This window comes from Argiope bruennichi, chromosome 11, assembly GCF_947563725.1.
Source record: "Argiope bruennichi chromosome 11, qqArgBrue1.1, whole genome shotgun sequence".
Classification (NCBI taxonomy): Eukaryota; Metazoa; Arthropoda; class Arachnida; order Araneae; family Araneidae; genus Argiope; species Argiope bruennichi.
This window is the reverse complement of record NC_079161.1, coordinates 99,204,933-99,344,309: the sequence shown is the minus strand read 5'-3', so window position 1 is coordinate 99,344,309 and position 139,377 is coordinate 99,204,933. Positions and strand designations below refer to the sequence as shown.

Here is a 139,377-nt window from a genome sequence, read left to right as displayed (position 1 = left end):
TAGTATTCTCCAATTCGTTGAGTTTTACTGGTCATGCTTTCCTGTTCGGTTTTGACTTGTTTTTGTATTTCCTGCCTCTCCTCACCGTTAGTGTTTTGAGTTTTGAATCACCCGGTAAAATAGAATCAGAATTCAAGACCACTGTTCCAATGACTGTTAGTATAGATAACTGAAATATGGCATTTTTTTTTTTTTTTTTTTAGTTAATAAGCCTTACTTCTACAAATTGCTGTCATTACGATAGCTTTTAAACATCAACTTAACGAAGCCGGTTTCTTTTCGATTATTTTACAACAATAATTCATATATATATATAAAACGCTAAAGTACGTAGCACAGAAATCACTGTTATTACTTACTACAGAATATCAGCAATGAAATGTAAACATATCGATGTACGAAAGTTTCAGCAGACTGCTTTATTCAGCGTTTTTACAGCTGCTCTTAATTCAACATTTCGTCATTTAAATAAAATTATTATATTATTAATGTTATTAGCCGTGCCAAACACTTCCTTCAGTCAGAAGATACAAAAGAAATTAAGAAATAAGCTTTAATCGGGAAGTTTTATAATCGAGAGTGAAAATAGGCTTAACTATCACTATAGGTATTCTCTATAACTTACCTACTGGAAAATAGATGTCTTCCAAAACTATTAATTTCCCAAAAAGGTTTAAAATATTTTGACGAAGAATCTATTAAAGTTGGAATTGCGTAAAGTATTTAATTATTAAAATTTAAACGAACATTAAGATTGGCGAACCGGCTGGTCGCCAAAGGCGGCTAATATCAAATAAACTGAAATTATAAAAAAAATGAATTTCATATTAATAGTTTAATAATCTAAAAAAAATCAACAATCTTGGTGAACAAGCTGGTCGCCAAAGGCGGCTAGTAATATGAATTCTAAGTCATATGACTATGAATTATTATGTCTGAATGATCCTTCTTCAACAGTCTTTCAGTAGAACTTTTGATAAAGAGAGATGCAGCTATAAAAGCATTTCTTATACATAAGAAAAAATACTGAAACTTTAATTCTGAATGTTTTATCTTTCAGACAGCTAACAGATGATGATTTTACTTATTCTACGGAAAAGGCCTTTCAAGTCATTGAAGAAATATCAAAGGTTAGTCTCATTTTTCATCGATTTACATTAATTTTTAAAATTATATTTGTAGTTATTTGTGATTTTTATATTATAATAAATAAAAGGCGCTTGAAGAAATATATTTATTTAAGAATTTGCATATCTTTTTCATAATAGAATAAAATTTATATCATTTACAAATTTAATTTTTCTTTGTCTACTTGTTCTTGTATCTGAGGCAAAACTTGCTATCAATTTTTTTTTTTACCTTTTTCTTATTTAATTTTAGTATAATAACATATCATATTAAAAGATGCGCATTTCTTAAAAAATTTTATTTTATAGAAAAAAAAACTGGAAAAGGCTTAAAATTTTTTCTATACAATTGATAAATAATAGCACTACTTCGATCCAAAACAAACGAAAAAGAAATTTAACACTATCAAATTACCTCTCTACTATTACCTCTTTACCATTTCGTGCTAATGGCCTATATGTGTGTGCATACGCACATGTGTGTGTATGTTCTTTTGCTTAAAGCATACATGTCGAATTTCAAAGTGGCAAGAAAAAGACGAACTAAGCTTCGAGGCAGACAAAAATAAAATATTTATAAAGGGTTAATCTTGACGGCTAAAACATTAACGCAAGATTTGAATGCACCACCATTCGTGCAGTAAAGTGTTGGCAACCCTATTAAAAAATCATTTGACTGTTGATAGTTTAGAGTTAGTAAAAAGGGAGCGTTGCACGATAAGACAATGTGTTTTCATTGCTATCCATTTCAAAAATAATGCTCTGGCGACCACAGTTTGAAAATCTGAGAATGGACCCCCTAGATTTTACGCCATTGGATTTCTTTTTATGGGGGTTATTTGAAGTCAAAGATCTATGCTAACAAGACTGCAAGCATGCGTGCATTGAAAGAGTAAAATGGAACGCTGAATCAACGAAATTCAGCCACATTTATATGCAAAATTTCGACTAAAGACTGCATTTGGGCCAGCAAAGCCGTGGAGGTAATTTGTCCTATGTGTTATTCCATACATAACCCTATTCTGTGTACTTTACGATTAAAAAATTTTAATATATTCAAATAACAATTTAAAGAAATAAAACTATGTTTTTTATTTAATTAAAATCTTGTGTTAACACGTTGTTCTATCAGGTAACATAATATTCACATGTAAAATATTTCACATGTAGCGTTTTCACTTTATATTGATGGATCAAACTGCGATTTCCTCGCTATATTTCCTCGCACTCCCCAGTGTAACAAGATTATGACTGAAAAACATGAATTGAATGCTATGGGTTCTGTCCGCTGGCGTTACCCTTAATTATCTGTTCAAAAACTTATAAACCAACCCATGTATAAGTAACAAATTACTTGCTGTTATTTTTTTAGCTGCTGAAAGTTTTCACCCGAGCAAAACACGAATTATCCCCTTATCTGCAAACTTTTTAGAAAATCAATCTTAACTTCAGTCTTCTATTATTCGTCTCAGAATCCAGAAAAAGAGTTTACATTCAACCAATTCCAGTCAATCTAACATGAATGCGCATGCGCAAAAACTTAACAGCAGCAAATACTTGTCTCATTGAAACACGTACTTGCTATTGGTTGGTTTTTCAGCACATCGTAACCTGTTGTCTGCGCATGCATGAGTTTACTATAATCTGGAATTGGATGAGTGTAGAGTTTACATTCAGCCAACTACAATCCATCCAGTAAGATCACGCATGCGCAAAAACTGTATAGTAGCAAGCACTTGTCCAGTCGAGACAAGCACTTGCTATTGTACGCTCTTCCATCTGTGCATGCGTGATTTACTGAAATCTTATAACTGGCTGACTGTAAACCCACCTTAAGTCCGCCTCGAGACTAGAACTTTTCGACGATTATAGCTTCGCTAAGGGGTGGTACGCAGAGCGGTTACTAAGCCTTCTAATTCTGCCAATAATTTGAGTTCACCTTATTGGTAATTGTAAACATCTCCTACTTTCATCTTCCCTCTTGCCCATTTTTTGTGACGAAATAAACGCCTTCTGATGCACGCGCGAAACCGCATAAGATTTTCGCATCCGACAATGAACGTTACCTCAGATGTTTCAAGGACGTGTTGATTAGCAGAGTCGATCTTATTCTCCCTTGAGAACAAGTTTTGGTTTTAGGGGCACAATTAGGGCCATAGTGCCCTGGTGGCATGGTCTCGGCTTCGGAACTGGAGGGTTTCAGGTTCGGGACCCGATTCCATCGTGTAAGATGGTCTGGTGCACTTTAAATCTGTCGGGGCCAAATGTCCTTCCAATGGTGTGGAAGTTTGGTTAGACAGGTGCCAACTCGGGTGTTGTCTCGTCATCTGATCACAGTTCAAAAGTACGTGGTCCGTCCCAAAATAGCCCTAGAGTTGCTTGAATAAATGGGACGTTAATATAACTAAACGAAACGGAACTAGGAACCCAACTAGATTGTTAGCTTAAGGGTGTGGTCCGCAACAACTTTCTTTTCAGCCCAGCAAGCGCAATACAGTGTAATAAAAGTTGCATGGACTCATTTTACAATTACTAATTACGCATAGTTATTAATAATAAATTGTAACTATATAGGCCTTGTTCTTTCCCATTCTCCAAATCTTTTTTTTTCTTCAGTTCTCCCCATTGGTATAGAATATATATCCAGATACATGTAAATGGAGATTAAAAATATAGCTCAGATTTGAAGACAAAATTCAGCAAAGTAGGCATGTGCAAATTTTACAAATATTTGCGAGCCAACTGTGAAAACCATGGAAAATTGGCGAATGAAATTGTTTCCATATAGATGAGAGCAAGTTTTTTTGCTCACTTAAAGAAAAAGAAAATTTACGATCAGATCATATATTCAAACATCAAGTACATAGATTACATTATATTGTTACGGAATTTCCGGGTTCGTTTGGATAGTGGGAGTTATATGGTGTGGAGAACGCTCAATCAGCAAGCGGCAGTAGAAAATAAAACAACGACGTTTATTTACACGAAGACACACAGGACAGCACAAATACGACAACTATATACAGCACAGAAGACGATTATCTTCAGCCGAGACGTGCAGCAACAACAGCATACACAGCAGCATATAACAAGTCTCTACTGCAGACAGTAGCGCACAGCTTAGTTCAGCACTAGCTTCACTCCGTCGCTGCTCCGCTTATCTCTGGAAGGCCAGTTTTTTACCGTCGATCCCCACTACTCTTCGACTCCACTGGTCCACGACTACTCTCTCTCTGGAAGACTCGTTCTTCCCCGTCGATCGCGACGACTCTACTCTGTCGCTTCCGACTACTCTACCACTACTGGGTCACGACTACCCTGCAGCTGCAGGCTGCTTCCTTTTATAGGTCTCAGGAGGCGGGGCTAGAAGCCTCTCAACCAATCAGGAACGTTCGAGGCGTATCTCGGTTCCTACTGACCGGATCGGGAAAATTCTCGATGTTTCGGGTATAATCTATTTTGGCGCCAAAGTCGCCAAATTTGTCGCCAAGCTCGGGGACCTCCTATGGAACCAACTATGCTGGGAAGCAGTATCACAGATTCGTAACAATATAGATCTAAACATTCACTTTGGGCAAGTTTTTGAAAGTGATTACTGCGAACAAAATATCCTAAAGGTAAAGGGAAAGGCAATAATAAAGAAGAAATGTTAACTGCCAGGACGGAAACATTAAAGGTATCTTCCCTAATAGCACAAAATGCCTTGCAATATTGTAACGATATTTTCCGGATATTATACGGCATTCAAAATATCAAATAATTTAGAGGATATATATAATTTAGAGGACATATAATAACCTATGCTTAATAAGGTTGGCTCAATATTATATTATGTTTATATAACAATTAGAGTTGTCATTTCTTGATTTTTTTTAGGTAAGTTTACCTAAATTTAAATTGATTTATCTGACCTGTATTATGATTTGATTTTTATAATGTTACGAAATTTCCGGGGTTCGTTTGGATAGTGGGAGTTATATGGTGTGGAGGACACTCAATCAGCAGGCGGCAGTAGAAAATAAAACAACGACGTTTATTTATGCGAAGACACACAGGACAGCACAAAGACGACAACTATATACAGCACAGAAGACGATTATCTTCAGCCGAGACGTGCAGCATACAACAAATCTCTACCGCAGACAGTAGCGCACAGCTTAGTTCAGCACTAGCTTCACTCCGTCGCTGCTCGCTTATCTCTGGAAGGCCAGTTCTTTACCGTCGATCCCGACTACTCTTCGACTCCACTGGTCCACGACTACTCTGGCAACTGCGGCTGCCCCTTTTATAGGTCTCAGGAGGCGGGGCTAGAAGCCTCTCAACCAATCAGGAACGTCCGAGGCGTATCTCCGTTCCTACTGGACGGATCGGGAAAATTCTGGTTTTTTGGGGTATAATCTATTTTGGCGTCAAAGTCGTCAAATGGTCGCCAAGTTTGTCGCCAAGCTCTGGGACCTCCTATGGAACCAACTATGCTGGGAAGCAGTATCACAGATTCGTAACAATAACTTTGTAATAGTCTAAATACGATTAAAGCCTTCTTTATTTCTGCTGGTCTGCGATAGTAAGATAAGAAATTTATTTTATTGGTTCCATTCTATAAAAACTGCTTGCAATTGTGTTCTTAGGACAGGAAAAAAACCCCGAGATTTTTAAAACCAGTGAATTAATAAGTATAATCAATCGTTTTATCAAATATACTACTTAATATCTATCGTAGACTTGATTAATAGATTTGATAAATAGTTTGAAGAAATATAATAATAAATTAAAAATTCTTTTTCAACATTGCCATAGACTTATAAAAAAAGAATAAACTCTATCTTCATTCTTTAACTGTCAATATTGAGAAAAAAAATGGTATTAAGTATTTTTTAAAACAATGAAAACAGTTCATATTTTATTGATAATGAACTGACTTAATGAAACTGCTTAATGAAAAGTATTGTACCACATATTAGACAAAAAAAAAAATAAAAAAGCTTTTTTAAGAAATTTTGAAAAGGTTAGCAAAAAATTGCCTGCAAATTAAATCGATATAAATATAATTAAAAAGTTCAAATTTAAATTTTTAAATGCCATAAAATTCATTTTTGATCGATTACGTTTACATAAGTTATTAATGAAAAACATGAAAAATTAGCTTATCTTAAGTTAATTACTTTGCTGATTAAAATATCAAAAAATAATTCCTATGGGCTCATTCCCACTTTTTGAAATATATTTTTACTGAATTTGGTAGTTTTCGATACAAGGATTTGTTCTGTACAGTGGCAACGAATACACACGGCGCATTCATTCTTAAGCCGGGTTTACACTCGGCCAGTAAGCAGCGCATGCGCAGAAAGGGACTGATTCCTGTTTGTCACAATTAAGGCATTCCATGCTTGGCTATAAATTGTCGTTTTGGCTTCCCTGAATTTTTCTTTTTCACTGCGTATCGTATTAAAATGATGGATATTTATACAAATAAACATGGTAAAATAAAAAAAGTCAGCAAAGCTAAATTTGCAAAACTATAGGGAAAAAATAGCAAAGAAAATGAAAAAAAAAAAAAAAGACCTTGCATTAAAAAGAGCATAAAATGTCGGAATTAATCTATGATAAGTGATCAATTTTTTCACACCAAAAAAAACAAAAAACGCCAATTTCTAACGCCATGCGCAGTAAGAGGGGGGGGGGAATACAATACAGCGGCATGTTGTTATCCCGTCGGAGCATTTGTTTGCATCGACCGAACAGCATTTTCCAAGCTTTCTACGCATGCGCTGCCTCCTTGCCGTTTTATAACTGGCCGAGTGTAAACCCAGCATTAATAAAAGAAAAATTCAAAAAGGTCAATAATTTCAATTGCTCTTTCTTTTTCATGAAGTTCTACATGTGATATCTATTATTAAAATCTCAGGTCACCGTAAACTCGTCTTAGTCTTGGCAAGATTTATCCATAATTGGCTTCACTTGGATAGATGTCATTATTTTTAACTAATACCTTCCCATATAATCATCAAAATAGAAAGTTAATCAAATAATCCCTTTCTTTTATTCTGCGAAGAGAAGATGATAAAATGTTTATTACCATTTTTAATTTAATGAAAAGTTTTCTCCCATGAAACTATGCGAATTTATAAATTCTAACCAGTATTACATTATTCGTATTCTTAAATTTATTAATTTTTTGAGTATACACAATGAACAAAAAGACCAGAAAAATCTTTCTTGTATTTAGAAAAAGAACAGAATTAAGTATACGCCTCCTAAGAGTAATGCCAATTTATTTATTTTTTTCAAAATAGAAAACAAAGGAGAACTGGTATCCTCCTCAAAATAATAATAGAGAGAGCAGAAAAAGATTAAGAGCAGAAAAGAATATTTTAATGTATATTCTGTACTAAATATTGGATTCGAAAAAGTATATTTAATTACATTTGGATCTTTTTTTTTTTTCAGAATAATGATGAGTCCAAAAATCGATCTACTGAGGACAGAGACAATTATGATTCCTCAGTATCGACAAAAGGGGATTGGTATCCGACGTATCACCTGTCTCCGCCCAAAGGCTGGATGAATGACCCTAATGGACTAATAGAATTCAAAGGTTATTATCACGCCTTCTATCAGCACAACCCTTCTGAGCCAGTATGGGGCGACATGCATTGGGGTCACGCCCGAAGCAAGAACCTCATCGAATGGGAACACCTCCCGGTAGCACTGGGGCCATCCATCGATGAAGACAGGGATGGCTGTTTTTCTGGATCAGCCGTGGACGACAGAGGCACTTTGACCTTAATATATACGGGAAACGTTTTCCTGGAAAACGACCAACTTCATCAAGTGACGTGCCTGGCTACCAGTAACGATACCATAAACTTCACAAAACTGGGAAAGGTCATGGATCCGCCGAAAGGTGTACAGCACTTTCGCGATCCAAAGGCTTGGCGGGCTGACAACAGGTGGTATGTAGTGATGGGCACCCGAGATGGTGACCTTGGTGAGGCACATTTATACCAATCTGAAGATCTTCGCCAATGGGAATTCGTGCAAGTTCTCGCTAAGGCAGATATTGGACAAGGGTACATGTGGGAGTGTCCGGACTTCTTTCCAATTGACGACAAATATTTGCTGGTACTTTCACCGCAGGGAATGCCAAAGATAGGCTACAAGAATCGAAATCTTTATCAGAGTGGTTACTTCTTAGGCAAATGGAACTCTGGTGATTATTTTCAGATTGAGCAGAATTTCACTGAGATGGACAACGGACATGATTTTTACGCCCCACAAACATTCTTAACATCTGATGGCAGAAGGATTGTCGTCGGTTGGATGGATATGTGGGAATCCCCCTTTCCAGAGAATGTTTTCGGTTGGTCCGGGATGTTCTCTTTGCCACGCGAACTTACACTGGCTAAGGATGGCACACTTTTGATCGAGCCAGTGAGAGAAATCGAAGACTTTCGAGGAAAGGAGGATCATTTGAACAGAACAGTCCTAAACAAGTCTTTTCTGAAAATACACGATGACGCCACAGCAATGGAAATCGTTATGACCTGGGACGTGAAATCCAGCGATGCGGAGACATATGGCCTCCGTCTTGGCGACGCCAACCTCACAGACGGTGGTCTTTATCTCTATGTTGACACACAAGCACGACGGTTGACTTTGGACAGGCGATATCTTCAGCATTCTTTGAGTGGTTATCGAAGCATTCCCCTCACAGGGATAGACACATTATCTCTGCGGGTCTTTTTGGACCACTCATCGGTGGAAGTTTTCGTAGATGGAGGGAGAAAATGCATGAGTAGTCGCATCTACCCAGAAAAGGACCAAAGAGAGTTGTCGGTATTTGCAAACAATGGTCAAGCTGTTCTTGAAAACTGTTCTTGGTGGCCGATCAAAGTGGACAATATAAACTGAGAAATGGCTCGAACACCCTTATTAGCACAAAATGCCGAATAACATTGTTACAATATCTTTCCGATATTGGCAGGCATTCAGTTCATTGTATAATGTCGTGGGAATATCATACAATATAGCTAATAGAGACAATTCTTGTTTAAAAATGGCAATTGAACCTTCTTAAAACTCTCTTGAGAACTCTTTTTAACCCTGAGCAATCAACAAGAGCCCGGAGAAGATTATTACAATGTGATGTAAGTTCAATTCCGTGTGCAGTCTCAGATTTTCTTCAGACAGTTTAATTTCTTTTAAAATTTCTTATTTTACTTCTAAAATTTCAATTCAAAATAATATTACACTATTTTTTTAAAAAAGAAATCTTTACATTTATTTTGTATTATTAAGAATAAAATGGGTGCATTCGACAAGTGACAAAATTGTAAAATACAATCCGTGTAAAAGTGGGATAATTTTCTTCCCATATCTTGTGGTGGATTGTAGAGAATTTTTGTTAAAGAATCAACGCGAAAAAGGATTTTGAGAAATCTGAAATAACTTTCAGCTTTTTGAATGATTCAATCCGAGATATCGGCAACTTGGTCTTGATCTTATTCTTTTTATCTTATACAATTCCATCTTTCTGAAAGATATAATTGCAGTGGAGATGACCGACTCGTTATGTGTTCAAATGTTTCTTTCCCAAAGTACTGGCAAAAGATGCAATTGCTGTAATTTACTGCTATTGCATTAACTGTAATTATATTGCTGTAATTTATTGCTATTAAATATTATTACTGCTTAAGACTGCAGACTCGTTTCATTGTTTATATGATTTTTTCAGAAGATTCTCAACAATGCTGTTATAATTTATCGTTATACAAAAGTTTTCTTTAGAAAAATAAAATAAAATATTAAGACTTCCCTTATGATTCGAATCGAATTTTTATTAACTTACTTTACCAGAAAAAATCAAGACATGTTTAAGTTTCTAGCGATAATCGAAACGCAATTAAATTAGAGTAGAATTCTACAAGGTGTTTATGAACTTCGTGTACAAAATTAGAGAGGAGGTAGAAATATCAACAGGAAATCTGAAATAAGAGAAAGCAGTGTCTTAAACGAATAGGTGGCGCTGTAAACGAGCTCTCGTGGTCAGCACGAAAGAATAGCAAGCGCGTGAGTGAGGAGGCATTAATCGTTTTACGAATTCGCTTAGACGATATTCGCTTCTTAAAAATATTCGCCAATCTATGCAAGGCGGATGGTCGGAATTTCGAACACCTCCTCTCATGTTTCTGTTGTACTGTTTGTGTATGTATGCGTAATAAAGCGCTTATTGCTTTATGTATTGTGACCTTATTTGTTTTTATGCCTGTTTATCACTCGAGATCGGCATTTGGGTCTCAGCTCTCCTATATGATTCTGCTTCCTGTTGATGTTTTCTTCTATTTCTATTAGGCTGCGCGTGAAGTTCAGAAACACCCTGTATTTATAAATGACTGTTCGCATCTTTTAAGGCGGGTTTATATAAACCAATATAATAAATCAAGTTACGATTATGCATGCGCAGAAATGGGACAAGTATCTGCTTATTCTGCGCATACGTTATCTTGATGGATAATACTGGCTTAATGAAAAGCTCATTCACTCAGCATATTTATCAAGTTTTTAATGAATATCTTTTGATATCATTTATAAGCATATTCATAATAAATGTAAGTAAGAATAGATATCAAAATAAATGTACATAAATGAATGAATCACTTGCTTATTTATCATTCATGAATTTTCACAAACATAATTTCAAATATTTTTTATTTCCTAGTAGTACACATATATTGTAAAATATTTTATGATATAAAGCAATATTCTCAATATTATATAATATACAGTACTATGCAAATTAATTGGGACAAACATATTTTTTAAGAAAATTGTTCCTTTCTCGGGGATTTTCTGCCTTAAACCGGTTTCAACTGCATTTTCTTACAAACACGACTGCCCTTGACTAGTCTAAATTGGTTTGACCACGTAATCATGACATGTCAAAAATTTTCCCCTTTAGTTGCTGTAAGAAGTGGTCGCTTGTGTGAATTGTCTCTTTCTGACATATATTTAAAAAATGGATATCACTCCCAGGAAAAGGACTAGAATTATTACTCTTAGTCAACATACTTCTATGACTGTGAGGGATATTGCTGCAGCAGTTTGAGTTGAAAAATCCAGTGTTTCTTGGATTATCAATCAGCAAAAGAACTTTGGGACAATTTCTACAAAACGAAAGAGTGCATGTGGACGCAAACGCAAGACCACACCTCGAACAGACAAATTTCTCGTATAAAATAGTACAATGCATCCTTATAAAACAAGTAGAAATCTTCAGAGAGAATTATTAGCTACTGGTGTGAGCGTGGATTCATCGACAGTTCGACGAAGGCTTATTGAAGCTGGGAGATTTGCAAGAAAACCAATAGGAAAACAGTTATTAACACCTGCAATGAAGAAAAAACGTTTGGATTGGGCCAGGAAATATCAATCCTGGAATGCACAAGATTGGAAGAAGGCTGTATTCAGTGACGAAAAGCATTTTCTTGTGCAAGGGTTTCGACCAAGATTTGTCAGGCGAAGTGGTGGAGAACCCATCAGGGAACAACATCTTATTCAAACAGTTAAGCACCCTCAGAAACAGACGTTTTGGGGATATTTTACTTCTGGAGGACCTGGAAGCTTAGTACCAGTTGAAGAGATGGTGAACTCTAAACAATACATTTCTATAACATAAAGTAAAATTGTGCTTATGATGCAAACGTTCGCTGGTGGTGTTGGTATTTTTCAACAAGATCTTGCTCCATGCCATACGTCTAAGCTGACAACGGATTTTTTTGAAGAACAGAAAATAACGGTTTTGGATTGGCCTGGTAATTCTCCTAATGTAAATCCCGTCGAAAATTTGTGGAGTACTGCAAAGAGATATGTGAGTAAAATGGACTGCTCAACAAAGAAATCAATGATTGAGAATGCTATAAAAGTTTGGTTTCGTGATGACGAGATCAAACATTTATGTTCTAATTTAGTGGAATCCATGCCAAACCGTGTACAGGATCTCATTCAAGCTAGAGGAGGACACATTTTGTATTAGATTGCTATACCGTGCGTGTAAGTTAACCTATACTAATTAAACAACATTTGTGAAAATTTTTGTGTTTGTCCCAATTAATTTGCACAGTACTGTAGTTTAACGTTGAATAATATCATATAATGTCGTACAATATTGTGCTACAGGCTGTGTTACCTGAGTTATTATCGGTAAAAAACTTGCTAAAAATAAGAATTTCATGTTTGCATTATGTAAAACAGCTCTTTCTTCATTTAAATTAAGAAATGCAATATATAACAAGACTCATTTTTAAGATTTTAAGAAAATTGTATTTCTTTTAGTCCCATTATTGCCATGGTCAACATTCCGCCAATTGCTTCCAGCGCCAGACTGCTTTAGTTCAGTTCACTGGAATAACTAAGGTGCAGCAAGCAGGGTTTTTTTGTGTTTATTTGTTTTGTTATTTTAACGTCCTGCTTGGAAATAGCACTAGAACTAGGCAAGAAACGCATTCTACTTGTCTGGAAAACCAAATTAAAGAAATCGATTTTTTTCTTACTTTATCGATTACAAAGAGAAAGTATTACAATCATGAGACAATTCACCCCTGATATTTTAATGAATATCCACATTTCAAACACCAAATTCGAAGAAAAAAAAATGAGGATAGGGGTAAGTAAGATTTGGTTTCTGATTATAGCACCAAAAAAAGCCTCCAATCCAATTTTGGGGAAAATCTATCCATGGGAGCTTGCCTGTCTATCGATGTACGTAAGAACAAAATAACTGAAAAATTTAATCAACTAAGAAATGAAATTCGTCATATGATTTTATCATCAGCAGAATAGATCTGTATCCTATTTTGAATCATCGCTACCCAAAGGTGAAACGTCCGTCAGTCTCTTTATTCACGGATAGATGGGAACTGAAAATATAACTTAGTTAAATTTAATATGCAGTCTTGTTATTCAAATGACGGATATGTCAAATTTTAGTTTTAATCACGAGAAATGACTGACAAGCTGCGTATTTGATTGTCTTCAATATGCGACGAAAAATGAGTCGCGTCAGTATGCGAGACATTTTTAGGGGTGCTCTTCTCCCCCTCTACCTTAAATGTTTGATTCTTAAAGACAGCAAAAGTAGTATTTTAATCATCTCCTCTTAAATCTGCCAGTTATACACAGTCCTATCAATTTTAAAATGTCTTCCTATTCAGTTCAGAATAATGTTAATAATGCCAATTGAATTCAGTTCCGAAAATTTTCAGAACAATGTTTTGTTGAAAACACCATAAACCTAGAAAAGGGTGAGTGCTGAGAAATAGATGCAGGAATGAAGTTCTTTTTAAGCATCTTAACTATTAAGCACCTTATTACATTCATGTATACGTAAACCTGTGTATTTTTCTAAGCATGGGATGTCTCCAGTTTTATATTAAAATGCATTGTTTTTATCGGTAAAATGTTTAAATGTAAAGGTTTATTTTTTTAATTTTAATATTTATTTCTGGAATATTGCAGAAAAACAATGGTATCTGTCGTAAAACAAAGTTCGGTTTCGACAAAAACATAAAAATGAAGAGAAAAGAAAAATCGTACCAAAAAAATTCAATCCACTTTTATAGTATTGACACATTACGTACGGTGCTCTAAGCGCTCCCAGGGCCCACACATTTATGAAAGCTCTAGAAGCATGCTTGGCAAGCAATAGGATACATACGTGCACATCTTTAATTTGCATTTAGTATTATATTTACATAAAGTATTCTTAAATATTACTATATATCTTATACATGTATTTATTATATAAATTTTTTTACATTTTAGTTACTATTTATTTCACAGACTTGAATAATGCTTTAGAATGGGATATTTGATAAAGCATATTCCCTTGTACAATATTGTTCGGCACAATTTGAAGCAGTATCTTGTTTTAAGATATTAAAGACCATTTACGAGTTTTCCTGTATTTCGCATCTCATCTGTTACGTACCTCTCACGAGTTCTCTCGTGTTGCGTGTCCTGTCTGTTCTTGCTTCATAAATAATAAAATTGTGATGATTTTAGAGAATACAAGTTTGCTCAAAAACGTGCTGTCCCAGACGTATGTCTTACAGATTTCTTTGCGGTCCTTAATGTGTTAAATATTTACCTCTGGTAGGTTATGCAACGGTTTAGCCGAAAAAACGTAAAAACGAGATATCTCGTGACCAGGCCACAACGTCCTGCCTGCTCAAAACGAGAAATCTCGTGACCAGTACGCAATTGTTAACAATAAAAATCTGGGATTTTTTTTCAACATTTTTTAAAATTAACAAATTACTTGTTAATTTGAATAGATGCATCATTTCTGAAAATGTCGACACTGGTGTAGAAGCATATGATGACCAAAAATTTTGTACTTGATTTTTATATATGCAGTAACAAAAAAAAAAAAAAAGACATATCTGGGATGGAAAGGATAAATTTCCTCTTTTGATAACTCACAATATTTAGCAATTTAGAACATTTTATTTGCAGTGTCATAAAGCTAATAGCTAAAACATTTCCGAGTGGCTACCATCGTAAAATTGGCAAATCGCCAAAACTTACCGCAGAACAATGCCATGTTCTAACTGAGTATTTTAGATAATTTTTTACCAGAAAAGAATAACTTAGTTTAGAATTTCTCAGAATATAAAAATACATCTTATCGCTTTTGAAGTTTGTGAAAAGGCTTTTGTGAATATTTTACATTTTGAAAATTTAATAAAAACCTGCTTCTTAGCATATGCGAAAATAAATATGATTTTCTTTATTTTAACTTTTAAAAAATTACAGAAAAAGCAATTATATATTTTACGAAGAAATAAAAATGATTTCACAATTCCTAGTTTTCATAAGTAACGGAAACAAATTCACAAAGTTAAAATTACGCCAGCTCTGTAATTACAAGTAAAATGAAAATAAAAAATGACAGTTAATTTATTTTTTGAAGTTAGGGATGAATAATATATCCATTCTTTTAACATTCAACAAGTGAAGAATCTTATTCAGGGAACTGTTTTAAAGTTTTGAATTTTAAATTAAAGCAAAAGGGGAAAAAAGCCTCTTCTTTTATCACAACGCTAACGTAACTCAAAGAGCTGATGAAGCGATGGCATTGATTTAAATTTCATTACAATAAAAATCATTGTTACAGAATGTCTCCAAAAATTACTAAAATTAAAAAAAAAATGCATTCATTCAAATAAAATCGGTATGATTGAAAAGTTACATTTTTAAACTTTTCAAACTGTGCAAGAATAGTTCTCGTGCAATAATATTTGATTTTAATGCAGAAACACGTTAAAATTGTTTTTATTTTTTAATTAAAAGTGTGAAAAATCCGTTCTTAGTATATCCAAGAAGCAAATCTCTTTCAAATTTCATGTTCATAGTGTGAATGGTTTAAGCCACGTTTTGTTCTGTCAATCAGGACAAACCTCTATCCTATAGAGATATTTCAATGGGAAATGGGGATAGAGAAAGAAATCTAAGATTTACAAAAGGAGTAGAAGCAGAAATCGTTTTAATAAAATGATAGAATCTGCACCTAAAGAATAAAAGTGTTTAAAATCCTTTTTTTTTTTAAATTCTATAAAAATTTCATGCAACAGATTTGTCAAGAATATGTTGTTAATTTGTTAGTATATATATATATATATATATATATATATATATATATATATATATATATATATATATATATATATATATATATATACTAAAATTTGTCGAGATTCGTGCAATAAGTAAATATTTTCAAATGGATAAGAACATTTAAAGGGGGGGGGGGAGAAGCGTAAAAGAGTTTAGTTACATTAGCTTCCCGTTTTAAAGCAACACTAGGGATACTTTGGGACAGACCTCGTCATTTTGAACCACGATCAGATGACGAGTACGACGCCTGGGCTGGTATGCGCCATCTCCAAACTTCCACACCACACCAGCGGGAGGACGTTTCGCCCCGACGGATTTGGCTTGCACCAGGCCCGCTTACATGATGGTATTTCGGTAGAATCGGGTCTCGAATCTGAAGTCTCGGGTTCCGAAGCCGAAACCATACCAGCAGGCCACCGCGGCTCCAAAACGTTAAAGAAATTACGATAATTGAAAATCCTTCGCTTCAATTTAAAATTTCACCATACTAGATTTTACGAAATCGACTAAAGTAACTACACGCAATTCAATATAGCACAGTAAAATCCCTTTAATACGTTGCTCAAAAAATAGATTTAAATAAATATATTAACGAGAACGACGGTCGAATGTGTAATGGATGATAGAGGCCTCACTGTAAGTGTTTTTAGAGCAGCTTCTCACATGTTCGACATATCTCTTTAGCGCACCAAATTCATCTTGCTGTATTCGTATTTTCTGTTTCTCGGACCAAATGCGTACTTTCCTTTAACACATAAAAAGGTTAAACGTATAATTTATTAGGTACTGGCAGGTACCCGGCGCGTTGCTGCCGCAGAAAAATAATTTTGGAAATATCGTTTGAAATAGCTATCTTATTTAATTAGGAATGATAGAAAAATATTTATTTTCTTATCGACAATAAATGCATTCATTGAAATTTTAAAATATATAAAGAAAAAATATAAATAATATTAATTCTATTTTTTTTTTTTTTTTTTTACTTTATTATTTAAGTTGTTTAGGGGAGACATTATCTTTTGTTTTTCCGTCTTCAGCAAAAACAAATACGTTTTGGCTGTCCGAATCGTCAGCATGCTACATATAACTGGACATATGACAAACATGACCAATAACAGCAATTCTGTTTTGTATGTGTGAGACAAACTCTGAATATGTGTGGTTCGCCGCAGCCAAAATATTGTGCATGCTGAATGACTGTACCTTGTGTAGATGACTATTCATTAACGAGAAGAAAAAATTTGCGCTTGCACTAAATGGTATTTCCGATTTTATTTCACACAAATTGATTGGCAACGATGATAAAAATTTTATTTTGTTTGATATATGTGCGATTGACTCCAAATGACATGTGCCGTTTCTCTTTCGTCAATTTCAAAATAACGTTGAATCATAGAAAAGAATGAAACGATTTGTTTGTAAATTTTATCGTGTTCAATATAGAAGAAGAATTATAAGAATAGCTAAGAACTGTGCTATGCCTATAACTTTCGCGCAAGTTTTGTCGCAATCGGATGAACGGTAAGGCAGCGCATAAGATACAATAAATAAATAAAATAAAATAAATAAATAATCGAAATCTGCTATCGCAAATTTCAAGTTATCATGTGAGAACATTTTTTTTTCGATGAATTGCTTAGAGCTAGAAAGCGATATATGAAACTCGGAATCGAAACGGAGACGTTTTGAGTTGAACGTTGACGGTTGTGATTCAGAATCCAAATGGACACGTTCTGTGTTTGAAGTTGAGTGTTGCGACTGAGATTCTGCAACGCACTGCATACGTTTACGCCTTCTTCGTTCCCGTTGCAAAGCTATTTTACGGTCATGTTTAATTCGATCAGCTTCTAATTTTAAATTTTCATCATTTGTTTTTGTTGATTGAAGGTTTTGCCTTTGAAGGTTTGATTGAAGGTTGTTCCGGCCTCTATTAGCTCTTCCGTTCTTTTTCTCTTTTTTCTTTGCAAAGCTTCATCGGTAGAAAGCTTAGGATGTCCCATTTATGATTGATTCATTGCCTACGCGATTTCGAGCTTCAACCCTCCCCCCCAAATCAAAACAACATCATGTTTTTTTCCATTCTAGTTTCCATTTCTCGGCTGCTGATAACGTAAGCGACGTAAATGTGGTATCGTTCGATAGAGGACATCAAGAGAGTGTATTGATGCCAGTGGTAAAGAAAGCTTTTGCAAAAACAAAACCTCGTTCAAAAATTCAAATTTTGACAACTTTGAGAGCCCGTAACTCGTGAATCACTCGGAGTAGCAACGTGAAACTCATATAGTTACGTGAATTTCGGTGAGTACTATCCAACGATATGAGGAAATGCAATGTAACTCGAATTTGTAAATTTCGAGACCCAATCTCGAACCCTATCGAGACCAGAAATTCGGTAAAAATGTCAATCAACTCTATTAATCGAAAAAAATGTTTAGACGGGTCGCACCGGTCTCTATGTTGCATAGAAACCGAGATACAACAACTGTCGGTCTGACCAGAAGATGACGTCATCGACATCTCGAGCCCCATAGGAACTCTATTGTATCGATCCGACGATTTGACCAATACTAAGCAAAATCCATACTGCGCATGCGCAATGGATCCAAAATTTTGGGGGCTTAGAGGACCCCCGGGGGTACTTGTAAGTGAAAACTCCATCTCTAAGATATGTAGTTTACGAGATATAACGAAAACCGTATGCGCATGCACAGTAGAGGACACCATCGGAATCTTCTATAGCCCCGTAGGATTACTATGGTGAAAACCCATTGTCTCTAACATATATAGTTTACGAGATATAACGAAAACCATCTGCGCATGCGTAGTAGATGACTCCATGGGGGGTCTTCTATAACCCGTAGGATTACTATGGTGAAAACCCCATGTCTCTAACAGCACATCAACCTTTTAAAAACGCATCTGCTTTCAAAGAAGCATACATAATAATAATGCAATACTGGTAAAAGCAGGTGAAGCAGATGAAGATGACTATTGCCATTTATGCTTTATTCATTGCCTACGCGATTTCGAGCTTCAATTATTCGTTGCCTTCAATTATTCAAAACCCCGCAACAAAAACAACATCATGTTCACACATGATAAAAAAAATCATTTTTATACATTAGATAATAACTAAAACAAATTCTTCATCGTTTTCGAATTCCACTAAAGTTCGAAGTTCTTCGAGTCGCATGCAGTGTGATATAGTACTACCGAATTTGCACTGCCCCTTTTTCCTCAATATTTCAATAAACAGCAATGCATATGGTTGAAGAAGTGGGGGGAAAGTCATTCAGAGCTATCTTAATATGTGCCGCACCCCTCAAAAGGTTTTCTTTGCACTTCTAGAGAAAATTAAGCCCTTTTAAGGTTCTTAAAAATGGTTTTCAAATGTATGCACTTTTCATGACGGTGAAATAAATAAAGATAAAAAGTTCTTAAGACCATTCTTTTATGAGCATATAAAAATAAGATAAAATATTTTTAATCAAAATTATGGGTGGCAAAACTGTAAACGTAAGAAATTTTTAGAAATATTTTAAGGAAACCGGAATTTTAATCACGTGTGCACTATTTCTGCCTTTGCACTTTTAAAATTCTATTTCAACTTCCATATTTTTAACGATAAAATATTTTGTACAATAACAAAAATGTGTTTTAAGAAAGCTTTTTATTCTTTAGTATATTTTATTATTACAAACTAGGGGAGTTCGCCCCCTGCTCGCCAACCACGACGTTGCTCGATACCGTATGCGATGTTCAACAGTTCCAGTTAGCAAGTTCTGGCCATTAGCTCAATGGTAGAAGCTAAATCTTTCCATGATGAGAACATTGGATTTGGATTTTATTGGCACAAGAGCCATGGTATTGACTAAGCTGCGCCAAACTGTATTTATTTTAAGATTAAAAACATAATTTCAGCTTTAAGAAAACAAAGTAAAAAATATGAAAAAGATGAATATTACTTAAATATGGAGATAAAAACCTACTGATCTCAAAAAAGCAAAAAGATTAGCATGTGGTATTCTATCAAGCAAATGTGAAAGAGTGGAGTTGTTAAAATAATATAAACGTTGAGTACTAAAATTTGGACATTCACTGAGAATATGGTAAAAAGACATGGTGCAATTGCATTGAGAGCACATTGGTGCCGCTTCTCCAAAAAGTAGATGGCGATGGGTGAATCTGGTATGACCTATCCGCAAACGGGTTAAGATAGTGTCTGCTTTTCTATTTGGAAGACATGGCCAATGGTCAAACACGAGGTTTAACACTATGAAGTTTGTTTTCTGTTAACAGATCCCATTGAGTCTGCCATTTTGAGAGGTAGTGCAAAGTTATATGGTTTTTTTTTTTTTTTTTAAATCACTCACAGGGAAACTAATATTTGCTGTAGAAGTAGCCGATTTGGCGGCACTGTCCGCCTTCTCGTTGCCCCCAATACCTACATGAGAAGGCACCCAACATAATAAAATAGTAAATCCACGAGAGGAAAGTCTATTAAATAGGTTTAAAATCTTTAAGACCAAAGGTTGATTTTTAGAATGAAGATGGGATGCTTTTAGAGACTGTAAAACACTTAAGGAATCGGTGTAAATTATATATTTCTCTTGTAGACTGTCGGATATTTTTTCTAGGGCCAATAGAACAGCAGTTATCTCCGCTGTGAAAACTGAACATGAAGAATTGATTTTAAACGAAAAGACTGCGTTTTGGAAAACCACAGCAAATCAGACATTTTCGATCCATCTGTGTCTATTGCAATATAATCATATAGTGATGCCTATGTTCATAAAAAAATTGTCTATAAATAGAATCTGAAGTGTCATGTTTGGTAAACCCTTCAAATGGATTTAAGTATTGTATATTGGGAATTGTTCATGGTGGAAAAATATTGTCCAGTTGGGGTGTTGCATGCAGGTGAAGTAGATTTAGGTTCTTGAGAATATTATGAATTCTAGTAAAATATACAGGTATAAAAAATTTCCGTGCTTCTTGTATTCGAGTTAAGAATGGCCGGAGTTTAAAATTATGAAAAGGATGTTGTGCATTTGATTTAGTTCTAAAATAATAGTGCAGAGATAGCATTTCTCGCCTAAATTCAAGAGAAGTCTCAAAGCAATCAACATATAAGCTCTGAACTAAAGAGGTTCTAAAGGCTCCTGAAAACAGTCTGAGAGCATTATGGTGAACAGGGTCTAATTTCTGTAAAACTGTTTTTCTGGATGACTCGTAAATAACACACTTGTCCGGATAAAGTAAAATGCGCTTCATCAGTCCACAATTTCTTTCGAATCCACAATTCGTCTTCCTCAATTTCGACAAGAATGAAGCTAGCAAAATGAATTCTTTGTTGTGAATCGCTTGGATGCAAGTGCTGCAAATTTTTAATTTGATACCGAATAGCGTCTTAAAATGTAGAGCAAGACTTTGCGTACTGTCGCCCATGGTTTGATAAAGTCTTTGCTACACTTCTAGCGCTTACAGGTCGCTGATCCACTAACCCTGAATCAATTACTTCCCTAATTTCTTCCACACCATCCTGATTCACAAATCTTCTTGCTCTAGTTCCAGGGAGCACTCCAAGTTCTCCTGTAGCATCAAATTTATTAATCATTTTCTTTAAGCCATTCACAGACATCGGTAATTTTCTCAAATTTTTAAGGCGGCGATATTCTTTTAAAACAGCACTATAATTGCTATTCTTTAGGTAATAACATTTTAATAACAGAGCACGTTCTACCTTTGTCAAAATCATGGCTATAGCTTAAAGATATGACTTTTATCATAATAATGATTTTAAAATTGAAGTGGTATTCATTTTGACATAGTACAGAGCAAAAACAACGTTTTAATAATCTACAATGCCATCTATTGCAAAAAAATGAACTAAAATTTTTTATTGCGAAATTCATTTGCTCATGTTGTAAGTATAACATATACCAAATTTCTTCACCATATTACAAGAAGTTTTTCTTTTACAGTCCTGCAAACACTTACACTTTACTTATAACCACCCTGTATATTGCTTAAGTATTCAGAGATTTACTAGCCAAGAGACTAAAGATTTCCATTACTCGAAAAAAGAAACAAATCGGAAAGTTATTCATTAATGCTATCACAAACGATGTGCCTAAAAATAGAATTAACTAATATTGTTTTTAGTTAAATCTATACTTTTCCATTTTTTCACCATCGAGTGTGATATAAACAGATATTATGACGTAATGATAATTTTCAATAAATATTTCAAATACTGGTAAAACAAACTGTTATCGTCGATTAAAAATGGATGTATTAGAAGAAAATACGGATGACGTTATGTAGTTATTCAGGCTTTATTTTGTGCAACCGCTTTCAACGGGTTACAGCATTCGAATGTACAAGATCACATTTGTTGTAGGTGGCGCTCTTGCATGCCATGACGTAACATTCCGCCCGGCGTTGAAATATGCAAGATTTCAAAACACTTTTAATTATACAATTAGCTTACATTTTCTAAAACCAAATAAATAAACTATTCAGATGAAATATTTACAAGTGAACAACAAAATTGCAAAATATATATTAAATTTATATTAATTAATTTATATATATTAAATTTATATATTAAACATGATATAAATACAATTATTATGTACATACAATATATACAACTATCTTAACTATTTTAATTTTCAAAGTTATCCCTTATTGGTAAGAAACAAATTTTTGAAATAGGGCGTGTAAAAATACCTGTGTTAGTTTTTAATTTAACAACTCTTACTCTGCCTTCATTTCCATAAATTATCTCTAAAATTCTAGCCATTGCCCATTTGCAAGGAGGCAAATCATTTTCCTTTAACAATACTAAACATCCGACCTTAACATAATTTTTTTTTTTTTTTTTTTTTTGAATTGCCACTTATTTCTTTGCTGTAAGTGGTTCAAATAGTCAATTTTCCAGCGTTTCCAAATTGTTTGAACACATTTGGTAGTATATTGCCAGCGCGACAACCTATTGTCAGAAATGTCTACAATTTCCGGTTCAGGTATTGAAGTTATTGGGCGTCCAATGATAAAGTGTCCAGGAGTTAAAACTTCATATTCATTAATATTATCTGATAATGGAATTAAGGGACGTGAGTTAAGTATACCTTCAATCTGAATTACTATTGTTTCAAATTCTTCAATAGTTGTTTTACTGTTAGCTAAAGTTCTATAAAGATGGTGTTTAAATGATTTTACTCCTGCTTCCCATAAGCCTCCGAAATTGGGAGAAGAAGGGGGAATAAATTTCCATTGGATTGATTCTGCGGATAGGTAATTGGCTAAAGTCTCATTAGTCTGACAAACAATTTTTTTTTAAGCGATTTAATTCTGAAGCTGCACCCTTGAAATTAGATGCATTATCCGACATCAATGTTGCAATGCGGCCTCTACGGGCGCAGAGTCTCTTTAAAGATGCAATGAAAGCTTCAGTAGTCAAATCTGTTACCGTTTCTAGGTGAATAGCTTTAGTTGACAAACATACAAAAATCGCTACATAAACCTTTGAATATATTCCCTTTCTTTGGTTTTTAAACTTTATTTGAAAAGGACCACAAAAATCTACATCAGAATTTAAAAATGGAGAACTAGGAGTTACTCTTTCTGAAGGTAAATTTCCCATTAACTGGTCTAACACCCTAGGCCTTTGCCTAAAACATCTAATACAATCATGGACAATTTTTCTTGCAATACCTTTACCATTTAAGGGCCAGTATTGTAGTCTAATTTGATGTAACAAACCTTGTGCACCAATATGTAGACATTTTTTATGTACATGCTCAAAAAGTAACTTAGTGAATGTATGTTTACTGGGTAAAATTATTTGATGTTTAGATTCAAATGGCAAGTCAGAATTTTTAAGTCTACCGCCAACTCTAAGTAATCCCTTTTCATCTAGGAATGGATCTAAAGATCTTAACTTACTTGTTTTAGAAATATTTTTACCTTTATTTAGTGCATCTATTTCTGATTTAAATTCACTCAACTGAGCTACACTAGCTAAATATTCAGTACTTTTTTGCAGCTCCTCAGTAGTTAAATATTTACTTATCTTATTACGAGACTCCTTAGCTTTAGTGTTGTTAATAAACCTGAAAATAAAGCTAACTATTCTAATTAGTTTTATGAAATTATTTGTATGATTAAAGAGTTCATCATAAAAATTTGAATTAGAGTCATTAATGTTTAGAGTCACAACACATTTTAGTTCATCAGCAAAGGCAAAATCCTGCATGGATTGATTGTCTACTGGTTCATCAGTAAGTTCATCTGGACCAGCAAACCACATTTTATTTCTTATGAGTTCATCTGCACTGCATCCTTTAGAAATAATGTCAGCAGGATTGTTTTTGCTACTTACATGCTTCCAATGACAATCTGATGTGAGGGTTTGGATCTCCGCAACCCTATTGCTGACGAATGTTTTTAGCTTATAGGGCGCAGTCTCGATCCACGCCAAAACAATAGTAGAGTCTGTCCACAATGAGATAACATCAATGGGCAATTGCAGAATTGGAACTATCTTTTTCACTAATCTAGATAACAGCAACGCAGCACACAGTTCAAGTCGGGGAATGGTAAGTGACTTTAATGGAGCCACTCTGGATTTGCTGCATACTAGACTAGTTTTAAACTGTCCAGATTGGGTGAAGCACTTTAAATAGACAACAGCAGCATAGGCACGTTCTGATGCATCAGAAAATCCATGAATCTCAATGCGAACTGCATCAGGAAGTAGAATAAACCTTTGAATTCTGAAGTTGTTTACTTCCGAGAGTTTTATGTAGAACCTTTTCCATTCTGTCATTGCATCAGATGGTAATTTTTCATTCCAGTCCAATTTTATCTTCCAAAGTCCTTGGATAAATATTTTTGCCTTTGTAATGAGAGGGCCTAAAAGTCCAAGTGGATCATAAAGACTCGCTATTTCTGACAGCACTTCCCTTTTTGAAAAAGAGTCCTTAGGCTTGATCTTTACCTTATATGTAAAGCAATCTTCTTTTGGATCCCAAAACATACCTAATGTTTTTACAGAACTAACACCTTGTTCTTTCGAAAATGAATAGGATGTGGTAGACAGGTTTTGTAGTAAATTAGAGTTATTAGCGACCCATTTGTGAAGCTCAAATCCAGCTCTTCCGAGGAGTTCAGAAATCTGGGTTTGAAGATTTTTAGTATCTTCTAGCGTTGCATCACCTGACAGAATGTCATCCATGTAGAAATCAGAACAAATCACATCTGCAGCCTTAGGAAAGTCCTTTTTTTCCTCATCTGCTAAAGCTCTTAAAGTCCTGGTAGCCAAAAATGGCGCAGAAACTGTTCCATAGGTTACTGTAGACAGTTTGTAAATCTTCACTGGACCATCAGCACTTGATTTCCAGACAATACGCTGTAAGTCTCTTTGAGTGGGATCGATCAGTATTTGTTTGTACATTTTTTTAATATCTGCACTAAATGCATATCTGTGCTTTCTGAATCTACTTACTATGGAAAAAAGATCTTGCTGAATAATACCTCCATTTAGTAAAATGGAATTCAGAGAATATCCACTTGTTGTTTTTGCACTTGCATCAAAAACCACTCTTAAGGGACTTGACGTTTTCTCAGGTTTATATATCGCATGGTGGGGAATGTAATAGTTCACATTGCTATCAGCTTCAATTTTAATCTCCTCCATGTGTTCTAAACTCTCATATTCTCGCATAAATTCCTTATATAAGATTTCCATAGTATTATTTTTGTTTAATTTATTCCAGATACCATTTAGGCGCTTGATTGCATTTTCTTTGGAATTTCCTAGTAATGATTCGGCATTTTCCTTTATGGGTAACTGAACTATAAATCTTCCCGTTTTATCTCTTTTATAGGTTTTAACAAAATGCTCCTCACAATAAATTTCTTCTTCACTCTTTGTTATTTCTTTAACATTATCCGGCAATGATTCCAATTCAAGAAATTGTTTAACTGCTGCGTCTAAATTTGGTTCACTTACGAGATAACAATTGGCTTTTTGAGGTAACTGGGGAAGAATGCCTGTAACTAAATAACCAAACTTAGTATTTTGTAATATTACATCTCCATTTTGCAGACGAAGTTGCTCAGGTTTTAAAATCTCAAAAAATAGCTCACTTCCTAATAGTATATCAATTTGACCTGGTGTGTGGAAATTGAAATCAGCTAGTTCAATTGAACAGGGAATATTTAATGCAGATATATTTAATTTCGATACAGGAATCTCATCGGTTATTTTAGGAAGAATAGAACATTTCACCATGTGTGAAAATGAATAATCTCGATTTGATACTTCAATGTTAGCAGCGTGTTTAATAAACTGCGTAATTCCATTTATACCAGTTACACCTTGTTTTATTGATTTTAGTTTGATTCCCAATTTTCTAGCTACATCTTCTCGAAGAATACATAAAGTCGAAGCATTGTCTAAGAGCCCTCTTAATTGAACTCTCCGACCATCTGCAGTTTTCACATAAATAAGAAGAGTGTTTAATATAACTGATTTATTCCCTTCTATCGCCTGTTTAGTCTCTCTCGGATTCAACGTCAAAGCAGATACTTCGGTTAGTACGTTTAGTTTCGGTTTCGTTTCTGCATCTGTTTGGCTTTCGCTCGCCCGTGCCCTTGAATCTGAAGTGGTAGCGCGATTTTCAGCTGACTCATCATGTATGAGCGAGTTATGCCTTTTACCGCAACTTGGAATGTTGCAAGAATATTTTGATTTGCAGATCCCCGGGTGAGGTTTAAGACAGTTAATGCATAATTTGTTATTCCTAACAAAGTTCTTTCTGTCATCGATAGACATATTTTGAAAAGTAACGCATCTAAATAGTGCGTGATAGTTTTTGCATAAAATACAAGCTTTAGCATTGGAATTTTTATTATTAACTATAAGTGTTTTCGCTCTTTTAAATATGCTCGTATTTTGTGGACGTTCGTATTTACTAGGAATACGGTTAATACTTTCTAACAAAGAACTTCGCTTTTCTAGAAATTTCATCAAATTTTCAAATGTAGGAATTTCTGCCGTATTTAGAGAAAGCTCGAATTGCTTCCTTGTCTCTTTATCTACTTTCTGTAGAATGTTGTTTACAAGCATTAAATCAGATAGCTTATTTTGTTCGAATGTAAGAACCTTTAACGCTCTGATGTTTTTATTAACGCAGTCTATTAAGGCACACAGTTCTTTAGCAGATTCGCTACGAATTTTCTCAAAATTTATTATTTCTAATACATGAGATTCTATCAATTGACGTTGATTTTCATAACGATCTGATAATGCTTTAAAGAGTGATTGAAAGTTATCACTAGAAGATTCTAATAATTTAGCTTCTCCTCTTAAGCATGCACGGAGATAATACAGCTTTTGAGAATCATTTAATTGCTCATTGTTGCTAATTAAATTAACAAATAAATTTTTAAAATTTGCAAAATCAGCTATTTTTCCAGAAAATTCTGGTAATGGAATTTCCGGTAGTCGGATTTTAGTTACTGCATTATCCTTTGAAACAGGGTTAATTTTAAATTCATCTTTAATTGAATTTAATAGCAATTTCAGACCTACCTCTGTTTCTTCAATCCTTATATTTATTTGATCAATATCTTCTAGGATGGTTTCTATATCTTCCGACGTTTCAATACCGCAATATTGTTCGGATATCTTGTCCAACTGTGCTTGCAATTGTCCAAGTTTCCTTAATTTCACTTCTAATTCCATTGCGTTAATGTCCTTGGAAGCTGACTTTTCGGCATTAAAACTTTCGATTCTTTTCAAAGTAGTTTTTATCGAGCCTTTCAGTTTATTTAGTTTCTTTTCTGAAACCGCTTCTCGGTCATCGCTTTTTTCAACTTTTTTATCCATGGTATTTGCTCCGGCTCGCTTTTGACCAATGTTATCGTCGATTAAAAATGGATGTATTAGAAGAAAATACGGATGACGTTATGTAGTTATTCAGGCTTTATTTTGTGCAACCGCTTTCAACGGGTTACAGCATTCGAATGTACAAGATCACATTTGTTGTAGGTGGCGCTCTTGCATGCCATGACGTAACACAAACCTTAAATGTCATGGATCGGCTGACTAGCTATCTACACACACAAAGCAAATAAAATGCACTGTTTACATAATTTTGTTTATATAATATATATAAATATTTTTTTGAAATCCATTGCAAAAGTGTGCCATACAATTAAAGTTAATTTATTAACTAATAATTAATTTCAAGAAATGTGTATTGTAATTAGAAGCATAAACTGTACATTTCTAAACTCTAGAAATAAAGTTGGTAATGAGGAATTGATTCCATCATTATGAAAATGTGATTAGTCTGGCATTAAAAAAAGAAAAGCCAAATACTGGAACTTTATTTTGGGTTTTTATACCCATTTAATTCAAAATATACAATCATAGCAAATACCAACAATATGAAATGTTCATGCACTATACACTCAAAATTCTTCACTAACTTAAAACACTGAATCAAAAAAGAAAGATAAAATTCATCAGTATACAAAATTTACATAAATTAATACATATTGAATCTATATAGCTCATTAAGATCTCGCACATAAAAAAAGATTTAAAATCTTTTGATACTTTTTTCCCTCTTTATTCAAGACAACTGAAATTCAAAACTTTTTATTACCCCTGTACAGTATATTTGCTTAATCCGCATGTTTAAAGTCGCATTATATCTATTAATAATGCAAAATAAATTAGGGAAAGTTGTTCATTGTAGCATTAGACAAACGTTTGAAACAGTTGTCATGATTTCATTATCAATGAAATGACTGGAAGAATATGCGGTAAAATGTGCAGATGTAGATAAATAACAGCAAAATATAAACAGTTTCCATTTAGTTGTATGCACACTTCTTGGGCATATTCCATGTTATTCAAAGGGGGAAATAAAAAAAGATAACAGATGAAAAAAAGCAATGTAATATAAATATTAAGTTTAAATTAAACTTTCAACAAAGTCTTTAGAATTTGATTGTAAAAGAAACCATATAACTGACATGCTTTTCAAAAATAAACTATTGTAAATGAAACATGTTACATCAAATTTTTTTAATTGATTATCATTATTAAAAAGAATATATTTTTTAAAATTTCATTTATTATTATGATTTTTATAAAATTAAATTTTTAGTTTATTCTATTAAATTAATAATTTTCCTTTTCAATTTATTACAAAATTCAGAATATAATTTAAGAGCAGAAATTTCTCTGCCTGTATAAACAAGAATTAATTAAAAAAAAAATATGGAAATCATACTACCAATTCAATTTAATAAAATGTTTATCAGTATTTTTCCTAATGTTCTTAGTGAATTAGTAAAAGAGCATATATGAGAAATATGAACTTGAAGTAATTCAAGTGAAACGCCTTAAACATTTCAAAAGTAAAAATAATTCTTCAGAAAAATAAAAAATATCTTTGATTTATTGCTCAAGAAGCTCTCATTTAAAATATTTCTAATAAATGATACATTTTTGGTTTTATTACTAGAATAGCATCATTTACAATCTCACGTTATATAATTTCATTGATAATCATGAATGCAATCAATGAAAATTGTACATTCTTCTTTGAATATCTATTTAAAAAACTGATGCTTTCATCAGAATACTCCAAATAATTAAGAGATACAAAAATAGGTTACATTATACTCTGTAACATTTTAAATATGTAATTATATTTCTATTTAAAAAATAAATGAAGTGTTATAGTACAATTATTCAAGAAACCAATCACGTTGTTGCACAAAACCAAGTACACTACAAAATTCATAATACTCTAAATTTGAGAAAGCATTAACATAGGTTATAACTCATAATGCGTTACAAAATTATTTACATCTCCTTGAAATTAATAAAATCTTTAGCACAAGAAAGGATTATGTAACTTAAGTTATATTCTACAGAAAGCACTGTTAAGTGAAAGTTTATATTTAATTGAGACAATGATTAAATTTTATTAGGGTTAAAAAAATAAAGGAAATAAATTATATTTTTTTTGTATTAATATATTTTAAGCTATGTATAACAATTTTAACAAGAGTTAATGTTACTGATGTTCCTCGCTATATTACAAAGTAGATTTTATTTATTTTTTAAATTTTATTTCCTGGTAGCTGCACTCAACATTTAAGCTGGAAGCTTCAAAATCAAAAAGGCAGTATTGAAAAACACAGCAAAAGGATTTCAGCTTTTCAATTTCAAAATAAGCTCCCAGAAAACAAAACTATTTACATACAAAGAACACATCCAAGTGGAAAAGCATCAAACTTTTAAACACAACAGTTAAAAGCTTCGTTTGATGACTACAAAAATGAATTACAGTCAGTGGATATGTTAAAACATTATCACTTTTAATTTCATAATAAAAACAAAAATAAATAAAAAAAAAACCATGTACAATTCAATATATCAATAAATAACAAAACATGAAAATATGCACTTAAAATAAAAATTTAGAGATTTGAACAGCATTTCCAAAAAAAGTTATTTATGAAGCTAAGTATGTGATGATTGGATTTATAGCTATAAATAAACCTGATGCAAACAAACCACATATTTAAAAAATTCATCTGTGACTTTTATGAAATATGGCTCATTTTTAATGCAAATGTTGGTTCACTCCTTGAAAGATAATATTGAATATTCCAATCAAATTTCAAAATATATACAGACAGAAGTTACTATATTAACAATTATATTTTTATAATTACGGGACAGTGATATTAATGAAAATATTTCAATATTCAAATTATGTACAAATTCAGTATTGCATGATTCTACAGAATTCAAGAAAGCCCCCCCCCCCTTTTTTAATAACAGCATTTATACAATTTATGATTTTTGTTTTGTTTTTTCATAGTGTTACATGAAATTTAGTTGAAATAGAAGACTGTGATAAAATATTTCATAAAGAAACTATTTTGATTCATTGCATATTGTTCAAAAATGAAATATTGGCCTCCATACACTAGTTGAAACATATGTTATAAAACACTTCATTGAAAATAAGGGTATTTCATTAAATTTTTTCATGAAAATCACACCATTGGAATTTGCAGAGTGAGCAAAATTATATGTACAATGAACAATCATACATCATACCAGGAAAATTCCATATATATTTGAGGAATATTTTTTCTGTACATATTCATGTATATAAACAATCATAACTAAATATAGTTTCATTTTCACATTTATTATATCAAACGTAATACATTGTCATATATTTCAGTCCATTCACAATGCAAAGAGGATTAGAATGAAGTACTTCTATCAATGGATGCTATATTCAGCTATAATAGTTTAAATTCAATTAAACATTGCGGGTATAAGATTTATCTGATCTTTACTTGATCAATGACCTTCACTTGATTTGTTACATATGCAACATATGTTTAAATAACACATAATTTCTAAATTTATATTCATTTTCCAAAAGCAATACATATGAAAAGTTGTACACATGGCCTTTATTTAAATTTCTTTCCTACATTTAATGGAATGCTAATCCTAAAGGGAACAATACCATATTAGTTGTACAAATGAAAGGAAATGAAACAATTCTGAATCCTTGCTTTTTCACAAAATTATCCCAAGAATTTCATTATTTGCTTACAAATATCTCTACAAAAATCATTTTCAGATATCTAACTGAAATATTATAGACATATTGAACAGTTTTAGAAAGTTTATAACTGATATTAATTTCATTTTTCAGGAATCTTTTTGTTTTCTATCAAGGATTCATAATCAACAAAACAATATTCACATTTAATCTTTGGGAAAGAGACATTAAGTAGTTAGATCTTTATTAGACTAGAATTGCAGAAATTCCTTTTAATTGCTCCAGTTTTGGAGAAGTTTGTGAGCAACATAAAATATTTATGGCATTTTAAAGACCCTGCAAAGTAATTAAAAAATAATCTTCAAAAGGTTTGAAAAATAAGTGAAAACTTTCCAAGTGCACATCTTACCCTGTCAACAAAACTTAGCCTATACAATACAGAAATGCTTTCAATAAGTTCATACAATTTAAGGCACAAAAACTATTTACAACAAATAAAATTGTCCTTTCAATAATCATCCATTAGCTTTATTCATCTTGTAAGTTTCAACCCATTCACAGATCTGTTCAATATTGGACTGCATGTCATCGGGAGTGTTACTATTCAGCTTGTGAACAATATGCTCGTCATAAGAGCTTTTAGCTTCATCCAGCAGAGTTTGAAATATCTCACACTGAATGTTGTTTTCAAGTTTCTTACCACTGTAACCTCTGAAAAATTAAAAACATGCAATTAATCTTTATTAAGACAATGTACTAAGAAGAAAACAATAAAAGACTTTATTCAAGCACTAATACATAAAATCTTTTTTTCTTTTTTACAAGAATACAGACGCCATAATGTGCGCGCGCACACACACAAGGAGCAAAGTACTGACTTTTCAGCAAAACTAGAATTAAAACTGTATGCAAAATATAATTTTACTGAAAGAACATTTTTTGATATCTATGGTGGTTTTTAAAACTTCATTTTTTTAAATATATATTTTTGATTAAAAAAAAATATTTCTACATTTTAATAAACTAATAAAAGAATATTTATAAAAAATATTTTCTACACTTTATACTTTAATACATATTTTCTTTTTTCCCCTTCAATTCCACCATCAGATGAAATCATTTACATTGAGTCAAAAATAAATTTAAATTAATTATTTGATAATTTTGAAATTATCAAGGTATTGTGCACAAAATCTCAGAATTTTAGTATGATATCACAGATTACAAATTCCTATGCTTACAAAGATGGAAGCGAGCAAGTTTAAAAAAAAGCATGCACAAATGAGAACTTAAAACCTGTTACCTAAATCAAGAATCACTATGGAAGAAAAGCAAAATTAATTTTTAAGAAATAACAAAGAGTCCTTTTTTATAAAAATCCAAAAAAAAATGCTCAACTGAGAAACCCATTTATATAAAACAACCAGCCTTTTTTTTATAGAAGCCAATTTTGTTAAGATGAAAATTAAATTAGTTTACTTAAAAAATAAATAAATACATCCCTTTGTTACTGAAATGTTAAAATATGATTCTTTCTTTCAAAATTAACACATTTAACTAAAATGTGATGTTAATATTTTATATAAATCTAAAATATAACAATTTCTTTAGTATATCCTTTTTATACAGGCAGTGACTGGATACAAGGAATCCTCTCAATTAAATATTTAATTATTATTTTCTTACGTAATAAAGGTTTTAGTGAAATAATATTTTTTATCACAAATAATTTTTTCAAAAGCAGAAATGCATTCTTCTGTTTTCTTATTTAATTTGAATAGAACAGCCAACAAGAAAATCTTTTAAATTTTAATGTTACATTTTTTCTAATTCATATTTTATAATTACACTTTTAGTTGTTCGATTAAATCCTCAATTTTTAAAACTATTTGATTTGATTGTGTATTAAAATTTCTATTCTTCTGTGCCTTATTAACTAGTTTGTTCACAAATATCTGTAAAATAAGTAAATTAATAAAATAAATTTTAAAAAAACCTTGAAAATTGAAGAGGTGGTTACCTTCAATTTTCAAGGTTTTTTTTTTTTTTTTAACCTATTATGTATTCTTAGATTATTGGTAAAGCATCTCCTTTCTTTATTATTTTCCTCATTTTGAGGATTGCTTTTATCAATATAATTGTCAATTGGTTAATTTTTGCTTGTCCATGTTTCTAATACATTTAGAATTTTTTTACATACAACCTAAACTTTTTCAGAGATACAGAAATTTTTTATCCATCACATTTTTATAATTAATCTAAAATTAAATATTTCACAACATGCACTTTTTTTTATAAAATTTTGTAGCTCAATATTTTTTATCTGAAGAAACTATTTTTACAACAATAGCATGACAATAAGAGATTATTACCATAATCTTAATTACATTCTATAAATTCCAATAAGACTTTCAATATTATAACTATTTTGATAAAAAAGTTACTAGTTTCATTCTTGCATATTTTAAACTACTTGAAATCAACTGTATTGAAAATCACATTAAAAATAAATAAATAACTAAAAATAAATGCATCCCTGCTCAAAATAAATCTAATACTAATTTCTTTCATATCAGCATATGAATCTTAGTCTGATAAATCAAATTCAAAAATTTAATTTTTTTCATGACACTGAAAGTCTTCAAGCAACCAGTGAAAGCAATCCAATAACAATTTTTCTTGTATCATGGGTCAAAAATAGAAAAAGTGGATAGTATCACCAGTAGGATATTAAAACTTTGAATAAATAATACACAATAAATAAAAAAAAAAGTTTCAATATCTTATGTAGATATTATCTTGTCAAGTGTGAATGAATTATTCATGACATACAACTACCTAAGTTTATTAATAAATTTGAAAATTCTCTTTTGTGTTTCAACATTTAACAATTCAAGAAATTTCCAGTTTCCTGATGGCCACCATTGAGATTGATATAAATCCTTTGTAAGCCAATTTTTTTCTATAGAATTTTTGAAATTCTCATAAATTATACACTGCTGTAGAAAAGGATCATGAAAACTAACTCCATTTAGCTTCCCTTGGTTTAATTTCTTTATCATTTTTCTTTCTAAAATTTAATATGTATTCATTGCAATTCTAAATATAATGTATAATTATTTCATTTGCAAATAATGGCTGAATGTTTTCTCAAACATTAGATATCACACATTCAAATAAACAAGATACTAAATACTAAACATACCGACATTTCCCCGATACATTGGAAAATGGCCACTTGACTATTTATGGTATGTTTAGTGTTAAATACAACACTCTTTAATGTATTAATGAAAGCTGATTGAAGTTAAGAACTGTCTGGCTAGCTTTATCATCCGAGAACATGTTTGAAATCTCCTTACAAATTACAGAAATAAACTCTCCACACATTTCAAAGCCAATTTGAGTTTTACATCTGAACACTGTGATAAATGTGTCACAGTGTGACTGTGATAATATGTCCAGCAGCTAATTTTGTTGTAGATTCCTACGTAATTAGGGGGATAAACCTCTTTTATTGCCCCCTCCCTATTCTTCCAACTATACTAAGTGAAAAGATTGGTGATTTAAAACTTAGTTTAGTTTGGTGATCTTTTTACTTCCTCATATAACAGGTATATTAAGAGTACTGAACACTGTAATTATCAAAAAATTCAACCTTGAGATTTTGAAGAACCACCATGTTTCAGACCTTCCTATGATCAAAAACACTATTTTTGTAACTGTACCATTATCTGTAAACACACCTGTGATTCCTAAATTGGGAAGGGTCGGGGGGATCTTTTCGGAATTATGTCGGTCTGTAAAAATGAAAATTCAAAAATGCTTTAAGCTTAATTGAAGAAATTTGATGGCGTCTTAACACCAAATTTGTAGATTTTTTAAATCTAATTTGAGAGAAAGTGAAATACAAAGCATAAGGAGGAGTTAGAAAGATAAATTTTGGCACACAAGATTTTTTTAACTGCAGATTCATATTATACGTTAAATCAAATCCATTGATGGGCTTAAAATTTGTAAATCTGTACAGTATCTTAAGTATGAAAATGCAATACACAAAAACAATTTAGATAAATGAAACTTGGTATGCGGGCTTATAACTAAGCTTGTATTTCCACATCAAATTTTGATTTCAACGGTCAATACAAGGGCATCCAAAATACATGCTTGGTTTTCTTTGCTGTGCTATGAAGCTGAAAGCATGCATGTGTGGGATTCTGAAGAGAAAAATGTGAGCAATCATGACATTTGCAGCCCTACTCAAGATCCAAAATTTTTACATGGAGGAAGAAAGAACAACTTCTTTATTAAGGGATACACGAAAAAGTGTCAAGGAGACCATTTGTGCTGGTGAAATTCTCAAAGCAAAATACATTTTTTTTTTTTTTCATTTTCAAAAATAATGAAAGTACAATTAGACAATTTTTTAATGATCAACAAAAATATTAAGTACTTTTTCAGGGCCTTGAGTACAACAAAATAAAATTTAAGGAGTTCTCTTGGTCCTAAATATACTATGATTTATTTAATTGCAATTCTGAAGAACAAACAACTAATTTTTTAAAAAAATCCAAGAAAAACATTTTATAACTTAACAAGGGGAGGGGGTGACTGCAGATTTCAGTTCGTTAACAGTTACATTTAAAAAAAAAGGTTAATGTGTGAGCAACTTTAGATAGTGAATGCTCAATTAACCCTTTTAGGAAGGGAGACCTATATCCTAGATGCACACATGGGACGGAACATATGTTAAAGGAGTTATCCACAGGACGGGGGTTTTGTATCACCGAGCCTAACTTCGAAAAAAATAAATAAATAATAAAGTCCTAACATCATCATTTCTGCTATTTTTTAGATTATTAGTTTATTCATAATATGAGCACATTCTTCATCTGATTGATAGCATTTTCTTGTTATAATAAACCGAAACCAAGGCTTTCCATAATAAAAAGAGAAGTACACAAAATGTATCCTAAAGCTATGAAAAATATAACAAAACTGACAGTAAAACCCAAAAAGACTATATTTACACAGCAATAACGAAAAAAAAAGAATTCTGATAGAGGACAGAAAAATCGAATGATTCAAGTGGAAAGTTACGCACCCCAGCTTTGTTTATTGACATTACTACCCTTCTCCACTGCAACAGCTGATGAGTAAAGTACCTCAGTCAAGTTGAATATGAGCTAATTGAAGGTCGGGATACTAAAACTATATTTCAAAAGTAATGGAAATAGGGATGCACGGGTAGTATGTACACCCGACTGTGAGAGACATATGTAGGTGATGCAAATATGAAATGCCCATTGTGAAAGGGCTAATGTCAAAGGCTGGTACGTAAAACTCAAGATATTATCAAGGTTTTATTATAAATTTATGAACATGATCATGCATTTGCATTTAAAATAAGAAAATATAAGGAGCAAGGCATGTTAAATATAAGTAATTTGTAGCAAAACGCATTATATGAATAATTAACTTATAAAGATGCAATCTAATTCATATCAAATTATAAATTAATAAAAGAATTTAATAACATCTTACCTTTTGACGAGACGGTCATAAAGAATAGTATTATCAGTTGTCAAAACAAACACAATGTCAAACCAGTTTTCAGGGAAGAAATCACAACCATGGTAATCCACAATTTTGCCTCCTTCTTGCATTTTTTCTTCTAACTCTTCGATTATCTATAAAAATAAAAAGAAGTATTTAAATTCAGTAAGGATCTATACAATATGCTTATTCTGCAGCCACTGATATGAATGCCCACCTCAAATCTTAACTTCTCTGTTTGCCCTTTGGGGGTATGGAGAGATCTCTGTGTCTGAAGCTGGATATACAGATTAATAAGAGTCATATGAGCGAACAGGTTCGTCCATTGCTCTATCTACCATTGAAAACAAACATCCTAGAAACACATGGATTTATGTCTACACAGATGGATCAATGTTTAAGGATGAAGACGGAATAGAAGCCAGTGTGTGTTGTGATCTTTTTTCATGCTACGCACCAATAGGTGCTCATTCCACCAATTACAATGTTGAAATCAAAGCTTTATATCGAATTAAAGGAACTGGCTATCTGCACCTCGCCATTCTGCAAGCAGTTATTTTGTCAGATTCCAAGTCTGCTCTTCAATCAATTGCTTACAGACAATACCCATATACTTAAGTGCAAACAGCTCTCAAAGCGAATTGTTTCTTTCCAGTAGATCTCAGTTCGCTGTGGGCGCAGATTTTCCCAGAAGTGCAGCTGTGGCACTTTTCTGCCTTACTGCAGGCCATGACTGTTTGCCTACATACTTGTATTGAATTAGGCTTTATGATCAAATTATTAATGCTATTCATCTTGACTTGTGCTCTGCACTTGTGTTTTTAAATTGTAAGGTTCAAAAATATTGGAAGGCTAGAGATCTAATGATATCATAGCTAATCTTCTGGGCATTTGGGTAATAAACTCAGTAAGACTTTTAATTCTATCATTTGCAAAAATATGATTATCATTTTATTAAGCAACAAAAGAAATATGCCATTAATAATAGAGGAAGTAATACAAGATAGATAAGATATAAAAAAATAACCATATCAGTAAAAGGACATCCCTGATTATGCTTTAAGCAAGACTGTAAGGATATCCAAAAGCCACCAATATTTAAAAAATGATTTGTATTTTCATAAAGATGAAAATCCATAATTTCAGATTCATTATTTGCTGGTTTGAGCAAAATATGAAAAGGCAAAAACCGGGACACATTTTGTAAGAAATTGTAATAAATATTCAGAAAGCACAAGGATGAACAACTCTCCATCCTTTCTTTTCCAAAATTTCCACATCAATTACTTTTTTGTTATCCATTGTTGTGTTCTATTACAGAAAATGAAAATTCTAATAACAACCAGAAAATTTAGAGTTACTGCACTGTAAACAGTTTTTACAGTAAAATATAAAAAACAAAATTCAGAACCATCTAACAATTGACAGTAGCTTGTCTCAAATTTAGTTAATGTAAAAAGACCATGAGGGGGGGGGGCACAGAAACATCAATTATATTCTACTTCTGAATTGTATGTAAACTATTTCCATCTATAACACTGCATATACAACTTCATTCATAAAAATCTGAGGCAAAACAATAGCATTTACTCTTCAGCTGCCAACATTAGAATTTAAAAAGCAATGATAAAATTTCTGCATACATGGTACCCAAATAAATAAACTGGCAATAACAAAATACCAACTGTTCTTGAAAGTATGAAATTAAATCCAGAACGTAGGTTTATGAAATATAAAAAATATAAAGTGGCTTGAAGAGAAAATACAGACAGGAGTGGATATAAACCATTCTGAGCAACGTTCATTAATGTCTGCATATGACGTTATGAAGCTTCATTAAATACAAGGTGAATTTTTAAAACTCAGGGTACCACTTAGTAAGCTGAAAGAATATAAAACCATCTCACTAAGAAATAATTTGTATATGAATGGAATGGAAAATTTAAAATGCATTTGTTTTCTTAAAAAATATAATTATAAGTATACATACAATGGTAGATGTTATTAATTTAATGGTGATTGATTGATCAATTATTTGAAATAATATAAACAAACTTGGCAAGTTTCAATTTTTGCAGATGGCATCACAAAACATGGCAATTATCTGAAAAAGTATCTTTACTACAGTCAGTGAGATTCTACTATTAACAGTTAAAACAAGTTCAACAAAACTTTCACGAAACAAAGGTGAGATATAAAATTGAGATATGTCAACAATTATTTATAGCATCAAACAGATTTTAATTTTAATGATTACAGATAATTTTATTTCATTAGTCTATTTACCCTGTCTTCATCTAGTACATGACAAGTTAAACTTTCATCATAGTCTTCGAAATAATTATTAGCTTTGGCAAGTTCACTGATATTGATCCATTCCATATTGCAAACTTCACTAATCTCGGAAGAAAGAGTAGATTTACCAGTACCAGGAGTACCTAGAGTAAATATACAAAAATTACAAACATTTAATATAAAAGCAACAGAGCCTCCAGCAAAAAGCAACAGAATTATAAATTGGAAATTTTAAAATTTAAATAACTGAAAGTTAATTTAAATCATATTTCCTATTCCTCCATTAATGGAAGTTTAACATTTAAAATAATGAATATCATATAAAGCATAAAACTAATTTACACTTTTCAAACAAAAATTTTGAACATAACATGCCATTCAAAACACTTTGGTTAGTAAACATTCAAATCCTCATCTCTTATTTTTTGAAAGAAATGCTACATCATTCTAATGAGTTATTTGATATCAAATATCTTAGAATATAATTTATTGTAAAATTTAACCACTTGGCTGCTTACAAAAAATATTACTTTTTCTAAGAGACCAAGATTTTACATTCTTATTTAGCTAAAATATATAAATCTTACTTAAGAACAATTTGTTAAATACTTTTATAGAATTTAATAGCATCATATTTCAAGTTTCCATTCCTTCTTTCAAACTGATACAGGATGACTATAGAAAAAATAATCACAGTATTTGTACACCATACATTATTAAAACTTTTACAAACTTTTTAACATGAAAAAATATTTGTATGAAAGGTAATTTTTTAAGAAATAAAATGACTATTCTAAAACATGATTAAATTCTCCTAATAAAAAGGATAATGGAAATTTTAACGAAATACTTTGTTTTTAAAACTTCTTAAGAATTCTAGGAAACATTAAAACTGCTCTTTGTAATGCAAGTTATATTATGTTAACAGTAAAGGTTACAATTATTGCTCAAAATTTTAAAACAATAACTAATTAGAGCTGCTCTTCGTACAGTGCATGCATAACATGTTGCAGAAAAAACATAAAAATAATAGCTATAATTATACATATTTAATAATATATAGTTCAGCAAAGATTTAAACAAGAAAAAATGCGAAAATATTACTTCAAATCTTTTTCTTTAACAAATCATAAATTAATTGTTCTATTTAAAAACGTATGCTTTTAAAAATGAACATAAAAGCACTTATATTCACTTATTATTACAAATAATGATCGTGATAAAACTAATTTACAGATAATAACATCAGAAACAAATAACAATTGCTTATCTTTTACACTTTAAATACCAAAAATTACATACAAAATTACGTTTAAAATGAATTAAAAAATTTTTAAAAGCTTCTTTTCAAAATTTTGAAGTTTATAATATCTTCTTTCTCAACTCTATTTAATCTACCCCATATTTTTTTTGTTGTTTTCAATTATTTAAACTGATACTTTGCTTCCCTTTTTTTTTTTTTTTTTGCAAATAATTCCTTTCTTTCCTTTAATTTCTTCTCGGTAGTTTTCATATTTGGTTCATGAATTCCTTGCCCTTGAAATCATGTGTTTTGCAGCTTATTAGTCTAATGACTATAATGAAGTTCCAAAAAATCACCATGCCCTTGAAAGGAAACTGTGCCCGATATATGTTGTTACAATTGCTTAGTGACATTCGACTTTGGACGCATAGAAATTATTGTGCATGCTCGGCATTCCTTGATAACCCTGTTCTGTTGTCATGCTGATATAATTTGAGAATACATTATATATATTAAAGCATAAATGCAAAAATATATAATAAAAAAAGCATGGAGGAATAATTAATTAATTTTTACATAATTGTCTTCGAAACATTTTTAAAATTCTAACAAAATCACAAGTTTATAATTATTACTCCTTGCACATTATGTGAAAAAATATATAATCATTGTATAGTTAAAAATTGAATTCGGCAGTAAAAATGCAAATATTTTTTTCAGTTTTAATGCCTCAGCCTAATATCATCCACATAAAAAAGCTACATATTTTTCATGAATGCGAAACATTTATGAAATTTTTCCCTCGGATTAGTTTAATAAATTGCACAGTATTGTTCCACTAATTAAGCAATTATAAGCAAAATCTAATAATAACCAAATCAATTTTGCTTTAGGACAGAATATTAGAGAATTATAGAGCCTTTCTATGACTGTAAAAAGGCACCAAATTTATTCTCTTTACCACTTAGTCCATTTTTATTTTTTTCTGGCTTATTAATCATTCTCCAAATTCTTAAAAAACCACCTCTGATGGTTTTTTTTTTTTTTTTTTTAACGTTTCAGATCAATGCAAAGTAAAACCCAGCATTGCATTTTTTTGAGAAAAATGTTTCAATTTAAAGATATGTCTGGAATTTGCTACAATAGCTTTTATCATGAAAGGCTTTATTAACAAAGAATAAACAAGTCCTAAACACAGATAGAAAATGATTTGGTTGAAAGGGATCATTTCTAATGCTTTCATAGTTTGGAGATAAAATGTTAAAGAGGGGGACATTGAGGATATCAATGCATACATTTGTTTATACAATCTTTTCTCGCTACTTTAATAACATAAACGTGCATATATCTCAAAATTTAAATATATGCACTATAATTCACTACAATTTTCTGAATATTTCATAAATCTTATTAACACTACAAAATGTATACGGAACAAACATATGGAAAGAAAAAACAATCAATATAATCTTATTTTTCAGTGAATGAAAAAAAAAAAGTAGGAAAGAAATAATTATCTTCATTTAATCAACTATTTACACCAGGTTTCTCACAGTCAAGGATTATTCATTTTACAAAATATAAATTATTCTGTACACCACGTGGCTGAATACTCATAACAAAAAATTCACAAAATATGCAAATCAAACAAAATTATGGCAAAAAAAAAGACAAAAAAAACCTAAAAACCTTACCAGTAATTAATATATTCGGCATTAGTCTATTCATTTAGAACTTATTTTCCAGTGCTTATGGCAAAAATTTGTTCAACATACAATCTCTGATTTGAAACACACACACGCTAATTCCACACTATATTGCCATACTACGATGTCGTAAAAACTACAGTTTGTTGCATCAGCTTCAAATCATGTGATAATGAATATTGATGTTGTAAAAAAAAAAAAAAAAGGCTGGAGAATTTTGATAGAGTATCAAAAAGTTTTAAGTTTGTAATGAAATTCGTAAATTGTTGCTGATCGTTTGTTTTTGAAGTATACGCTGGTTTTCTAATAAAAATGTTCAATCTCCCCCCAGAAATGCAATTTTTATTAAAAATTAGGTTTTCGTAGAAATTGGTGTAATTTGTTTTATTATTATTTAAATAATCATTGCGTTTTTTCTTCAAGTGTAGTGTATTGTTTCTATAGATCAGAAAAATATTTATTAATGATGATGATGATGATGTTTAAAGCGAAACTATCAAGGCAATGTACTTGTTTGCGTAGGACTAGCATTATTTGTTTACAAGCAGCAAGATAAAAATGACTGTTATTGGTGGAATTTTATTAAATAAACAAATTGTTCCTTTGAGTTATTGTTCAGCGAAAAATTTTTAAGATATCAAAAGCGATAGCCAGCCAAAATTCTCCTCCGAAAAAAATGTATTAGGCTACGGAACTGAGCCTGTTATATTGATTTTTGCCCTCCATTTCCGAAGCTAATTAGTTTTCAGCTAACTATGATGAACCGTAATGATCTTAATTTTACGAAAGCCGTTTCGAAAAAAAAGTTTGAAGATATCGAGGAACTTTTTCCTCTTGCTTCCACAGGTGTAAAGCGTCACTATATAACTAGGGATGTATTTCATCCATTGCATTATGCCTCAAGTCCAGAAATAGTCAGGTGTTTCATTTCATCGGGAGTTGATGTCAATATCAAAAACTTCGAAACGGACGAAACTCCACTCTTGACTGTAATTAAACTCAATGAATCACCAGATGTGGTGAAAGAACTTATAAAGTGTGGAGCTTCCATTGAAGCAAGGAATAAACATACTTTGAATACTCCACTTAATCAGGCCATGTTGGTTCCTGAATGCTCTCTGAGAACTATTCAAGTTCTTTTAGAATGTGGTGCAGCTGTGCATACAGCTAATAAACACTGTGATACACCTCTTCATAATGCTTGTCGGAGGTTCCAAGGTGATTTAAAAATCATAGAACTGTTATTACAATCTGGTTCCCCTGTTAATTTCAGAAATTTGCGTGGAGATACTCCTCTAAATCTATCCTTGCAAAATCCTCTTTGTACTGTAGAATTGGTGAGAAAATTATTGCAGTTTAATGCAAAGGTTACTTTAAAAACTTTTCAACATGCTGTGCAAATGCAGCATGATGACTACCTGAATATCATATCAGAACTTATACAGAGTACTTGCATTACAAATGAGGAATATTGGACAAATATTTTAGAGCATATTTTAAAGTGGGTGAGAAATGATCAAAATCTGATAGAATGTGGAAGATTATTAATTAAATACTCATTCCTACAATGTGATATTCCTCATGCATCATTTGTCCATATTATTGAAAGACTTAAAAGTAATTCAGTTTACAATTATCCAATTATACGAAGTATTCGTGCAACTGGTTTTGTTCCAAGACATATACGTGAGCTAGGGTCTTCTTTAGCTTCTGCATTTGACAATTTGAAATCCTTCTGTGATGATTGTTTTGCAGAAATTGAACGCATGAAAACAGATATGTTCGAGAATAATGTTTCTGTATTTGAATTTATTAGATCAAAAACTAGTAAATTTCCTCTGGATAGTAAAATACTCAAACTATTAAAAGAAAACATTTATCCAATTTATGCTGATACTATTTTAAATAAAATTAAAAGAGCTGCTATTCTAAATAAACTGATTGCGCAGCAAGTTTATACCATTGTTCAACAAGGTGATGTTACTCGGAGAATTACACTAGATGTATTTTCTGTGTGCAATATAGCAAAGTATTTGAATGTATATGAAATACAGAAATTTGCAGATGCATTTTGTAATCCCTTAGAACATGAAACTTATTTTTGGGACACTCTTGTGGAAATAGAGAATAGTTTTGCCAAAAAACATAGGAAACGCCGTTCAGTAATCAAGAAAAAAATATCGCCCATTATTGCTCATTCATCATCAAAGGTTCAGAAAAAGACTTCCCCTCGAATCTAATTTTTTTTTTCTTTTTCAGATTTATTTATTCTCAGATTAATGAATAATTAATTGTTCTTAAAGTTACAAGATTAATGTTTAATGTATTAACTCCAAAGTTACTCAGTAAAATCCAATTGGTGTTCTTGTTTTACTCTAAGACAAATGTGTTTTCAAGACTCTTAACTAGAGAAAAGATGAAATGAGAGGCAATACATTTTTTTTTTAGTTCATCCATTTATATTGAAATCTCACCTATTTAAATCCTTAAAAAATATTGCTATTTATGTAGTTATCATTGTAATGCGATATACTTCCTTACTTCATTCGTATTTTTCTTATTTAATTGATTGTGCTGAGTTTTATTTGATCTGTTAACCGTGAAAAGATATTTGTTAGTTATGAGAATGGTATTTTGTCTTTGTAGAAATTGCAATGTTAATTTTATATAAGCTTTTGCAATGTTTTAAAAATGTATGTATTGCTCATCTACATTTCGTAATGAATTAGAATTAAAATGTAATTAATTAATTTATCATAGATCTATATTTGGTACAGTACATTTCTGAAAATTTTCAAGTAAATAAAATGTTTAATATTCAATAAAGGAACCAAGAAGCAACTGCCAATTTTATAAACATTTACTTTGTTATATCCAATCATGTGCTTATTTTAATTAAGAATATATTAACGTCACTATTTAAAGCGATGCTTTTTTTTAAACACTCATATTTATAAAAAGACTGGTTAAATATATATACATGAAATCTTCACTAGGTAAAGTTATAAACAAATTCAGACAAAAGTTTTTGTATAAAAATTTTTTCATATATGCTAATGCTGTTATAATGCATGGCTTCAGTTCAATATTGTAATTTCTTTGAATATTATTGATATCCATTATATATGATTTTGTAGTATCAATTTAAAAAAACCAAATATTATGATTGGTGCAGTTTGCACACAATTTTATTTAAATTAACACATTTTGTACTTATAAAAATGAAATTTGTATTTGATTTTCACTCACTTTTATATGTGCTAGTTTTGTCAATATATGTTTTCTTAACAATATGCAATTTTAATGTGTTTAAAAGATAATTAATAGTTTAACAATTTATTTGAAATGAATAGTCCTACCTGTTAGTGTATTCAAGAGTTGATTTCAAAATATAATACTCAGGTATGTATTATATTATTTATATGTAATACAATATAGGTCAAAAGAGAGAATAATATTCTAAATATTTTGTATGTAAATAAATTTGTTAAATGATATTCACTGATTAAAGTATTCTCAACAAAAAAAAATGTATCTTTCACTATAATCAGGTTAGGTGCATATCAATGAATAATGCAAATAAGAATATTGAGTAATAATGCAGCATGAATTCCGCATAACCAACTGCTGGATGGTACATTGGAAAGATGATAAAGTATGATATACTTGCTTCTTTTAAGTATTAGCAATTATTATAAAAATTCCCATCTAGAATCAGCTGAAAAGATTACGTGGAAACACAAATCCTTTCAATGATATTCTTTTCCTCAATCATCACATAATGAGAGGTTCGCAGGTAATGACAAAGAAAATAAAACTATGTTTATATGAAAACCTTTTAGATAAAAAAACTGAATAACTTAAATTGCTGCATCTGAGAAAACAAACTCCTTTCTGAAGCACTGCTTCATTTAAATGCCTGTTATGTTCAAATTTATTTTAGAAATTTTTTGGCTATATTTAAAGAGTAGCTTATTGTTAAAAAAGAAAAAAAAAAATTCTAAAAGTGTATAGATTGTGGACATTTTGGAAATGAATGCATCAGCAGAATTTTAAAAGAATTAAAAAGAAGATGATGGAGAAGTAAAAAATGTCAACATATGCTCAAAGATATTTTAAATGACAAATTAATTTCAACTTAAAAAAAAAAAAAACCATAATTTATTAGACAACTGATAAAACAGATGTCAATAGCTTGGAACTTTCTAGAAAGTCAGAAAGTTTTGTGTTAAAATTATGTGGATAGTAAATAATATCAATATAATTAATGGTGCAATATCTGTTATTTTGTCTTAATAGAATGGTATATAATGTCAATATAATTATTAATATATCGTAGAACTAAAAGTAGTATATCTAGTAAGTATAGAAGGCAAAATGCAAGGAAATTTCCTAGCTAATGACCTTCTTACACATTCTTTTCAATTATTTAAAATACTACTAGGTACTTTTCACCCATATCACATTATAAAGCATTACTCATTTGATGCTTTGTCTTAGAAAAATTGTTAATGAATTTCTTTTGGCACTAATATCATTCACCCTTTTAGGCTTCACTGTTAAACTGTTGGTTCATTGTGCATATAGGAAGTTCTGCAAATAGCTTCAAATTATTTACAGATTCTAAGTTAGAGGAAAACAATTAGAGATACTTTTAAAAAGGCTTTCTGTGAGAAAAGTGCATCTACTCCAATAACTGATTTTTGTTTTGATTTCTTCAAGAAATTCAGTTCAAACTATCATTGATCACCCTTTTAAACTAATTTCATCCATAGAAAGTTCTGTAATTGTGGTTATGAAGGGAAAACATTGTGCTGCATTTAATGATATATATATATATATATTCCCATGTATTATCATCTCATCTTCTGTACATAATATCTCATTTTTTAATATACATTTTTGTCTTTATATAAGTATGCATTTATATGTCTTTGTATTATATTTAAGTTATTTACTTTTTAAATATAAATGCATTGATAAATACTTAGTTAATGAATATTGATAAAAATAATTTATATGTATACACAAATAAGATTAATATATTAGCATTATAATGCATGAATATCATTTCATACAAATAATTTGCTTTGGATAGTTTGAAGTTTGCTGTTTTGAGAGTTATATAAATAAATCAATGTGTAACAAAGTTTCAGCATTTGTTTTGAATGTAACAAAGCTAAACCTTCATCACTAAATACCCCAAGATACTTTCCAAACAACAGTTTTGGATTATAATAAAATTATTTCATTTAGATTTATGGACAGTTTGCAGCAAACCTTCCTCTTATTCAGGAATTCTGAAATGGATGTCAGTTGAGAAAAAGGACTAAATATTTTAAGTTAGTACCAATGTGTATTAGCTGTTATTAAATGGTTGATATTTCAGGGGTGTTTGTGCTTCGGGGAAACCCCGGAATTCCGGGGATTTTGAACTTCGATCCCCGGAATTTCCGGGGATCGTCGTTCAAAAGGAAGTAGGAATAATAATGAATTATTTATTTTGATCTGGGTAATTTTGCTTGCTTTTAAAGCAGAAAACGCAAGTTCAGTGTGTGTGGTGAAAACTTTTGCTTTCTTTCTCCAAAGGCAGTGATAATGCGTGAAAAGGGGGAAAAAACTTCTTTTTTGTTCTTTCCTTATTGCGAGTTATGACTCATTCCCCCGGTTCTCGGACATTCTCTTCTGGATTCTTTTCGGCAAGTAGGCGTGGCAGAAAAAAAAGGGGGAGACTTCGTTCGACCAGATGTGCGATAACGTGACTCTGGGTTCAAAGGTCTTATCTCTCCTGGCGTGGCGCCAATAAGTAGAGAAGGGGGATTTTTCGCCGTATTAGCTATTTGTCATTGATCGCTTCGCAACTTTTTTTTCTTCGCTGTGTAAAATTTTCGTTTCATTTATTGATGCACGTGTAAATTTTTCGTTTCGCTTATTGAAATATTTTTTTATTTATGTACGCAAGAGAATTTCATTTAGAAATTTCAGCATATGAAACAGAAATTACCCCTTAAAAATTCATATCTAATTAGTTTTACAGCATTAGATCCAGAGCTAAGAGGTAAAACCAGTACAATATTAGCTTTTGAAAAATTATCATCTTTTATGTCCCATATTTTTAGTGATAATGAAAAGTCAAAAGTAGAAGCTGAAATAAGGTTATACCAGAGTGATATTGATATCACCAAAGAAATGCTCTACACATCTGATGAAAGTGGAAATCAAGTCAAGTGTACAATTGATAAATATTGGTCTAAAGTTTTTAATTTAAAAGATGATTTCACAAATGATTATAAGTATCCTACATTGGCTAAATTGGTCAAAGCCTGCCTTAGCTGCTTCCATGGCCCATTAGTGGAAAGTGCATTCAACTTAATGGATACACTTGTCACTGACTATAGAACCTCTCTTAAGATTGATTCCCTAGATGCAGTGCAGACTATTAAATATGATTTAATGGCTTCTAAAGAAACCTCATGTGAAAAATATGGCTCAAAAAATCCAATGACTGATCCAATTCACAAAGATCTCTTACTGAATATGAACAGAAGTTGGAAAACATATCAAGAGGACTTAAAAACATGTATTTCAGATGAGTCACCTATAAAAGTCTCTGAAAAACCTTCTACATTAGCAGAAAAGCAAACTGCTTCTACCTCTGCATGTGCAGTTCTCGAGGAAATTTCTTCAACTGTAAATGAGGAAAATAAAAGTCAACCTTCCTGCAATTATGAAGTTCACCACAAAAGAAAGACAAGCCCACAAACATCAGAAAATAAAAAAAAAGCAGCAGAAATTAGATAATTTTTTTTAAAAGAATTAATTCAGGTAATTTAAAAGATTTGCATAAAATGTAGTAGTTTATATGTTTGAAAATTTATGGTTATTAATTTTGCAAAAAAAGTAATTCATTGAACTTTTATAATTAGGTCATTCAATACTTCATAATTGTAATTTTTCATTTCCCCCCCCCCTTCTCGAAACTCCAAAATGCCGGTAGTAAGTCCGTAAAAGTTTCAGGGGATTTTTTGGGGTCCCACAAACACCCCTGTATATAAAACTTTTCATAGCATAATATAATATAAAAATATTTTTTCCCACATATCAAATAACTGAAAAAAATTATCTAATCTTTCCTGAATAAATAGTAGTTCGATATTTTAGTTTCTGGAAGGATAATATAATATTTAAAGTCAAAATCATTAAAAAAAAATGTTCTGATTCTCTATTATAATCATTATATCATTGGCCACAAGTAACTATAGTATCAATCTCATATATATATATATATATATATATATATATATAAACCAATTAAAGTAAGAAAAAGTTTGAAAAGGAAACAAAACAGTTTCGAAATCGCAACTAAAATTTATAACCTATTTAAACTAAAACCAAAAAAGAACTTCATAGTATTTAGAGAGCGCAATTGCAGCTACTTCTAAAACACAGATGAATTGATACAAAAGTATTAGAATCAAGTTAATAGGAAAAACAAAAAATCAAATAAAAATTAAACCAAAAAAATTATAAAAAATATAAAAAAGGAATCCGGCCTGAAGACTTTTTCAAGGGTCACCCTCAGGCAGGGATTCAAAGAAATGGATTTTTTCTGTGAGGATATACAGACATTGTCTAATAATGATTCCTCGTGACCCGAAAATCCCCTGAAATTATGCTCAAGAGATTTACCATTTTAACAGAAAGGAAATATAAAACAACAAATTAGAAGAAATTAACCACAACAAAGTAAAAATACAATAACAAAAATAACAATAAAAACAAAAAATAGCACTAAAATTAAAAACGAAAAGGCCAGTACATACCATCAACAGTTAAGGAAACTTTAAACTATCGGTTGTGATTCCCTGTTTTTAAAAAACTAACGGTAAATTATGAATTTATGAATTCTTTTTTTATAATTTTTTTGGTTTAATTTTTATTTGATTTTTTGTTTTTCCTATTAACTTGATTCTAATACTTTTGTATATATATATATACATCATATGAAATTTGTTAATAAATAAAAACAATGAATTAAAATAAAAATTATGCAAATATAATTTGTTATATCAAATTAGCTTAGAGTTGATTATTGAAGGGGAAAATATTATTTTGTTTATTGTTTGAACTTTTTAAATTGAGGTAAATTAAATTTGGTGCATTAAATTCAAATATGAAAATTTCCTCTATCAGCTCTAATTTTTGAGATTTGCTGTAGCTAAATTATAAAATTTTAAAGAACAAATTATTCTCAAATAGAAGAATCATATGCAAAAGAAAAATATTACTATTTGTTCTGGCACAAAGAATTCAGTATGAATTTAAAAATATATATCTACCGAAAAAAATATTGCACATTAATCTCTTAAATAACGAGATAGAATCAACATGTCTCAGCTGCAAACAATGTGTTCATAAATGAATATCCCAACTTCGTAGAGTTATAAAAAGGAACCAAAACTTTGTTGTTCATCGAAAATAAAAAATAGTTGAAAGCTTAAATTCAACAAAATTATAAGTATGAGCCCTTCCAAAAAGATGAATGATACCAAAGCAACATTATAATTTCATTCATTACATACTTTTCTCTGTATATCCGATGTGAAGTTTTGAAAGGCTGTTGATAGCATATATAAATTGATATGTTTCTTTTAGGCTATATCAAACAGCAGGTGTTAGTTTCATCATTATCAACAAATTTAAGACACGCATATCTGCCACTTCTCGAAGTGTCATACAAGGGAAGCTGAAAAAGGCTGTTGTTGTCTAATCGTATCTCATCAATATTGTTTCTATTTCTGGAGGGCTCACATTAAACACTTATAAATATATTAAATTTAAACTTTCAACTGACAAGCCTTTTTTTTTCAGTGAACGATGTTGCACTTTGTTTTCTTTTAATAGCCTTGCAAAATTTGGATATTCATTTGAACACACTATATAATGGCTGGAATTAATAAAGCAGCTACACGAAACAGCCTTTGATTTGCATCAGTGTGCATAGTGCGAAACTTGCAAAAATTAAGTACCTTAGTCAAAAAAAACTTTTTTAACATCATCTATACATAGTATAAAATGAAGTCTCCTGAAAGCGTCTATATGTTGAAACTCTAAACACTCGAGAAATACTTAAGTAATTTTGGAGATATTTGTACTATTTTGTAGGGCATTTATTGGGAAAGGTTTTAGTATATTGAAGTCATATCAAAATAAAAAAAAAGAGTTTTATAATTGCTATTTTAATTATTTTCCTACTACGATTCGTGCATGCGTAAAGCAACAGTATCTGTGCTTTGCACTTATCCCCGCGTGAGCGGAAATCTCAAACTTCGCATGTGCAAATAGCAAGAGCTGTGGTATTCATATGCGATACATTTCTTTGTTTACGTCTGATCTTAAACAGCGATTGAAATCTCATTATCCCCAAAAGAAGGAAATTCAACCTTGGCCGGAGCATATTAAGTGCCAAAAAGGTTCGTTTGTCGCGTGATGAAAATGTAGAGGAAAGAAACGTTAGGTTAGCGAATATCGGAGAAAGAATGTTCACACTTTCTTCAAAGGAGAGTCTTTTGCTGAGCGAAGTGTCCGTTTTTCTTTAAATCGCACTGCAATTGAATTACAGAGACAGAATGACCTACACGCGTGAAATTTCTAGAAATTTTTTCTTAAAATAAATAAGAAAATTGGCAAATCAGTTCCAATAGTTTGTAATGCACCTGCAACGAAATGACATTAAAATTCTCTATATTTACCCCCATAAATAATCTAAATATTATTTTTAATTAATTAATTATATCATAAATAATAATAATTAAATACCAAATCTCATGACGTTAGAGCTTTGTTGCGCTCGTCCAAACTAGTTTCAATTAATTTTAACTTTTCGCTAAACTAACAATTTAAAGTTCCAAATTATGATGTGGAGGTGCTCGTGACCACTTTGTCACATCGCAGAACTCCGAAACATCACGACGTTGACTTTGCCTTACAAAGACAGAATGAATCTCCCCTGTCTGCTGATAGTGAAAGATATTTGAAATTGAGACACAGGAGAAGTGAAAGAACACACATTCCTGATATTTGGCCCGAAAAGGTGTACTCTGCTCTGAATTTCGATACATGTGTGGATTACAGAAATGATGCATCGGTTTCAATAGGAACAATGTCTGCCCATATTGTTCAGCTTTAGGAACAGCTTTGATATACAGTCATTTTCGCCAAAAAATAATTTATCGCCAAATTTTAGCGGAATGTGGCGAGAACGTCAGCAATAGGGTAACGGTAGCAAAAGTTAAGTTAGCAAACGGTAGAACCGAAAAATTGTTCACCTCGCAAGATGCAAAATGACTGTATATCAAAGACTGTATATCAAGCCCAGCTTTAAAATGGAAAGATGAATCAAAAGGCATATATTGTTTACAAGGGAAAATTGAAACCATTTTAAGTCTAAATATGGAACAGCAGTGACATACAGTCATTTTCACCCAAAAAGTTTATCGCCAAATTTTAGTGAAATGGCTGAATGTGGCCCGAACGGCAGCAATATACCGTTTCCAATATAAAGGTTCTGAGGAACGCAGCAACAAATGAACAGAAATATAGAAAAAAGAAAAAAAAAGTCAATAAGTGCAGTAAAATGAAATGCATGAAAAAAATTTAATCGGAAATAATGAAAGTAAGTAGAAGAAATATGTGCAGCAGGAAAAAATCAAGGGAAATGAACAGGAAAGATCGATCAAAGCTTAGCCCTAAATATTTCTTAATATGTGCTATAAAAAATTGTTTTATAGTTATTTTTGATGATTTCTAAATATCTTTTTGATCCTGCATGACATTCCCATGTCATATCGGGTGGAGGCTACACTTAAGTCTAAAGCTAATTTTTCCTCTTAGATATTATGCCACGGGCAACGCTGTGCGGGTATTGCTAGTGCATACATAAACCTGCGTATTTTCGAAGCATAACATCTTTTCTGTTTTATAACAATACATTGTTTTTATTGAAAAATGATTAAATTTAAATGTGCATTTTTAAAATTTTAATATTTATTTCAGCAACACTACAGAAGCACGTTTCTGTTGTAAAACAAATTTTTCGTTGTGATAAAAACATTTAAAAAAATTATAATTACCAAAAAAAAATTAGATCAACTTTTAAGATTAACAATAAAGATCTCAGATCCTTTTCAGCATTTCTTAAAATTAACAAATAACTAACTAATTTAGATGGATATATCATTTTTGAAAATGTCGACATCGATGTAGGAGCATATGATTAATTAAAAATCTGATCAAAAAGCATATGATCACAAATTTTGCATTTGATTTTTACATATGCAGCAACAAATAAAATCCGACATGCCTGGGATGGAAAGATAAATTTCCTCTTAGACTAATTCACAATATTTAGCAATTTAGAATATTTTATTTGCAGCTTTATAAAGCTAAAGCATTCCAGGATGGCACAGTACCAAAATTTAACGATAGAACACCGTCACTTCTAATTAAGTTTTTAAATCAAATTTTTTGAACTGAAAAGAATAATAGCTTTTAGAATTGTTCAGACTACAAAAAAAAGTAGTTTAATAGGCTTTTTTTTGGGAATGTTTTACATTTCGAAAATTTAATAAAACCTTGCCTTTTAATCTATATACAAAAATAAATAAAAACTTCTTACTTTAGCTTTTAAAAAATTACAGAAGAGTGTGATTGCATATTTTATGAAGAAATGAAAATGATTTCACAATATAAAATCACGTTACTTATGAAAATGTTTTCATAAGTAACGTGATTCATAAGTTGTAAAAATAAAATTAAAAAATGACAGTTAATGCATTTTTTAAAAAGTATTTTTAAAGTTAGGACGGGTAAGTAAAAGTCAGAACGAGAAAATGTATTCCATTGTCTTAAAATGTATTAACAAGGAGAGTATCTTATTCAGAAAACTGCTTTAAAATTTTGAATTTGAAATTAAAGCATTTTTTTTTATCACTACGTTAACATGTTTAACGTGACTTAATGATTCGCTGAAACAATGACATTGATTTAAATTTCATTGCAATAAAAATCATTGTTATAAATTATGTCCAAAGCTAATTTTTCAAACATTGCTAAAAATTTTTTTTTAAAAAAGCTTTATTTAAACAAAATTGGTGTTATTGAAAAGTCACCTTTTCAGACTTTTAAAACGATGTAGAAATAACTTTCGCGCGATCAGAGGCTTTGATGTTATGGCAGAAACACGTTAAAATACTGTTTTTTTAAATTAAACTTTTAATTATAATTTTGAAAAATCCGTTCTTAGTACGCCTCAAATATACAAGCAGTAACTTTCTGCCAAATTTCAATGTTCGTAACTTCAATGGTTTACGTTGCTCTGTGAACCAGGAACAAAAATATTTCAATTTGGAAAAAAGAAAAAAACTTTATAAAAATAATTATAAAAAGAGAAAAAGCAAACATCGTTATAAAAAATGAGTCTGAAGCATAAAAAATAAAAGTTGTAATCCCCCCCTTTTTTTTAATTTTTAAATACCAGATATAGTAGGTTATATATATAAACTAAAATTTATCGAGATTGGTCAAAAGATAAAAAATTTCAAATGGATGGAGACATTAAAAAAAAACATGAAAGTAATCATGAAGATTGAAAGCCTATGATTTCAAGTTTACGTAATCGTCTAATGTAATCACACGCAGCAATGAATTAAATTCAGTATAGTACAGTAAAATCCCTTTAAAGAGATTGTTTTCATGAAACTGACATATTCATGTATGTGTAACAATGATTGAATGTTTAATGGACTAAAGAGGTTTCACGGGGTTTTAGAGCAGCTTCTCCCAAGTTCGATATATCTCTTTGGTGCACCAAATCCATCCTACTGTATTCTTATTTTCTGATGATCGGAGCTAATTGCATATTTTTCTTTAACATATAGAACTAAGTATGAGTATAAACTGCGTATAAACACATAACTAAGACAAGTTCTTCGCCATCTTTGAATTCCTCTGAAGTTCGAACGTTTTTCGAATTGTAAGAAATATGACGTAGTACGCATTTTGTATTGTTCCTTCGAGATACACTTTCCAATATCATAATAAACAACAATGCACATAGTGGATAAGGGAGTGGAGAAAAATCATTAAGTGTTGTCTTAATACATGTGGACAACCCCTCAAAACGTTTTCTTTATATTTCTTCTGAAAGTTCAGTATTTTTTAAGGACCTCTTACTGAAATTAAGCACATTTAAGGTGCTTAAAAATGATTTTCAAATTTAAGTACTTTTTATGATGCTATGCACATATTTAAGACAAGAAAGAAAACCCATGAATAAATTAAAAAAAAATAAAAATTAAAATTAAATTTTTTTTAAGGTTACTAGACAATTTCCATTACATGAATAAAACAAGAGCAAATGGCATGAACTTTGAAAAGAAGCCTAACAGTTAAAGACTATTTATTTTATTAACAGCTTCAAATTCCTTGGTTTTAATATCAGCAGACTGGTTACTCTTACGGCCATTCACAATTTTCTTCAAAATTTTGGTAGCACTAGAGAATGATTATGAACAGACAAAGGTAAAATGCTTCATTTGGGCAAATAGGTAATGCGGGACTAAATCCAAGATATAAATGATAATTAATGGCAAATTTTTGTTGGAATCTGCTAAAAGATTATTTGAAGAAAATTAATTCAAGAATGTCAAACAAAAGAAGCTTGTAGAGTGGAACAAAACAAAATTTTCTTGCATTTTTATTTGGTTCTTCCTATTTTTTTTATTATTATTAAGTTGGTATAAATTTGCAGGAATTTATAATTTTTTCAACTGGTTCAATTGTTTCACACAATGTATTAAGGAAGACTATTTTTAATTTAATGCCTACCCCTAAGCTTAATATAATGTGAACTTAAATAACATTAAATTTATGCGTTACAAACAAGAGCTGATGGACAAAAATTGAAGTCATATTTGTTTATAATACAAAAAAATGTATAATTAAAAGCTTCAATTTTCCTAAAATCAGTTTAAAAAAATATATCCAGGGACAAAATGCATATTGACCTGTATTAAATCATTAAAAGAACTGTAAAAATATAGTTCATTTTAATAAAATTTTCTTCACATAAAATTACATCACATTGCAATAAAGAAAATTGCATGAGTTTTTATCACACTAAAAATTAATAAAAAACAATCTTTTTCAAAAGTCAATTAAAAATTGAAACAAATTTATTACAACAATAACTATACATTCAGCTTATATAATCACTTTTTTGCAGAAAAAGCAATTAAAATTTTGTGTTATCCTCTCTTAGGATTATGTCAAATCTCCACAAATTTAGTAAAGTTCAGAAATAACATAGACTCGGAACAAAGAAGGAGAAAAAGCTGAACTTCATAAATGAAGAATAATAAAACACCAAGAAGTAAAATACGTTTGGTTAACTGAATAATAAAATAATTTTATACAAAAAGTGCTTGAGATTAAAGAAATATTGTAGAGTTATTATTTAAAAGGAAATTAATGGATGAAAAATCATTCATAAAAATTGATTAACTTACTTAAAATTTTTTTGTTAAAATAAAAATTATAGTAAGTCATTATAGTAAGAACGACATAAAAATCTAAACGAAAGACACATCTCACTAAAATATGGTAAGGTAAAAATTTCATTTATTTATATATTATTTTTTTTATGAGCCAAGAGTTAAAGAATCTGTTAGATGTAACATGATTAGCACAGCACCATGACATGCTAGCCAATGATATGTTTTGATATCCTATACTAGCTTTGCATGATTGAAACTGCAAATCCTTTTATACAATAATGAAGTCATCACAAAGAACATGCAACACTTTTTGATTAATATTAACCTTTTTTTTTCTTTAAATATATCAGTTTTCTCCCCCCTCCAAGTTTCAAATCTTTTTTCCCTTTAATCAGCCACTCTGGATTCCCCCCGCCACACATTTTTATCAATTTCAAATTATTTAAAATGATAGTTAACATCTTAATGCAAGACAGCAAAAGCTATATAAAAGTGGAAACAAAACAAAAAATATTTTTTTAAGGATTATGAAAATAAAACTGCTATCTTCATGAAGAACAAATAATCCTCTTTCTTTTACACTCAAGATTGTGTGCAGTTGATTCCCTTCGTTGCTGACATTCCTCGACTGAATGAAACAAAAAGCAAAAAAAAAAAAAAAAAAAAAAAACCAACCATCAGGCATTCCTCCTAATGCTGAAATTTCATTGTGTTGTGTTTTATGGCACAAAAGCCATTTTTGGCCATAGTGTATCTTTTGAGTCTAAAACACGACCAAACAATCATTTTTTTTTCTCTTGTGCATCTTTCGAACTCTGATTGACTTTCAGCAGAGATGCACAATATCCTATGAATTTGAAACTTTCAGCCTAGAGACATACGTCAAATCTGCATATGGTTTTTATTTGCATGCTATGTGTACTTTTTGAGTATGTTATGTGCACCCTCCCTTAATACATTAACAAAATTTTAATGCATATTTCTACTGCTCCCAAGAGTGATGAAATTCAATATCAAAAATACTGAAATCCACAATTCTGCAGTAAAGTGTCACTTCTGAGAGTTATTTTACTCACAAAAAGCAAGAATTAGAAAATTTGCTTCAATAAAATAGTTAAATTGATTCTTATTCCAAAACTATTATTAATATTTGTTGAGGTTAAAAGATGCCATACACACATAATGTGTAAGAGCTTATATACTTTTGCTTTTATTAAGTCATTATATATGTGGTAATACTATGCCATATTAACCCACTTGCATAGTTAGGTTAAATTCATTTTTATGTTTTGTGCTTGATGCCTATAAATCAGCTGAAATTATATTTGATTGATGCCTATTAATGAATTGAAATTATAACCTCTTCAGTCCTGATTTTTTAAAAACTTATTTAAAAATTTGATTTCAAGATCTTTTACCTTTGTTACATCTCAATAGTTTGCGGAAAAAAATATTTGCTGATCAAACAATTTAAAGTCCCATAATTTTAAGGTACACATGTGTTACCTCAAGTCTTAAGCAAGTCAAAGCATCCTCGACAAAAAAAATATTTAATTTTCCTGGTTACTTAATAGCTATACTTTTCTTATTCTAAGGTCTTATAAATGAAAAAAAAATTATTATATTAATAATCCATTAAACCTTATTTTGAGCACTTGACTCTTCTCCTAGAGTTACATCCTCGATACCTGCATTTTGATACATACTTATCGTCCATGTAATGTTGTAGATGGCTTGACATATCTAGTCTTATTTCTTTTTAATTGGGAAGGGATAATTTTTCTTGCTCTTTTAGAGGTATTTTCACCAGATGGTGGTAATGAAATCTCCAATGGTCTTGTAGTTTCATTTCCATCATTTGATGACCCTTCTTCTATTAATTTGTTTTCATTGAAAGATGATTTTTTTACTTGTTCTTGGTTTCCTTTCTTGCTGATGCTGAGAATTCCCTCATATTTCAACAGGGACCGAATTATATGCATTTCAAATTGAAATAAGGTCATAACATTTTCGGCTTCATTCCTGATAGCTCAGTTTGTCGCTTTGACAGCATTTTTATAAAGTATCAAGCAATTGCCAACTACTAAATCTACAAAATGCATGAATGCTCCCGTCGGTCATTTTTTGTAATTACTGCATACCGATAATATGCAAAATAATAGTCGATGCCTCACATACTATACGTTTTTGCAAAAGCAGATTATTTTATATCAGCTTTTTGTTTCAATTATCTTGTCTACCTTCTGCCTATTCCAAATGACGCATTACCTATACATGTGGATAATAGTCACGGATTTATTATCTTTCTACTTGACAAGGCACATTTGACTATCATCTGTGACACATTCATCCTATTTGCCAGGTTTCATTATTTTTGATACTTGAGAAATTCTATTGCTTCCCCTAAAATCACTTTTTCCTAAAAGTTCACTAACCTCCTGTTGACTTAAAGCCACTTGACGTGAAAAAAATATTATTAGCTTATAAAATTCTGCATATTCTATACATGATGTCGGTTTGAAATATCAATTACTGACTACAAGACAGCTATAAAATTAAATTTCTTACTAAAGTTAAAAAATAAATATTTTTAAATTTATAATTTATTACATTACAGAAAATAAGAATTATTTATTATAAAAAGATATACAATATATTCAAGGACAAGAAATGACAATTTGAAAACAAGCGCTCAACAGATAAGCAGCGCAATGGATTGCAAGCAGTCAGAAAACGGGCGTGAAAACGCCCGAGGAACACATATGTGAACCTTAGTTAAATTTGTATTTTCACCAATTCTATTATAGATAACAAGATATAATTTGGTAATGACTTTAACCAGACACTTAGTATTTTATTAAAAAATAAACAAGCGTATATTTTAATTATAAATATTAAAAAATTTACTTGTATTTGCTGTGTTTTCTGTTCAACGCCATTTCCGTTATGTCTCTAATTAACAGCAATGGATATGAAAAAAACATCAAACTGTAATGCTATTTATTGATGCAAAATGGATGCCACATTCATAAACGTTGAAAAGCCTGCAACGTCGTCAAAATTTAACTTTACCGGATAAGAAAAATGAAAAAAAATTGCAGGTACACATATGTGTACCTTGGGACTGAAGAGGATCATGAGTTGTTATATTTTTCTATTGGAAAATATATTGTTTATTAATTTATTTTACATTATATTTTGCTTTATATTATAACAACATGCCATTTAATTAATTTTCCTATTATTTTCTTCACAGTCATTGTTGCAAAAATGGAATATACATTTTAACCCTCACATACTCACACTTCATAATTTCAACACTCATTCTCAACTGATTTTCAATATATAATTATAATTAGCAGCAACTGCAAATGGTAGTACATTGAAAGCTACTTCGAATGAATAGCATGATACATATCTCTTCACGTTTTGAGGCTCTAGAAAACGTTCTATAAAATTAAAAACCTTTGATTAAGAGATAGTTTCATGATGCAGAGTATTTACTTTTAATGCTTTAAAACACTGCATTAGTTGGTATTCAGTGTTAATATATAGATTTATATATTGCTGAGTTTCAAAATGAGGAGAAAAAGAGAAGGAGATTTATTTAAAAGAAAAAAATAACATATACTATCTATTAGAATGGTCTTTCTTTGTGGGAAGACCATTACTATTTCTTCCTGTGAAAGATAGATGAATCTTATTTCTCCACATATGTATAAAGGACTATATAATGGCACATTGCATTTCTCTATATAGTCAATTTTAATTACCACCGATTATAATAAATTAGAGCATTTGGTTACAGATAAAAACAATTCTAACAAGTTACAGAATATTTCACATATTCTCCTTGTGAATAATAACAAAACATATCAATCTATACAAATGATAGAATGAAAGCAGTTTCAAAGCAAATTCAAAATCTGCGTCCCATAATAAGCAAAAGTGGGAGAGAATACTTAAGAAAAATTATCAAATAATTTGGAAGAATAGATATTTAAAAATTTTTTTGATGGCTATATATTAAAACTTCTAAAATATATACATAAAAAAGAATTATGCATAAAAAAAGGAAGGGGCATATTCATATTGTCTACACTTAAGACTTCAAAATCTAGCTAATAATTGATTACTAGTTTAGGAGTTTGGTAATAAATATTGAGTTGTTAGAAAAGCAAAAATGATACAAAGACATGAAATTGGTTGAATCACAGAAATGAAAAACTTAACTGTTCTCAAATGAGGACACTGGGCTTTAATGCATTAAGAATTAAATTATTTATGAAAGATGTATTTTAGTAGTCTACAAAATAGAAAATTACTTTAAAATAATCCACCTTCATTTAAAAGCAGTAACAGTATTCAAGTAATGTTTCCAATCAATTTTTACAAAAGGTGACAATAGTATAATTATTTCAAAGTTAAACATTTGAACATAGGAATTATTATGTTCTTATATATGTAAAGAAATTTAAAGTGGCTTAAAGGTGATATAATAAAGATAATTATTTTCAAAAATTCCTACTCAGTCATATAAATAAAGAAAATCTCAATTATAAGCCTTTTTTTAACTATTTGCATTACATATAAAAGTCCTTCTTAAATACAGCACTATATTATACAAAATAATTCTTATTTGTAATACATGCATAAATACAATCAACTATGTTTGAAGCAGATGAATAATATGAAATTTTACACATTATGATGCTAGATAATATCTTATTGCATTGCTGAATTTTATTTACATATGTACAATTTAAAAGTGCAAATTCATGTTATTCACTAATATATCCAGTATCATATAAAGTTTCTGAATGAGCATCATGTTGCTTAGCAATATGTTTTGCGAATTCAACTTGTTTCTGTACCACACACAGCTGCTCTTCCTGCTTTGCTATTTGCTAAAATATAATAAAATTAAAAGTTTAGAGACACACACATTTTAATATTACTATCAGATAATCTTTATAAATAAAAACAAAAAGAAATTCATAAATAATTTTTAGCTACCTATTAATGAATAGGTTTAACTTGAAATTCCACTCACAAATGATATAAAACATAAGGTGCTGGTGAAGGTTGAAAAAAAAATCAATTTATTTAATAATTATTTCGTATCAATTTCAGTTCAAAAATTTCTCAAAATCAACAATTATTATTTCTAGTCCTAATAGTATAGAAGAAAGGAATTAATGCAGCATATATATATAAATATATAAAGTAAACAGAGAAAGGGAGACCATATTTATTCTATGAATGCACAAACCATTCTGATTTATTTTATGTTATAGCCATGACAAGATATAATGTAAGTAACAGTTTTGAAGACACTTTTACAAGTGCTCTTGAGAATAATAAAAATATCAATAATTAGGATTAGCAATACAAGATTTGTATCAAAATGCGACTTATTTAAAAGACAAAAATATTCATATATTAAGGCCAATTTTCTCCATTTAGAAGAGCCAATAAAATAAGAACTAAATCTCAGAATTTCAAGTTAAAATGATCTAGAAAAAAGAACAATATTTTCTAAATAATGAAGTGTCCCAGAATGTTAATTAGAAAATATTTTCTAGTGTCTGGTGGAATTTAGTAATACAACACGTTTCTGTGCCCCTTTCATTTCATTTAGATTAACATTCCAGTCTGCAGATATTTGATTACTATTTTAAGGCAATTTTGTTGATACAATTAGGTCAGCATCTGAGCTGGGATCCCTCTTAAGAAATTTTTCAGCATTTTATTTACAGATATTAATAAGAAAATTAAGGGCAAAAAACTTTACAATTTGGGAAAACAGAATATTTCTAATTTGTTTCTGCAAGCTGAGGAAGAAATTAATGGCTTCCCTGCACAGTTAGTAATGTACTGGCCATGTAGAACTCTACATAGAATAAGTGGTTAGGTAAAATATAAAGCAATTATTTTTCCATTTTGTCTTTTTACCAATTCTTGTGTTAAAATTTGTTTATCCTGAAATGTAAAATATGAAGTATCTGTTTGTGTATAACAATTTACTTCATATTTGTAAAGATAAAATTTTGTGTAATTGCATATTTCAGAAGACAATACAGAATTTTAAAAACCTAATTCCTAATTAATCAATTAGATTAAATTTTCATTCATGGGATGTTATCTAGTAGTGTATCTAGGAATAGACGATTTTAAAAAGAAGAATAAACCCTTATGAGATAGCTTAGTACATAGTTTAGATTTTGATTTGTGACTATAATGTACATTAAATATTTGGAAGAATCCTCAGTCATCAATATATTGATTAATGACATAATTAAAGGTTGTTTTTAAATTTCTGTATTTATTTATCTTCATACACATTGGAAATATTATTAATTTCACAGTTGAGTTTGCTTTCATTACATATATATACAAATTTGACACTCGTTTGGAACAAAAAGAACTTTATAAATCTGAAATATGCCAAACTTAAATGCTGAGAAGTAAATTAAGTTTGACTAACTGAACAGTCAAATAATTACAAAAAGTACTTAGGTTATTAAAGATATTGTAGTTATTACTTAAAAGAAAATTAATAAATGTAAAATGAATTACTTAAAAACACTCGGAACAGCTTTTGGAAAGATGACATAATATTCTACTAATTAAAAACTATTTTATACTGGGGGTCCTGAAACAAATAGAACCCTAATTCTATTTGTTTTATGACTCCCAGACTAGCATTTTCAAACAATTTTACAAAAAAAATTATATACAATAAAATGCGTGCATTTCCGAAATTCTTTCTTAAAACTCTAATTTTGACTTCTTTCCTGTATTTCCTTTTATCTTGCACATATTCTGAAGAAATAAACATCTTTTGTGCATGGACAAAAGTGTGGAGGCTTTACATATCTAAAACAGTATAATCTTTCCCCCACACTTCTGAACATACTAACAAAATTTTTAGATTAAACATACTAACAAAATTTGCATTGATTGTAAAAAATGATATATTTCAAATCCAAAAAAGGGGCCGGGGGGAATCCATGTTTTCGCAGAAAAATGTCATGTCCTTTTCAAGACCAACAAACTACATTCCATACAAATGAGGGTGAAAATCACAAATAGAAAGCAATTTAGGATTTTCATTAATCTATAAAATTGTCTTTTCTTAATGAAAATTGAACTATGGTATCATACACCTCAAATTTTTTTATCAATAAATCTAAATAATTTGTTTTTAGGATCTTCTTCATATATCTAGAAATTCTTATTAATTTTTTTTTTTTTTACTTTCACATTTTTCTTTGTAAACTTCATTTGATTGTTGATTTGTCTTCTAAGCAAACGGTAAAAAGAATAACACATTTAATTCAATGCCGATTTAATGCTTTGCACTCTAGAACTTTTCTTACTTGTTTTGCCACAACAAAGCAAATGGTGGCTGAGAGCCAACTATCAAGTGCAAAGAGTTCATTAACAAAAATAATAATTCTTTACACTAGAATGATAGTGACTTCGCTATAATGAATAAAGTGAGCAGGAATTGTCAAGAAAATTGGGAGAATTGCTAAGCAATGCTCCTGAGACCTGGTGAGTATCAGTGAGCAAGGGACAGATTTCCCTAGTTTATAAATGATGAAAGACTGTTTTATACCATTTTTTTCCCCATTATTATTTTTTTCCATACACTATTAATTTGGATTCACTACAATATTGAAGAAAAAAGTAATTTTACTCACCTGCTGTGCCAATTCAATATTTTTATATACTGCTAACAATTCTTTAGAATGGTCCTGGATAGAAGATTTGGATGATGATGATACAGAAGGCAATGTTATAGAAGGTTCTATTCTGGCTCTTTTCTGAGATTAATAAAACATATTAGAACTATATTAAACAAATAGTGCACTTCAAGAAATTAAAATTAAAGGAATTTTGAACCTCTTGTCCAAAATAGTGTAGTACAACTGTATATATATATATTATATATATATAAAAGTAATAAAATCAAATTAATAGGAAAATCAAATTAAACCAAATAACTCTAAAATTTTCAAAAATCTAATTTTCTCACAATTTAACGGAATCACTCTAAAATTTTCAAAAATCTAATTTTTTCACAATTTAACACGATCAAAAGGGTTTATAATAATAAAAATTCCTATATTGAAGCATCAAATAACCTCATTAAAAATTTAATTAATAATGAATTTCCCAGAAACTACTGTAATATCAACTTTTTGATTAAACAAAGTATGATTTGGGATTAATCCTTCACCTAAAATAAAAATAGAACTTTCCTTGCATATTAGATCACTCAATAGATGGCGCTGGGACCCTACAATTGTTTTTTACTTTAAATGCATTAGCTTGAAGTTGTTAAAAAGCGGGAATCACAATCGATAGCTTAAAATTTCTTTGCCTGCTGCTGGTATGTACTTTCCTTTTTGTTTCATTACTGGTTTGAGTGTTATTATATGACATTTTTGTTATTGTATTTTTGCTTATTAGTGGATGTATCCTTCTAATTTATTGTTTTGTATTCTCCTTTCTGTTGAAATAGTATATCTCTTGGGCCTAATTTCAGGGGATTTTCGGGTCATGAAGAATCATTATTAGACTGTCCAGTCTGCATTCCTTCACAGAAAAGAAACTCCTTTTTTGTATCTCTGCCTGAGGGTGACCCTTGAAAAAGTCTACAGGCCAGATTCTTTTTATTTGGTTTAATTTGATTTTCCTATTAACTTGATTTTATTACTTTTGTCCCAATTCATCTGTGTTTTAGAAGTAGCTGCATTTGCGCTCTCTAAATACTATGATGTTTTTCTGTTCCTTTTTTGGTTTTAGTTTGAATAAGAAATAATTTTAGTTGCAATACCGAAACTATTTCGCTTTGTTTTCAAAATATTTCTTACTTTAGATTGGTTACTTATATATATATATATATATATATATATATATATATATATATATATATATATATATATATATATATATATATATATATATATATATATATATATATATATATATTGCACAGAGGTAAAATTTTATTACTAAGTAAATATTTTCAATTTTCAATAACTCCTCGTAGAGAGCATCTACTATTCAAAATGTAAACATCATAATAAACTTCAAAATTGAACTTTCTGCTGAATTTTGAAAAATGTTTGCATCATGTATGTCACAGTTTACAGATAGAATTACACCTATAAACATTATTAAAATGATTCTCAAACACTCACTGATTATCAAACTGGTGTCTGTTAGTTATTTAAAAAATTAAATTACATAAATATTCAATAACTCATTAAAATTAGTAATGTACACTCATGAATAAAAAAAATCATAAAATCTTGATAAGGAATCTTATTTTTAAAAACTCTTGAGTTTCATTATGATTGGTTTTTACATACAAATATAGTACTCATATATACATAAGTATTTTCAAAAACTTTTGTTAATAAGACTTTAAAAATAATCCTTTTGGTAAGCTGGAAGATAAAGGTACATTTCCTTTTCATCTATTTTACTATTTTCAAATTCTTTTCAATCCTTAGACAAAAAACAATGGGAATGGTCAATCTGAAACATTCTCACATTATCATCAATTAATACCTCCCCCTCTCCCAACATAAAATTATGGACATTGAATAATTTACATGTCATTCACCAACACTATGCAACGTAGTTACAAATTACATATCTGATATAATTACAATATACAGATCTTTGGCATGAAACTAGCATTTTTACTCAATCTTCTTTGAGGATACTTGTTTTGGACATCTTTTTGCAGACTGATTCATACCAAAATTTGATACGAAACTACAATTGTAGTCATAAGACAACATGATGAACTTCAATGATTTAAATCATTGTGTTTATGAATTACTTTGTTTACATGCATGAGAATGTACAAGATAACACTAATGGATTTGATTTAAGTCTCTCTATTTTACATGCAATCCTGTGTACAAAATTTTATTTACATATTGCTAATTTCGAAAAAGAATCCTATTTATTTATTTTTTCATCTTAATTCTTTGAATTTTGAAATTTTTATCATGATCATCAATACTTTTGCATACTCTACACTGGTCAATTAGGTACCCATCACGCATACCATAGTTTTGCCAACTTTGACAAATACAACTTTCAATCACACCAACATGTATTAGATTGGAATTTAAAATGTTCACATTAACTGGTGTAGTAGATAAGAAGATAATAGTAGGAGAAAAATGGTTCATGGAATGTAAAAACACATGGGCATTTATTCAACTATTGAATAAAAAATCCAATGAGGCTTTGGAAAAGATTTGCAATAATTTTCTTCAGTATGAAGTAATGATAATAATCAATTGTTCTTCAATGTGAAGTAATAATAATAATAATTAAATGTTGCTCAATGCGAAGTAATGATAATAATCTACACAGGACTGAAACTATCAATAGTCAAATGTTTTCTAGAATTTTTTCATAAATCAAAAAATGGTATAGAAGATTTGGCAATAATTTCATACCATGTCTATGTGAGCCATATAACAGAAAGAAAGAGCACTAAATGACTGTGATGCTTGTATATTCAAAACTTGAAAGAGTCACCTCTGAAACCTACCTCTCTACCTTTCAAAGAAAAAATCTGTTTCCTTTAACCCTTTTGAGATAGGAATGTACACGAAAAGAATGATCCCATAGGACAGGAGTTTTGTGTCGCTAAGCTTTGAAAGAAAATCACAAAAAATAAAGGTAATAGTTTTTGCTACTTTTTAGATTATTAATAATATAAGAGCATTCTTCCTCTGCTAAATTGCATTTTGTTGCCATATTAAACTGCAACCAAGGTTTTCAATAATAGAAATAGAAATGCACGAAATGTATCCTAAAGCTATGCAAAATACAACAGAACTGATGATAAAATCAGAAAAGACTATAGTTACACAGTAATAACAAATAAAGAAGAAAAGAATTTGGAGAAAGGCCAGAAATGCAAATGATTCTATCGAGAGGAAAGTTACACAACACAACTCTATTTATGTACATTACTCTTGCCTCCCTCCCCTGCAACAGCTGATGAGTGAAATACCAAAGTCTGGTTAAATATAAGCAAACTGAAAATAGGGATACTAAAACTATATTTTTTTCAAATGTAATGGACGCAGGGAGCCATCTAGTGGTGTATAAAAATTGTTCCAGTTTAGAATGCATGGGTGGTACGCCCAGCTGTGGGAGACATTCATAGGTGATGCATATATGACATGCCCGTCACAAAAGGGTTAAATAGTAAAACTTTCAAATCAATGAATTCATTTTGTCTCATCTGGTAAAATGAGTTTTACTTTATGCATATATCATAATTAAAAATTTGCTGTAATTTATGTTATCTCTCTAATGCAAATTCCCCTTCAGTTATGTAAAAAAAAAAAAAGTTTTTCTGGAAATCTCTGAGGAAGCTAACTTAATGGGCATAATGAATCATATTCAACATATCCATTCATTCAGAAATAATTTTTATATTAGATGAACAACTGAAAAATGCATATTTAATCTGTCATCTTGCTAAATTATATCGCAAAGAGCACTACTAGGAAGAAACTTTCTTTACTAAGCCAATACTTCAGTTTATTAGAACTGGTTTCAGATAGCTGACAAATTTAAAATGTTACTTCCATGAGAGGAATACATATTATATGCAAACAATTTTTCTTTAAATAGAAAAGAAAAAGAAAGAGGTACAAAGAAGGGAACTGAAATTTTTAAAAAACTAATAAAAATTCTAAAAATTTTCTACTGCATATTTTTTATTTTACCATATTTGAAAATTATATAAACAAATTTTTTTTTGTTACCAAAAATTGAAACTGAAATCTATATCTATTTATGTATTAATAAATTCCATTCAACTCATCCATATATTAAAATATAAATCTATATTAATAATTAAGCAGAATTTTATTTCCCCCCCCCCCAAAAAAAAACAATAAAATGATTCAAACAAATGAATAACGATGCAATTTTATAATTCTTAACATCAATCGAGGCAAAAAGGCTATTTACAATATATCAGACATGATACAGTGTTGAAACAAACAAACAAAAAAAGAATTGCATCAAATAATGAATTGTACCAAATATAAACAACAATAAAAAAATAAATTTATACAAAAAGTGCTTGAGACATAGGGAAAAAAAAAAAAATGCTTAAAAATATTGCAGAATTATTACAAAAAAATAATGCATCTAAAGAATATAAAGTTCGATACTGAAAAATGTTAAACCCATATTTCTATAAAAGTGCATCATGTTTGAATATATGCATTAATTCAAACTCCCCCTGCACTTTTAAAGAAATGCATTCATTATCTATTCAAAATGTTTCATTTAGTTTAGAAAGATGTGTTTCATTTTTAAGATGCAAAAGTGCTATTTTAAAATGTGGCTTTTCATTTAGATGCACTGTGAAATGACAAGAGTAAGACCAAATGCAATGGCTGCTAATCAAACTTTTACAATATACCAACAGTAGATTATTTGATAGAATTAATTATATGCCAAGCTTACACAGATGATGTAATTTCAGTGAAAATATGTTTTAAATTTATGATCCTCGAATCTCAAAGCTGTGATACTATCAATCTTTTGAAAAATCCAATTCCTTTGAAAGATCCCTGTTTTGATTAATGCTCTGGTAATATTTTACAGTGGAACTGTTCAAATAAAAGCAATTTAGGAGGCAAGAATTTATTGGATAAAATTTTAAGATGATGACAATATTGGAAAGCAGCCATGAAGTCATTATCATAAAATTAGCACATTTCATATTAATATCAAATTAAAAAGGATGATCTGCTAAAATTGCAATCTTCATATCATATGTTAATGCAAGCAACCCTGGTATCAAATATCTATCTCTATCAATTTAACATGTCATCTCTAAATTAAAAAACATATATTTATTTAATAAATATATTTATTAAATATATATATTTACTAAATAAAAAACAAAATTTTAACAAAACACTAAAAGAAAATTCTATTAAAATTAGGATTTTTTTTTTTATAATTTCAAAGCAATCTTGAGAATCAAGATTAATTTTTTAAATAATTTTTAATTACAAATGAGGTAGTATCCAAGTGAATAAAGTCTTATTGAGAAATTTCCTGATCCAACAATATTTTAAGGTATCATTTTTTTTTTCTATAAGACACCTATAAACATAAATGGAACAGTGATTCCAGCAACATTATTTTACATTATAAAACTTTGAAATTTTGTGATTAATGGATGAGTGTGTCAGGAGAAATATGTTATAATGTGGTCAGTAGTTATTATTATGGGAAGAGAGAGAGAGAGAGAGAGGGGGGAAAAAAACTATAACAATTTTTTAAAAAAATTATATCATGTCATATAATCTTCTTCTTCAATCAGGTGCAGAACAAAACAATCCAATTCTAAATTAAAATTTTCAGATGGTGGAATGATTTTTACAATTGTTGATGGGCATATCATCTTTGCTCCATGATTAAACTCTCAAAAATATTTTTTAAAAAATGTATTAAATTGCAAAAAATCACTCTCTTACATTTTCAACCTCAAATATTGATTCCAAAAAAAAGGGAATTACTTGTGTGTTAAACCTTTTCGGAAAAAATACATGGCATGACATTACTCTTTCTGTTTCACTCAGTGACACAACCATTAATGTGCTAGAGCATTAATCCCATTGGTGTCACTTATACACTGTCAAATAGGTACTGCACTCCTCAATTTATGAACCCATTATAACCAAAACAATCATACAGTGTCATTGAAGACTGGGAATATTGAATTGAAATAATTTTTTCAAACTTCATATTCAAATATAAAGATAAATATATTACCAAATTTTGTCGCTCATATTTCGATTGCAAGCCATAAATACGACAACAATTCTGTGGAGTAGCTTTTCTCTTTTCAGCAGTTTTTTCCAGTGTCTTGCTCAACCTTGAGAGAAGTGCATCTGTTGTTTCTTGTTTCTGCTCTTGCTTTTCATCAGTAGTCAACTTTTCTTTATTGAGAATCCATGGTAAACCCTTCACTGTCACATTTTCTTCAATAACATTCTTGAAAATCTAAACAAGGAAAATTGAGTGTGAAAATTAGCTTTTTCAAGTTTATCATTAAGAATTTAAAATATGGCTTCTTTTCATCTTAATCTTGCATTCAAACAAAAATGCATGCTGCATTGAGAGAATATTATAGCAATGCATCTAATAATTTCCTCACACTTTTAAAATATAAGAGTGGGCAGCATTTCTGCTGTTTGAATTTCCCTGACATTTCCAGGTTTTTTTTAAAAAAGTTTCCTTTGCATTTTTGGGATATTTCTAGTAGCTTCAGAATTTATTATCTTTAATCATTGCACAATATATTCTTAACTTTATTTGAAATATTATTTTACCCCTTTAAATGAAATCAATATAAAATAAAATTTAAATCTCAGAATTTTTAAATTTTTTTTTCTTATTAAATTTTAGATGAGTTTCAATTATGTAAAACCCTCCCCTTTTTTCTGCAAATATATTAACCAGCACTAGAAGATACATGTCCAACTAGAGCGAATTTTAGTCAACCAGTCATACCTCAGAACTGTTTGTCAAATGTACTCGCAAAAAATGCAGTACAAAATTATATGCACATTCGTGAAGTGCTTAAAAATGAAATGACTTGTTTCCTTCCAGTGGGGTCTCCTTTATTCATACTGTTTGATAACATGCCGATCAGAACTGAACAATAATTTTACTAACAGAAAAAATAATCCTTTACAAATACAAAGTGAAATTTCTACAACAAAATAAGAAAAAAGATTCCATAATATCAACATTGGAAAAAAAAAAATAGAAAATTGGTCCTTATCAATTTTTTTTATTGCATAAAAAGAAAAATATTTTACAAGGTAAAAATTTTAGAAACACATAATAGGAATGAATTTTGTAAAATTTTGTGGCAAACAGTTTCATGTCCATCAAACTGTATAAGAAAAATGCTACCCTTCTCTTTTTGAAAAAATTACAATTACATGTGTACTTATAATGTATCAAACAAATTAATTTTTTTGTATTTATTACTATTTTAAAATCATAGGTCATTTTGTTGAATGTATCGAGAATTTTAAATGAACATAAAATATAAAAATGTCAAAAGAAAAATATTAACAATAAGGACCATTTTATGTTATCCATTCATATGAAGAATTTAGTAATCCGTGTTCATAATATTTAAAAATAAACAACAAAAATAACAGCTATAGCATCCAATACAAAATTCAACAAAAAGATTCCGAGAAGAAGGGAAAAATAACTACTGTTAAATATTTAATTAAAATAAATTGTTTTTAAATAAATTGTATGGACAACAATCAAATTTTTATAACATCTCACATACAAAGAAAGTACCTCTATTTAGGTGCATGAATTTTGGATTTTATAATGTCCTCCAAACATCATTATATCAATTCAACCAACTCTTTGGTGGTATCAAAAGATATTTTATCCAACTCTTCCTACAACACTTGTTTCTAATTTTGTGTTTTTGGTCCACAGTTTCAAACGGGGCCCACATATTTTCTATTCTACATATATTGTATCAGAGGAATGTGGTAGTGTGTAAAATTGCTGTTTATAATGAAAATGAAAGACACCAGCTTTCTGAAATTATATGCCTTGTGTTTGGGGTCATTGTTCTGATGGAATACATAATTTCTATCCAAATCCAAATTTTTAGCACTTTTTTTTAGATTGTTGCAAAGTACATCCAACTAAACCATATGGTTCATATGTCATTTATAAAAATTAACAATATAACCCCAAACCATGATTTTATTTGCAATTTATTTTGAATAATGAATATCTTATAAATGCTCACAAAGTTAAAAATAAGACTTATGCAAATAAAATTTATTATGCTGTCTAAAGTTAATGCATCAAAAGCAAATTATTCAAGGTCAAACATAACTCCCCTCCCCACTATTTCAAAACTATTCTAGAGATTGAGAACTCTTAGCGAGCTGAGAGTAGAGCCCATTACATCTTTTGAATTGCATACACAAAATTATAATTTTAAATTAAAGAATTTAATTCAAGATACTTATAATAATTGAAATTCATAAATCAAAATACGGTTTTCAATAACATGTCTTACATATATAAATGAGTGTGACAAAACATTTTCAATATTCATTTATCAGCTGATTGCATAAATATTTCATTTGTAAAAATCAGATCTAAATAAAATTTGCGTCATTTCATAATCGTACCTCTGAAAATCGGGCAATGAAATGTGGTTTATCTTCTTTTAAATGAGATTCCGCCAACTCTGTAACATGACGCACAGCAACTTCGTAAATTTTGTCCAAGTAATGACTGTTGGAGCAGTCTATTCTATCATCATCAACTGATTTTTCTTTATTATTAAGCACATCGTTTATATTACTTATCGTATCAGTAGAGCTGCTGCAACGATCACCAGTTTCCGAATCTCCCATTCTAAAAAAAATTATGAATGACAAACAGATTCTTTTAAGTAATTGCTACATTTCAAAAGTCAAAACTCAAAATTCGTTTTAAATAAAAAACAATCTCTCCCGCCGTCATGCTGTTGCCAAACATATTAAAAATGGAGGAGAGAAAAGAATTGCAGTCGCTCTAGCACAGTGACTAAAGGGAAAATATATTAATTACGCTTTTTTACAGATATTAATCATACATATTCTATGATTTGTTAAATAATAATTTTTGATATTGTTATTTGTAAACGCCTGTCCCAAATTACTCTTATTTTAAACATTTACAATAATCTGTAATGTCTAATTATTTATTTAATTTTTTTTAGTTTCATCTATTACCAAGATTGTGTGAGCAATGTTATATTTAATTATCATTTAACAGAATTATTTAAAAATTATTGCATTCTATTCATATTTTATGCAAATTTTTTTAATCTATTGGAATTCTTTTTTTATAAATGAATCCGAACTGATCAAATAAATGTTTCTTTATTTGGTTTGGCAACTCTACACATTTGTGCGCAATTTCTGAATTGAGCAAAATTTGACAATTCTTTTTGAGGTGACCCGCTGTCTAGGCTTTCAAAGTGAGCAAGCTAATTCTCTTTGAAAGAACAATGAGGATGCAGATTTTCTTTACAAGTAGGTTTTGTTTGTCCTTGTTTCGTAAACATTTCTTATTACAAAAATGCTTTAAGCATCTCAAAATTGATAGTGATTTAAATTATAAAGTATCCCAGCATAAATAACGTAACGTTTAAGTCCTTGCTTTTTTTTTTTTTTTTTTTTTTTTTTTTTTGCGCTGTCATTTTATGTTTATTTTTTTATTAATGGATGCTTGTTTTTTCTGCTTTAGACTTTCATATGAAGGTTGTTTTTTCTTTATAAGGTATATTTTCTGAATAAACGTTTAATGAAAAGCGCTTTAATCATTTATGTAATACTAACTTAATCGCGTTTTATACGACGATGCACTTGGGTTTAAAATATAAAGGCCGTACAATCATTATTATCCAAATTAAAATCAAATAGTGCTTAAATCAATTTTGGAACATTATTCTGGAAAGATTCATAATTGATTACCTATTACAAGTTTTATGAAATATTTCACAATTTTAAAATCTTATTATTATTTAGGTTGAGTTTTTTTCCTTGTTAAAATTATTCTTAAATTTAAGTTGTACTTTTATTTTACATTATACACTGAAGCCAACTGTTTAGAAAGTAGTTGCAACAACGATTCTAGCAATTAACAAATGTTTCTGTAATATGTCGTTGAATCAATGAATTGCATATGATGGATTGATTAGCTTTGTTTTCTTGAGATTAAGCAGTGTCCAAATACCTGCTCTGTTTACTTTACCAAACTGCTGCAAGTGTTTTTAAATAATTGATTATCTGACATGGATTTGTTTCATTTTTAACAGATTATTGTCTGAAGTTGAAAAAGATCGAAATTACTGAATCTGAATTTAAGAAACCACCTTTCACATTTATAAATGTCTAATGCACTAGGATAAATATCATGCAAGTTTTTTGTACTATACAACAGCTACTGCAACATTTTCTTTGTGAAACTCAAAAGGCATACAGTGCTACACACATACTTCTGAAATTCAGCTGGCCATTTTACTTTAAAGTGACTTGTTTACATGCAATTTTATTTTAAAGTGTTTTTAGCATAATAAAGTAGTGCTAAGTTGTAAATAAATTCTGACATGCAAAGAAAATAAGCATTTAATTTGGTAGGACAGAAATGATTACTTCTTAAAAATTATATTGTAAAATTTTTTTTGGAACAGTAATAGAAGTAACTTTTTTTGGTATTAAATAACTTCAGAAAAATGTCAAATTCTAACTTAATTTTATTAAAATTTTAAAAAGGAAATCTCTACCTTATGGTGCACACTTGCATTCTTTATATGTGACCTAATTTAGTAGCTCTAGATCTAATGGTATGTCCTGTAAAGTAGTAACAAGCATAAACATTCTGTCTTTTTAATACAGGTAATAAAAGTTGCATCTCATTTACAAATATTTAAATTGTTTTTTGATTAAATGTTAAAGTGTAAGCTCTATATTATCTTTTATAAAGGTTTCTGTCTTATCTATAAATAGTATAGTCTATTAAAATTATATATTTGCTATATGGTATTCTTTTAAGTAGCGCATATTTTTAAATTGTGCTTAAATCATACATATATTTTATTTTTACGGGAAACAAACTGAACAACATGTGGCCAAATTTTATAGTCTCTATCCAAATAAATAATCCTACAGTAAGAAAAAAATGTTTTATTCTTTATGTCATTTTGTTTAAAAATCTAGATTATATTACATTAATTAAATCTAAAGTTTATGATATTTCGTTTCATTCTATTGAAATTTACATTTCTTTCTCCGTGAATTTTATACCATAACTTTTTCCCTTCCTGTTAGTACACTGATAATCTTTTAACCATAATTTCTAAGCAAATAATTTATACACTTGTGCTTGATACAGTAATGTTCCTTATTTTTTTTATATAAATTCTGCCTTTCCTTTTCTTAAAGTATATCTTAGTTTTTTGGGAACAGAAGATTTATATTACTTTTTGCAGTTATACTTTTCTATACGGAAATAAAGCAAAAAATATTTTTTATATAGAATATTTATACCCTCATCCTTATCATTTTGATGAAGAAATGATTTTACTTTTTAAGAACCACTTTATTATTAAGAAACAAATATATTACTAGTTCTAGAGAATAGGTTAAATATATAATAAAACTAACTTATATAAAATTTTATTAGATAATTAAATACTAGTTATCTAACTGCTATTAGACTTGTATCTGTGCAAGAATTTTATTCTTCAGTAAAACCATATTCAATGAATACTTGTTCTTTATCTTCTGCAATTCAATTTTTTATTTGATCTAGAACATTTTTAAATAGACTATAGATCATACTTTTATATAGTGTTCATAAATCTAATATATTCTGTATTTTGTATAGAAACGTAAAAGGACGCATTTCTGTATATATACGTTTCTTTTGATTTTACAAAAATAAATAAAATACCAATAATATATCTAGATATTATAGAAACTGCTTTTTATACAAATCTTTATCTGATCTATAAGATTTTTTGATTATCAAGAGCAATCGATATTTATTGATAATCAAAAGATCAGTCAATTGTCAGTTCACATTTTAGCATATTTTTAATTTAATATGTTAATTATTTTTTAAATATTTTTCTATTTTTTAATAATTTAATGATTTTATTTATTACTACTCGTCTAAAGCGACCAGCTGCTTTACTCGGGATATTTGCTATACTCAATTTTAATTTCATCCCGTATCTGTTTAGATATAAATTTATGTCTATAATTCTTCAAATTATCTAATATTAAAGCCGTGTTTTAATTGCACATTCTCTGCAAAATTTTGCATACAAGTCTTTCTTGTGGTTCATATCAAAAAAATGTCCAATTACATCGTAATGTAAATGTATGAATTATAATAAATAACGATTTTCTCAATTTCATGTTATTATAATTTCATTATTTTATTTATCTTATAAACCACAGATATGATACAGGATCCCTCTTAAAATCCTATATAACAATGTCTCTCTATACGTGTTTAATATCGATGGAATTTGTCAATTACTCAAATTTCAATTAGAATTTTGGTATTTCTCTATTTTTTTCTCACTCGGTTGTCTGAGATATCTTGCATTGTATCTAAAATTAGTGAGGAAAAATAGATACTTTGAATTTCCAGGTGTATTTAATTTCAGCATCCTGAAAAATGTTTCAATTTTTAAAGGTTCTTCGTTTTGAAAACAGATCCTTAGAAGTTATTTAATTCTTTCGAGAAATGCCAAGGATACATTCTTTCCGTTTTTCAAGACGGTGAATATGAAATCAAAAGTATGGTCGTAACCAGAGAAGAATACAAGAGAATAAGGGGAGAATTCTAGGAAGGAATTCAGCACGAGATCCAGAGATGGCAAGAGGTCATTAAGATAATGCTTAATGACTTTTTTCACATTCCCTTTTTTTCTTCTTTTCCAACAATTGATTCTGCAATATATTGATAAATTGGTAATGTTATCCAAAAATGCATTATGAAAAATGAACTGTGAAAAAACTTGTAATTGAAAAAATTTAGTCCTTTATTTTTTTTTTTTTTTTAGTGTTTTAGATGGAGAAATTTATTTTACTTATTAAATATGCATTTGACTCTTTATGGATTTTTTAAAGCAGAATATGCAGATTGGTTCCGATTGATGGAACAGAAGATAAAATTGAAATGTATTTGGTATGGAAAAGATATAGGTATATTGGAGAAGCTACTTTACAAAAATACATGACATTTAACTGTTCTTATTACCGCAAAGTCTCTTTGCTATATTACAACTTGATCATGTTATGCTTCTCTGCTGGTGTCAACATCTTCAGAAAAGTTGCATTCATTGAAATCAAATGGTAATTTATGAAATTTAAGTAAGACTTTTATAATTAATTTTACAAAAATTTATGTAATTTGTTGGTAATGAGAATTTACATTGTCCTTTTTATTTTTTATCAAACCTGAAAGGTATTCTTCCTCTTACATTAGCAGATGTTATGTAAATACAGAAATATTAAAATTTATAAATGCATATTTAAAATTTAATTTTAAATTTGTCCATAAAAATTGTATATTATAATAAAGTAAAAGAGATAGTATGCTTCGAAAATGTTTTTTGCACTTTTGTGATGCATGCATGTGAAATGTACCACTTTTGTGATGCACGCATGTACAAAAGTGCTTAATATTAAATGCATAAAAGTATTTAAAGTGCTTATAATTAAAATGCATAAAAGTATTTAATTTTTGAAGCAATTTCTCATTATGTGGATATTGAAATATTTCATGCATTAACTGAACTATACTTAGTCAAAGTTCAGGGACTGTTAAGAAATTCTTTTTGTTATAGTTGGGGCCAACGTGGCCCGGTGATAAGGTCTCGGGTTTGAAACCGGAGGGTTTCAGACTCAGGACCAGATTCCACCAAAGAACCGTCATCTAAATCTATCTGGTGCACTTTAAATCTGTCTAGAACTGCTGCTAAATCTATTTTATGATAATTTAATAAAAGTGCTATCTGTGCTTAATGTCAGTAATAAAAAAAATAAAGAAAAAATGACCTTTGGCAGCATGCTTCTTGTACTGCAAATGTATATACTGTCGAGTATATAAAATAAAACTTCTTTAATTAGAATGTCATTGCTAATTTCTAGTTTAAATTAAGTGTTAATCGTAAAACTAAAACAAGTTGAGATAACTTTGGCAATATTGCTTATCAGTCCTCAAAAAGGATAATCAAATTTATTAGGACATGCCATTATAATTCCACATGTCATCTAAGGGTCTTCAGTAATATTATGAAAGATATAATACTGTCTAATTTCTTTCTTGCATTCTGTGTTTTTATAAGGGGATTTAAGTAATTACTATTAAAAAATTTTAATTTCTTAATGAGATTTTGCAGTATTAAAGGCATTTTTACCATCTCTGATAAAAAGAACAGGTTGGTTGTAGTTATAGCCCTGCTAATTTCCCTACCTTACATTGTATATCTCTTATGTGAAAACAAGTCTTATAAACAAAACTTATAAATTAAAAGAATGCTTTTCAAAAACAATTAAGACTCTAATAACTAAAAACATGGTGCTTTAAAAAAATAAAAGGTTCAAGATGGTACAGTGTGAATATCTTAATCACACTATATGATTTTGAAAATTGCCATGGTTTTAACTGAAATAAATATGAGGAAACATTCCCATTTTTAATGCATTCAATTAAATATCTCTGAATATGACTGTATTGTATTCATATATAAATGCCTCATTTTAAACGGTAATAATTTCTATACTGTGCAGCAAAACTCTATATTTTGAGCAAATAACTTTTTATATAATGTCAACTTAAATTGTTCCTAACAGTAATATCAAGTTGATCCTTATGCATTCAATATATGAAAGCTGATTGGTCTCATTCTTTTATGCACATGGAAATTCAGAATGTGAGGTGCTGCCTGTGATTTTGTTCTGACTGGAATATGTATGTTGTTAATGATTTCTAGCTTTAAACCATTTGTGTAAAATTTTGCAATATTTCCTATCAGAATTATGACAAAATATTGCTTAAAATATTATACTGTGGCAGATTGGAATGCATGAGGATAGAACCTTATGGTTCACAGTCCAGTAACATGACCATGATACTAAAGCAATTGCTCAGGTAGCGTAGTTGTTAACTGGTTTATAAGCTTTCACCACAGACTCTCCCTCCAGTGAGTCGGAGGTGAGACGAACGATATGACTGAGTGGTGATGTATTTTAGCTGTTGTCTAATAGGCCTGTACCCAGTTGATTAGCGCCAAGCGTTATGGTGAGTAAGTAGTTGCTGCATCAAGTGAGTCTGACTTTGGTTGTGTGTAGATGGCGCCACAACAGCTGTACGAATGTTGAAGTTCATCTTCCGAGGTCATCGATTTGGTGGATTGGAATGCATGAGGATAGAACCTGGGACTTTATGGTTCGCAGTCCAGTATCCACTGAAAGGAGACCCTAATACCGAAGCAATTGCTCGAATAGCGTAGTTGTTAACTGGCTTATAAGCTTTCACCACAATACTATTGTAATTTCACAATATATCAACATGAGTTACGTAACTGAACTGGCGAAAGGCAAAGCAAATCGCACACAGATGCTAGGCGCAAGGCCACCAAACATAACAACAATTGGCAAGATATCACTAAAATTCAATAATATGCTTATAAAATACCTATGTAGTACGAAGGAACTTATGCAAATTAATTAGCTTTCTACACTTTTTTATATACTTAATTAAAAATTGTTATTAAATTTATATTTGTTATTAAATTACTATATTTGTTATTAAATGAACTTGTTGAATTCATAATCCTTTCAAAAATTTAGAGGATTTTTTATATCAGTCTTGTAGGAAAAACAATTTATTTTTCTTTAAGAGAACAATGTTAAATGGTACATAAGTTCATAGGAAACAATTTTTATTAATGATTAAAAAAAACAACAACTTTCTTTTTATTAATAATAAAAATACCTCAGGCTCAGAAAAAATGCTACAATGAAAGATATTTCAAAGGAAACTGCATCCACTGAAAGGAGAATCGAGTGTCTTTTGTTAATTTCATTGTAAAGTTGTTTATTTTCCACAATGTTTTAGCCTTTACGTGTAATGTTATGAAATAATATAAATATTTGTTTATTTTTTGCATTAGTTTTTGTTAATTTTATATCAATTTCTTTTAAAAGGTCCTGCGAAAGATAAAAAGAATTCAAAAGGATATTTGTAAGCGAAATCCTCACTTAAAATCCTTTATGAAATCAGTGGATTTGCTGCACATCACTCTGCTGAGTGTAGTCATAAATGATGCTCAAACATACAAAAGGTAGCATAAAATTTAGTATATTATATCAGTATGCATATTTTATTTATTGTTAATTGTTGAATTTAAATGTATCTTTTCTTTCAGAGCACGAACTGCACTCCAGAATGTCTATAACGAGATATCAGACATGATGTGCAAGGAGCCTCTGCAGCTCGAAATTACTGGGCTGGATAGTTTTTATAATAGAGTAAGTTTAAAAATCAACCCATATTCTGTTACTTCTTATTTAATACTTTTATTTCTAAACTGCAATCTTTTTTCCAAATTTTCATGGAAAGCATAGTTATATCGAATTAAAATAATGAATATAATAGAAGAAAAAATTTTTGAAGTAGGCACTAACATTAATGCTCTCTAAAGGGTAGAATTTTATCACATGCTATAAATGATTTATGCAATCTTGATATCCTTGTTTGTATTTCTATTTCAATTTTCGGGCAGTAATAATTATAATTTCATTTACGTGCTGTAAAAGGGCAATGAAATATTTAATTATTCTAATTTCTAATGGCACATGTTAGATAATTTTATAATTAACACAATATTGTTCATTAATGTTTTGAATAATGTTATGAAATAAGTATGTATACAAATAATGGTTTCAATTCAAGTTCTTTTTATGTAAAAATCTTTTGTATAATTAAATAAAAGATTGTTACATTTTTAATGATACAATTATAAGATATATTTATGATAAGATATCATAAATTTATCTTATCATACATATATCTTATCTTATCTCATCTCGTATTTTCTCGTCTATATCTTCAAATAAACTTATTATTATATATTTTCTGCAGGATTCTATCTTCATTGCCTACAAATTCAAAAGTGCTGGTGACAACAGCACTCTTGAATTGGTATATGATGTGTTGGATGCTCTCTCCAGACGATGCCTAAGCAGAATGTCGCAGAAATTTTTGCAGTCTTCGGTTTGTCTTGAAAATTTGCAAAACATGGTAATTTGAATGACTTAATTTAAGGAGTTGGCAATCTGAAATGGACCTCTTAAGTTTGCATTTAAATAATGAGGTGATGAATTTAGAAGCTACTAAATACATATTTAACACCTAATAATATATTAATTGAAGCAAAATTCTTTGAATATCATTTAGATTTGAGTCGTGAAGAGAATGCCTCATAAAATTTTCAGATCGTGTGTGTGTGTAATATACTTCAAATTGTGATTGTGTGGTAATCAATATTATATTATTTAAAACTTTAAAATAGACTTAAATTACAAAGAGAAATAGATATACAACAAAAATAAAATACATATAGATGCAAAAAAAAAATCGGTTCACGATTTCTGACTGATAGCTGAAAAATGCACATAAGTATTTTTCTATTCTTTTTCAATAAACATCATATTTCTTTAATACAGTTATTGATCTGAAAATTTTACCAGGTATACTTTTCTTTAGAACATGTAAGGGAAATTCTAAAAATTTCATTTAAAATAATTTACTTCTGATTTAATTAAATTATTATTCTTTAGATCATTTTATAGGAACTTTTAATACCGAGATCTTTTAATCTAAGCTTTCTTTCCAGTTAATAGACTCTTATTCGAATGTAAAAAAACCAGTACTAGAACTTCTACTCTTTTATATAGGTGTGAACTTAAAGATTTGTTTTGTATAGCCAGCTCAATAAATTAAGTAGGGAATCCATGAAAAGGTACAATTCAACTCGATTAATAATGAGAATTATTAATAGAGTTGAATTCTAATTACAGAAACTGATTCAATTTTGGAATTCTTCATCCATGCTGGGATGGGACTGGCAATTCTAGAAATAGAAGAAACCAATCCTGGTTCCTTCTACTTCACAAGTGTAAGAACTTGGTATGATTCATGATTTGCAACAGGATGTTCTATTAGATTTTGAACATCTGTATTCCTTTTGAATTGTTAAATTGGAGCTCGTCCATCCTTAAATTGAAATTCTTAATCTTTTTTATTTAATTCTGCATGAACTCTAAAAAGGCGTAACTCTGCACTTTCACATGCTCCGAGCAAAGGGATAAAAATCTGTCAGCTTAAACAAATTCTTTTATATCTAAATGAACACATGTAAAGAAATCCCTATCAGAATTCTCATAGCATAAAAATGGCTAAGAAAAATATTTGTCTGTCTTTTACACTGTTCTGCTCTTGTATCGCTTGGAAACGGACTTGTCTTGCTTTTTGTACATAAGTAATGCCTCCCGGGACGGAATAAAGAAGTTTAAAATTCAAAGTGTATTCTCTCTTCGACCACAAAACTGCTTGAAGAATTATGTGTTTACGTTATATATATTATGAGTTCATTTTATTGATCAAACTGGTCATAATAATTATGCTACATAGTGTATTTAAAAATCAGATTTAATCCTCACTATTATCAATAAATCAATTTTTACTATATAAAATCTTAATTAGACCAATACTTACCTATGGCTCAGTCCTGGACCCAATCAAAGCTGAAGAAAACAAAATAGTCATTTTTGAAAAAATTCTGCTAGCCATTCTTGGTGGGATAGATATCAACAATGTTTATAGAAGATATATCTTTGAGCTATATAAAATCTATAATCAGATATTATAAAGTTCATAAAAATAAATCAGATGAACTAGGTGGCTCATATTTAGAATGGATGATTCCATATTTAAAAAAAAAAAATCTTTTACATAAACCTTTAACAAGTTGGAAAAGGAATAGACCCAAAATGAGTGGAGACAGACTTCCTGGATATCTAGGAAAGAAACTGGCACACAAGTGTCAAAAATAGAATGCGGTAGAACAGAATTCAGAGGAAGGCACTGGCCTAACCTACGTTGTCTAATCAAATATGATGTATAAAAAAGAAAACCAAGTGTGGATTTTTGCTGTTCGTTAAAAACAAAATTTGACCCAAAGTATAATTTTAGTTACGGGACTGCATACCAAAATTTATTTACATAAGAACTTGTGTTTTTGAATTGCTACATTTGCAACAGGTAATCAGTTCTTTCACAGGTTTAGTTCAAAATTTGATACAGATCAATATTTAAAACAGTGTACAAAAGTCTTCTGTTTAAATATTTGTTTTGTAGTTATTTTGTTCGCCTATATTCGGGTGGCCAAGCATATTTCCTGTAAATGGATTTTATTCAAAGCTTGATAGAAATTTACAATTTTAGTTTAAGACCTCGTACCAAATTTCATCCGTATGGCTCAAAACATTTGTTTCCACTCGTGTAATTCCAGAAATTTATTTTTCCGAATCGAGAGGTCTAAAATGAGGACATCTTTTTTTACATTACAATACTTCCTTTTTAAATATTATGTATGTGAGAAAGTGAAAATATTTAGGAAACTAATATTCTGCATTGTGTAAAAGTCTTGCACCAAATGCAACTTAATTGAATTTATGACATTCATTATGTTCAATTAAAGTATATATTATACTTTTAAAAACTAAATTATGGAGAACATTAATTTTTGCTATGGGAAAAATTTAAAAATTAAATAACTGATATTATTTAAAGCGTTAAAATTCAAATAAGAATAAAACCTTTATTATAACATATTATGTATAAGAATATTCTTATATTTAAAATATTAGGCATCATTCTAAGCAATACGGATCGAATTAGTTAGTAAAATGTTATGCATCATGAATTGAATATGTATATAACTGCACAATATTTTTGTTTTAAAACTCCTTCAGATGATTAATGTTTTCATATATTTTTTCAGGTGCTATATGCATGCATCAAAGAAGATGCAAGTTATCACAGATTGTGTCAGATAGCACATTCTGTGAGAAAACATTTTTCTTCATTGAATGTGACGTTTGTAGATAGCAGACCTCTTGTTCCCCACCTAACTATTGGGAAAATAAGTATCCCTTCAGGAGAACTACGGGTAAGTTATTAAAATGATATTTTTATTGTTTGCATAGTGACCTGGTAAGGTATAACTGTCGTAATAACCATAATATAAACGAGCTATGTGCAAGTGTAATCCATCAGGGCCAAATGTCCGCCCACTGGCGTGGTATGGAGGTTTGGAGGTGGGGTGCTAGCTCAGGTGTCACCCTTGTCAACTGACTGCAGTTCAAAATAATGAGGTCCGTTCCCAAATAGCGCTAGTGTTGGTTTAAAATAGGACGTTAATATAGCAAAACTAGATATTATCTCCAAATGATTTTTTTCAAAATGCAGTTTAAATTCTTTATAGGGTAGACCACTGGATTTATAGCAATCAAATTGGCATGTTGTAATATTATAATCATTAGGAAAGAATGTTTTTCAAATTTTAATTATTTATATTTTCAATTAAAATATTTTTTCCCTAAGTAACTTTGGATCATCCTTGCGCCATGTAAAATATAAAAATAATTTTTCATTATGTTAAGTATAAATTACGTGGATAATATTGATTGTTTTAATTACTGCATTTATAAACATAAATGTTTTGATAATGTTACATACATTTTATGTATAATTTAGAAGTTATAATTGTTGCTGATTATTGAAAGAGAGATTATTTAAACTTAAAAACATAATGCTGCAATGTTTTGCACAAGAAGTTAGAATATTCCTTTTAAAAGAAAAAATGTTCAATAAAATTTCTGATGAAGTTTTCATCGGGGGGTTTTCATATTTATCTAATTGCTTCAAGATATAATTTCTAGATCATGTGCATGCCAATACTGCTCTAAATTATTTAAAAATGTTTATTGAAAACATTTGAGAATCTTAATATTTTTAGATTACTTCTCAAGTTACATTAGATAGTATATTATAAATAGTCAGTATGCAAGTTATTAATTTAGCAAATATTTTAATTTTTGAATTTAAGAAAAAGGAAATATATACACATTCTCAATTTGGTTTTTATATGAAGATATCTGCCAGTTTATTTAAAGATCATTTATGAATTACTGAATTCTTACACCCTTCATTGATAAACAAATAGTAAATAGTTCCAAACAAATAGTAAAACCATAGAAAACACATGTTAAAATGTAAAATAAAAAGGTATTAACATTGAAATACAGAAAATAAGATGTACAATGTTAATAAATTTGAGTAAAATACTGCAGTGTAAAAAACAAAATAATGAATCCATGTAAAAAAAATCAAAAGTTTAAAAGTATTAGATACAAGCGTAAAAGCTAATGGTTTTTAAAACATAAAAATGTTTGGATGGTATTTCTCGCCCACCAGGTCTTGTAAAGTTAATGATTTTAAAAAGTGTAAACGAGAGGAATTAAAAGATTGGACATTCAATTAAAATGTGATGTATAGTAAAATCCCAATGACATGAAGGGTACTTTGGTACTGCCTTGTTAAAAATGAGATGTTTATGCCTGTAGTGAGTTAGCCCTATACTGAGGCAAGTTGATTCGTACCTCTTTCATAGAGTGATTAGGCCAGAATTTACAAGTTGGTTTGACTGAATATTGCTTATTTTGAATCTGCAGATCCCATTCTAGTTGCTAATTAGATAACGTGTATTTCACTACAGACTTTTCAACATTGCAGTAAGGAAACCCCTCAGACAAAGAAGCTGGTTGCTGATTTTATCACTGAATCTGCCAGTCTGTTTTCAGAAATGCTGACATGATTGGACTCTCAACAAAAAAATTATGTTAAAACTACTATTTTAAAGTAAATACAAAATGAACAAAATTCTAATCGCAGTGAGATGCACTTCATTATATTGGTGAGAAAGCACCTCCAATGTATTCATGCTATTGGTATTAAAAAGGAATTTATGCTGAGTGGAATACGAAAAAAATTTCATCTACTAATTCAACAGTAAATACGGAGCAACAATTGTGTAGACAGTGACTCGGGGCATTAGATGGAAGTACGATTTCACAACCAACAAGCCCATCTAATTTCAAGCCGTTCATTAAAAAGGGTGTCAAATTAGGGTACCAATAGTCTTTCGTTGTTTTTCAAAAAGTTGACGTTCATTATTTTTGGGCATAAATAAGAAAAACCAAGTTAGGAGTTTGGTTTTACATTGAGAATTCCACCAATGGAAAGTAGCAGGTTAAGTTTCAATGGTTTTTTGTTCTCAAATAAAGACATTACTTCTCCCCACTCTACATTACGATTGTGAATATCGCAATACATGAGATGTTTATTTTCAGGGTTCTATGCATGGGTGCTGCGAACTTCATAATTCGATAAAGAAAACCAAATATGTATTTTGAATGAACTTTTATTAACCATTTGAAAACAAAATTTGAAGCCCAATTATAATTTTAATAATAAGCTCACTTACCAAATCTTATTTATCAAAGTTGTTGCAAAATATTTTGAAGTAATTTGAAAATAACTGAATTACATTTTTTTTTTTTTCTTTGCTAAATGAAATTGCCCTAAAATATGAATATCACAATTAAACTTGCTCATTAATGAAAAAGTTATTAGTTTTTCATAATTTTTTTCAAAATTGTTCTTTTTGGCATACTAATGAAATTCTTTTAAAATGTGCATGTATGTACATCAAATTAGCATTTTGAATTATTTAAATTTATATAGGATTTTTACTTCCTGCTTCCAGATTTTTGATATGGAATCGATCACTCCTGTAACTTATCAAAATTGGGCTATTCTTAATATTTCTATCTTTCAAATAAATGCAAAAAACATTCCTTTCTAAGTGAAGCTTCGAATCCAGGATATAAATTTAACACATCGTGCATTTTGTACATAAACGAAATTTATTAATCTTTATTACTATTACTGTTATTCATTCTATTGGAATTAAATTGTTAAATATATATTACTCTTCATTCAGCAGTTGTAACACAATGCATATTGCTTGAGTTACTTATTTCAAGTATCAAAATCGATACATTTAGCTCATCATTCCGACCCAAAACATTAAGAAATTGGCCTAATTTTTTATAGATTTTTTCATTGAATAATATTTGTTATTGTTAATACAATTCACTTTTCTATCTGATTATAATACTCTATTGAATATTCTCTATAAAGATGAAATTTTATTTGTTGTGAATGTTTCAAATGAAAATATATATTTTCTTGTATAGGTATCAGTTTATTTAAATACAAATTATTTGTTTTTATTTAGGATGGAAGATCATTTCATCCTGTTTCATATGAAGCCTTTAAAAACCAATATATTGGCTTTCATACGATCTCTGGTATACAATTGGTTAGTTCCAGTATTCCCAGAGATCAAACAGGCTACTATGGTGGAGAAACTCTGATCTTCAGTAAGTTTTTATTTAATGCACTTTTTTCCTCCAGTGATATGCTAGAAGTAAAATATTTTGTTAGTAAATAGACAAATCATGTTTACTTTGTCTAATTAATGTTGTAAAAATGAATAAAATTACATTAAATGAAGAAATAAAAATTCATTTAGCAGTTTCTTACAAATATTGGAGAATGGCAGACAAATATTTGATGCACTAGTTTTACAGTTTTAAATTTTTGAAGACGATACATGAAATTAAATGTCCGAAAATAAGCAGATTTCGTACTTTCAATTGAAGAACAATCATTTAATACTGAACTTTTCTGGGCATTAAAACTCGTTGGATTGCATTTGTCCTTTAATGTATTCACTGATGTAGTAGAAATATTTTCACATATATCACTGGCAGTGAAAAGCCAAAAAATATACTTTAGTTTGTACAAAAAGGTTGTATATTATCTTTATAGTTTAGCTTCAATTTTTTAAGAAATCTTTAAACGATTTTAAAAAAACTATAATATGCTTTGACAAAGAAGCTTTTACAAAATAACGTATATTTCACCAACTTCCCAAATAGATCTTAATGCATGATATTGCAGTGAATCAACCAATAGGGCTTCTCAAGAAGTTAGTATGGATGGATGGATGGATCAAATGTAAATTCAAAATTTTTAATGTCAACTTGTTATATGTAATGTCGAAGAAGTTAATATCAATACGTTATGTTAATATAACATTAATATGTAATGTCAAAGAACTTCTGTGCAAAAAAGAATCTAGATCTATGATTCTTGTGGGCTATACATAATCCATTGAGTGCTTGAGTATGAAAACAAATCTATTGAATGGAAAGTAGATGTTATTCTGAAAGCAATACAAAGAATAGTTAAAGATAGTCCAACTAGGCATGCCGGTTTCCTGGAAGTTTTTGGTTCTTAATTCAATTACTATGATTAGTTCACACTCTCCCTATATATATTTATATATCTTATTCAGCATTTCAATCGTTAATAAAATACTTTTTATTCATCCACTCAAGTTCAAATGCATATTTTAAAACTTGTAGTGGATGACACTTGATGTTAATACAGTTGTTTCAAATATTAATTCATTAATTAAATTTAATTTTACTTTTATATGGGAGAAAAAAAATAAAACAATAGATTGCGGTACAATGTTGTCATATTGACTAATAAATCATTTTTGTTGTTAACACTATTTTAAAACTAATAATAATAATTAAAAAAAAACTTGCATCAATGAAGGACATATCAGTAGATATGACCTTTTAATGGACTTCTGATGTAGCTTATTCAGTTCAAAAAATTTCTCTTGTATAAAATATTTAGCAGAATATAAATTTAGGAATAAATACAGTCAGTGGCAAAGCACGTAGATCGTTAGAAAAATTCTATAAAATATTAAAAGGGTTATTATTTAATAAAAAGTAACTAAAATTTTTCTTGGTTGACATAAGTGGGAATCGACTTAATTTTTTTATATATATATTACTTGTTTTCAGTGAAGTTTTCTTTCCATTGTTTAGAAAATATTAGTGTTTCTGAAAACACTCAGTTTTTGACAACATAGAGAAATACAGTTTAAAAGAGAACCTTTTTTCAATCTGCAAGTAATATCATAAATGCTTGTCATGTTAAATCAATTCTAACTAAAATGAGCTTGTATTGCTAATATTCTTTGGCCGTTTCCTTAAAAAAATTCAGATATCAGCCATTGGTGCGTTTCTTATATGAAAATCTTTTTAATTTTTGTTAAACAATTGATGAAAAACATTGTCAAAAGAAGCATAATTGATAAAGCACAAACATTCCATATTTAATAGATTTTGATGTTCCTAAAAATCTAAGCCTGAGAAAAGGTACCAATATTGGAATAGTGACAAGCTACTTAATTACTAATGGAGCTATTGAAACTGCAAAAAGAGGCATTTTAAAAGTGTTTTATATCTGTGAAGAATAGTATAAAAATATTTGAATGCATGCATAAAAATTTTGCCTCAAATATATTTTGACACTAGTACGAGAACAAGAGTTATCTTCAAGAAAATCATGTGAAATTCGGGGCCAGTGTTCTTGAATGAAGACGTTAAAATGCCAATTAACAATAATGAGTTTAAAAGACCACACGTAGAATAATAGGTATGTGAAATTCTACTCAAGAATTAGTGTTTTGTGTTTGTCTTTATGAAAAGAGTGAGAAAAATGATTTATTCTTTATGACTAGGATGCTTTACCCCCTGTTTGCTTTCGCTCGCCAACCCCAATTTTGTCCGATACGATTGTTTGAGATGTTCGTCTGTTGCATTTGGCAAGTTTTTAAGCTTCACTGGCCATTTGCTCAGTGCTTGAACAAATCTTTAATCTTTTTATGATGAGAACATGCATTTTTCAATAGGCCTATTTCCGATTCAAAACTAAACGCCTCGCAATTAAAACATTATTTGCTTATATCTCCAATATCTAAATATAAAATTTTTTTACGTTTTTCCGCCAACTTAGCAGCTTCACTATCAGCTTTTTTCAAATTGCTAGATTCTCCTGTCTCTTTTTTCACCTCTTTTCTTCATTTGAAACGTCCCATTACTGTTTTTAAAAACAATGCAGCTATTGCTCACTTAGATGCTTCAGTTCCTTATCTCACACAAAATGCCGTGTTTTAGTTTGTTAATTATTAATTAGCCAAATTAATTAAGCAAATTAAATTTATCTAAGTTAAATGAATTATTTTTCATAAGCCAATCTCATTTCTAAAAATATTTTAATATATCACAATTAGAAAAAAATGGCCTTTTAAAGGGTTAATAAATGTCAAAAAATTTCAAGTGTTGAATAGGGATGACGAATATTTTACGAGTGGTTATTACGTAACCAGTATCATAAAGTCACAAATACCAGTGATCAATACTTTTCAAAGAGGGCAGTGATTCAAATCTTTGATACGATCTTACTGATTATATTTCGATTACAGGTTTTGGATCACGATAGGAAGTAACAATCGATGCGATCTGTTCAATGGCAGCTCTCGAACCAAACAGAAAAGGAGAAATCTGTGAATGGCTTGGAGATTCTCTATTTGGTTTCCAAATGGAGAACACGTGTGAGGATGGAACTCCGTCTTTGACGGGCAGGAGCTGCTTTTGCGGGTGATTTCACCGAAGAAGCCAATGAAATCCAGAGAACAGACCCCCCGGACTGGTCCTTTTCAGGACCATTGCGGAAAGGGGGATCAAGGCTCTTCATCTGAAGAGGAACTAATGGATGCCCAACCGTTCCAAGCCACCAACAGTAAAGTTAAAGACCAAAGATCCAACGAAACCATGAAAGAACAGAGGCCGACATCTCCATCGATTCAAGTTACGGACGAATTTATTGCGGAGCATAGCCTGGTAGTGACCCAGGCAATATCACTGAAAGAAAACTTGGGGAACTGGGCACAAGCCCTAGCATCAGCAAAGTCCGAGAAAACGGCATACCCAAGTAAAGGAGATTGTTCAAACAGCCGCTTTCCTGTGCAATCTCTTGATTAAGTTAGGATCCCCCTTCTCAAATTACCAGAAAATGTGAGGAAATTAAATTTAATCTGTGAAAGGGTTATGATTAAAATCACCCCTAGCGCAACCTCAAATGTAGTTAAAAATAATGAAAAATCTAATGTAAAAACCTCTTCTAAAAGGAAAATTGATCTTGGTGGCAATGCAATTAACAAAAATTTAACTACGCCGAAAGGCAGTCCTGTGAAAGAAAAAAAAGAGTAGCTGATGAGGATGGCTTCATAGCTCCGACTGAGCACCTCATCAGAAAAGTAAAAAATTTAAAAATAAATGATGAAAAAGTTAAGGTGGAAATCAAAATTAAAAAAACTTACCGAAGGAATAGAAGAGGTTGTGCTAAACAGCGAGGTCGATGCCGATCTTCCTGCACAACCAAAACGAAGAGTGCCGCCCTTCTTTGTAACCCCCCAGAGCAGACTTTAGTTATGCTCAATATTTTAAAACTTGTGGCTCCTTCCCTACGCTCAGTAATGAGCAACAAATTCTTAAAATTAACTGTTGAAACCGAGGAAGAGCACCGGAGCCTTTCCCATCTCCTCGAAGCTCAGGGTGCTGAGTTTGAAACCTTTATGTTAAAAACAGATAGGCCCATAAAGATCGTACTTAGAGGACTTTTTTCCTGCACTCCAGTTGAGAAAATTAAAGAGGAATTAAAAAAAGGAAGGGTTTGCAGTTGTTAATTTAACTCGACTGTCTAAATTTCAGACCAAGTCACCAATGCCGTTATTTTAGGCAAAGATTGCAAACGACCGTCTGTCACAAACGGTCTATACTCTCACTGAAATATTTGGCACGAAAATTTCAGTGGAGCGTTACAGAGGATTCTCAATGATGTCCGGGCTTCTTCCACTGCTCTTAACCATGTAAACTACCAATAAAATGCGTAAAATGTGCAGGGCCTCACAGGGCTAAGGATTTGCACGCTAGCCTATGAGGATAAGCTTACATGTGCTAATTGTGCAGGTGATCACGCGGCGAACTGGCGCCAATGCCCCCAATTTCCCTAAACTAAGTGGTCGAAACAACACCACTAGTAATTACCTGAAAAACCACCCCTCTAATAAATCCATATGGGACCCAGGACGCATCGACCTCCAAAAAATTTCAGAAAAGTGGAAGAAAACGTATCGTTTTCAAAAAATTCTGACAAATTCAGAGTCAGAATTTCCTTTATTAGAGACCCCAGTGGGGAGCGAAACAATCTCGCCACCTGCTAAAACTCCTATTCCAAATCAGTCGGTCCCAGTGGATGCGATTAATACCAAAATTTTTACCGACATCTTTTCAGGTCTAGCTATGCTCGTGAGAGAAGATTGGTGCGAAGCGCCTCCTCTACTCCAAGCTTATAAAAAAGCTTTACCAGCAATTCGTGATGCATCCCACGTTGCTCTGATATGGCGTATTTTCTTTTCAACGAATACGTCAGTCTTACTTACGGTCCCCAACATTAACGTTCAATCGTAACAACTCAATTAACTTGCATAATCTCCAAGTTTGCACCTGGAAAGCAAATAGTTTGCGTCCCAGGATCGCCGAGGTAAGGCTTTATTTTAGATTTACATTAGATTAGATATTTCGATTGTTTTTAATTACATAAAAAAATATAATTTTATTAGTAAGCTTTAAAATATTAACTTACCTAAGAGTAATTATTCTTAAAAAGAACTAACGGGGGGGGGGAACTATAGTCATAAAATTCAGCATTCAATACTATTTAAATAATATGCAATTTTTCAAAAACACTGCCATAGTCACTTGTCAAAATGTATCCTTCGGATAAAAAAAGGGGGGGATATGGAAAAGGAAAGAATAAAGCGGCACCAAACGAATTAAAAAGTGATGTTAATTATGCAAATACAATAATTCCATTGAAAATACCAATTAAAATTTTAATATAAGAAATAACATTATATAACTAAGAAGATTTGGAGAAAATAATTCAAAATAATATCTTTAAAAAAAATCAGAAGTTTTTAATAATTGATCGGCTAGCTTAATATTTACTAAACAGTGTCAACGTTATCGGCAGACATCACGAAATGCGCAGAACGGTTTGTTTGGTACCTGACGCGTGACCGTGAATTGACCCCATTACCGGATTTATAAAAATGATAGATCCGGCGATAGGAATAATTTTCAGTGCATTTACGGAGGTACTTGTATTTATGTGAAATCAATAATTGATCATCACGTCATCCCCACTTCCGTTTTAGAAAGGATGGACGCGACAATTATTGAGGTTAGATTAGGAAATTCCCCCCCCCCATCAAAAATGTGTCGGCATATGTTCGATCTGGGAGTTCGTACATGTTCAATCTGGAGGATTTGGGAAAACTTTTAAATTTAGGCCCAAGCGTCATCATTGCGGGCGATATGAACGCAGGTCATGTCGCTTGGAACAACTACAAAACGAGGTATGGAATCCAATTATTTAATTTTCTTACAACGCAGGGCGGAATCAATGTTTTGGCGCCCCACTCCCCAACCCACATTAATCAAGTTAGCTCTAATGATTCCGTCATAGATTTCGCAATATTAAAGCGAATTCCTTTCCACTCTCAAATTAGAGTGCTAAATTGTTTAGATTCTGATCATCTTCCAGTAGTTTTGACTTTTAATACTGGAACCTTTTCTCTAAATTCACCAGCACAATTCTCCACCAACTGGGAGAACTTTCGGCATACCTTAAATTCAACGCCCCCCCCCCTTCAAAATTAATAGCAATGATGACGCAGAATTTGCAGTTGGTAGTCTAGGAAAAATTCTAACAGAGGCACTCGCAGAAGTCTCAAAACCAAAATTTAATAAACCTCCAGAGAAGCTTAGGAATCCAAAACAACATTAAACTGCGAAACTACCTGCGAAGAGTTGGCAACGTCCTGGCGACCCCAAAGTGGGAACGGAACTTCGCAGAACCCAGGATGCGATAAAAGGGTTAAAACTAGGTCACTTTGAGCAACGGCGAGTTGAACAGCTAGAAAACCTAGACACACAGGGCCTCTGGCGCCGCTCTTTTTTCCGAAAACCATTCTCCCCGATTCCCCCCCCAAGAGGGGGAACTCGCCCTTGCTCCTATTGAAAAGGCGGAAGTTTTTCGCACCCCACGCGGACGCGTGGCTATTGACCCCCCCCCCCCCCCCCCCGACGAAATACGTCACAGATCAGCTGGAGAGCTTTTTGACACTTGAATATGTAAACAATCTCGAACCCGTTCGGCCAACGTAGATCATAGAATTTATGAAAAACGTCAAGCCGAATAAATCGCCAGGATTGGATTTAATTACAAATCGCATGATTAACAACCTCCCTAGATTTATTTTATATTTAACTTTTTTAATACACAAACTAATGGAACTGTGTTATTTCCCCGATTGCTGGAAAACGGCTGTTGTTGTCCCTATTCCAAAACCAAACCGATTTGACTTTGCCTCAAAATTTCCGTCCCATCTCGCTACTTAGTAGCTTGAGCAAAGTGTACGAATCTGTGCTTCTCAAATGCCTGAATCAATTTTTCAGCGAAGAAAATATTTTTGAACAATTTGGATTTAGGAAAAATCTGTCGACGAATCACCAGCTAACCCGTGTTACAGAATTGATTCACAGTGGCTTTGTGAAGTCCCAAACCACAGGTGCACATTTTCTGAACGTAGCCAAGGCTTTTGATAAAATTTGGCACGAAGGGCTTTTATTCAAGTGCCTGCGACTTGGATTTTCGGCGCAATTTGTCAATTTTACGCTCGTACCTACATTCTCGTAATCTTCGGGTGCGAGTAAACGATGCAATTTCATCCCCCATACCAATCCTGAGCGGTTGTGCGCAAGGTAGTTCACTCTTTCCATCTCTTTAACATTTATGTTAACGATCTACGTAGAGCTAGTAATTGTCACTTAGCAATTTTTGCAGACGATACCGTCATTCTCACACAGCATAGGGATCCAAACATAGTCATAGCAAACATACAACAGTACATGACCGTTTTACAGTGCTAGCTCATCGGCTGGAAAATAAGTCAACCCAAGTGAACGCGTGCCTCCTATTTACTAAAAAACTGGTAATGCCCGACTCAGCCCCTATCCAAATTTTCGGCCAACCCGTCCCCTTCGTAAATGAATATAAATACCTAGGGTTAGTTTTAGACTCTAAATTAAGCTTTAATAATCATATTAAAGCAGTCCTTTGCAAAGCTACTAGAATGAGTGTTAAACTCAACAGCTTAATTTCTCCTAGGAGCAAGCTATCGATTATGCTCAAGCTTCTGCTCTACAAATCTATTTTAAGACCAATTTTAATGCACGGCTCCCAAATTTGGGGGGTGACTTCCGCCACTAACATTAACTCCTTAACCGCTGGTGTTGCATTGACGCAACGGTCAATATAAATAAATATAATGAAATAGCAATTAAACAAATTTGTGAATAAATTACAGTTTTATGTTAAAGAATAGCACTACGAACAAATCAGTGAAAAAATTGACTTAAATAAATTATTTTACACCTAATAATCGATGTTTTACTTTAAACATTTTTTTTGTTTAAATTTCCAAACTCATTTTTTCTTAGAAAAAATAAAAATTAAAAACAAATTGGGGATTGGTTGTGAAATACATTAGCCAAGGTCACTCTTTGTCAGTACATTCCACAAAGCAGGTGTTTCTGCGGGGGTGGAGGGGAAAGTAAAAACATGTGTTGCGTTCGCGCAACGTCAGCGGATAGGGGGTAGACTGTTATCCTTCTTGAAAGATTTCATGTAGAAACTTTTTTTATCCTCTGTGGTTTAAAATGCGTAGAACAAGATATCTTATGTTAGAAGAAGCTTTGGAAAAAATTTTCGAACAAAATTCCGATGACGAAGATGCAGATGAGACTCATATTGTTGTCGTACCTCCAAAAACAGCAGATGCTAGTGATGAAGAAGGTAATGGAAAATATTTTAAATAACGATAATGAAGTTTTACCTAGAGATACTGCAGGGGAAGTTGAAGTTCATGTAAAGAAGTTAGATCCTTTCAAAGGTTTTGCTTTAAAAAAAATGGAAAAAGGAAGAATTACGATGGACAAAAAAGGAACCACTTGCTAGGCCTCAACCAAAAAAATAAAGAAAAGGTTTCGAATGATCGTTTCATCGTTGAGTTCGAAGTATTTTTAAAATAAAACTTGAATCCGTTAACCAATCGACAAAATTATTGCTGAGTCTCGAAGAAGTGGTTGAGCCCCAAAAAGGGTGATGTAAATTAAAGTCACCAAAGAAGAACGTTGGTTGAGAAAGTGTGTTAAAAAATTTCCACGTCAAAACCTGTAGGAGCGTAAATGCTAACTATACAAAAGTTTAGAGAATCTGTAATGATTTTAACGGTGAGGATTTTCACGTCCGAATTTTGTGGTACATCGGAAGGGATTGTTTATGCCGACAAATGTTCGGGGATTCTAATTAAAAGGCCCCATCCCAGTCTGTCTTCCCTGTGAGATCTAAACTTTTTTTTATAGAAACGAAGATCTTCTTCAGCATAAAGTTTCTTTAAAAAAATCCAGAAATCTGAAATTGAGAGGGGAGGGGGGTGAATGCCAACTCAGATTTTTTAATTCGTAATACTACGGCAATTCCACTGAACAAAACGCATCCTAATAGATTTAACCAACAGAAAATAAAAAACAATCTCAAACTGCAAGAGGTCAACCAAACACCGGGGGGACACACACAAAAATCGCAAGCATTTGGGAAAGATAAAACTGAAGCAGCGCTTTGCAAAGGAGAGAAACAAATGACAAGCAGTAAAGCGAAAAAGGAACAGAAAACAGCAAAAAGGAAACAGCGCAAAAAAAAAAAAAAAAAAAAAAATTAATTATCAGAAGTCCCGGCAGGGCTACCAGCATCCCATTACATGGGTTGACTAGTAGAACTAGCGAAATTCTTCGAAACATTAAGTAAAACTTTTTTCTTCCTGGTTAGAGATTTAATTTTTTCACCTTTGTCGATCACATGAATTAACTGTTGCACCGTAGACTCGATCGTCTTTTGAAATACTTCCAATAGCGCATTCAAATGTTGTTCCATCTCTTTATTGATGTTTTGGATGATGGATTCCATTTTGTCGTTTAAAGATTTTTCAAAGTCTATGGGTTCCGTGTTCGATCTAATAAGTCGCATAAGTTGTATTTCATGATGCATTACATATGCGTTCGTGCTTCCCCCGTAGTGATGTGGTTACGACATTTTAGATGCAAAATTTGTTACTCTTTAGCATACAAGGGACATGCTTTAGATGTTGCTGCATGCGAACCTTGACAATTAATGCATTTAACTGGGTTTTGACAATTCCCGATGTGTTCTGTTCCACATAATTGGCGAACTTGGTCTTTCGAACCTATCCTAGATGGGCGTAGGAAACTAACATTTTGAACACTGTCTAGGCCGATCGATAAAAGGTCGAATTTTCTGGATTGTAAGCCAGAGTTTAACTGAAACTGGAAGGGAAGTACCCAGAATTGTTACGAGAATTGGGGAAATTTGCTGCGTCGAATTTTATTTGACAAAACGTCTCATCTCTCGGATTTCAATATCATTAAATTTTCGCACTTCGTCTGCAACTTCTTTGAGTGGAACACATGTGGGCATATCAATAAGCAGAAATCTAGTAGCAACTCCCTCCGAAATAACGTTTGAAGTAACCTTAGTATCGTTAATCTGTTCTAAGCTAAGAAGTTGTTTTGCGCATCCCGTATCCTTTGTAATAAAAATTGGTTTCCCTTGTCGGGTAAATTTCATGTTCGTGATATTTGAGTGCCTGTCGATATTTTACTTTATGAAAGTTTGCATCACAATCGGCTTTGTGCGCGGTATTTGAGAAGGAGCATTCGCATTAGAAAAAATAACGTTAATTTCCTCGTAATGTTTCTGACCTAAATTGAGCACAATGTCCTTGGCAGGTTTTTCATTCAAAAAATAAGTATCAATAATTTGAGGTTTCGTGTTGATGGGGAAAGGTTCAGAATTCAGTTGAAAGGACTCATCACTAAAGTCTTGCCCTGACACAAATGTGTGACTCAGCTTGCTATAAAAAAATCCACAAAATATAAAGGAACAATCTTACCTCGGACAACTTGATTTAAGCAGAGTAGAAATACGAGGAAAACCAAACTGTCCCTAAACTTGAGGATAAGATAATAATAATAAAACCACCGTAAAGTAATCTTAAATGCAACTTCGCTTTCTAAAACGTTTTCCAGCCATGAGATGAAAAGGGTAAACAAACTAGAAAGTTATTCATTAGTGTTGCCACAACAATGCGTTTAAAAGTAGAATGAACAAATAAGTGTTTTAATTTCATTTGCCGTTAATTAAAGCTGTACTTTTTCTGTCGCCATATCATTGTCAAATACAATATAATTGCTTACTACAATGTTATAATAGTTTTCATTAAATATTTCAAACAATACTGCCAAAACAAACCTCAAATGTCTTGAACCAGGTAACTCTATCTACCAATCACAAAGTGAATAAAATGCAATATTTGCATAAATTTTTTATGTAATATATATTGTGTAGCCTTGATAATTGTTCTAGTGATTTATTTTAAGTGGCTAATCAATAAATTTTGCTTTATGTAATTACTAGTTGCCTTTGACGACCAAGCGGGAATATTGGTTTTATTTAATTTCTATTAAATCCTTTAGATAGAGTGATGTAAAGTTTATGTAATTTCTTTCATATAGAAGACAGAATAAAGATGGGAGTAGCAAGATCATGTTTTGAAGACAAGCAGATTGAGGATATTGGGACTCTGGTGGCGCTTCAGACGACTTGTGGTTCAAGATGGCTGTCAAATTCGTCAGCATGCAGTGCATACCGTGCAGCGCTTCCTTCCATTAATAGATGAAGACACGAGATATTGTGATGAATAAAATAAATGTAGCACTGAGGACACTTCCTTGCAGATCTCCCTCAGCTTGGTTGAAAAAATCGGAATAAAAAGTGGCACGAATACGAAAGATTCGATTCAATAAAATGTTTTGTAAAAAAATATTGTCAAGTTTCCTTTAAGCCCAAAAATAAAAACGTAGAAAGTATGCCATAGCGCTATGCATGGTCATATGCTTTTTTTATGTCAAAGAAAATGGAGACAAAATAGTTCCACTTAACAAATGCGTAGCGTATCTGAGCTTCCAGTAGAACAAGGTTGTCAAAATTATAGCGACCTCTACGGAAACCATTCTGCAACGGGAGATGCATCCTAGTATTGGGACTTTTCCGTTCAGGACACTTCCGCAAGGGTCATAAACATCTAATAAATCATTCGTAGCTCATTGGATAAAAGAGCTAGTCTAGGTTTGTAAAATCATATTGGCTGTTGGCAAGAACTTAACATAAACCTACTTCTGGCATTTCAAGATTATTTCTTTTGCAACGATTCCCTTCTTACAGATCATTCCAATATCACTAACCCATTTAATTGTAATATGGGGTTACATTTAAATTTATGGAAATTAATTAATTTTAAATAAGTTAAGATTAAGGAACAACTTTCTTTAAAAATGCTCATATTTAAGTATTATTTTTCAGTGTTTTGAACTTATTGACTTAAACAAGCGAATCAAGAAGAAATAAGGCAAAAACTGATGAAGCAAAACCCTTTCGATTAATGAAAATCGTTATATTCATGTAAAGTTTACTATCCGAAAGATAGAAGAAATTATTATAAGTTTTTTGGCATATTCTTTGAATAAAGCATTCACTTTCCATTATTCAACGGGTCGGGTTTCTTTCACCATTGTGGTGAAAAGCTTACAAGCCAGATAACAGCTACGAAATATGGGTAATTGCTTTTGTCTGGTGGTCTTGTTATTCGGCTGCGAACCACAAGGTCCCAGGTTCTATCTTCGACCCTTCCCAATCCGCTATATTGGTGACCTCGGACGATGAACTTTCAACCTTCGTACAGCTGTTATGGCGCCATCTACCCACAGCAAACCAAAGTCGTCAGACTCACTTGGCGCAATAGCATCAGCAACCACTCACCCACACACGCTCGCCATAACGCTTGGCGCTGTTCAAATGGGTACAGGCACATTAGACTCAACAGCTAATACATCACCACTCAACATCCATATCGTTCGTCTCGCCTCCGATTCGCTGGAGGGAGAGTACTGGGGTGAAAAGCTTACAAGCCAGATAACAGCTACGAAACGCGGGCAATTGCTTTTTCTGGTGGTCTTGTTACTCGGCTGCAAACCACAAGATCCTAGGTTCTATTCTAGCTCATACCAATCCACTACACCATATGCTCACAGGTTGAGTGTCATAGTAATATTCATAATGAATAGAAAATATTAAAAACTATTGCAATAACGTTGCTTAAAATTCTATCTCCATTTTAGTTTAAAATACTTTATTGAGGAGGATATTAATATCGGGTTATACTTAAAAATAAACGAGACCAATGGAAAAGAGAAAGCATTTTGAAATTTAAGATCACGTACCATCGATCATTCATCCAAGTTTTTCATTTTTTTGCCATCTCGTTCATATACATGGGAATGTACAAATGAGCAGATGTTAGCTCTTTGAAAGATTTGGTCTAAAATCTCATGAACACGGTTTATGATGATAAAACCATAGTATAAATTTTATTTATCTAGCTGTTCGCGTTTTTACTTTCTCTTATACAAAGTATGGAGATAGTATTGTAATCGTCAATTCGAACTCGAAAATTTCGGAACTCGGGATTTAGCCAGAACTGAAGAAGATGCAGTATCTGTCTCTCTTTTTTTTTTTTTTTTTTTGCTTCCAAGAGAAAGGTATAATGGCAAAGAATGCAACATGCGGTCAGAATTATGAAATGAAACTGTCTTTTTGTGATAGAGTACGTTGGCGGTGCAATCTTTCAATAAGCCGCCCGAAGAAGAACATTCGCAATGATACATGGTTTGAATCGTGCAGATTGAGTTTTCTAACATCTCTGAGATTTAATTACGGCTGGAGCGAAGAGATGACATCAGTCAAATAGTGTGAAAAACAACTGGATATGAATCATAATACAGTTGTAGATTGGAATAACTACTTAAGAGAAGTTAGTGTAAAAGTATTAACGAAACGTGAGCAAAAAAAAAAAAAAAAATCTGTGGTCCTGAAAAAATAGTTGAGATAGACGAGAGCTTATTTACAAAACGACAGAAGAATGCCGGTAGAATTCTTCCATAACAGCGGATATTTAGTGGAGTTAGCCGCGAAACGAACAAATGCTTTATAGTTAAAGTTCCAAACCGTTCTTTACCAGTACTGTTAAACGCGATAACTAATCACATCGAAGAAGGGTCAATCGTCTATTCCGATTCCTGGAAGGGTTACTGCATAACTAAAATGGAAGAAGCTGGTCTACAGCATTTCAAAGTCAATCACAGGTCCGGACACTGGTGTAAACATTCAGAAAATCGAAAGACTTTGGGGCAGTGCCAAATGGAGAAATAAAAAACATTGGGGAACTTCTCGCCATCATTTGGAGTCGTACCTTGCTGAATTTCGCTTGGCGACTTGGTTCACGATTGGCGACATTTGCGCTCGGCTAACAAAAAAGTACCCAATTTTTTTAAATATATTATGTCATAGATTCCTTCAATCAAGTACAAGACAAAATAATCCAATTCCAAATTAAAATTTTCAGATGGTGGAATGATTTTTACAATTGTTGGACATATCAGCTTTGCTTCTATGTCTAAGATTAAACTGTCAATAATATTTTTTAAAAAGGCATTAAATGGCAAGTTTTCACTCCCTTACACTTTCAACCTAAAATGCTGATTCCACCAAAAAAAGGAAATTACTCGTGTGTTAAGCCTTTTCGGAAAAAATACATGGCATGACATTACTCTTTCTGTTTCACTCAATGACACAACCATTAATATGCTAGAGCATTAATCCCATTGGTATCACTTATACATTGTCAAATAGGTACTGCACCCCTCAGTTTATGAACTCATTATAACCAAAACAATCATACAGTGTCATTGAAGACTGGAAATATTGAATTAAAATAATTTTTTCAAACTTCATATTCAAATATAAAGATAAATATATTACCAAATTTTGTCTCTCATATTTCGATTGCAAGCCATAAATACGACAACAGTTCTGTGGAATAGCTTTTCTCTTTTCAGCAGTTTTTTCAGTGTCTTGCTCAACCTTGAGAGAAGTGCATCCGTTGTTTCTAGGGATGACGAATATTTTCAGAGCGGTTATTACGTAACCAATATCAAAAAGTCACAAATACAAGTGATCAATACTTTTCAAAGAGGGGTGTGATTCAAATCCTTTATACGATCTTACTGATGATATTTCGATTACAAGTTTTGGATCACGATAGAAACTAACAATCGATACGATATCACTGAAATTTGCCGGAGCGGTGACGATACGATCTGTCCAATGGAAGCTCTCGAAAGAAATCTGTGATTGGATTGAAAAGTGAACGGACCGGTTATTGGAATTATCGTATCGTGTCATTGAATTGCATATCACTGAAATTTATAGGAGCGGTGATTCACCGGAAAGGGCGAGGCTTCACTGGAAAGTGCGAAGTCACCACTCCACTTTACGGGAGTGACCGATATTCGTATTTCATGATGCGCTATTCCATACGGATCATTTTTAATTGCTCGTGACATGATTGACTTTGATTACATGTACTCTGTTTACTGCTGGCGCCATCTATTGGTAGGATATAGGACTAAAGTAGACATTTTAAAGAAATGACATATATTTTTAACTCATCTTTTCCAGAAAATGGTTCACTCTAATAAATAAATTAAATAAATAGTTTTGAGAAAAAAAATTTAAGAAGTAAGCTGAAACAGATAAATTAATTCAATCACACGTTAATTAAATTAGTAAATTAAGTATTAATTACAATTAATAAATTTTATATTTAATATTAAGTAATAATTTTTAATTAATAATATGATTAAAATAACAGATATTTGGAACGCATATTTAAAAATAACAATAGCAATATTATTTGTTATTCAAAAAATCGTGGATTATGCATCTCTAGTTGTTTCTTGCTTTCCATCAGTAGTCAATCCGTGATAAACCATTCACTGTCATATTTTCTTCAATAACATTTTCAGAATGCGTCGAGTCTGAAAAGTGCTTAAATTTGAAAATCATTTTTAAGCACCATAAAAGTGTTGAAGTTTGGAAAAAAGGTCCTTAAAAGTGCTTCACTTTCTCGAGAAGTGCAAAGAAGATATTCCTTTTTGTTTCCGTAGACGATGAATGTGATAAATCGAAAATAGTCGAAAGAGAAGCATACGGTGAAGGGATAAAGGAGTTTCAACCTATGTTAAGAAAATGCTTAATGAACATTTTTTCAACAATGGGCACTGCCGTATATTGAAATATTGGAATGGTCATTCTGAAAGAGCGAAATACACCGAACTGGTTGCAACTCGAATAACGTTTGAACTTATTTTACATTTAGTGTTCTAAATCGCGAATTTATTTTAATTATGCCTGGTAACTTTATATTCAACTCTTTATGTACTCTTAAAGACTACGCATATTAACTCTGATCGACGAAAAATAAGAATACAGTATGGTGTTTAAAAAAAAATCGATACATCAGAGATGGGTGAAGTTATTCTAAAAGCGTACATGAAAGATATTTATGATATTTAATTGCTTTTTTTCTGATTACCATGAAGTCAATCAATCATCATTCTCGTTAATATGTTATCTTGAGCGATCTTTTGAACAACTACGAAAGGGATTTTACTGTGTGATTATTTATTACGATAGTAATTACTTTAGTCGACTGCGTAAAATCCAGTGAGATGAAATTTTAATTTGAAAACGTAAGTTTTCAATAATTTCTTTTGCGGTGTGCTTTTTATATGTTCCCATTCTATTGAAAATTATCATTTATTGTACCAATTTTTCAAATGTTAATTTTTATTTTTTAAAAATTCTGCGAAGTCTGATATTTAAAATTTAAAAGGGATAAAAAAAAGTTTTAAGGAACCTTTATGATTCAGATTATTGGTAAAAAAAAAAGTTTAAAAGGTTTTTTTTTTCTTCTTTTCTTTTGTAACTTTTACACGATGTTTTCGGTTTCCCAGCGAAATTTTTCTTTCTCTGTATATGAAGATTTTCCTGACTAATACAGAGCATCACTGAAATTAGGAACATGAAATTTAGTGAGCAATTACTTTTTGGATGTTAGAGGCTCACTAAGGATGGATTTTTCAAAATTCTAATTAGATAATCAATTTAAAAATTAAAATTCTAACGTATTTCCCATATAACATAAGGAATATTATGACACAAAATTTATTTTTACATCTTCTTAAAGGTGTGTATGCAATATTTTCCGACTTTCTTCTGTGAATTTGGTTGTCGCTTGTTACTTCTGATTTACTTTGATGGTCTTGAAAGGCTTGCATTAACTGTGATAGCAATAGAAGAATTTTTCCATTAACAGCTTTCAAATCTGACCTTCTCCTATAGTATTTTGATGGGTTTCGTCCTCTTTTAAAGCTTCAGAAAAATACTAGCCACTCGCATTCCATCAATAAATTTTTACCCCTCTCCTTTGTAAACCCATATTTTAGAACGAAAGAATCAAATTCATAGTTAGTACATATGTTTGGAATTCAGTTCCGATAAATAAACATGATGCAAAAATCCCTTAGTGAACACAAAGCGGAAAGTATCGCGTACAGCAGTTGTAAGTTATACTCCACAGAAAATGAATGCTACCGACTTTCCTTTGAATATATTCAGCAATCCATAATCCTACAGTAATAATACTATACACTGTAGAAGTTAAAAAACTGTCACGAAAAGCTAATGAAATAAAGGATTTTTCACTCGTAGCGAAATGCAATAACATTCAAAAAAAAGGGGGGGGGGACTTTTATAAGATGCAGAATCTGAAATTGTCAATAAGAATTTTTGTCAATGAGAATTTTTTTTTTAAAATTGTAAAAATAGCCGTAATAATGTTTCTCTATTTACCTACCTAATTAACTGTAATAATAGTGTTCTTGTTTCTATGCTTATTATTTCTATGCATATAAATATTTATATGAATAGAAAATGTCTTATATAATCAATTTTTTTAAATAAAAATAACGTTCAAATAAAAGCTGTATATAATAGTTAATTTATCAATCCTAAATAATACTGTCAGATTTTTGTCATTTTAATGCTAAAATGTGAGTTGAGTATTTTAAAAATTAGATTAGGGATACTTTCTATGTGTAAACTTTTTAAAATTACACACATAAAAAATGAAAATTATTAAGACGTAGAAGTTATGTAATTATATTTTTTCTGATTTTTTTAAAAACATTTTGACAAGCAAAAAAATTTGTTAGCAATCTCTAGTATTAATAAATTAATTTTCCTGAACTAATACATAATTAATTAGTTTTTTTTTGTATAATTAGCATAATTTTTTTTTCCCGATGTCTTGTGAAAATAATTTTGTAAGCCCCTTTTTATCGAATTTACCATTTATTTGAATCTTCAATATTTAATATGTACTGATTCTATTGAATTTGCTTTTAATTCAATTTTTCAAAGTTTCTTTGTATTAATTATTGCTAAAGATAATGTTGCCAATTTAAATAAGAGATATGGCTGGATTCGACATCAAAATTTGAAAAGTTGTTTTTTAATCAAAGATTAGAATTTTTAAAAAAAGTTGAAAATAGATATTACAAAGAAATTCTATGAGTAGAAAATTCTTGAGTTTATGTATTCATGCATGTATGAAAGTGCTTAATTTTTTTCACTAAGGTGCTTAATTTTTGCATCCATTTCACATACACACCCTGACTTTTGAAAATCTAAACAAGGAAAACTGAGTGTTAGTCTTTTCATGTTTCCATGATTAAGAATTTAAAATATAGTTTCTTTTCATCTTAATATTGAATTCAAACAAAAATGCATGCTGCATTGAGAGAATATTATAGCAATGTAATGATGCATTTAATAACATCCTCTCACTTTATAATAGCAGGGTGGGCAGCAATTCTACTGTTTGAATTTTCCTGATATTTTTGGGATATTTCTAATATCTACAGAACAATATAGCTTTATTTTATTATTTTTAAGTATTGCACAATATTTTAACTTTATTTGAAAAATTGCTCTACTCTTTTAAATAAAATCAATGTAAATTAAAATTTAAATCTCAAAAAAAAGAAGGTTTTTTAAAATTAAATTTTAGATAAGCTTCAATTATGTAAAACTTTCCCCTTTTTTTCAGCTAATATATTGTTGCGGAATTTCCGGGGTTCGTTTGGATAGTGGAAGTTATGTGGTGTGGAGAACGCTCAATCACCAGGCGGCAGTAGAAAATAAAACAACGACGTTTATTTACACGAAGACAGCACAAAGACGACAACTATCTACAGCACAGAAGACGATTATCTTCAGCCGAGACGTGCAGCATACAACAGACTCTACTGCAGACAGTAGAACACAGCTTAGCTCAGCACTAGCTTCACTCTTTCGCTACTCCGCTTATCTCTGGAAGGCCAGTTCTTTACTGTCGTTTCCGACTCCACTGGCTCGCGACTCAATTCACCACTCGACTCACCACTGCCCGGCAGCTGCGAGTGCTTCCTTTTATAGGTTTCAGGAGGCGGGGCTAGAAGCCTCTCAGCCAATCAGGAACGTTCGAGGCGTATCTCCGTTCCTACTGGACGGATCGGGAAAATTCTCGATGTTTCGGGTATAATCTATTTTGGCGCCAAATTCGTCGCCAAATGGTCACCAAGCTCTGGGATCTCCTATGGAACCCACTATGTTGGGAAGCCGCATCAAGGATTCTTAACAATATTAACCAACAAGAGAAGATACATGTTACTTTTAGCCAACCAATCATATCTCGGAACTATTTGTGAAATTTAGTCATGAAAAATGCAGTACAAAAATATATGCACATTGGTGGAGTGCTTAAAAATGAAACTAATTATTTTCCTTCTAATGAGGTCTCCTTTATTCATACTATTTGCCAACCAGAGCTGAACAATAGTTTTACCAACAGAAAAAATATTCATTTACAAAAATAAAATGAAATCTCTGCAACAAAAATAAGAAAAAATCTTCCATAACATAAACATTGAAAAAAAAAAATAGAAAATTGGTCCTCTTCAATTTTTTTTTATTGCATAAAAAGAAAAATGTTTTAGGGGTATAAATTTCAAAAAAGTTAATAGGAAAGAATTTTGTAAATTTTTGTGGCAAACAGTTTCATATACATCAAACTGTATAAGAAAAATGCTACTACCCTTTCCTTTTTGAAAAAATTACAATTATATGTGTACTTATAATGTATCAAACAAATTAATTTTTTGTGTTTAATATTATTTTTAAATTATAGATAATTTTGTTGAATGTATGGGGAATTTTATATAAACATAAAATTTAAGAAAATGTCAAAATAAAATATTAACAATAAGGTCCATTTTATGTCATCCATAGAATCCATTCCTATGAAGAATTTAGTAATCCGTGTTCATAAAATTTAAAATTAAACAAAAAAAATGTTTTGCGGAAATAATAGTTCCACATTATATACAAAATTCAACAATAAGATCTCCAAGAAGAGGGAGAAAATAATTACCGTTAAATACATATTTAATTAAAATAAATTATTTTGAAATAAATTCTTTGGACACTAATGAAACAACTTACACTTACACTTTTCACTTACAAAGAAAGTACTTATATTTAATTGCATGAATTTTGGCTTTTATAATGTCCTCCAAACATCATGGTATCAATTCAACCAACTTTTTGATAGTATCAGAAGATATTTTATCCAACACTTCTTATAATACTTGCTTCTAATTTTGTGTTTTTTGGACCAATGTTTCAAATGGGGCCCACATATTTTCTATCCTACATATATTGTGTCACAGGAATATGGTGGTAGGGTGTGTAATTGCTATTTACAATGAATAAGACACCACATATTGATGTTACATGCAGTGTGCCATCCTGATGGAATAAGAAATTTCTATCCAAACTCAAATGTTTAACATTTTTTTTTTTTTAGTTTGTTGCGAAGTCATATATGGTTCACCGTGTCTTTCATAAAATTAATCATACAACCCCAAACCATGATTTCATTTGCAATTTCTTTTGAATGCCGAATGTATATTATAAATATTCACAAAGTAAAGAATAAGACCCATGCAAATAAAACTTATTATGCTGACTAAAGTTATTGCATCGGAAGCAAATTATTCAAGTTCAAACATAACTCTCCCCCTTTTCATAGCTATTCTAAGACAAACAGGGAAATGAATGAAGGGCGTAGAATATGCATAAAAATTCTTCTAGAGATTGAGAACTGTTAGCGAGCTGGGAAGAGAGCCCATTAAACTTCTTTGGATTGCATACACAAAATTAAAATTTTAGAATTAAAAAATTTAATTCAAGATACATAAAAAAGAAATCCATAAAATTTAAATCAAAATATGGCTTCCAATAACATGTCTTACATATATAAATGAGTATAGCAAAATATATTCAATATTCATTTATCAGCTGATTGCATAGATATTTCATTTGTAATAATCAGATCTAACTGACATTTGCTTCATTTCATAACCGTGCCTCTGAAAATCGAGCGATGAAATGTGGTTTATCTTCATTTAAATGCGATTTCGCCAACTCTGTAACATGACGAAAGGCAATTTCGTAAATTTTGTACAAGTAATGACTGTTGGAGCAGTGTATTCTATCATCATCAACTGATTTTTCTTTACTATTAAGCACATCGTTTATATTATTTATTGTATCAGTAGAAGTATAAATAGTATAGTAGAAGTATACTTATTTGGAAACTGGTGCAACGATCACCAGTTTTCGAATCGCCCATGATAAAAAAAAATTACGTATGACAAATGGATTTTTTTAAGTAATTACTACATTTCAAAAGACAAAAGGAAGGAAGGAATGGAGATTTGTTTTCCGGCGTATGCTCCTGAACGAGTTCTTAGCTTCTGCCGGGTTAATAAAATAAAAACATGAATATCACAAATAAAAGACAAAAACTCAAAATTCGATTTAAAAAAAACAAAAAAACAATCAGACTTGTTAACCGGAGGACGCTTGAACCCCCACTAGAAGTTCAAAAAGGGGGGAAGAATTAGAAGTGATGGAGGAGGAAGTAGCACTGGAGGACGGGTTTCATTCCGGTAGTGATGGAAATAAGGGAAGACGCAATGTATGGTTGCTTGCGGAAAAGCTTTTTTGCGCCAAAGGTGAAAATTTATTTACACGCCAAGAATGAAACGCAATTTTGAAATGCTGTGGTTATTTTGAGGAGTAATATAGTAGAGATAATTACCAAAATGGATGTGGTGTGAGGAGTAAACACGATTCTTTATTAATCTAAAAAAAACTAACTTCCCCATCTCGTAATCATCACAAGTCGGCAACTGCATCCGAAAAACAGTTGATCAGAATGTGATCATCCGTTGTCGGATGATCAAAAAATGGGACAAAATTGGGGGAAATCGACGACCGGATTGGTCTGGATAATACCGATTTGACCGCTGAGCAGTGTTTAATCATCAGCTGATGTTTAACTATGGTTGGTGAATACGGCCATTAGTGTGAAGTGTGGACGACTGTCTGTTGGATTTATGAAGAAGGCAGACCTTATTTATGCACGATCTTTCTTAATAAAAGGATAATACCATGTTATAATTTATTTATTTTTGCTCATAATTGCGTTTTATGAATGTAATTTTTGTATAGAAATGAATGTTGACTGTAGCTGAGAACAGTGAGAGCTTGGGAAAACTGAATTTTGATGGTTGGGTTAACGAGGCGCCTAGCCCCGGCAGGGGCTTATCCCCGGTTCGGAGAGACTTCACAGAACTTTGTTGTCAATACTTAAGGGAAAACTGAATTTTCCACAGGCGAATTCTATTTATAACTTGCCGCCGTTGGCGACCAGCCGGTTCGCCAATCTCAATGCTCGTTAAAATTTTAATAATTAAATATTTTATGTAACTCCTATTTTAATAGCTTCTTCATCAAAATATTTTAAAGCTTCAAATTTTGATAGTCATATAATTCATTCATATTATAAAGGCCTTCAACCATAACATAATATGCATCTCTCTAATTTTCTGTTAGCTCCCTTAGAATTTATGTTTTAAATTAAATTGGAAAAATGATTAATCTGCAATTAATATAAGAACATTTTTTACTGAGACGAAGCATTTTTTTAAAAATATGAATGCTGAAAACAGAGTCGCTGAGTATACAAACCTGATGGACACTAAAGTATATCTTTCTTAATTTATGTAATATCTCAAGAAGTTTTCTACAAAATTTTCTCAGATTCATCATGAACAGATCAATTAATTAACAATGTTTAGTTTTAAATGCATCAAACTCTAAGAAAATAAACAAAGTTGTTTGAAATAATCAGCCGAAAATATATTAAACCTATCCTTGTTGGCGTGGAAAAAAAAAAAAAAAAACTGAAACCTTACCCATTTGGTGGTGGGGAAATTAAAAAAAAATTTTGGCGGGAAAGCTAGTTTTTAATGAATAATTAAAATTCTAATTCAAAAAAAGGGACGCCTGGTGCACATTCTCGACCTCCAAGGTATGCATGTGCCAAATTTGATATCTGTAGGTCGAACGGTCTGCCCTGTAGAGTGCCAACACACACACACATAGAGCTTTATATAAGTATAGATAGATAGATTAACCCTGCGTTCCCCACTAATATATATTGTGTTGTTTCACATTGAAAACTCATTTACATTATAAGGATTATTATCGGTAGACATATACTTTGGAAATAATTAGGGACGTACCAGCTGCTTTCGGTGACCAGCTGGTCTATCCATCATGCATTTAGTATTATTTTAATTATGTTAAATTAATTATAAAATATTAGCAATAAATTTAATTTTTGTTAAATTGATGCATGAATTGTAAGAAAAGAACAAGTTACATATAGTTGTAAATTATTATGAGAAATACTGTTTTTTAGCAGTCGGCGACTAGCGGCTAAATCACAACACGCTGTGTATGAGACGGACGAGTCCATTGAAAGACGAATTTTTTCGTAGGGACGAGGAAGAGACTAGTTTTTGTTTACAAAACTGCAGGAATTCGCAAATTGTGCTCTAATTGGTAGATTTCTTTCTCACAGAATTTTCTATGCTGTATTTGCTGCAACCAATACGTGTTGTTTAGTTTGGTTTATGCGTACTTTTTCGTCTGCTCTTTTTCAAAATGGAGAAAATAAATCTTCCAGAGAAATATAAGTATAAAGTAATTGAGATTAATGAAAATTTGGCTGTTTTCCGTATTTCCGATATTATAAATAACGAATTAGCGTGAAGAATTATTAAAATAAGACTTGAAAATCAAGCTTTTATAAGCTACCATAAAATATCTATATGCAGATATACTATATTTATTAAGATATTTCGATGACATTAAACGGTATAGAAATCATTATAATTCTTATTGAATATGCATGTGCAAGAAGATATTTATTTTTTAATTTTATATTAAAATTATTACCATTAGATGTCTATCTGCAAATGCATTGTATTTATTAAGATATTTTGGATGAAATTAGATGGTATAGAAATCATTTCAATTCACACTTAATATGCATATAAAATATCACAAGAGGAGACATATTGAATCAAGAGAGATTCAAAATAAATGAATTAAAAATCAAACTATTTCTTTTGCTGATTTTTTTTAATTTAAATATAAAATTCTTACTTTTGGCAATAAAAATTACTTCATTTATAAATTCATATTCTAAAATATGAAACGTTGATGGTATGTATCAAGAAGCAGAGAGCAGATAAATGTTGTAAAGTGGTGAGCACCAGCTGCTCCTTGAATATTTCCAACTCTGGTATGGATAAAAATCGTAATATTTCTGACTTATCTTGCAATGAAGAAATAACATTCCCAATGGTTTCATTTTTTAAGCATTGCCCAGAGATTGCTGACTTTTCTTTGAGCTTTAAACTTTTAGGAAGTTCTTTTTCAGCAAACTGGAATTTTCAGAAAACAGAGAATTGAATTCTGTTTAGTTATTAACTCAATATCAAGATTTATAAATATATAACTAGTTTATATATCTCTTTTGAATACTTATTGCTTGCATTTTTGTAACACATATTTTAGGAATAGAATTAAAGAATATGAACAAAAATCAGAAAAAGTTAGGCGTGTTCAGAAAACACACAAATCAACTGGGCGCCTTAATGTTTATAAATGTGGCTTAATATGCCAGCACAATGTGCGACAAGTAATAACTAATATTTCATATTTTATTGCTTCAAATGCATTACATGTGTGATTTTAGACACTTTTTATTTTATTATTTAGATAATAACAAGGTTAGATTTAAAGTTTATTTGCATGTGACAAGAGACAAATTTGTATCTGTCTAGCTACAGATATATTTAATTGCAGCAAATTTCATTATAATAAGTATTTGTATTATTCATGTTTTTTAAATTGTTTTAGTGTTACAAATCCTTAAAAGTTTTAGAGCTTCCATACTCTGTACTATATATTGACATATATTTTTAACCAAAGTCTGATCTAAAGTTCATTTTGCTTGATATTTGGTGCCTCCCTTGTTACACAGCACCTAGCAAATGGTGCATAATTTATATGTATTTTCCTCGTAAGGAAATATTTTTTCTTTTTATTCTATTTTCAATCTTCTGATCAGTTTGATGAACAAAAGAAAATCCAGTGATTTTTTGTGTGTGTGTGCTGTTATTTGTTATCTTCACAATGCACATTTCATTAATAAGAGCACATTTTATGTTAAGAAAACATTTTAAAAATTTCATATCTGGACCTGAATTGAATTTAAAAGCTGTACCTGATAGGCCATTTGCAGCCAATGAAGGGTTAAGAATTGAAATAAAGTATTGATTTATTTATAATTTTAATAAATTTATGATCTTTAAACACATTTGAAATAGTGTTAAAATTTTTAAAAAATAAAGACTTTAGATTGGTTTATTATTAGTTGAAATTTTTAAAACACTACTTCATACTTTATAAATAATATTTATTTTCTTCTACTGAAATTCATCTACACTTAATGTTCTCATTATTAATAATTATATGAAAACTATTTTTACAGTTACTAAAATGTAAGAAAGAAAATAAAAATACTTAATGCTTTGCAGTTCTTAAAATTACTATTCAAAGGTAACTTTTAATTATTTAAATTTGATTTATAATAATAACAAATAATATATATAATAATGTATATATAATAATATATAATCAAATATATGAAACATTGATGGTATTTATTGAGAAACAGATTGCAGATACTTGATGTACAGTGGTAAGCACTGGCTTTTGAACTTTGTTATATATATATATATATATATATATATATATATATATATATATATATATATATATATATATATATAAATCATATTTCTGCTGTATCTTACAATGCAGGAACAACATTTCCATAGTTTTGCTTTTTAAGAATTGCCCAGGGATAAGGATTGCCCTTAAATTTCTGTCTTTTTTTCTTTTAAGTTTCAAACTTTTAAAGAAGAAGAAAGTTTTTTTGTTCAGTACTTCGAAACAACCTACAGAAAAGTGGGCCTACTGCTATAGAAAAGGATTAGGAATAAATACAAAGATAAAATTAGAAAGGTGACACCGCCAGATAAAGTATGAAGAAAGTGGAGGAATTGTAATGAAAAGATTAGATAAATCAATTGTAGTTATTATGAATGCCATCGCTAAGAAACTCCTGGCAAGAGTTATATCAATAGAAAGAGGCAAGCTGACACATAAAATGATTTCAATTCGAAAGAGACATGCCAGCAGCATAGAAATGAAAGATATTTATAGTTCTATTCAATTAAATGAAAATACATTTATTATTATGAAAACAATTGGAGAATCAATTTTTACTTACAATGTAGAAAAAATTAATGCTACAGAATGCTGTCCAATAAAATGTGACCAATGCAATGTGTGCATACACTCTATGTCTTGCACCTGCATTGATTATTCAATAAAATTTTTAACTTGCAAACATATTCATTATATTTGTCAAAAATTAGAAAAGAATGATATCTCATAACAAAATGTAGATAACATTGAAGACAATTTAATTATACATATCGATGGAAAAAAAAGAAAAGCAAGTTTGTGAAAAAAAATGCAATAGTTACAACTCTTCAAATCACTGAAGACCTAAATATTAGGAAAAACCGAATGATCCAATATTTAAAAGAACTACAGTCAACAATATTAGAATGGAACACATTACATCCTCTTCCAGATATGGAAGAAAAAATCAAAGCCATAAAAGCAAGTTTTCAGGTAGCCACTGCTGCGACTAGTAGTTCTCATAAAGAAAAGGAAATGTTAAAAGTATCCAAAGCTCCATCAAACAAACTTATTAGCAAACAAAGAAAATTTATAATAAAGAAGAAAAAAAATCATCAATAGCAATTTTTTTTAACTAATTACTGTATTTAAGTTAAATGTTATTTTAAATTATATTTAAAATATTAGTCCTTGAGAGACTTTAATAGAAATTTGGAAAATGTATATTTCTGTATAAATGTGTGTATTTTTTCTTTTTTATTTACATATAAATAAAGTATTTCTATTTTTTTATTTGAAATTTTTATAAATTTACAAGGACTGCCTAGTTATTAATTTAATTTAATTTCAATTTTTCTTTATTTCATTTAAAGGAGTGCAAAATAATAATAATAAAAAAAAAACATGTTGACATAGATGTAAGTAACTGAATGAAAACAAGAGAATAGATATTTGAATAAACAATACGAAAAGCCTTGAGTTTCATTACAATAACAAAAAATGTGATACTTATGAATTAACAGAGAAAGATTGGTGATTCGTTGGCAATAATACGATTTTTTTTTTTTTTTGTATAAACAGCACATACAAATGCTTGTTTTTTTTTCGTAATTTATCGCTTATAGGTTGATGCACTTTGGTGTTACATTGATTTTTGGCCCTTCCGTCGTTAATTACTATCAAAATATACTTAAAAGGGGAAAGTATTGAGTAATTCCTTAAAACATGAAAAATCAATGAATAACATAATTCTTGTATGAAAACCCATATGATATTTAAAAAAAAATAACATCTTAATGGCAGTTTTTAATGATTGAATAAAATTTTTTAAAAAGCGATTGAGTTAAATGGTTTGAGTCCTAGTCCAACAACAATATATATAAATATATACTTCTTCAAAGGTAAGGGGAAAAAATCTTCGTAAATTACTCGTAACCTCAAAGGAAATTTAATCCACAATTAGAATATCTGTAAATAACATTTAAATCGCAGAAAGAGTGCCTTTAAATGGTATTTAATCAGTAGGTAATGTACCTGCAATATATATTTTCATTCAATCGTAGTAAATTATTAGTAATATAAAATTTAATTCACTATTTAAATTTTATTTTAAAATTTTTATTTTAAAATTGTGTTGGAACTTTTATTTTGTGTTGGAATTTTTTATTTTAAAATTGTGTTGGAAACATTCACTAAAGTATTCTGATACAGATAAAAATGAGCTGTATAGATCAAATTGTAAATTAATTTATAATTTTGAGTAGCATTTATTTGATAAAATGATGGAAAATACTCGTTTTCGTTTTCGGATTCAGTATTTCTATAAAAAATTACATAACTTGAATTCTATTATTCATAAAAAAAATTAAGAAAACACAGATGTGGAGATCCAAATAAATAGGCTTAGGTAAAAGTAAAGTTTAAGGTACGGACCCTCGCCAAACCGCGCCAAGATGTCGCCAAATGCTACAAAATTCGCCAATTGTCCTCCATCTTAGATTGCTCCAAAATGGCGCTATTTTTACTTATTCTAATGGGGGGGCAGCCCCCCAACCCCCCCGACACAGAATAATTAAAATATCCTTAAAAAGACTAAATAAGGCAATTTTTACATAAAAAATGATAAAACAGACAAAAAATTAACCCTTTTAACGATTCAAATTCTACATAAAAAGATCTTCTCACAGATCTTTTTATGTAGTGCATACTATCACGACAAACCCAAATCCATCCATCATTCGCATCAATCCTTTCAACCAAATTCATCTTTTTCCCACATTTACAACACACATACTCATTAGCAATCAATTTCTCATTCATACACCATTTAATCACATCCAGTTTCGGAGCCTTTCGTAAGTCCAAAAAAAAAGAAAGATCATACAAACCAGCATCGTCATCGAATTGTTTCTGGATTTGAAATCGAGGCAATTTTTTAGCTATAGCACCCATCACGAGAAGCACGTGTTCAAAAACTAACCCTTTCGAGGAGAAAAAACAAACGTCTGACCCTAACGGAGTTACAAGTGGAAAAGACCCCTGACCCTTGCAGAACAGACTAATTTAGGGTTGCCATAAGATAGCCACCGGTCAAGCACCATATTTGGCGATTTATCGCCAAGAAAAATTGAAATTTGGCGCCGTACCTTAAACTTTACTCTGGTTAAACAAAACAATAAAAAACTCAATCGTTAAAAAAAAAAAAAAAACAATCTGCTTTTTCAATGAAGTAAGATTCCTTCAACCCTCAATTATGCTTTAACGCTCATCCAACAACATAGCTGCGGACGAAAACAGCAACACGGTTGCGTATGGTAACCGGACTTACCTACGAATAAAATAGATTCGCCCATCCAATCCACAACCGTGTTGAGCTTTAGCCGCTAGTCGCCGTCTACAGACACTATAATTGAAACCTAGCTTGATCCTCCAATGCATCCTCCGGTTAACACTACGCAAAAACATCCGCCGTTATGCTGTTGCCAAACATATTTTAAAGGAGATTCTCTCCTGTCGTAGTCGCTCTAGCACAGTGGCTAATGGGGAAATATATTAATTATGCCCCTTTTTGGATATTAAGCATATAAATATTCCATATCTCTTAAATAATAGTCTATTTTCTGTTATTATTTTTAAATGCATGTTCCAAATAACTCATTTTTCCAACATTTACCGTAATCTGTAATGTCTAATTTTTTTTTAGTTTTAACTGTTGTCCCGTGATCGTGTGAGCTAGATTATATTTAATTTTCATTTAAAAGAAGCATTTTAAAATTTAGTGCAATCAATTAAAATTTTATCTAAACATTTTTAATCTATTGAAATACTTTTTCATAAATGAAAATCCAAAAAATAATTTTTTCATTATTTGATCAGTTTGATTTGGCAACCCTACTAATTTGTGCGCAGCGCAATTTCTGAATTGAGCAAAATTAGATAATTTTTTCTAAGGTGATGATAAATCTCTGTGACAGAACAATGAGGACGCAGAATTTCTCTACAAGTAAGTTTTATTTGTCCTTGTTTCGTAAACATTTCTTATTACAAAAATGTTCTAAGCATTTCAAAATTAATAATTAAATTATAAAGTATCCCAGCATAAATACACGTGCAATTTTATGTCTCTGCCTTTTTTTTTTTTTTTTTTTTTTTGCGCTGTCATTTCATGTTTATTTTTTTTAAGAGACAATTGTTTGTTCTTCTGCTTTTGATATTCATGAAGGTTAATTTTTCTTTATCAGAAGTATCTTTTAAATAAATATTTTTAAAGCGTTTTTTCATGTAATACTAGTTCAATCACATTTTATGTGATGATGTACTTGGTTTTGATATATAAAAATCGAGCAATCGTTCTTACAAAAATTAAAATCGAATAATACTTAAATTAACTTTGGAACATTATTCTAGAACATTCTCAATTGATTAATTTTATAAGTTTTATAAAATGATATTTCATGATTTTAAAACATCTTATTTTATTATTTAGGTGGAGTTTTTTTTAAAAAAAAAGTCTTGCTTTGCTTTTTTTGTATGTTTAAAATTCTTTTCAAATTTCTGTTGTGCTTTTTTTATACATAATACACTGAAGCCAACTGTTTAGAAAGTAATTGTAACAATGATTATAGAAATAAAACAATCAGCAAATTTTTCTATAATATGTTGTTGAAGCAATAAGTTGCATATGATAAATCAGTTATCTTTGTTTACTTCGGACATTTTTGTAGTGCCCAAATACCTGCTCTGTTTACTTATATCACAAATGGATTTGCTTCAACTTTCATTCTTAGCACATAATTGTGTAAAGTTGAAAAAGATCAAAATTAATGAATCTAAACTTAGAAAATCACCTTTTGGCATTTACAAATATCTAATGCATTTGGATAAATGTCACAGAAATTTTTTGCAATAGCTGTTGTGTAGCACAACATTTTCTTTGTGAAAGTCAAAATGCATACAATGCTGCATGCATGCTTCTTCTGATATTTAGCTGGCCATTTCTCTTAAAACTACAAATAAAATTTCATGTAAACAAGTTGCTTTAATTTTAAAGTGGTAAAAGAGTAGTTTAGTGTGCCTCTTGCTGCATCAAGGATGCCAAGTTACCGATAAAGATGATGGACAAAATAAAAAAAACACTTCTTTGAAGTTGTTACAGTTATTACTTTGTGCTTAAAATTATGATCTGTACTGACAAGTATTGTTTTATCTGAGATTAAAAATTTTTTTTTAACCTTTGGGATCACTCCTGCTTATCTTAATAATTTTGACATAAAGTTTTCAAACCAGCTATGCCGGTCTGATGTGTAGAGAACAAAATTTAGAGCATGTGATGCCTTTGACATCGCAAGAAGTGCGCCTGGCAGAATTTTTTAACTTAAGACACATCTTACAGCTTCGCTAGCAGTAGGAGCGGGAACCTAGTAGCTTCGCTAGCACATTGAACATAAGGATTGTGTAGATAACAGGAACAGTACATAACCAAAAGAAAAGAAAGAACTGAGGAAAAAGCTATTGAAACATTCTCCATACAAAATTTCAAACAAGTGCCAACTTCATCAACTTGTAATATATATATTCCACTTACCCTTCATCCATTCTGCAGGTTCGAAGTACTTCTTGCCATCCCATTCACCTGACATCCATTCTTGCACAATTACCAACATAAAGTATTATCAACAGAACTGTTGGAGCACAAAAAGAATTACGAGAACTGCAAGGAATTCCATTACAGAAGATTTTTAAAGTAAGGATTCAGACGATTTCTTAAAGTGCATTCCACCAGTTAAAAATTGCAACATTCCTCCAGTTGAAAATTGCAACTGAATAAATGTTTTCTGTTCATATTCATATTAAAAATAAAATTGCAGTATCTTATTGGTAGTAAATAAAGCCTTTAATTATAATACAGAGCAAAATTAAAATCTTTAATAGCTATTTTTCTATTATTTTTAATTTAACATTTTTCATAAAATAGTTGTAGTTCATGTACAACTCAAACATTGTAAAAAATAGTAAACAAAACAGCATTTTGGATTGCTAGAAGATTGTTTTATTGGGTTGCCTATTGGCAACCAACTCGGGGACACACTAAACTACTCTTCAACCAAATATATTATAAACATTTCTATTAGTTGGTTAAATTTAAACAGAAAAAAAAATATGGCAATTAATTCGGTTGCATAGATTGCAGAAAATAGGATTATTGCAGAAAAATGCCAAAATCTAACTTAATTTTTGTTTGATTAAAATTTTAAAAAAGAAATCTAATCCTTAAGATGCACACTTGTATTCTTTATATCTGACCTAATTTGGCAGCATTAGATCTAATACTATCTCCTGTAGAGTGGTAACAAATATAAACATTCTGTCTTTTTTAGTACAGATAACAAAAGTTAGAAAACATTAAAAAATATTTAAAATTGTTGTTTGATTAAATGCATGAAAGTTTAAGCTCAATATTATCTTCTATAAAGGTTCCTGTCTTACTAATTTATAAATAGTATGCTGTATTAAAATTGTATATTTGCTGTATTCTTTTAAATGGTACTTATTTTTAAATTGTGCTTAAATCATGCATATATGTTTTATTTTTTACAGAAATCCAACGGAACAACATGTGGCCGAATTTTATCGTCTGTTTCCAAATAAATAATCCTACAGTAAGAAAGAAAGTTTTAATCCTTATGTGTCATTTTGTTTAAAAATCTAGATTACATGCTTTATGAATTAAATCTAAAGTTTATATTCCTTTGTTTGATTCTATTAAAATTTTCATTTCTTTCCCAATAAATTTTATACCATATCTTTTTTTTTTTTTTCCCTGTTAGCATACGACAGTCTTTTAGTCATAATATCTTAGCAAATAATTTTTACATTTATGCCAGATACAGTAATGTTCATTATTGTTTTTTATATAAATTCTGCCCACCCTTTTCCTAAAATATATCATAGCTTTTGGGGAACTGAAAATTATTTACATATTATTTTTATGACAATTATATTTTTCTATTGGGAAATGATGCAAATAAATAAATACTTATTTTTTATGTATAATATTTGTATCCTCGTCCTTTTGATGAAACAATGATTTACTTTTTAAGAATTGCTTTATTAATAGGAAATTAAATATATTACATTGTTCTAGAGAATAGATTAAATATCTAATAAAAATAAAACATAAAATTTCATAAGGTATTTAAATACCGATTATCTAACTATTAAATTTAGTATATCTATGTAATGAAATTTGATTCTTTATACATAAATTTGATATTTTAAAATTCTTTATCTTCTGCAATTCAATTTTTGTTTGATCTTGACCTTGTTTAAATAGAATGTAGATCTTACTTTTATATACAGTAGTTGTAAATCTAATATATTCTGTATTTTGTATAGAAACATAAAAGGACATATTTCGGTTTATGTATCTGTTTCCTTTGATTAAAAAAAATAAAATACCAATAATATATCTGGATACTACAGAAACTGCTTTCTTGTATGAATTTTTTTTATCTGCTCTTTAAAGTCTTTAGATTATCAGTGATAGCAAGTGATATTTAAAATAATTAAGAAAAATTTGTATTTTATAAACAGTATAAACAAAATATCATTTTAACTGTATTGGATAAAGGTAACTAATATTTTTTATGCTTCACTTATATGTCAATTAACATGTTTATCCGACAGTATCCTGTTCTGTTCTAATGTGTATTGATTAATCATCTTAATAGCTTCTTAACTATTTCCCTATTTTAATAATGAATTTTAAAATATTAAAATTTCAGTAATTCCTGGTAACTTTCTAAGATAAATGTTAAGAAGCATAACAAAACCATGAATGCATACAAAATAATGCAAAAAGTTATTGTCTAACCACAGAGCAATAGTCTGCATAATTGACTTATGCAATTTTTTTATTCTGAATTAACTGCACATTTAAGTACCTTGTTCTCAAAGAGTGCATATTATGAAGACCTCTTTTGATAATTTTGATCAGCTAACTGTCAGTTCACATTTTAGCACATTTTTAATTTAATATATTATTTTTAAAATATTTTTCTAATAACTTAGTCATAATACTGATTTTATTTATTGCTACTCATCTAAAGTGACCAACTGCTTTGCTCAGGATATTAGTTATATTTAATTTCACTTCATGTCTATATTTAGATATAAATTTGTCTACAATTTCTCAAATTATCAGATGTTAAAGCCATGTTATTTTATTTGCACATTCTCTACTAATTTTGTATATGAGCATTTCTTATGGTTACAAAACTATATACAAATTTCTCATATATAAAACAAAACTGGCCGATTATATCATAATGCAAATGTGTGGTTCATTTATTTTCTAAAGTTCACATTATTGTAATTTCATTATTTTATTTGTCTCATAAACCATAAATATGATACAGGATCCTTCTTAGAATCCTATATAACAATGTCTCTCTATATGTGTTATATATGCAAATATTCAGTTTTTATTCAATCTTGATGAAATTTGGCACAGAGAAATCTATCAATTATTCAAATTTTGGTGCTTTTTTTCTTACTCACTTGGATATCCAGCATCATATATCTGATATGTCTTGCATCATATCTAAAATTAGGGAGAAAAAAATAGTTACTTTGAATTTCCAGGTGTATTTAATTTCAGACACTTATTTATCCAGAGTTTGCAGCATCCTGAAAAGTGTTTCAATTTTTAAAGGTTCTTCGTTTTGAAAACAGATCCTTAGAAGTTATTTAATTTTTTCGAGAAATACCAAGAATACATTCTTTTTGTTTTGTTTTTCCAGACAGTGAATATGAAATCAAAAGTATGGTCGTAACCAGAAAAGAATACAAGAGAATAAGAGGAGAATTCTGGGAAGGAATTCAGAGTGAGATAGATCCAGAGATGGCAAGAGGTCATTAAGATAATGCTTAATGACTTTTTTCACATTCCCTTTTTTTCTTCTTTTCCAACAATTGATTCTGCAATATATTGATAAATTGGTAATGTTATCCAAAAATGCATTATGAAAAATGAACTGTGAAAAAACTTGTAATTGAAAAAATTTAGTCCTTGATTTATTTTTTAGTGTTTTAGATGGAGAAAAATTTATTTTACTTGTTAAATATGCATTTGACTCTTTATGGATTTTTAAAGCAGAATATGCAGATTGGATCCGATTGATGGAACAGAAGATTAAAATGAAATGTATTTGGTATGGAAAAGGTGTAGGTATATTGGAGAAGCTACTTTACAAAAACACATGAAAGTATACATGACATTTAACTGTTCTTATTACCGCAAAGTCTCTTTGCTATATTACAACTTGATCATGTTATGCTTCTCTGCTGGTGTCAACATCTTCAGAAAAGTTGCATTCATTGAAATCAAATGGTAATTTATGAAATTTAAGTAAGACTTTTATAATTAATTTTACAAAAATTTATGTAATTTGTTGGTAATGAGAATTTACATTATCCTTTTTATTTTTTATCAAATCTGAAAGGTATTCTTCCTTTTACATTAGCAGATGTTATGTAAATACAGAAATATTAAAATTTATAAATGCATATTTAAAATTTAATTTTTTTAAATTTGTCCATAAAAATTATATATTATAATAAAGTAAAAGAGATAGTATGCTTTGAAAATGTTTTTTGCACTTTTGTGATGCATGCATGTGAAATGTACCACTTTTGTGATGCACGCATGTACAAAAGTGCTTAATATTAAATGCATAAAAGTATTTAAAGTGCTTATAATTAAAATGCATAAAAGTATTTAATTTTTGAAGCAATTTCTCATTATGTGGATATTGAAATATTTCATGCATTAACTGAACTATACTTAGTCAAAGTTCAGGGACTGTTAAGAAATTCTTTTTGTTATAGTTGGAGCCAACGTGGCCCGGTGATAAGGTCTCGGCTTTGAAACCGGAGGGTTTCAGACTCAGGACCGGATTCCACCAAAGAACCGTCATCTAAATCTATCTGGTGCACTTTAAATCTGTCTAGAACTGCTGCTAAATCTATTTTATGATAATTTAATAAATGTGCTATCTGTGCTTAATGTCAGTAATAAAAAAAATAAAGAAAAAATGACCTTTGGCAGCATGCTTCTTGTACTGCAGATGTATATACTGTCGAGTATATAAAATAAAACTTCTTTAATTAGAATGTCATTGCTAATTTCTAGTTTAAATTAAGTATTAAGATAAGTTTGGCAATATTGCTTATCAGTCCTCAAAAAGGATAATCAAATTTATTAGGACATGCCATTATAATTCCACATGTCATCTAAGGGTCTTCAGTAATATTATGAAAGATATAATACTGTCTAATTTCTTTCTTGCATTCTGTGTTTTTATAAGGGGATTTAAGTAATTACTATTAAAAAATTTTAATTTCTTAATGAGATTTTACAGTATTAAAGGCATTTTTACCATCTCTGATAAAAAGAACAGGTTGGTTGTAGTTATAGCCCTGCTAATTTCTCTACCTTACATTGTATATCTCTTATGTGAAAACAAGTCTTTCCCAATTAATTGCCAATTTATAAATTAAAAGAATGCTTTTCAAAACAATTAAGATTTTAATAACTAAAAACATGGTGCTTTAAAAAAATAAAAGGTTCAAGATGGTACAATGTCATTATCTTAATCACACTATATGATTTTGAAAATTGCCATGGTTTTAACTGAAATAAATATGAGGAAACATTCCCATTTCTAATGCATTCAATTAAATATCTCTGAATATGACTGTCTTGTATTCATATATAAATGCCTCATTTTAAACAGTAATAATTTCTATACTGTGCAGCAAAACTCTATATTTTGAGCAAATAACTTTTTATATAATGTCAACTAAAATTGTTCCTAACAGTAATATCAAGTTGATCCCTATGCATTCAATATATATGAAAGCTGATTGGTCTCATTCTTTTATGCACATGGAAATTCAGAATGTAAGGTGCTGTCTGTGATTTTGTTCTGACTGGAATATGTATGTCGTTAATGATTTCTAACTTTAAACCATTTGTGTAAAATTTTGCAACATTTCCTATCAGAATTTTGACAAAATGTTGCTTAAAATATTATACTGTGGCGGATTGGAATGCGTGAGGATAGAACCTGGAACCTTATGGTTCGCAGTCCAGTAACATGACCATGATACCAAAGCAATTGCTCAGGTAGCGTAGTTAACTGGTTTATAAGCTTTCACCACAGACTCTCCCTCCAGTTAGTCGGAGGTGAGACGAACGATATGACTGAGTGATGATGTATTTTAGCTGTTGTCTAATGGGCCTGTACTCGGTTGAGTAGCGCCAAGCGTTATGGCGAGCGTGTGAGTGAGTAGTTGCTGCATCAAGTGAGTCTGATGACTTTGGTTGTGTGTAGATGGCGCCACAACAGCTGAAGGAAGGTTGAAGTTCATCTTCCGAGGTCACCAATTTGGTGGATTGGAATGCGTGAGGATAGAACCTGTGACTTTATGGTTCGCAGTCCAGTAACATGACCCTAATACCTAAGCAATTGCTCGAATAGCGTAGTTATTAACTGGCTTATAAGCTTTCACCACAATACTATTGTAATTTCACAATATATTAACATGAGTTACGTAACTGAACTGGCGAAAGGCAAAGCAAATCGCACACAGATGCTAGGCACAAGGTCACCAAACATAACAATTGGCAAGATATCACTAAAATTCAATAGTATGCTTATAAAATATCTATGTGGTACAAAGGAACTTATGCAAATTAATTAGCTTTCTGCACTTTTTTATATACTTAATTAAAAATTGTTATAGTAATTTAATAACAAATATAAATTTAATATTTGTTATTAAATGAACTTGTTGAATTCATAATAATCCTTTCCAAAATTTGGAGGATTTTTTATATTCCAGTCTTGTATGAAAAACAATTTATTTTTCTTTAAGAGAACAATGTTAAATGGTACATAAGTTCATAGGAAACAATTTTTATTAATGATTAAAAAAAACAACAATTTTCTTTTTATTAATAATAAAAATACCTCAGGCTCAGAAAAAATGCTACAATGAAAGATATTTCAAAGGAAACTGCATCCACTGAAAGGAGAATCAAGTGTCTTTTGTTTATTTCATTGTAAAGTTGTTTATTTTCCACAATGATTTTAAGCCTTTACATGTAATGTTATGAAATAATATAAATATTTGTTTATTTTTTGCATTAGTTTTTGTTAATTTTATATCAAAATTTCTTTTAAAAGGTCCTGCGAAAGATAAAGCGAATTCAAAAGGATATTTGTAAGCGAAATCCTCACTTAAAATCCTTTATGAAATCAGTGGATTTGCTGCACATCACTCTGCTAAGTGTAGTCATAAATGATGCTGAAACATACAAAAGGTAGCATTTAAATTTAGTATATTATATCAGTATGCATATTTTATTGATTGTTAATTGTTGAATTTAAATGTATCTTTTCTTTCAGAGCACGAACTGCACTGCAGAATGTCTATAACGAGATATCAGACATGATGTGCAAGGAGCCTCTGCAGCTCGAAATTACTGGGCTGGATAGTTTTTATAATAGAGTAAGTTTAAAAATTAATCCATATTCTGTTACTTCTTATTAATTTAATACTTTTTTTATTTTTAAACTGCAATCTATCTTTCTTCCAAATTTTCATGGAAAGCATAGTTATATCGAATTAAAATAATGAATATAATAGATATCATAAATATATCTTATCTCATCTCATATCTTCTCATCTATATCTTATCTATATCTTCAAATAAACTTATTATTATATATTTTCTGCAGGATTCTATCGTCATTGCCTACAAATTCAAAAGTGCTGGTGACAACAGCACTTTTGAATTGGTATATGATGTGTTGGATGTTCTCTCCAGACGATGCCTAAGCAGAATGTCGCAGAAACTTTTGCAGTCTTCGGTTTGTCTTGAAAATTTGCAAAACATGGTAATTTGAATGACTTAATTTAAGGAGTTGGCAATCTGAAATAGACCTCTTAAGTTTGCATCTAAATAATGAGGTGATGAATTTAGAAGCTACTAAATACATCTTCAACACCTAATAATATATTAATTGAAGCGAAATTCTTTGAATATCATTTAGATTTCAGTCATGAAGAGAATGCCTCATAAAATTTTCAGATCGTGTGTGTGTGTAATATACTTCAAATTGTGATTGTGTGGTAATCAATATTATGATATTATTTAAAACTTTAAAATAGACTTAAATTACAAAGAGATATAGATATACAACAAAAATAAAATACATAGAGATACAAAAAAAATCAGTTCACGATTTCTGACTGACAGAAAAATACTTATATGCATTTTTCAGCTATTCTTTTTCAATAAACATCATATTTCTTTAATACAGTTATTGATCTGGAAATTTTACCAGGTATTCTTTTCTATAGAACATGTAAGGGAAATTCTAAAAATTTCATTTAAAATAATTTACTTCTGATTTAATTAAATAATTATTCTTTAGATCATTTTATAGGAACTTTTAATACCAACATCTTTTAATCTAAACTTTCTTTCCAGTTAATAGACTTTTATTCAAATGTAAAAAAACCAGTACTAGAACTTCTACTCTTTTATATAGGTGTGAACTTAAAGATTTGTTTTGTATAGCCAGCTCAATAAATTAAGTAGGGAATCCATGAAAAGGTACAATTCAACTGGATTAATAATGAGAATTATTAATAAAGTTGAATTCCAATTACAGAAACTGATTCAATTCTAATTACAGAAACTGATTCAATTTTGGAGTTCTTCATCCATGCTGGGATGGGACTGGCAATTCTAGAAATAGAAGAAACCAATCCTGGTTCCTCCTACTTCACAAGTGTAAGAACTTGGTATGAAGCATGATTTGCAACAGGATGTTCTATTAGATTTTGAACATCTGTATTCCTTTTGAATTGTTAAATTGGAGCTCATCCATCCTTAAATTGAAGTTCTTAATCTTTTTTATTTAATTCTACATGAACTCTAAAAAGGCTTAACTCTGCACTTTCACATGCTCCGAGTAAAGGGATAAAAATCTGTCAGCTTAAACAAATTCTTTTATATCTAAATGAACACATGTAAAGAAATCCCTATCAGAATTCTCATAGCATAAAAATGGCTAAGAAAAATATTTGTCTCTCTTTTACACTGTTCTGCTCTTGTATCGCTTGGAAACGGACTTGTCTTGCTTTTTGTACATAAGTTATGCCTCCCGGGACGGAATAAAGAAGTTTAAAATTCAAAGTGTATTCTCTCTTCGACCACAAAACTGATTGAAGAATTATGTGTTTACATTATATATATTACGTGTTCATTTCATTGATCAAACTGGTCATAATAATTATGCTACATAGTGTATTTAAAAATCAGATTTAACCCTCACTATTATCAATAAATCAGTTTTTACTATATAAAATCTTAATTAGACCAATACTTACCTATGGCTCAGAGTCCTGGACCCAATCAAAGCTGAAAAAAACAAAATAGCCATTTTTGAAAAAATTCTGCTAGCCAATCTTGGTGGGATAGAAATCAACAATGTTTATAGAAGATATATCTTTGAGCTATATAAAATCTATAATCAGATATTATAAAGTTCATTAAAATAAATCAGATGTACTGGGTGGCTCATATATTTAGAATGGATAATTCCATATTTAAAAAAAAAAAAAAAAATATTTTACATAAACCTTTAACAAGTTGGAAAAGGAATAGACCCAAAATGAGTGGAGACAGACTTCCTGGATATCTAGGAAAGAAACTGGCACACAAGTGTCAAAAATAGAATGCGGTGGAACAGAATTCAGAGGAAGGCACTGGCCTAACCTACGTTGTCTAATCAAATATGATGTATAAAAAAGAAAACCAAGTGTGGATTTTTGCTGTTGGTTAAAAACAAAATTTGACCCAAAGTATAATTTTAGTTACGGGACTGCATACCAAAATTTATTTACATAAGAACTTGTGTTTTTGAATTGCTACATTTGCAACAGGTAATCAGTACTTTCACAGGTTTAGTTCAAAATTTGATACAGATCAATATTTAAAACAGTGTACAAAAGTCTTCTGTTTAAATATTTGTTTTGTAGTTATTTTGTTCGCCTATATTCGGGTGGCCAAGCATATTTCCTGTAAATGGATTTTATTCAAAGCTTGATAGAAATTTACAATTTTAGTTTAAGACCTCATACCAAATTTCATCCATATGGCTCAAAACATTTGTTTCCATTTGTGTAATTCCAAAAATTTATTTTTCAAAATTGAGAGGTCTAAAATGAGGACATTTTTTTCACCATTACAATACTTCCTTTTTAAATATTATGTGTGTGAGAAAGTGAAAATATTTAGGAAAGTAATATTCTGCATTGTGTAAAAGTCTTGCACCAAATGCAACTTAATTGAATTTATGACATTCATTATGTTCAATTAAAGTTTAATATATACTTTTAAAAATGAAGTTATGGAGAACATTTATTTTTGCTATGGAAAAATTTAAAAATTATTTAATTAACCGATATTATTTGAAGCATTAAAATTCAAATAAGAATAAAATCTTTGATATTATAACATCTTATGTGTAAGAATATTCTTACATTTAAAATATTAGGCATCAAAATATTTTAGTTCTAAACAATACTGATCGAATTAGTTAGTAAAATGTTATGCATCATGAATTGAATATGTATATAACTGCACAATTTTTTTGTTTTAAAACTCCTTCAGATGATTAATGTTTTCATATATTTTTCAGGTGCTATATGCATGCATCAAAGAAGATGCAAGTTATCACAGATTGTGTCAGATAGCACATTCTGTGAGAAAACATTTTTCTTCATTGAATGTGACGTTTGTAGATAGCAGACCTTTTGTTCCCCACCTAACTATTGGGAAAATAAATATCCCTTCAGGAGAACTACGGGTAAGTTATTAAAATGATATTTTTATTGTTTGCATAGTGACCTGGTAAGGTATAACTGTCGTAATAACCATAATATAAACGAGCTATGTGCAAGTGTAATCCATCAGGGCCAAATGTCCGCCCACTGGCATGGTATGGAGGTTTGGAGGTGGGGTGCTAGCTCAGGTGTCACCCTTGTCAACTGACTGCAGTTCAAAATAATGAGGTCCGTTCCAAAATAGCGCTAGTGTTGGTTTAAAATAGGACGTTAATATAGCAAAACTAGATATTATCTCTAAACTGCATTTTGAAAAAAATCATTTGAATTCTTTATAGGGTAGACCACTGGATTTATAGCAATCAAATTGGCATGTTGTAATATTATAATCATTAGGAAAGAATGTTTTCCAAATTTTAATTATTTATATTTTCAATTAAAATATTTTTTCCCTAAGTAACTTTGGATCATCCTTGCATCATGTAAAATATAAATAATAATAATTTTTCATTAGGTTAAGTATAAATTACGTGGATAATATTGATTGTTTTAATTACTGCATGTATAAACATAAATGTTTTGATAACGTTGCATACATTTTATGTATAATTTGGAAGTTATAATTGCTGCTGATTATTGAAAGAGAGGTTATTTAAACTTAAAAACATAATGCTGCAATGTATTGCACAAGAAGTTAGAATATTCCTTTTAAAAGAAAAAATGTTTAAGAAAATTTCATTAAATGCAAAATTTCTGATGAGAAGTTTTCATGGGAGTTTTTTTACATTTATCTAATTGCTTCAAGATAGAATTTCTAGATCATGTGCATGCCAATGCTGCTCTAAATTATTTAAAAATATTTATTGAAAACATTTGAGAATTTTAATATTTTTTTGGATTACTTCTCAAGTTACATTAGATTGTATATTATAATTAGTCAGTATGCAAGTTATTAATTTAGCAAATATTTTAATTTTTGAATTTAAGAAAAAGGAAATATTGTGCCAAATTGTTTTTCCTACTGGATATTAAAATATATACACATTCTCAATTTGGTTTTTATATGAAGATATCTGCCAGTTTATTTAAAGATCATTTATGAATTACTGAATTCTTACACCCTTCATTGATAAACAAATAGTAAATAGTGCCAAACAAATAGTAAAACCATAGAACACTCATGTTAAAATGTAAAAGACAAAGGTATTGACATTAAAGTACAGAAAATAAAATGTAGAATGTTAATAAATTTGAGTAAAATATTGATGTGTAAAAAAACAAAATGAATCCATGTAAAAAAAATCAAAAGTTTAAAAGTATTAGATACAAGCGTAAAAGCTAATGGTTTTTAAAACTTAAAATTTTTTGGATGGTATTTCTCACCCACCAGGTCTTATAAAGTTAATAATGATGATTTTAAAAAGTGTAAACGAGTAATTAAAAGATTGGACATTCAATTAAAATGTGATATATACTAAAATCCCAGTGACATGAAGGGCACTTTGGTACTACTGCCTTGCCAAAAATGCGATGTTTACGCCTGTAGTGAGTTAGCCGTATACGGAGGCAAGTTGATTTGTACCTCTTTCATAGCGTGATTAGGCCAGAATCTACAAGCTGGTTTGATGAATGTCACTTATTTTGAATCTGCAGATCCCATGCCAGTTACCATGTATTTTGCTACAGACTTTTCAACATTGTATTAAGGAAGCCCCTGAGACAAAAAAGCCGGTTGTCGATTTTGTCAATAACCTTGCCAGTTTGTTTTCAGAAATGCTAACATGACTGGACTCTCAACAAAAAATTATGTTAAAACCACTATTTTAAAGTAAATGCAAAAAGAACAAAATTCTAATCACAGTGAGATGCATTTGATTATATTAGTGAGAAAGCACCTCCAATGTATTCATGCTATTGGTATTAAAAAGGAATTTATGCTGAGTGGAAGGCAAAAAAATTTCATCCACTAATTCAACATTAAATACTGAGCAACAACAATTGTGTAGACAGTGACTCAGTGCATTAGATGAAAGTAAGATTTCACAAGCCATTCATTAAAAAGGGTGTCAAACTAGGGTACCGATAAGCTTTCATTGTTTTTCAAAAAATTGACATTCATTATTTTTGGGCATAAATAAGAAAAACCAAGTTAGGAGTTTGGTTTTACATTGAGAATTCCACCAATGGAAACTAACAGGGGAATTTTCAATGAAACTTTTTTTTGTTGTTGTTGTTGTTCTCTAATAAAGACATGACTTCTCCCCACTCTTTTCATTACGATTGTGAATATCCCAATACATGAGATGTTTATTTTCAGGGTTCTATGCATGGGTGCTGCGAGCTTCATAATTCGATAAAGAAAACCAAATATGTATTTTGAATGAACTTTTATTAACCATTTGAAAACAAAATTTGAAGCCCAATTACAATTTTAATAATAAGCTCACTTACCAAATCTTATTTATCAAAGTTGTTGCCAAATATTTTGAAATAATTCAGTTATTTTCAAAATTACATTTTTTTCTTTGCTAAATGAAATTGCCCTTAAATATGAATGTCACAAAATTATTTAAAAATTTGTTCATTAATGAAAAAGTTATTAGTTTTTCATAATTTTTTTCAAAATTATTCCTTTTGGCATACTAACGAAATTTTTTTAAAATGTGCATGTATGTACATCAAATTAGCATTTTGAATTATTTAAATTTATATAGGATTTTTACTTCCTGCTTCCAGATTTTTTATATGGAATCGATTACTCCTGTAACTTATCAAATTGGGCTATTCTTAATATTTCTATCTTTCAAATAAATACAACAAACATCCCTTTCTAAGTGAAGCTTTGAATCCAGGATATTCATTTTAACACATCGTGCATTTTGTAGATAAAAGAAATTTATTAATTATCTTTATTACTATTACTGTTATTTGTTCATTCTATTGGAATTAAATTGTTAAATGTATATTACTCTTCATTCAGCAGTTGTAACACAATGCATATTGCTTGAGTTACTTATTTCAAGTATTAAAATCAATTAATACATTTAGCTCATCATTCCGACCCAAAACATTAAGAAATTGGCCTAATTTTTTATAGATTTTTTCATTGAATAATATTTGTTATTGTTAACACAATTCACTTTTCTATCTGATTATAGAGAATATTCAATAGAGTATTATAAAGTACTCTAGCAGATGAAATTTTATTTGCTGTAAATGTTTCAAATGAAAATATGTATTTTCTTGTATAGGTATCAGTTTATTTAAATACAAATTATTTGTTTTTATTTAGGATGGAAGATCATTTCATCCTGTTTCATATGAAGCCTTTAAAAACCAATATATTGGCTTTCATACAATCTCTGGTATACAATTGGTTAGTTCCAGTATTCCCAGAGATCAAACAGGCTACTATGGTGGAGAAACTCTGATCTTCAGTAAGTTTTTATTTAATGCACTTTTTTCCTCCAGTGATATGCTAGAAGTAAAATATTTTGTTGGTAAATAGACAAATCATGTTTACTTTGTCTAATTAATGTTGTAAAAATGAATAAAATTACATTAATTGAAGAAATAAAAATTCATTTAGCAGTTTCTTACAAATATTGGAGAATGGCAGACAAATATTTGATGCACATGTTTTACCGATTTAAATTTAAAAAACTTTTTAAAGTTATCATTTTTCTTTTGTTAATTCAATTCCGTTTTTTGTCAATTATTGTTTTCTCTTTTGAGGATTGTTGAAAACAACAGATTGTATACGTTGATTCAGCGAGAACATGGTAAAAAAAAAAAGTCTAATAAAATATTGTAAATTAAGGCTTTGAATAAAAAAAAAAGAAAAAAAAATCCACATTCTAATGACAAAATAAAAGTGTTCATTAGTTGAAGGGGAAAACTGATGAATAGTTCATAATAATTCGGAATTTATATAAATGATAGTGATATATGCAATGCAGCCTGTTTTGAGTATGTTAGAATTAATGTTAAAAAGATGTTTCAAGTTTGAAACTCGGTTATGAAACAACACTTTTCTTATTTGATAGTAAGTCATCGAATGAATGCTCGAAAATAACCGAAAATCCATTTAGGAAAGCTTGAGGTAACATAATCATAAGTAGGGAGTAATAGGAAATAAATACTAGAGTAAAAAGCAGTTTTGAGGAAAACCCAATCAACATAACTTTGATATGGTTCAGAACAGTTCAATTTTAAGTTTGTTAGAGAAGACTTCACATCTCGTATATCATGGAGCATTTATGATTTGCATAATTGCTAATCTTCCCTAATCTCATGATTATTGTTTCCCAAATGGAGAACTATAGAATAAGGCTAATCAAATGATAAATTTATAAAACAAAAGCTTGTACTTGGATGCGAAGTTTTAAACCATAACTTGATTCTGATGTATATTGGTTACCTTTTTATTTGTTAACTGTTGTTTATACCTCATTTGGAAGAAAATACCCCCCCCCCCCCCCCCAAAATAACTCCTGTATTTTGTCATTCTTCGCTTTTATAGGGCTGTCATGACATAGAGAATTTAAAAATCATTTTTAAAAAACAGTGAATTTTGAATTTTCTTTATAAAAACTGGGAAAATACGGGAAATTTTAAGTTTCTGCGTGCCCGTTTTTTTCCATCTAAAAATAAGGATGTGCAAGACTGTTACAACTGCATGAGAGAATGGAACAAATTTCTCAGCTGGGAATAGCAACTTCCAATCTGCGGCAGCATCGAGGTGGTGTTTAGTCATCTTGCACATGAGTTTATTGAGTTGTGCTATTTGTTTATTATTTGCGAAATTGTGAGATTATTCAGAGAAACTAAGAGAATTTTTTTTAAAAAAAATGAGTTTCTCAAAATTTGTATCTAACTCTTAGCACTCTGGTGATTCCTCTCAGTCGCCATTCAAGACGGTGCATCATTTTGATGCTTTATTTATTTTTCAATTTTAATTGTTAAAAATGCCTATAAAATAGTAAAAATACGTAGATAAATTTTTCGGGGAAATTCGACTGAAACAATTATATATTTTGGAGCGATGAATGAGCCCTCATATTGAGTGAAAAATTATGCTTCGAATTACTTACAGAGTGCAAAGGATTAATACAAATTGAATGGATAAAAATATAAACTAATTTTGCCGAAGGGATTAAAAAAGTTTTACAAAATATGTTTGCTGCATAATACTTGCTTCTTATGAAGTTAAAAAGTCATAAGTGATATTGGGCTTTGTATATAAAAGGAATATAGAAGAGGATATATGAAATTTAATGTTCGAAAATAAGCCGATTTCAAACTTTCAATTGAAGAACAATCATTTATTGCTGAAGTTTTAAGGGCATTGAAACTCGTTGGATCGCATTTGTCCTTTAATGTATTCACTGATGTGTCGGGAAATATTTTCACATATATCACTGGTAGTTAAAAGCCAACAAATGTACTTTAGATCATACAAAAATGTTGCATATTATTTGTTATATTATCGCTTCATTTTTTCAACAATTTCTTCAAAAATCTTTAAACGATGAAAAAAAATATATATATAATATGCTTTGACAAAGAAGCTTTTACAAAATAATGTATATTTCACTAACTTGCCAAAGTGATCTTAATGCAAGATATTGCTGTGAATCAAACAATAGGACTTCACAAAAAGTTAGTATGGATGGATCAAATGCAAATTCAAAATTTTTAATGTCAGTATGTTATATGTAATGTCGAAGAATTTAATATCAATATGTTATATGTTAATATGTAGAATTTCTGAATTTCAAGAATTTCTGTGCAAAAATGGCTGTAATATTTTAGATCTAGGTTCTTGCTGGTTACACATAATCCATTGAGTGTTCGAGTTTGAATATAAATCTACTGAATGGAAAGTAGATGTTATTCTGAAAGCAATACAAAGAATATTTAAAGATAGTCTAACTAGATGTGCTGGTTTCCCGGAAGTTACTGGTTCTTAATTTTCATTGAAGTTTTGTTCTTTCCATTGTTTAGAAAATATTAGTATTCGGGAAAATATTCAGTTTTTAACAACATAGAGAAATACAAAGATTTCAGTTTAAAGAAAACCTTTTATTCAATCTGCAAGTGATATCATAAATGCTTGACAGGTTAAATTGATTCTAATTAAAATTAGCTTATATTACTAATATTCTTTGGCCGTTCCTTTAAAAAATTCAGACATCTGAACCAGTGGTGTCTTTCTTATATGAAAATCTTTTAATTTTTGTTAAACAATGAATGAAAAACATTGTCAAAAGAAGCATAATCAAAAAAGTACAAACATTCGACATTTATTTTTAATAGATTTTGATGTTCCTAAAAATCTAAGCCTGAGAAAAGGTACCAATATTGGAATAGTGACTACAGGCTACTTGATTACTAATTGGGCTACTAAAACTGCGAAAAGTAAGAGGCTTTGTAGCAGTTTTATATCTGAAGAATAGTATAAAAATATTTGAATGCATGTCTAAAAATTTTACTGTTTTAAAAATTGCATCTTGTTTAAACTATATTTAAAGAACCTTGATTTTTTTTCCCACTCATTAAAACTATGAAGTATTGTTATTCCATTTAACTAGCATACGAGTGCTGTTTGTGCATTTCATCCTAAATTGCATACATATAACGATATTTTAAACTCTTAATTTTAATTTATTTCCAAGGTTTTATCTTAATTTAGCCCATAGTAACTTCATTCTAAATTATGCTCTTTTTTCGTGATCCAATTCCACTTTCTCTATTTAATTAATTCAAGAGAAGCTTTATAAAATTGCTGAATCGGCTGAACGCTGACACATTCTCACACTCCGTGTGTAGAGATTGAAAAATGCCCAGTAAGCACATTCTTTTTAAAAGATCCATCTGTTTCCCTTATTTGTGATTGACATGCGTCAGAAATCCCCATCAGAACCTTATTAATATATTAGCACTATGGAGAAATATTTCCCCTATAAAAATCTCAGGTTATATAAGACAAGGGATAATTTATCTCTCTCTTCTTCCCCCCTTCTGCTTTTTTGCACACTGTGGCTACGTCTTTGCTTGTAAATAATTATGCTTTCTCGTTGGATTAAAAGTAAGAAGTCTTTTCACTGTCTGCAACCTGCTTCACACAAAATAATGCTTACATATTAAAGATCATTATATATATATATATATATATATATATATATATATATATATATATATATATATATATATATATATATATATATATATATAATATACACACAAAAAAAATGCAGGGATTTATTTTCCCCAAATTTGAGTGGCAATAATGATTTGGTAGCAAAATTTGTTATAATTCTGAATTTTACCTCAAAAAATATATTTTGACACTAGTACGAGAGCAAGAGTTCTCTTCAAGAAAATCGTGAAATTCAGGGCCAATGTTTTTGAGTGCAGAAAGACTTTATAATGCCAATTAACAATAATGAGTTAAAAAGACCAGAAGTACAATAATAGGTATATGTGAAATTCTACTCAAGAATTAGTGTTTTGTGTTTGTCTTTATGAACAGAGTGAGAAAAAGGATTTATTCTTTATGACTAGGAGGCTTTACCCACTGTTTGCTTTCGCTCGCCAACCCCAATTTTGTCTGATATAATTGTTTGAGATGTGTTTCTGTTGCATTTGGCAAATTTTTAAGCTTCACTGGCCATTTGTTCAGTGCTTGAACAAATCTTTAATCTTTTCCTGATGAGACCATGCATTTTTCAATAGGCCTATTTCCGATTCAAAACTAAACGCCTCGCAATTAAAACATTATTTGCTTATATCTCCAATATCTAAATATAAAATAATTTTTTTACGTTTTTCCACCGACTTAGCAGTTTCACTATCAGCTTTTCTTTTCAAATTGCTAGATTCTCCTGTCTCTTTTTTCACATTTTTGTTCATCTGAAACATCCCATTACTGTTTTTAAAAACAATGGAGGTATTGCACATGTATTGCTTAGGTAATCAAACGATTGTTAGCCATGAGATGAAAAAGTTCTGCTACTTGAAAAAGATAAGTAAACTGGAAAATATTGCCATAAACAATATGTCTAAAAGTAAAATTAACAAACAATAGTGTTTTAAACTCATTTGCCATTAATTAAAGCTTTGCTTTTTTTTGTCACTATTTTATGTGAAATATTTCAAACCATATTGCCAAATCAAATCACAAATACCATGGACCAAGTAACTCTGCATCTATCAATCACAAAGTGAATAAAACTTAATATCTGCATTGAAAAAAATTTGTCAGAGATAAGATATTTTGGGCAGCCTTGATAATTGTTGTAGTGCGATGTAAAGTGGCTATTCAATAAGTTTTGCTTTGTGTAATTACTAATCTCCTTCTAATGATGTAAATGTAATTTCTTTTATACAGAAGACAGAATAAAGACAGGAGAACCAGGATGATGTTTTGAAGACAAGAAGGTTGAAGATATTGGGACTCTGAAGTCGCTTCAACAAAATGGATAATGCTCGAAACTTCGAGAATTTTGTCGATGCGTCCATTGCATCCGTCCAGGAACCAAGATACGCCGGATTGGTCTAGAAGAGTCTAGCCCCGCCTGCCGGAATTATATAAGGACAGTACTCTCAAGCCATAATTTTGATATAAAAATTCTGTTAAAATAAGCTCTTTATTAAATTTTTACATCAATTAATCTTAAGCTTATCTTTTATTTACTATTTAGTTACATACAACTTATAAAGTTGCATCCATTATCTCTCAAGTATTTTTAATCATGACAGTGAGTTTAATTTTTAAGGTTACAATGTAGATTAATATCACTATGAATATCTATAAACAAAGAAATTTATATTACTTTATTTAAGTTTTTATTTTAATTAAATCATTTATTTTTCGGTAAATAAACTTAACCTTTTCTTAAAAAAAAAAAAAAAAAAAAAAAAAAAAAAAAGATGCCATATAAATGCTCAGTTCTAGCTTGTCGTGGAAATTATGATGAAGAAAATAAAGTCGCTGTTTTTGGATATCCCACAGATGAGGCTTTAAAAAAGAAATGGCTGCATGCAATTCCAAGAAAAATTTTTACCATTACAAAGAATCCTAAGGTTAACAAAAATTAGCATTGATAATTAATATTTTGAAATAGTTTCAATTATTTTTAAGTGTAAAATATTATAATTTGTGTTAGTTAGTCTTAATTTTAGTTAAAAAAAAATTAATGTCATTCTGATTTAATTAAAATTTATTTAAGATGCATTAATTTTAGTTCAATCCTTGCTTCACAATTTTGTTAATGCAAAATATAGGCCACTCAGAATTTTTTTTTCTTTCTCTTTTTTTAATAAAGCATGAAAATAACTGATTTTTAAGCAGTAGTTTAAAACATTTTTAGAACTTAAAAAAAGATTTGTTCTTGATTTGTAGGTTTATAAATATAAAATGTTATTCTACATTATAGCAAATTTTTTCTGATTTTTTTTTTCTCTTTTTCTTTTAGATATGTGAAAGACATTTTAAAGATG

The 139,377-nt window shown here is 30.2% G+C and overlaps 4 protein-coding genes and 1 long non-coding RNA gene across 6 annotated transcripts in view; 3 read left to right on the top strand and 2 right to left on the bottom strand.

The window, feature by feature from the left end:
* The window catches only part of LOC129956957 (sucrose-6-phosphate hydrolase-like), a 17,850-nt gene extending 8,028 nt beyond the window's left edge, over positions 1-9,822 (top strand). The window contains exons 2-3 of the mRNA XM_056069015.1: positions 1,061-1,130; positions 7,575-9,822. Of these exons, the coding sequence (XP_055924990.1) occupies positions 1,061-1,130; positions 7,575-9,038 (1,534 nt within the window). The 3' untranslated portion in view covers positions 9,039-9,822. The remainder of the gene's footprint in view (positions 1-1,060; positions 1,131-7,574) is intronic.
* An 18,366-nt stretch (positions 9,823-28,188) lies between these two features.
* LOC129957082 (adenylate kinase isoenzyme 6-like) lies at positions 28,189-42,369 on the bottom strand. The gene is made up of 4 exons (XM_056069221.1): positions 42,218-42,369; positions 39,272-39,423; positions 36,974-37,119; positions 28,189-32,140 (listed from the first exon to the last, which is right to left on the bottom strand). The coding sequence occupies exons 1-4, from the start codon at positions 42,249-42,251 to the stop codon at positions 31,945-31,947; spliced, it is 528 nt and encodes a 175-aa protein (XP_055925196.1). The 5' UTR covers positions 42,252-42,369; the 3' UTR covers positions 28,189-31,944.
* A 14,515-nt stretch (positions 42,370-56,884) lies between these two features.
* LOC129957067 (uncharacterized) lies at positions 56,885-117,042 on the bottom strand. 2 transcript variants are annotated; one of them, XM_056069203.1, is made up of 6 exons: positions 116,838-117,042; positions 75,197-75,263; positions 73,053-73,281; positions 70,639-70,869; positions 64,494-64,616; positions 56,885-61,691 (listed from the first exon to the last, which is right to left on the bottom strand). In XM_056069203.1, the coding sequence occupies exons 2-6, from the start codon at positions 75,214-75,216 to the stop codon at positions 61,566-61,568; spliced, it is 729 nt and encodes a 242-aa protein (XP_055925178.1). In that variant the 5' UTR covers positions 75,217-75,263; positions 116,838-117,042; the 3' UTR covers positions 56,885-61,565. The 2 variants fall into 2 exon arrangements, with proteins under 2 accessions (XP_055925178.1, XP_055925179.1); XM_056069204.1 differs by lacking the exon at positions 75,197-75,263.
* On the top strand, positions 73,869-99,525 carry LOC129957066 (uncharacterized). Its single transcript, XM_056069202.1, has 7 exons — positions 73,869-73,943; positions 80,640-80,776; positions 80,861-80,963; positions 81,577-81,735; positions 84,500-84,667; positions 87,860-88,004; positions 99,270-99,525. The coding sequence occupies exons 2-7, from the start codon at positions 80,706-80,708 to the stop codon at positions 99,431-99,433; spliced, it is 810 nt and encodes a 269-aa protein (XP_055925177.1). The 5' UTR covers positions 73,869-73,943; positions 80,640-80,705; the 3' UTR covers positions 99,434-99,525.
* Positions 117,043-126,476: 9,434 nt separating the features above from the next.
* On the top strand, positions 126,477-129,846 carry LOC129956857 (uncharacterized). The gene is made up of 3 exons (XR_008782705.1): positions 126,477-126,525; positions 126,756-126,914; positions 129,729-129,846. It is a non-coding gene; the product is annotated as an uncharacterized LOC129956857 (long non-coding RNA).
* The last annotated feature ends 9,531 nt before the right edge of the window (positions 129,847-139,377 follow it).

What these genes read in the sequence shown, in the direction of transcription:
- LOC129957082 (XM_056069221.1), bottom strand. Translation starts at nt 42,251, where the DNA reads ATGAATAGACTAATGCCGAATATATTAATTACTG. An exon ending in GCCGAATATATTAATTACTG is followed by an intron (nt 39,424 to 42,217) that starts GTAAGGTTTTTA and finishes TATTTACTCTAG; the next exon opens with GTACTCCTGGTACTGGTAAA. An exon ending in TATGACCGTCTCGTCAAAAG is followed by an intron (nt 32,141 to 36,973) that starts GTAAGATGTTAT and finishes TTAATTTTTCAG; the next exon opens with AGGTTACAGTGGTAAGAAAC.
- LOC129957066 (XM_056069202.1), top strand. Translation starts at nt 80,706, where the DNA reads ATGAAATCAGTGGATTTGCTGCACATCACTCTGCTGAGTGTAGTCATA. An exon ending in TTGAAAATTTGCAAAACATG is followed by an intron (nt 81,736 to 84,499) that starts GTAATTTGAATG and finishes ATATTTTTTCAG; the next exon opens with GTGCTATATGCATGCATCAA. An exon ending in TCCCTTCAGGAGAACTACGG is followed by an intron (nt 84,668 to 87,859) that starts GTAAGTTATTAA and finishes GTTTTTATTTAG; the next exon opens with GATGGAAGATCATTTCATCC.
- LOC129957067 (XM_056069203.1), bottom strand. Translation starts at nt 75,216, where the DNA reads ATGCAAGTGTGCACCATAAG. An exon ending in TCATTGCCCGATTTTCAGAG is followed by an intron (nt 70,870 to 73,052) that starts GTACGATTATGA and finishes TTCCTTGTTTAG; the next exon opens with ATTTTCAAGAATGTTATTGA. An exon ending in ATATTGAATTGGCACAGCAG is followed by an intron (nt 61,692 to 64,493) that starts GTGAGTAAAATT and finishes ATTATATTTTAG; the next exon opens with CAAATAGCAAAGCAGGAAGA.